This window comes from Botrytis deweyae (assembly GCF_014898535.1).
Source record: "Botrytis deweyae strain B1 chromosome Unknown BDEW_063, whole genome shotgun sequence".
NCBI classification, from domain to species: domain Eukaryota; kingdom Fungi; phylum Ascomycota; class Leotiomycetes; order Helotiales; family Sclerotiniaceae; genus Botrytis; species Botrytis deweyae.
This window is the reverse complement of record NW_024066270.1, coordinates 42,001-168,986: the sequence shown is the minus strand read 5'-3', so window position 1 is coordinate 168,986 and position 126,986 is coordinate 42,001. Positions and strand designations below refer to the sequence as shown.

General features: G+C 41.2%; 30 protein-coding genes across 30 annotated transcripts; 13 read left to right on the top strand and 17 right to left on the bottom strand.

Annotated features, from left to right (window-relative positions):
• Positions 1-1,106: 1,106 nt before the first annotated feature.
• EAE98_012332 (uncharacterized protein) lies at positions 1,107-2,013 on the bottom strand (the record flags this gene model as incomplete). The annotated part of the gene is made up of 4 exons (XM_038959957.1): positions 1,107-1,192; positions 1,253-1,354; positions 1,413-1,574; positions 2,001-2,013. The coding sequence occupies 4 exons, from the start codon at positions 2,011-2,013 to the stop codon at positions 1,107-1,109; spliced, it is 363 nt and encodes a 120-aa protein (XP_038803714.1).
• A 3,366-nt stretch (positions 2,014-5,379) lies between these two features.
• Positions 5,380-6,958, bottom strand: EAE98_012331 (uncharacterized protein; the record flags this gene model as incomplete). The annotated part of the gene is made up of 3 exons (XM_038959956.1): positions 5,380-5,841; positions 5,888-6,239; positions 6,291-6,958. 3 exons carry the CDS (start codon positions 6,956-6,958, stop codon positions 5,380-5,382), a joined length of 1,482 nt encoding a protein of 493 aa, XP_038803713.1.
• Positions 6,959-7,086: 128 nt separating this feature from the next.
• Positions 7,087-10,327, top strand: EAE98_012330 (uncharacterized protein). The gene is made up of 4 exons (XM_038959955.1): positions 7,087-7,400; positions 7,457-7,501; positions 7,566-9,651; positions 9,704-10,327. The coding sequence occupies exons 1-4, from the start codon at positions 7,373-7,375 to the stop codon at positions 10,008-10,010; spliced, it is 2,466 nt and encodes an 821-aa protein (XP_038803712.1). The 5' UTR covers positions 7,087-7,372; the 3' UTR covers positions 10,011-10,327.
• Positions 10,328-11,199: 872 nt separating this feature from the next.
• On the top strand, positions 11,200-13,307 carry EAE98_012329 (uncharacterized protein; the record flags this gene model as incomplete). The annotated part of the gene is made up of 7 exons (XM_038959954.1): positions 11,200-11,281; positions 11,581-11,643; positions 11,881-12,150; positions 12,355-12,422; positions 12,598-12,690; positions 12,782-12,955; positions 13,215-13,307. 7 exons carry the CDS (start codon positions 11,200-11,202, stop codon positions 13,305-13,307), a joined length of 843 nt encoding a protein of 280 aa, XP_038803711.1.
• Positions 13,308-14,043: 736 nt separating this feature from the next.
• EAE98_012328 (uncharacterized protein) lies at positions 14,044-14,250 on the bottom strand (the record flags this gene model as incomplete). The annotated part of the gene is made up of 1 exon (XM_038959953.1): positions 14,044-14,250. The coding sequence occupies one exon, from the start codon at positions 14,248-14,250 to the stop codon at positions 14,044-14,046; it is 207 nt and encodes a 68-aa protein (XP_038803710.1).
• Positions 14,251-18,376: 4,126 nt separating this feature from the next.
• On the top strand, positions 18,377-23,615 carry EAE98_012327 (uncharacterized protein; the record flags this gene model as incomplete). The annotated part of the gene is made up of 4 exons (XM_038959952.1): positions 18,377-19,312; positions 19,366-20,085; positions 20,168-20,923; positions 21,168-23,615. The coding sequence occupies 4 exons, from the start codon at positions 18,377-18,379 to the stop codon at positions 23,613-23,615; spliced, it is 4,860 nt and encodes a 1,619-aa protein (XP_038803709.1).
• A 1,196-nt stretch (positions 23,616-24,811) lies between these two features.
• On the bottom strand, positions 24,812-27,736 carry EAE98_012326 (uncharacterized protein). The gene is made up of 2 exons (XM_038959951.1): positions 25,363-27,736; positions 24,812-25,274 (listed from the first exon to the last, which is right to left on the bottom strand). The coding sequence occupies exons 1-2, from the start codon at positions 27,380-27,382 to the stop codon at positions 25,087-25,089; spliced, it is 2,208 nt and encodes a 735-aa protein (XP_038803708.1). The 5' UTR covers positions 27,383-27,736; the 3' UTR covers positions 24,812-25,086.
• A 580-nt stretch (positions 27,737-28,316) lies between these two features.
• Positions 28,317-30,018, bottom strand: EAE98_012325 (uncharacterized protein; the record flags this gene model as incomplete). Its single annotated transcript, XM_038959950.1, has 2 exons — positions 28,317-29,314; positions 29,367-30,018. The coding sequence occupies 2 exons, from the start codon at positions 30,016-30,018 to the stop codon at positions 28,317-28,319; spliced, it is 1,650 nt and encodes a 549-aa protein (XP_038803707.1).
• Positions 30,019-30,704: 686 nt separating this feature from the next.
• EAE98_012324 (uncharacterized protein) lies at positions 30,705-32,013 on the top strand (the record flags this gene model as incomplete). Its single annotated transcript, XM_038959949.1, has 4 exons — positions 30,705-30,809; positions 30,874-30,931; positions 30,995-31,476; positions 31,525-32,013. 4 exons carry the CDS (start codon positions 30,705-30,707, stop codon positions 32,011-32,013), a joined length of 1,134 nt encoding a protein of 377 aa, XP_038803706.1.
• A 590-nt stretch (positions 32,014-32,603) lies between these two features.
• On the top strand, positions 32,604-34,416 carry EAE98_012323 (uncharacterized protein; the record flags this gene model as incomplete). Its single annotated transcript, XM_038959948.1, has 4 exons — positions 32,604-32,682; positions 32,888-33,153; positions 33,203-33,838; positions 33,889-34,416. 4 exons carry the CDS (start codon positions 32,604-32,606, stop codon positions 34,414-34,416), a joined length of 1,509 nt encoding a protein of 502 aa, XP_038803705.1.
• Positions 34,417-35,575: 1,159 nt separating this feature from the next.
• On the top strand, positions 35,576-36,613 carry EAE98_012322 (uncharacterized protein; the record flags this gene model as incomplete). Its single annotated transcript, XM_038959947.1, has 2 exons — positions 35,576-35,840; positions 35,982-36,613. 2 exons carry the CDS (start codon positions 35,576-35,578, stop codon positions 36,611-36,613), a joined length of 897 nt encoding a protein of 298 aa, XP_038803704.1.
• Positions 36,614-38,740: 2,127 nt separating this feature from the next.
• On the bottom strand, positions 38,741-41,604 carry EAE98_012321 (uncharacterized protein; the record flags this gene model as incomplete). The annotated part of the gene is made up of 3 exons (XM_038959946.1): positions 38,741-39,112; positions 39,161-40,338; positions 40,449-41,604. 3 exons carry the CDS (start codon positions 41,602-41,604, stop codon positions 38,741-38,743), a joined length of 2,706 nt encoding a protein of 901 aa, XP_038803703.1.
• A 2,570-nt stretch (positions 41,605-44,174) lies between these two features.
• Positions 44,175-46,576, top strand: EAE98_012320 (uncharacterized protein; the record flags this gene model as incomplete). The annotated part of the gene is made up of 4 exons (XM_038959945.1): positions 44,175-44,850; positions 44,965-45,092; positions 45,176-45,904; positions 45,959-46,576. 4 exons carry the CDS (start codon positions 44,175-44,177, stop codon positions 46,574-46,576), a joined length of 2,151 nt encoding a protein of 716 aa, XP_038803702.1.
• A 1,215-nt stretch (positions 46,577-47,791) lies between these two features.
• On the top strand, positions 47,792-51,448 carry EAE98_012319 (uncharacterized protein; the record flags this gene model as incomplete). The annotated part of the gene is made up of 1 exon (XM_038959944.1): positions 47,792-51,448. One exon carries the CDS (start codon positions 47,792-47,794, stop codon positions 51,446-51,448), a length of 3,657 nt encoding a protein of 1,218 aa, XP_038803701.1.
• Positions 51,449-54,649: 3,201 nt separating this feature from the next.
• EAE98_012318 (uncharacterized protein) lies at positions 54,650-55,135 on the bottom strand (the record flags this gene model as incomplete). Its single annotated transcript, XM_038959943.1, has 1 exon — positions 54,650-55,135. The coding sequence occupies one exon, from the start codon at positions 55,133-55,135 to the stop codon at positions 54,650-54,652; it is 486 nt and encodes a 161-aa protein (XP_038803700.1).
• A 1,108-nt stretch (positions 55,136-56,243) lies between these two features.
• On the bottom strand, positions 56,244-57,104 carry EAE98_012317 (uncharacterized protein; the record flags this gene model as incomplete). The annotated part of the gene is made up of 1 exon (XM_038959942.1): positions 56,244-57,104. One exon carries the CDS (start codon positions 57,102-57,104, stop codon positions 56,244-56,246), a length of 861 nt encoding a protein of 286 aa, XP_038803699.1.
• A 785-nt stretch (positions 57,105-57,889) lies between these two features.
• On the bottom strand, positions 57,890-58,564 carry EAE98_012316 (uncharacterized protein; the record flags this gene model as incomplete). Its single annotated transcript, XM_038959941.1, has 2 exons — positions 57,890-58,247; positions 58,296-58,564. The coding sequence occupies 2 exons, from the start codon at positions 58,562-58,564 to the stop codon at positions 57,890-57,892; spliced, it is 627 nt and encodes a 208-aa protein (XP_038803698.1).
• A 1,293-nt stretch (positions 58,565-59,857) lies between these two features.
• Positions 59,858-64,086, bottom strand: EAE98_012315 (uncharacterized protein; the record flags this gene model as incomplete). The annotated part of the gene is made up of 6 exons (XM_038959940.1): positions 59,858-60,337; positions 60,395-60,645; positions 60,695-60,941; positions 60,991-63,696; positions 63,753-63,941; positions 64,006-64,086. The coding sequence occupies 6 exons, from the start codon at positions 64,084-64,086 to the stop codon at positions 59,858-59,860; spliced, it is 3,954 nt and encodes a 1,317-aa protein (XP_038803697.1).
• Positions 64,087-65,328: 1,242 nt separating this feature from the next.
• EAE98_012314 (uncharacterized protein) lies at positions 65,329-69,385 on the bottom strand (the record flags this gene model as incomplete). The annotated part of the gene is made up of 2 exons (XM_038959939.1): positions 65,329-69,239; positions 69,295-69,385. 2 exons carry the CDS (start codon positions 69,383-69,385, stop codon positions 65,329-65,331), a joined length of 4,002 nt encoding a protein of 1,333 aa, XP_038803696.1.
• Positions 69,386-70,351: 966 nt separating this feature from the next.
• EAE98_012313 (uncharacterized protein) lies at positions 70,352-71,061 on the top strand. The gene is made up of 3 exons (XM_038959938.1): positions 70,352-70,528; positions 70,820-70,915; positions 70,973-71,061. Exons 1-3 carry the CDS (start codon positions 70,457-70,459, stop codon positions 70,991-70,993), a joined length of 189 nt encoding a protein of 62 aa, XP_038803695.1. The 5' UTR covers positions 70,352-70,456; the 3' UTR covers positions 70,994-71,061.
• A 170-nt stretch (positions 71,062-71,231) lies between these two features.
• Positions 71,232-74,790, bottom strand: EAE98_012312 (uncharacterized protein; the record flags this gene model as incomplete). Its single annotated transcript, XM_038959937.1, has 4 exons — positions 71,232-72,500; positions 72,552-74,253; positions 74,302-74,650; positions 74,717-74,790. The coding sequence occupies 4 exons, from the start codon at positions 74,788-74,790 to the stop codon at positions 71,416-71,418; spliced, it is 3,210 nt and encodes a 1,069-aa protein (XP_038803694.1). The 3' UTR covers positions 71,232-71,415.
• Positions 74,791-75,519: 729 nt separating this feature from the next.
• On the top strand, positions 75,520-77,661 carry EAE98_012311 (uncharacterized protein; the record flags this gene model as incomplete). The annotated part of the gene is made up of 5 exons (XM_038959936.1): positions 75,520-75,614; positions 75,665-75,851; positions 75,905-76,644; positions 76,699-76,959; positions 77,103-77,661. 5 exons carry the CDS (start codon positions 75,520-75,522, stop codon positions 77,659-77,661), a joined length of 1,842 nt encoding a protein of 613 aa, XP_038803693.1.
• An 826-nt stretch (positions 77,662-78,487) lies between these two features.
• On the bottom strand, positions 78,488-87,069 carry EAE98_012310 (uncharacterized protein; the record flags this gene model as incomplete). Its single annotated transcript, XM_038959935.1, has 15 exons — positions 78,488-78,502; positions 78,559-78,811; positions 78,866-80,708; positions 80,758-81,434; positions 81,483-81,655; positions 81,707-81,793; positions 81,842-82,213; positions 82,261-82,548; positions 82,595-82,884; positions 82,937-83,096; positions 83,155-84,696; positions 84,818-84,938; positions 85,000-85,346; positions 85,395-86,942; positions 87,016-87,069. 15 exons carry the CDS (start codon positions 87,067-87,069, stop codon positions 78,488-78,490), a joined length of 7,770 nt encoding a protein of 2,589 aa, XP_038803692.1.
• Positions 87,070-88,009: 940 nt separating this feature from the next.
• EAE98_012309 (uncharacterized protein) lies at positions 88,010-91,793 on the bottom strand. The gene is made up of 4 exons (XM_038959934.1): positions 91,507-91,793; positions 91,287-91,443; positions 88,967-91,208; positions 88,010-88,917 (listed from the first exon to the last, which is right to left on the bottom strand). Exons 1-4 carry the CDS (start codon positions 91,534-91,536, stop codon positions 88,446-88,448), a joined length of 2,901 nt encoding a protein of 966 aa, XP_038803691.1. The 5' UTR covers positions 91,537-91,793; the 3' UTR covers positions 88,010-88,445.
• A 413-nt stretch (positions 91,794-92,206) lies between these two features.
• On the top strand, positions 92,207-95,683 carry EAE98_012308 (uncharacterized protein; the record flags this gene model as incomplete). Its single annotated transcript, XM_038959933.1, has 5 exons — positions 92,207-92,233; positions 92,351-93,277; positions 93,330-94,570; positions 94,619-94,958; positions 95,009-95,683. The coding sequence occupies 5 exons, from the start codon at positions 92,207-92,209 to the stop codon at positions 95,681-95,683; spliced, it is 3,210 nt and encodes a 1,069-aa protein (XP_038803690.1).
• A 972-nt stretch (positions 95,684-96,655) lies between these two features.
• Positions 96,656-98,448, top strand: EAE98_012307 (uncharacterized protein; the record flags this gene model as incomplete). The annotated part of the gene is made up of 3 exons (XM_038959932.1): positions 96,656-96,839; positions 96,890-97,842; positions 97,891-98,448. 3 exons carry the CDS (start codon positions 96,656-96,658, stop codon positions 98,446-98,448), a joined length of 1,695 nt encoding a protein of 564 aa, XP_038803689.1.
• A 308-nt stretch (positions 98,449-98,756) lies between these two features.
• EAE98_012306 (uncharacterized protein) lies at positions 98,757-99,498 on the bottom strand (the record flags this gene model as incomplete). Its single annotated transcript, XM_038959931.1, has 2 exons — positions 98,757-99,334; positions 99,411-99,498. The coding sequence occupies 2 exons, from the start codon at positions 99,496-99,498 to the stop codon at positions 98,757-98,759; spliced, it is 666 nt and encodes a 221-aa protein (XP_038803688.1).
• Positions 99,499-105,272: 5,774 nt separating this feature from the next.
• On the top strand, positions 105,273-107,507 carry EAE98_012305 (uncharacterized protein; the record flags this gene model as incomplete). The annotated part of the gene is made up of 1 exon (XM_038959930.1): positions 105,273-107,507. The coding sequence occupies one exon, from the start codon at positions 105,273-105,275 to the stop codon at positions 107,505-107,507; it is 2,235 nt and encodes a 744-aa protein (XP_038803687.1).
• A 2,979-nt stretch (positions 107,508-110,486) lies between these two features.
• EAE98_012304 (uncharacterized protein) lies at positions 110,487-115,298 on the bottom strand (the record flags this gene model as incomplete). The annotated part of the gene is made up of 2 exons (XM_038959929.1): positions 110,487-110,561; positions 110,643-115,298. The coding sequence occupies 2 exons, from the start codon at positions 115,296-115,298 to the stop codon at positions 110,487-110,489; spliced, it is 4,731 nt and encodes a 1,576-aa protein (XP_038803686.1).
• Positions 115,299-117,193: 1,895 nt separating this feature from the next.
• On the bottom strand, positions 117,194-119,816 carry EAE98_012303 (uncharacterized protein; the record flags this gene model as incomplete). The annotated part of the gene is made up of 2 exons (XM_038959928.1): positions 117,194-119,633; positions 119,689-119,816. The coding sequence occupies 2 exons, from the start codon at positions 119,814-119,816 to the stop codon at positions 117,194-117,196; spliced, it is 2,568 nt and encodes an 855-aa protein (XP_038803685.1).
• Positions 119,817-126,986: the final 7,170 nt, after the last annotated feature.

Here is a 126,986-nt window from a genome sequence, read left to right as displayed (position 1 = left end):
CTAACACTTACAGCTCCCCCTCCAAAACTCAAATACTAAGAAGATAGATACATACATAGCTCTTCTCTCTCCTCTCCTCTCCTCTCCTCTCCTCTCCTCTCCTCTCCTCTCCTCTCCTCAATAATCAATCCAAATGCCATCTCACTTGCATTACCTACCCTATCTCCAGATCCTTTCATCTCAGCCTCTCCAACTTCATTCTTATCTCTCCCTCAAAAACTTCACTCACATTCAACAACCCACTCCTCGTATTCAAACCAACTTCCATAAATTACTTACTCACCATACCCATCAATTACAAAACTCTTAAACCTCCCCAAACCAGCTTCACATATAGCCAACACACTCGATCAATCACTCACCACTCACTTATTTCACTTCACACAAACAAAAAACATTCTTCATTTCAAGATCAAGATTCTTATAAACTCATTCCTATAAACAAACCACATCTCTCTCTCCTCTCCACAACGAGAACTAGGTACCTAGGGTATCAGGGGGTATATGACCATTCGTTCCGCTTACGCACCCGTCCATGTACAATTAGATACTATAATTCAATAAAACAAAGTAAAAAAGAAATCGAAAAATCCACATCTAATCCATTCCTCATTCTCCTTAATCAATCTTGTATGAATCAAGTCGATGTATATCTGCTTTTCGTTGATAAAAACATCTCATCAATTTCAACTCAATCAACTTTGAAAAACTAAAAAGACCATCGAGGAAAACCTTGAATAGACATAAAAGAGTAAAGAAAACACAAAGGAAACATGATAACACATTATTATCCTGTTCTGACGACTTCTGTTTCGGAAATTCAACCACGCTTTGATAGACATGGTGAAGAGGTGTCTGTATTATCCATCACCTCAAGCTTCACCATCAGTCGTATCTCCTGCCATTACAACATGGATCTTTACACCATCTTCACCATGGTATCAAAGAGATTGTATTTGGGTATCTCCCATATCCGTATCGAGTTCGAAATCAAATGTACGTGTAATTCAAAGGTAAAGGTAGGCAAATGCGTTTCATCTTGCGTGCATGATATATTCATATATATATAATGCTGGCGCATCGATAATATCGAAAGATGATATCATTTAAAGTTGAGGAGCTGTAGCAGCGACGATTGGTGCGCTAGGCTCAGGCTTAAGGGGTTCTTCGACCTTGGGAGCTTCGGGTGCTGCTATTGAAGTATCAGTACTATGAGCTTTCACCAAGGTTCCGATTATATATGGAGGCTCACCAGTTTCGGTCGTCTTGGCTGGTTCGGCTACAACTGGAGCTGCTTCTGCGGTAGTTGGGGCTGAAGTTTCAGCAGTTGCTGGTTCCGTCGCCTTTACTTCTGCTGAAAGGGATACGTTAGTATATGTGAGAAGGGATGAGACTAAGAGTTGACAACATACGTGCAGTTCCCTCAGCAGCTGGGTCAGTAACGGCGGTTTCGGTAGCTGGAGCTGCATCGGTCTTTTTTGCATCGGCAGTTGGTTCAGCTTCAGCCTTCTTGGATTTCTTTCCTTTGAGGAGAGCCTTGAACTTGGCCTTGATGGTCTCGAATGCTTTTGGTGCTATGGTAGGAAGGATGGTTAGTTATGATATGGAGATGGTAAGAGTACAGAAACAAATAGATCGATAGATATGTAGGAAACAAGAGATATGGTGACAAGTGTAAAAAGTAAATACCCATTTTGAAAGATGTGGTTGATTAAGGTGGTAGATAGAATTAAAGTAATAGGGCAAATAGAAATAAATCAAACGACGATAATACAATACAACGGGTGATGAAAGAATGTGATGAAAAGATAGAAAAACGAGAGTGATGGAATCAATGAAGCAAATTCAAGAAAACAATAAAGTCGTCTTAATAGAAGGAGAGAGAGAGAGAGGGAGAGAGGAAGAATGAATGAATGAATGAATGAATGAGAGAATGGATGAATGAAATGGAAGAAGAAACGATCGAAGCAGAAGATGGAAATGGAAATGATTTTACTTACGAACGCCGGGCATTTTGATAGATTTTCTTTTCGAGTGGATTAAAGCCCCTGGTATGGATGGAGTGATTTTAAATTATTTTGGTCTTTCGATGAGGTTGTCGGAAAGAAGAATGAGACCTTTTGCGAAGATCAAATTTTAAAGATTTATGAAGAGATTTGATAACTTGGGTGGATGTGTGTTCTGGAACTTTTTGATGGGAATGGGGAGTTGATTGATTTTGAATGATTTTGAATGATTTATTAATTTTGGAGAGATGAAATTATTACTCTCGTAACAACTCCTGAAGAAAAGGAAAGGGAAGTGAAGTCAAGAAAGGTAAAGTCAAGTCAAAGTCAAGTCAAGTGAAGTCAAGTAAAATGTGTGTTTGGAGTGATGATCAAAAGATTATGTATGGAAAAAGGGAGAGAAGAATGAAAATGAATCAAAATTGATAATGGGAAAGGAGGCTTGACGGTTTTTGTTGTTGAGAGAGATACACTACCTACCACACTACCAGTCTACCACACTTTCCTACCTACCCAGTCTCTTCTCTACAATAGGAAGGAAAGCGTGGAGGTCATTTGAAGGTCATTTGCAGGTCATTTGGAGATTCATTTGAAGATAAGATCAGACCAAGAATTCCAAACCTTATCTATCCCTCATTTGGGTATAACTCGAATAAATGACACATGTACTACCGATACATACAAACACATACAGACACATACAGACACATACAAAGTACACATGCACATGCACATGCCACATTCATTCAGTCATTTGTGTATTCTTTCATCCATTCAACGATGGTGGATGCATCTAGCGTAGGTGGAGAGGGAGAAAGAAAAGAAAGAAGAAAGAAGAGAGAAGAAAGAAAGAAAGAAAGAAAGAAAGAAAGAAAGAAAGAAAGAAAGAAAGAAAGAAAGAAAGAAAGAAAGAAAGAAAGAAAGACATGGGCATTACCTCCTAGGTAGATAGTATTCTTCGTATCACGTTTATTCTATTCGTTCGAATCATATATGTGATTCCATATCTGGTATTTCTATTGGATTATATCCAAATATATCTATCTATCTATTATACCTACTAATCTAATATATATATACAACGTATTATATATAACTTATATTTTGACAATAAACTTCCTAGGTATATTATTCAAGGTTAAGACCAATCTAGAATCTATGACCTTGACTTGGAATACCTCGAATACCTTGAATACCTACCTTGAACAATCCTAAAAATATCCTATGCAGTCCCTAGATAGTCCTCAATGTCATTTACACCCATCCATCATCCATCTCAAACCGTTACTCCGTACATTCAACCAATAATCACACCACCGCCATCAAATCATTCAACCGACTTATGAAACATAACTCACCCAAATTCAAGGGTTACCGGTACTACATAATACCTACCTAGTACCTCCTAATCTCTCCCAAGTCCCCATCTCCAATCTTTAATCTCCAATCCTCCCAAGATCAATCATCACTCATCCATCACTCGCCAACATTAAGATGAAGAACCCGAAGAACCACGCTGATGTAAAATAATCAATGTTTCATACCCACCGAGCCACCCACCTAATACCCTCCCTACCTTACCTACCAAGCTACTAATATCTACCCACCACTCCCCAATCCACAACAAATCCGAACCCTGGGTGGGTATCAGGTTTGGTCTGAACTTGCTATTGGAATTGGAATTGGAATTGGAATTGAGATATTCTAAATTTCAAAAAGGGGATGGGGATGGGAAAAGGGTGACAAGGGATGGATTTGAAGGTTTGGGGATTTGGAGGTTAGGGTTAGGATATAGTATATTAATTTACTATCGATTGGGGGTTGGATGGTGGTTATTGAATGAAGAATTAACTGAAGTCGTGATGTTTATGTGCTATAGAGTTTATATAGGTAGTCTATCTCCGTACTAGATAGATAGAGAGATATAGGGTAGATATAAATATAAATATAAATTGCCTTATACTATCTCCACGAGTATATCTATAGTGATTTCTCGTGTTGAGCTGAACAACTACAGATACTCTGTAGCTACCAGGTAATTTATATCGATTTCTTTCGCATGCACATACACACGTAATAATCTTTCCTTCTTTCTTTCTTTCTTTCCTTCTTTCCTTCCTTTTTTCTTTCGTCGAGTCAGTAAATATCGCATGCTGTTAATATATAACAGAATTCTCAAGTCTATCTATCTATCTATCTATCTATCTATCTATCCATCTATATCTATACAAGTATAAATCCTCGCCTTCAAAATGTGACAAAAGTGGACAATACACAAAATTACGGAGTACAAAGTTGAAAGTAAGATACCGATACATCTGATGATAAGAACGACCATCACATACATCCACATACCAGTATTCATATCCTTGCTTTCGAATTTTCCCATTTTCGTATTTTCGATACGCGCGCCTGGATACCGATACCGATATCGAGATTGATATTGAGATTGAGATTGAGATTGATATCGTGCTCGAGATTGGGATGTGCGTATGTATGGATATATATATATATATATAATCTGCGCATCTCCAATATGAATCACTCTTGGAAGACGGGGTTGGGTATGAGGGATGGATGGATGGATGGATGGATGCAATCTTTTATATGGAAGGGATGGGATGGGAGGGAGGATCCTTTGGGAGATTTGCTGGGAAATTGGGAGGGGAGGATATACGATTTGGAGATATTATATGCTGAGAATCCTGAGATTGGGGGTTTGGGTCGTGGGAATTTGGGATGGGTGGATGGATGGATGGTATGGGGGTTCATCCAATAAACCCAACACCCAATACCTAACACCCAACACCCAACCTAACTTCATACTTCATACTTCATTCATACAGTACTTCATATACTAATTATACACTACACTACTCGTACATAAACATAACACACCAAATAAGCTGCCGAGACTATCTGTTCTGTCACACTAACCACGGGATGAAGCGCACACAAAAGTGCCCCCATTTAAACATCTAAATACCCCCATTTAAACATCTCAATACCTACCCTACCTCCCTACATGCCCGAGCCTACTAGGTAGTTTGACATATCCCCACATGCATCCATGAAAAATGGATGAATAATACGGTATATACTGTAGGTACGAGTGTGTAAATGAGTGATTGAATCATGCAGATGCGAATCGTTCATAAATAAACAACTCTTGATTAATAACACTGCATAAAATTCTATGGATAGCTAGGTACGAGTAGCTAGCTACGGTCTACCTAATACCTAATGGAAACTCTCCGAAAGGGTTTGGTGCGAGGTATCTATTTGTATGTGTACTTGTACTTATTGAACTTATTGTACCCCCTTTTCTTCTTTGCATCGGATCAGCAAGCAAGCAAAAACGTCTTCTCCTTATTTATTTAGCCCATGGTGCACGTGTTGGTCTATTATCTAGATGTGGTACGTTTGAAGATGTGGATGCATCATTATTTGGAACAGATGGATTTGTCGTTGGAGGGAGTGATCCCGAGGGAGGTGTTGATCTTGTGAGAGGCGTTGTAGATGTAGAAGGTATTATTCGTCTTGTTGAAGGCATACCGGTCGCGGCTCCTGGATTTGTCCATGGCGCAACTGTGGGTGGTATGCCTTGAGATGGTGAAGGGGTAGCCCATGGTGCTCTTGTACCTTCTTGTGCTGATGGTCGGGTGGCTGGTGTTCCGCCCGAACCTGTTGGTTGAGGTTGATTTGCTGTGTGGACGGTTTGAGGCGCGGATACAGCATGAGGGTCTTGATCCCAACTAAATAATGATCCGAATGGGAAATGTTGTACCACTGGAAATTTAGATAGTACTTCTGCATTATACATTTTGATCATTCCCTAAAACACGTTAGAATGGTTGGAGGTATCAAGAATGAATACTGACTTTGTTTATCTTTCCCCATCCTGATCGTACTCCGGATATATCAAAAAGTATTGGACTATGTTCCCAAAATGCGCCAGTTTTGACATCATTGATGAAACCAATTGCAGAGAAGTACATATTGTTCTTCCTTTCTCGATCAACAGTCATCTTCCTAGCTACGTCTCCTGGATTTGGAGATTCTGGTAAAGATCCTTCAACTGGCATAGCTTCATCATTGGTAATAGCTGGGCAATATTGAGAAGATCCAAAAATGTATGGCAAAAATGAATGATCATCTAGTCCCCAGACACCATGAGATCCAGCTGGCTCTAGAGTATATGTGAGAATAAGACGTCGGACTACACGTAAGTAACTAATAGTCACATTAGCACATTTCCTTGATATGAAAGAAGATAAACCATACGGCTCTATAATACCCATCACAATACTTCTCTCTAACTCGCCCCCATTTGAAGGTGTTTTTGTGAACCCGCCCAACTTCCAGATACATCCCAAGAAAGCTAAAAAGCTAAGTTCATGACCCGTTCCATAATCCAGTCTCTGCGCACTTCCAAATCCACCCAGCAGATAAGAAGTAAGTTCATCCAAAGCCGATACCTCATCCTGTGGAGAACTACCTCCAAAATGGAGGACCTCAGCCGGTAAATACTGCTTCAGTAAGTCCTTCACTCTCGTCTCCAGTAAATCGTACCATTTTCGAAAGCTAACGTTTCCAAATCTTCTTGGTCCTGTGTCAGGTGGTGCTTCATCAATGATAGCATCAATATTTTGCAGTAAGTCTTGTAATTTCTTCACGGGTTCTGATAACTCCAAGGGAGAATCGAGTGTCCACGTCTGAGGATTTCCACCGATTTCAGATGGTTTCCTAGGACACATAGCAATATTGAGTTGCATGATAAACACACCAATATCCGTATAGGCCTTTGATGTGAGGAAGTGGGGCACATCGTGACCTTCATGAATTTTCTTTACAGGCTTTATGAAAGTATGTGGTTGTGATGAATCTAGAATCGGTAAGCTTCGAGATAAGGAAGTCTCTGAAGTTGGGTTTGATATTTGCTGTGAAGCCATCTTCAATTTTGCTCCGTGGCAAGAGTCAACGTGTTGAAGATATAAATTCGAGGCGATTCTGTTTGATATCTCCTTTCATGGGGTAAGCATTATGATATCAATCAGAGAGCTATATCCCTGTTTGTCCCGAGCTCTTTGATTGGTTTAGATTGCAGGCATTATTTATTGTTGCCCTGTGGTTGCTTATCAGATTTTCCATATCTTTTGTTCGTGTTCAATACTTCATTATGAATGCGCCGCGACAAGTTTCGATTGGTACATCTACTTGAATGAATTTTTTACAATAATTTCAAATACAGCTCCTTGAGAGCAAGTCTCTCGACTCGTACTACAAGACTCTCAAGATCTCCACTACAAATATTCGCGCAAGCTGTCAAGGTCAACCCATTTCTTTCTCAAGGGAGCTTCGGAACCATGCCAAAAACCAGACGTCAAGAAGCTGGTAAGTGCATTTGATAATAAATACGCGACTATGTATGTCTGATGGCCTGATATTAGCAGAAGCGAAGAGTGGGGTTTCAAAGTCGACGCGATCGGGATCTGGTAAGTGCATTCATCATTATTCACACATTTGTACTTATTTCTAACCTTGTATTATCAATGGCAGCACTAGCAGATGATGCCTCATCGGCAGACTTTCTTAATAAAATACATCGACCGCCGCCAAAAGTAGATATGAAAGTCGCAAGAAAACATGCTCCATCCGCTAGGCAGGCTCGACAACCTGTACAGGTAGCACCGGAATCGGACGAGGATATTGAAGATGCACTGAACAAGCAATTAAATGAGAATAATGAGGATCCATCCGGGCTGGAGCCGGAAGATATGACAAAAGAACTTGAAAATGCTCAGCCAGCATCACCAGCTGAGAAAAAAAAGAGGGGCCGTCCCAGGAAAGAACAAATAACAAAGGAAAAAGAAAAGGGAGACGCGCAAGACGTATCACAACTTCAAAGTGCTTCTCCCCAAAAGCGCAAACGAGATGATCCAAGCATCTATGACTTCGTTGCCGAGGAAGATAATCAAGATGTTCGACCCGCGCCTTCCAAGCGAGCAAGTAAAAGTTTATCGGTGAAGGGTACCCCGAAAACCAAGCAGTATAGTGTGAAGCCCAAAAAAGTTCGGAATCAGCCTGACACGAGCGTTGTTGACGAGTCTGGAGATTTTGATGAAGACTTGCCTGACGTGGCAGATATTGGAAATGGTAACTCAACAGTTGACCAAGAACCTGGACAACCTGACGTAGGTGCCCCCTCCAACGGCAGACGTGCAAGCGTTCGGAAAACGAGAGGCGACGGAGAGCATGTAGAGGATGGAGAAGATGAAGGCGACGAAGACGATGGAGGCGATGGAATAACAGAAATAGCTATGCCTCTAACCCCGGCAAAACCGCAAGGTCAAATTTCGCGAGAACAGCATAAACAAAGCGCAAATGTTGCGAGGACAATCAGCAGCAACCATGCAAATGGTTTTCATAACAAGAAGATTCAGTCTTCGCGCAAAGTGGGAGTCAGAGAAGGGCAACCGGGAGAAGTCGCCGATAATGTTGGACAAAAACCTAATGTAGCAACCGCCGCCAATATTCCAGAACAACGTGTAGCGGCTGGAGAAGAACTTGATGACGAATCTGATGATGAGGAAGAAAATTATCAAGAAATTTCCCAACAACTTGTCGCCTGGACTGGAATCGTCACCCGTACTTTTTTTCCGGATATTGAAAAAATTTCAAAACGGTTCGGTTGTAGAGAAACTAGGGGTACATGGATACCAGTAGTTCTAGAGAAGCGTGGCCTTGTAACAATATCGGGAAAGAATACGGACCGGTATTTGAAAATGCTCCAACAACTTTATCAAACCCTTAAACTAGCAATAAATGAGGAGAACGATGCCAAGCAGATCGAAGTCAATTCGCATATCGAGCAAACGATTGATCGTTTGAATAACAGGGTAGATGATAAGCTACAGCCCTTGGCGGAAGATGCTCCCGAACCTGTTAGAAGGAAGAGACGTAGATATTTGGAGGACATATACATTGTTCTTATTCGAGAACTCTTGAAAGTCTTGAGAACCGCAATGCTTACATATGGAAACCTTCAGGTGTTGTCAATCGAGGCTTTATTAACTGTGAATCGGATCACCAGTTTAATCCTCAATCTTTTCTCTTATCTCGAAAACCAGGAGAAGGATTTACAGCCTACGAACTGCGGCCAGACGAGGCAACCATTGAAGGAACTTCGCACTCATTTGCGAGATGTGTTGCAGCGAAGATGTCAAATGAAGATTGCTGAGCTCCGTAGAGAGGAGGAAATTGAGAAACATCTTGCATTGACCCAGGAAATTAGACGTGCACGGGAAGAGGAAGAGGCCAGGTTGGAAACTGAGAGACTGGAGCAAGAGCGAAAGATAAGAGAATTCAACTCATCCCAACAGAAAACCATAATGGCCAGCCCAAAGAAAGCTAGTCTGATCGAACTTGAAATGGAGAAAATTGCGTACCGAAAACTCCCACAAGCTGAAAGAATCAGACTAGAGCTGGAAGCAGAAAATAAGAAGAGATCGAGAAGGCCGGTGCAACAAATACCACAAGTAGAACGAGAACGTTCCGCTGCGTCGTCACATAGAAGTCAAAGCAATAACGATGACCGGAATGATCCATTCTCGGACAACTACGATACTCCCCGAGGTGCCAACAGGTAATTTAAGATTCCTTCGTACTCCATTCTACTGTTCTAAATATTTTTATAGAAATCCCGTCTCTGCTCAATCTCGAAGAGAAGCCAAATTTGGCGATATTCCCGATGATGAAAAACAGAGATTTTATGATCATTTCAAAGAGAAGTATAGATACGAGGAAGAGCAAGGCTTAAAAGATGAAGAATTTTGGGGTCGTCTACAGAAAGATTTACATGGTGGTAGGTATACTCTAGATGAAATCTGGGGCTTTGCAAGGGAATTGCAGGCAAGTCTAGATTCTGCGCATGATGAAGGGGAGTTTGATGGGGAGGAACATTTCTGGACATTTTATGTTTGGGATTGGGACATGGAATCGTAGAGGAAAGTTTGGGGGTAAGGGAAAAATGGAAAGGAAGCTAATGACGGTGTAATGTAAAACGATTCTTTGAATTCGTTTGTGTGGGATTTGATTCGTTATTATATGAAATGATATGGGTGGATGGGTTGGGATAGAATGGAATGGGGTTGTCGGGAGTCTGGATCTCATATGGTTTGATACCCAATATTACACTTTTTTCCCCGTGCTGATACCTAAGTATGTATGTTATGATACTATGAGAATCTCGAGTTTGCTTGGCTTGGCTTTGCTTCGATACAATCTCGTATGCAATTGATATTGTAAGGCTCAACTTAGATTCGCAGAGCCGAGCTAGCTAGCTAGACACGAGATCTTTCTGCTACCTATAACAAAATATCACATTTAAATTCGCGTACGCATGCATAGACTATGTATCTACATATACACATAACAAAGGAAATACCTTGCGATCAATAAACTCACGACCGCATTGCCTCTATATTTAAGATCACCATATCGGTATCGCCGTACGTATCGTCTTACTGCATAATTGATGTCCTTATACGTAAAGATACGGACCTTACCTAGGTACCTAGGTAGCGAGTGACATACATCTGTAATCAGGAGCATCTTATTGGAAATTTGGAAATTCAGTATCGCGTGAGTAATCGCAAACTCTTGCCGCGTCTCGCGTGGACTTGCTGGATGGGGTAATTAGCTCCCCGCACACGTGATTTGTGCTTATGTGTTTGTGGATGGGGATGGGATGGGATGGGATGGGGATGGGGAGGGGGAGGGGGTTGAGTCAGAGGATTGGGTGGATTGGGTGGATTGGGAAAGGGATTGGATTGGAGGAGAAGGGGAGATGGGGGGAGAGAAGGGAAGGGAAGGGGTATATAGAGATATGATTTTGGAATTGGAATTGGAATTGAGATTTGAGATTTGAGATTTGAGTGATCTGTAGGATTTGGGAGAAGTTGATTGTTCCTTTTACTTTTAACATCTACTTTCAACATTTATATTTACATTTCCCTTCACACACAATTCGAAAGAAGAGAAAATCGATAATATCTACAAAATCGAGATCTGAAACTCTAAAATCCCGAAGACGAACAAACAAACATCAAGAAATCCAAATCCGTATTCTCATTTAAATTTACTTTCATCTCCAGATTTCAAAAATCTCATATCAACCGCAGACGAAGAAGATATGGCAAATGCAGAAGCAGAAGGAGAAATAACCATGTATCCAAAGACGCCGAGGAATACGGTGCAGAGATATAGACCGCGGGGTATATTATTTCTCGTTATTTTTCATTTTTTCCTTTTTCCTTTTTGCTAGTGTCTTGAATTTTGGGGTTTGCGTCGTTGAGATTTCTGGGTTGTTGATTTGGGATATGGCTTGGGATCGTTGGGGGGTTAATGTTCCCTCTTCGATTCTTTGTTTCCTAGCGAATCGAGGATTTTGAATTTGTTTGCTTGTTTTTCATTCATTCATTCATACTCCCTATTTCGTTATCTTATGTCGCCATATCATGCGTATTTACTAGGGATGTGTGTACTAGGGATCTCGCTAATGTGCTCGCAATAGCAAAATATGATCATCGTACTATTCATACTATTATTAATAGTTCGCCGATTTTACATGTTTCTTGTGAGTTTGAGTTTGGGTTGGAATGTGTTTTCTTTTTGATTGGGATTGCTGATGCGATTTCTGTTTTTGGGGGTTATTCTTGTGTCTTGACTTTTTGTTGGTTCTGATTTTGAGGGGAGGATACTCGTATTTTCCTTCTATTTTCCTGCTATTTTCCTCCTTTCTCCATCCTATCAAATCCATACACTCTCCAAACCCCCTATTACTCCACGCCTCACTAACCACTCCTTCACAAAGTCCACACCCCCTCCCCTGAAGATCCCTTCCCCGCCATTCTCCCTATGTTAGGATTCATGGGGCTCTACGATCCGCAAAATCCCACGGAGGAAAATATTAACGAAGGTGCGAATTTGTATTTGCATGGTTATGTGAGTAGTCGGTTGATGAGGATGGGGAAGAAGGCTTCGGAGGAAGGAGAGGGAAGCGAGGGGGAAGAAGGATTGCCGATGACGGTTGCGGCGAGTTGTTTGGATGGGTTGGTTTTGGCGCTTACGCCGAATAATCATAGTGAGTTTTGTATTTCTTTGGGGTAGATGAGAGGAAGTTGTGATTGTCTGGGAGAAGATGATGAAGAGGGCTTGTGGAGATGTGTAGGGGATGGGGAATATGTTTTTTAGAGGAAGAAGTGAAGAGAGAGAAATAGAACGGGGAGAGAACGAGAAAAGGAAGTTGAAAAGAGGTTAAAAGAAAAAAAGACTAATAAACCCGCAGGTTACAATTACCGCAGTGCAATCCTACAAGGATATGGTCAAGTTGTCGAAGACGTCGATGAGAAATTGGTATGGCCTTCCCCTTTCCTTCACATCTCTTATTCCCTCGTTTATTCATATGTCTTTTCATCCACCCATCGCATCACCCCACAGATCTCGCTAAACTCTCCCTCTCCTCCTAATCAATCTAACTCTCTACTCTCCCATTCTCATCCACAACTCTAACACATCTCCAATTATCTAGTGGGCAATGGAAAAAATAACCAACACCGTTCTCACCGATCGATGGGAAAACACTCGTGTTCCTCCTACGAAAACAGAAATGACTACGACCCAAGTTCGTTTACTTCTCTTCCTTTCCCTTCCCTTGCTCCTCCCTCTCTTTCCCCTCTACTCCCCAAAAAAACTCCTAACAACCCAACCCCCAGATCCTCCGCATAACCCCCCACACCGCCTCCGCCAAAATCCGTCGCGGTCCACCCCATGACGACCGCCACGATCTCAAAGATGCAGAATTGAAAAATCGAGTGTGGACCGGTGTGGTACCTGTGCACACTGTGTATGGGACACCGATTCGGGGTGAGGATTGTGAGATTCGTGAGGTAGGAGATGTCATTTTCTATGTTGTTTTTTTGTCACACTTTTATAAGGTTTCTTATTGGAAGGGGCAAAGGGACAAGAAAGGGGGAGATGGTAAGAAAAGACAGAGAATTAGTCAATAAAACATTAGACGGATAATACGGACGAGAGATAGAGAAGCGAAAAATCGAAGTCACAGAGGGAAAGGAGTCGAGGAACAAATAAACAAACAAACAAACGAGAAGAAGGAGAACATAAAGCTAACAAGCCCTCTCAAATCAGGTCCCACAACACATCACCACCTTCATCGATGCGAAAAATGAAGAAAACAAGAAATTTGCTATTGATCGCGCGGGAGATGAGGATGAGTCTTAGTCAAGTTCGAATCCGAATTCGGCTTCGCAAGTATGGATTAATACGTGGTGGTGAGGGTGGAATCGACATTGGGATGAGATTGATAATGAATTAGCTGTGAGACACATCTGAATATGCGGTTAGAGGGAAGAGCAAAGAGAGAGGGAGGCTGAGTGATATTTATAGGTTCCTTATCTTATTGATTTCTTGATTGAGATTCGGTTTGCGTGATGATCTGGGATATTGCTGATATATGAACTAGGTATGTACTATGTGATGTGATGTGATGTGTACATAATATTGTGTTTGGTATTGAGATCACGATATATCTTACAAAAATGAAAATAAAAGAAATTCCATACAAGACTTCACTCCACGCACGTATGAAAATTCCAGAAAGAACATTTGACATTCCAGTTTCTGCACAAAGGTTTTATTCTCCATCTCCTCCGTTCTGCAATTTTGATTTTGAATAAGAATTCATATCTAAATCCTATTCAGAATTCGTTTGAGATTTTAGAAATGATGTTGTATTTCCCATTCCATTCCATTCCGTCCCTTCTCTTTTCCTCTTTTTTTCTCCCTTTTCTTCCTATCTGTGGATATCGATACTAATACCTCTAATCAACGAATCGAAAAATAGACGAGATTAGAAGGTAGAGTATACCAATACCCGTGATGGAGTTTTATGACAGCGCAATCGAGGATATCGCATCGTGTCCATTTAGTAAGAAAACTCAGTCGAGGCGAGGTATCTCTAAGATTCTTGAGCAACCGATTTTTCTTTCTGTACTGAAGGAGTAAAGCTTGATTTTCGTTCGGGGAGTAATGAGGTTTGAAGTTTAGAAAGAGCAAGAGGATACTGGGGATTATTTGTTTTGGTCCCAATTTGGCGGAAGAGGGAGAGGGGAGGATCACTCAAGTGACTTGTTTGCTTGGGAGTTCGGTTAGTCCACTTGTTCATTTTTGATAGAAAGAAAAGATAGGATTGAGACCGCTTGTGTGAAATATATGTTGGATTGTTGGTCAATATGATGTATGTGTTTTGATACAAGAGGTACAGGCGAAGATGCAAGTAGAAACAATGTTTCCGCTGAATAGCCATGAACCGTGTCAAATGAGGATATAAGATGACCATCGCGTCAAGAGTTTGATGAAAGAAAGACATGTAAAATTAGCCTACTTGAGATAGACAACTTTGCACGCGTGGAGATCTTAAATGTGAAGTCCATATTGGATGACTGAATATGCGCAGTGGCAATAATGTTTTTTACATCCTTTCGCATTGCGAAGACGACTAGATAGAAATACACAGCACGAAATACTGAAGCATAGCGATGAAAGTTTGAAGAATTAGAAGTGTTGGCTGATATCTGTGAATCACTATATAAAGTAGTGAATGAGTCTCTGAGGTAGACGATAAATTGCTACGCTGAACTCTAGACTGGAGTTCAAAGTGTATGAAAAATTTCCATATGATATCGTTAAGGCATGGATTTTAAAGAAATGGACCGGTTCTAGACCTGAGAGATTACGATGAGTCGGCCAAAACGGACAACATGTGTCCGCTCCAATTTCGAAGACTTCTGAGAAGATGATGAAGGGGTCATAGCATATATATAGTGTAGAGTGGAAGGGAAAAAAGACGAGAACGAGAACGAGAATAAGAAATGCTAGTAAGCAGTGACAAAAACTATTTTGTTAGCTATATAAATATAAATATTCTAGTAGTTACCTGAGTAATCATGTTATAGTTCGAAATAACCAAAATTTCGTTTTCGTATCCACTTCTAAATAACCTACAAGTGAGCCTTGTCAAAATCACGGCAATATCTTCCGCATAGAAATTATTACTCATGTGCACTTACTAGATATACTAGTTCAGTGAGGCTTGCATGTGCAATGGTGTACTTGGCCTTTGCGGGAATGGTAGATGGATACTCAATGCTCATGCCTCTCTGCATCAGATTGCTTGCATATTGTCTTGAGCGTGTTTGCGATGATGCTGCAAAACTCTGATTCTGGTGGCGAAAGCCCTAAGTGAGAATATGAGATGTAGAAGAGAATATATGATCGTCATCGAAACCTTTGGGTAGAAAGGTAACGAATTGGTTAGATAATTGTGTATGGAGACGTAGATAAAACTCTTGGTATCATAATTGTCGTCTTTTCGCTATCGAATGGGGGGATGAAGGGGTGCTTTGAACAGCACGGTGTTAGAGATGACTCAGAAGCGATAATCAAAGTTTTTTCTCTCACAATTGTACGGAGGTAATGTTCCTGAAGTATGTAGTTTGATGAAGATATATACATATTGATCCTCGAGGTCCTCGAAGGCGAGTCATGTTTGAGGTCTGTTACAGTGTGAATATCCGTATGGAAAGGGAAAATGGTTTCTGTTGAAGAGAATGGAATATTCATACTACCCACAGCACACTATGATAAGCGGAAAGAATCTAAGCGTGCCGAACACACCAACTATTCCGCACAATGTCTACCTAGTAGGGAGTCGTCTCAATTAAGATGGATGCTTTGATTATAAGCAAAGTTGATGGATTAGTGATCGAAGGATACCTAGGTATAGCATTGTTTAGTGCCTTGGAGTGAACGTAGTGTGTGGTAGCGTAGCGGAGTAATCCAGAAAGTGGTGATTTATACCCTTAAAAGTCAATCAAAGCCAAAGGCGAGTAAAGAACAGACGAGTAGATGTACCGCAACGGTATGAACCAGAATGTATTTTCCTAGAGGGCTCTTGATGGAAATAGCAATATTTTAATTGAGAAAGAGATAACAACACATACCTAGGTACGAGTACTGCTCGATCATCAAATATGAAGGGGGTAAGCGAAGTGGACGCCTCCATACCTATGGGGACTTGGTTATATGCTTTTTTGCCCCGGAAAACTTAAATATAGCGACGGTATTTTGCTTTTTTTGGGGTCTCCTGAACCTATCCCTCGGTATCTCAAGAAGACCCTGAAAACTTCTCGTGGTTGTGATACGCAAACTGTAAGAAATAAATGAATCTACTCATCACGACTTATGCATGACCCTTCGTACATCATTGAGACGGTATGTGATATCATCACGGCTCGTCGATAGAGGTTATACCGGTAGAAGATTCGATGAAACTTGATAGAGTGGCTTGAGGTAGGATGAGTAAGTGGCTGATGAGTAGCCCAGTGTTTGTTTCACTTGAGCTTACGATATATAAAACACTTTTCTACGATTGCTTTTTTTTGATCGACAGAAGGGCTTCTGTACGGAGTAGGCTGCAGAAAAGCAAACAATGTAGAAGCGGGGTGGTCATAGGATCTTCAAAACAGATTTATTTATATTCCCATCTTAGGTACCCATCACATCTGCAGATTTGAGTAATGATTTACTCGAAAGATATCTATCTCCGATACGAGAATCTGATAGTTGATCAGATTTCAAATATCGAAAAGTATAATAGAATTCAAGAGCCCCTATACGAAATCGTAGGACCACAACTTTGCTCTGACTGGTTTTTTCCTCTTGTTCTTCTTTTCTTTCAGACACGGGAATGAAGAATTGCATCAGCTAACGGAAACTACTCCTAGTTTCTATAAATCGTCCTGTCTATGGAGCACGGAGGGTAGGGGGATTGCTAATCTTTGTAGATCGTACATAGTATTGGGAATGCATTAAGAGTTTTTGACTACGATGATCCCCTCATCGACATCTATGATTCTAGCCACTTGAAACCTGGGATCCGGAAGGGTTGGGCCATACTCCACAATAATTTCTTCTGTGGCTTCTCTCGTGGTGAGTAATAACATGTGAGAGGTGTTTTGTTTCTCCGTCTATGACAATACCACTACTGACTACGAAGTAATAAGGAGGTAAGTTATGGAGTTCTGAGTCTTTCTTTTTGGATGAGTAGCTGTAGATGGATAGATTTCCGATGGCAGCCGAGTAGACGAATGCATAATATCCAGGTACCTCATACATGCAACTAACAACACATAGTACACTCGGTATACGATGTGCATTATTACCTGCTCCTGTACAAAAGTGGGCTGTATATCTCCATTAGAGTCCCATCAACCCAGATGGTCTCGATGGTGCACTGGTGTCAATACCTATGGAGTACGTACCTAGGTCGATGCTAGGTCGGTAGCACGTACCAAAGTCCCTCCCTCATTGGAGAACTTGGGGGAAGGAACTTTTGAGATTTTATGGTGGAGATTAGAGTTTATCATATTATATAAGTCATACCAATCTCGACCAATCAACATGCCCCGTTTTTGTTGTTTTGTTTTAGTCCGTCTCAAAATCCCATAAAAAAATTAAGTAAATGCGATCTTATCTAATATCCCAAAATCTCCAAAAAACCCACATACATCCATTCAATCATGGATACCTACCTCGTTGATCCCATTCCATTCGCCACTTCCGGTCTCGCCAACCACACTCAATCCATCAACTGAACCACTCTCGAGCCACTCGAGCCACTGACCTCTGTATTGCAGATCAGTTCCTACGCGAATATTCGAATATTCCGAACCTTCACAACTTCTACAATTCGACCCCATCACAGACCTTTGGACCTTGACATGCGGAAAGAGTGACAACTGTACCCATACACACCCAGCGAAACAAATCAACTTCAGGATACCCTCTTCCTTTCCCGAGCGTATCAAATTATCAGTGCAAACCCCTCGATCTTTCTTCCCGTCACTCTCTATCGCTACCAAGATCATTGCTTTATCGAACACAAAAATACATGCATGATCGTTTGATTGTTTAACTTCGACAAGGCCATTTCATTTCACTACTCTCATTCACTGCGCCTGGAAATTTTACTTAGGGCTATTGGAACGGGAAAGGATTCGACAGCAACCATTCCTTATGGTTTAGGAAAAGTCTACCTTACGAACGATTGTGCGAACATATTTCGATGCATTTACGAACTGAAGGGAGATAAATACATGAAGGTGTAACAGGCTGGCTACGAACAAACACTTTCTTTTAATACAATCAACAGAATTAGATCACACGGGGATTGCAGATACGAATTGGTCACCCCAACAGGCGGACCTATAAAGGTCAACGAGCCCCTTGCAATGCTGCCGGATCCTGAAGAAATTGCCCAATTACCAAAGGATAACGAAGTCAAATCAATGGAAGTGGCTTCTCGGTCTTCATCTCGGACGCGAACTTCAACAGGTGGCTCTACACCTGTTCCTGCTTCTCCAACCACAAAACCACGATTATGGCCAACTGATATCCCCAAGGGCTATACTGCTTCATCTGCCCAAGCAACATCTTCTTGGAGCGCCAGTTCGGACAAGCAGCTTGGTAGCCCATCATCTACTACCATCGATCGGGTCTTTCCAATTAGAAGTGTCGTCAGTGTCGATCCCACCCAGACCCCATCCTCATTTTCAGCTAGGAATTCGGCCTCGGGTGAAATGAATGACTATTTCCCACGCCCCCCAAGTGTAGCAAGCAAAGACGGAGGTGGGAGGGGTTCGAAATATTCAGATGGAAAGATAACTCCTCGCCCAAGAGGCCAGACGGAGTCGAATGCTGACCCCAGGAGAGCAGATCGCAAGTCGTCTACCTCTACAACTCGTAGTGAGTTCCGAGGCAGTCGCTTGCAACAGTTCCTCGACAATACATCTGATAGATCTGTTGACACGCGCGATTCCAGCGCAAAACAATCATCGGTTGGAAATATATCTGGGAATATGTCTGTATCCGATGACGGTGGACTTGGAGGGTTAGTAACGGCCAGATTTAAGCACATCGTGACTGCAGAAGGACATGCCATTATTACCGGTCGTGATGGAGAGGTTCTGCAGAAATGCGAGGATGAACCCATTCACATTCCTGGAGCCATACAAGGCTTTGGCTTACTGATTGCGTTATCAGAGCATGAGGATAATCAACTTTTGGTTCGTCTTGTTAGTGAAAACTCCCAACGCATGATTGGATATACGCCTCAGGAGCTTTTTCGACTGGATAGCTTTCTAGATATCTTGGGCGAGGACCAACAGGTGAGTAATTGTGAGAATCCCAATTTTCGAGTCCAGCTTGTTGACCGTACCAGGAAAATCTACTTGATCATATTGATTTTATTCGCGATGAAGAGGCGGATCCTGCTTCAAATGGCCCAGAAGTTTTTACAATCTCGATTCGCCACCCAAGAACTCGTAGATCTAAAAAGCTTTGGGTAGCTATGCACATAAACCCTGACAACCCAGAAATGATCATTTGCGAGTTTGAACTCGATGATGACCAAGTTTACCCTCTCGTTCCAGAACAGGAAAGAACACCCGAGCCTCCCGAGGATACACTCAACAGCAATCCAACAAAGGAGGAATTCGATGAGAGTACGGTCAATACAAGCAAACCCCTTCGAGTCTTGAGAAACGCGCGAAAGCGCAAAGGCGAAGCCGCTGCTATGGAGGTCTTTAATATCATGTCCCAGGTGCAAGAGCAACTTGCCACTGCGCCGAACTTGGAACTTTTCCTGAAGACTCTTGTAGGTGTGGTCAAAGAGTTGACAGGTTTCCATCGTGTCATGATATACCAGTTCGATGCTTCATATAATGGTCGAGTAGTTACTGAGCTTGTTGACCCTCGAGCAACTAAAGATCTCTACAAAGGACTGAATTTTCCGGCATCCGACATTCCTAAGCAAGCTCGAGAATTATATAAAATCAACAAAGTTCGCCTTCTTTATGATAGGGATTTAGAAACTGCACGACTTGTCTGCCGCGGTGTCGAGGAGCTTGAAAACCCTCTTGATTTATCATATGCTTATCTTGTGAGTCCTTATACCATCAGCCTTTGAAGTTACACATGGTCGTAGCACTATCCTTGGTTGAATATTCACTAACATCCGGTAGCGAGCCATGTCACCTATACACATTAAATACCTGACGAACATGGCAGTTCGATCATCAATGTCTATTTCGATCAATGCGTTTGGCGAGTTATGGGGCTTGATTGCTTGTCATACTTATGGTCCGAAAGGAATGCGAGTCTCCTTTCCTATTCGAAAGATGTGCCGACTGGTAGGTGATACTGCGTCAAGGAATATTGAAAGATTGTCATATGCTTCACGACTTCAAGCTCGCAAGCTCATCAATACAGTTCCAACACAAGCCAACCCTTCTGGTTACATAATAGCATCCTCTGACGACCTGCTGAAGTTATTCGATGCTGATTTTGGCCTCCTTTCAATCAAAGGAGAGACTAAGATATTGGGCAAGATTAACCAATCTCACGAGGCACTTGCTATGCTGGAATATATGCGAATGCGTAAGATAAAATCCGTTGTTACCTCTCAGGATATCAAACAAGACTTTCCGGATCTTCGATACCCCCCAGGATTCAACGTCATTGCGGGCTTACTTTTGGTACCATTAAACTCGGAGGGCGAAGACTTCATTGTATTTTTCCGCGCTGGACAAATCAGGAGTGTCAAATGGGCAGGCAACCCGTACGAAAAATTTATCAAAGAAGGCACTGAGGGCTATCTGGAGCCGAGAAAAAGTTTCAAGACGTGGAATGAGACTGTGGTTGGAAAATGCCGTGAATGGACAGAGGAACAAGTGGAAACTGCTGCTGTGCTCTGTCTAGTTTATGGAAAGTTCATCGAGGTAAGTTTTTATCATGTGCACAGTATACCCAACGTTCCAGACTGTAGTTCGGTTGAATATTTCGAATTTCGAAAAGATTTAAACAATTCCGACGAATTTCAATGGTTCAGCCCTTTTCAATGTTTAAGGCTCTTTTCATGCTTAAAATGATTTTAACATCGAGAATCACTTATTCCAAAATTACAAATCGAATTATTGGACAGACGTAATGATAAAGTGGTTAATTCTCACTGACACATATTAGGTTTGGCGTCAAAAAGAAGCTGCATTACAAAGCAGTCAGCTTACGCGACTGTTGCTGGCCAATTCGGCTCATGAAGTCAGAACTCCTTTGAACGCAATCATTAACTACCTGGAGATTGCGCTCGAGGGCGCATTAGACCAAGAAACAAGAGAGAACCTGGCCAAATCACACTCTGCCTCCAAGTCACTAATTTATGTCATCAACGACTTACTAGACTTGACGAAAACTGAAGAAGGCATGGATCTGGTCAAGGATGAGATTTTTGACCTCCCGGCTGCTATAAGAGAGGCAACCGACTTGTTCAAGGGCGATGTGAAGCGAAAGGGCATTGAATATACCGTGGTCGAGCATCCTGGTGTTCCACAATTTGTGCATGGAGATCAAAGGCGTGTTAGGCAAGCAGTTGCTAATATTACGGCAAACGCTGTGCAACACACGTCGAGTGGTTTTGTTCGTGTTGAAATCTGGTTGCAAGAAATCATTGATAATAGAGTCAATATCGAAATCATTGTTGAAGACAGTGGCGCCGGTATGTCGAATCAAAAACTTGATACGATTTTTCGAGATCTCGAACAAGTTGATGGCGATCCTTCGTTTGAAGATGAAGGCAATGAGAAAGCTCTCATTGATGGTAATCGCACTATAGGTCTTGGCCTGGCAATGGTAGCTAGAATTGTCAGGAATATGGACGGCCAGCTACGTTTGAAGTCAGAAGTTGGAAAGGGTTCACGATTTGTCATCCAGCTACCCTTCTTCCTTCCTGACGATGATTCACAAAATTCCGGGAATCAAGAGAAGGCTGCTTTCTTAAGTTCATCATCTGTATCACCACCGCTCGCGACGCCACCTCCTGCAGGTACCCCTGGCGAGGTCACCCTTGTCAAGTCATCAGGACATCTCAAACAATCAACTCCCGATCCTTCTTCGCTTGCTCGTAAGCACAGTATAGAAGAGATTGCAAGTTTGCACAGCTACAAAAGTAATAACAGTAGTAAAGCTAGCGGAAGGAGTGATGTGGATCGATTCATTGATGCTATCTCTGGCCCGGTTGGTAATACACAGGGAGAACCTTTGCAGCGTGTTAATAGCAGAGACCGACACAAAGTAAATAGTATGCATGAAACTACACTTACTTCGAGATCAGGTCAATCCCCAAAGTTGAAACGTTCGGCCTCGTACACCACGCATGAATGTCTCAAATTGGAAGAGTCAAGAAGTATGGGGAGCGGAACTGTTGCTGGCAGCAAAACACCAGTGAGAGCCGTCAGGATGCCAGACGAATTTGCGGAAAGCGCGAACGACACAAATACTCCTCCAGTTGCCGCGAAGGTGCAATTCAATCTTCACATCCCATCAACATCTTCACAAGGGGGATCACACGAAGACGCACCGCATGAAGTATCACCCAAAACAGAGTCAAAACCTTTAAATACAGAGAATTTGAAGGTTTTGGTCGCCGAGGATGATCCCGTTAATAGTCGTATAATCAATAAGAGACTGGACAAAAGTGGCCATGAGGTTTACCACACCATAAATGGGGAAGAGTGCGCAAGTGCCTACGGAGACAATGTCAAGAAATCCGCTGCAGCGACTTCATCGGCAGATAAACGTTTTGACGTAGTACTTATGGATATGCAAATGCCGATAGTCGATGGACTTACTTCAACAAAGATGATCAGATCATTCGAAAAAACTAATCTCGATCTGTCGCCTCGAGCCAAGCTCAATGGAAGAGTACCTATTTTTGCCGTATCAGCTTCTCTTGTTGAGCGTGAACGGCAAACATATATCGATGCTGGCTTTGACGGCTGGGTATTGAAGCCCATCGACTTCAAACGGCTGAACGTTTTACTCAAAGGCATTGTTGATAGTAAAGTTCGAGATTCGTGCTTGTACCAACCAGGAAAATGGGAGCGCGGAGGTTGGTTTCATAAAATGCAACCGTCAGCATTGCAATCCTCAACATCACCCTCCAACGAATCGCCAGTACAGAACCCCCCTCAGAAAGGACCAGAACCTCTTCAACCTGATAAGGATTCACTTGGCAGTGACACTGGCTCTACAACTCCGAGGGGAGACACAAAGCGGCCATTGATATACGATGAAAGGCTGGATGCTACTAACGAGGCTCTCAATGCTACGGTCGATATTGATGTGGGACCTCAATACAATCTTTCGACTGCTGATGAAAGACCTGTGACGGATGTTAGTACCGAAGGTGACACACCAGCCGTCGATAACTCTCCTGGAGAGAATACTGGAGAGACTACTAAGCCTGAAACTGCCAATGATGCATCAGCTGGTGTTGATTCTGAACCCACTACCGAAAGCAATCTTGAAAAGGTTGATATCTCAGGTACTGCGGAACCATCGCCTGATCCCACAAAGCTTGAAGAATCAACCACAGAAACCACGAATAATTCTGAAGTGCCCGAGTCAACAGAATGATCGGATCGGTAAGGTGGACCTGCATCATCTTAATCCAAATAATAATTTTCTACTATATTTTCTTTCCAGTTTTTCTTACAAAAATTCCTTCTTTCACGTCATGACTGGAACATGAGATTTTGGCGATTAGAGGTTTTACGCACATATACAGGGTGGCGCATAGCATACCCTTTGATTTCATAAATGGGAGCGGGAGTTTTGTTTTGGAGTAATACCGTACTATGTACGAGTTTTTTTTTTTGTCATTTTTGAGGAAAAGAGAGCAGGAGGGGGTGGACGATAAACTTCTGTTTATTTTATTATGTGGACATGCCGAAACGGACGGATGCATGTGGAATGTAAGCTTTGGGACTTCATAGATGAGGGACTGATGGGAATGGTTCTCTAGAAGGGGAGCATTCGACACTCTTTTCTCATCTGATGGAAGACCGTGATTTTTGAAGATGAGCGCGGACTTTTAAGGCGGTTGGATGGTCCACGTTTGATTAATGTGCATCTGAAATTGCAGCTGCGGGTTGGGTGATTGCAAAGAAGGAAAGAAATGCGATGTATGAGTGATTGAGTTGTGTATATTAGGTTTGGCTTCTTGAGTAAGAAGCCAGACAATGATGGGAAGGGATGTGTTGATTAGGAAGGATAAGATGAGCTGGTGGCTGAGATACGTGATGTGAGAGCGAGCATGCGTAAGGATACAGCATAGCGTTGGGGCGGGATGAAAATAAATGACGTGTACATTTTTCAGGAGGGGGAAAAGAAGAGAGAGGGGAGGAGGATGTATAATTCGTATTTGACATGATATGTATTTATGATTGATGCTGGTCAATGAGAGGATGGGAGAGTACAGAAGTAGAGATGGGAAGGGCCGAACGTGGAGGAGTGGGAAGAGAGTGCTAAAAGAGGTTGCGCGCAAGCAAGGACTTAGATGAAATGATTGAATGGGAAATGCACATCCGACAACAATATGAAATGAAATGAAATATGCAAAATGAAACTACTTGTACGTTTTTTGATGCAGACAAATTGTGAAGTGGAGTGGAGTGTAGTAACATGTGTGAACATTCTGAATGATGTAATGAGTGTGGTATATAGCATAATATAAATATAGTCTTACAAGTAGTTACTTAGTGACATAAAAAGTTAGTTGTTTATTATTTCAAATGATCAACTAAGCTAATAACTTGTGGGCAGATCTTGTTCTGTTTCTGTGTTTTCCTATTCTTCTAGATTGTGAGATTGTGAAATATTATCCATTTCAAGTAAATACTATAATAAGCCTGTGTATATATATACCTATTCCCTTACCACCTATCTATCTATCTATCTATCCCCATCCCCATCCCCAAATAATCAAATTCAAATTCAGATTTACATCAAAGTCCAACGAACCCAGCCTAAAAAAAGCCAACCAAAAGAATTCAAACCAAATGAAACCTATACACCACTCTCCTCCTTGCTCTCCGTTCTCGCCTCCTCACAAGTGCGGCACCCCCGCGCTCGCCAACCCCAAGTTAACGATACTGACCACGCCCTCTCCGAGAATCAATCCGCTTGCCAAGACGACGATGGGGGTTTCTTCTCGTTTGCGATAGGAGCGCCAGTAGAGATTGATAAAGCCGCCTATTGCGCGGGCGAGCGTGAAGGCGGGGGTGTTGTACATGCCTTTTTGTGGTGGTTAGTTTATTAATTGGTTGGGGGAGAGAGGAAAAGAAAAGAGGGGAAGCAAAAGAAATAGGTAAGGTAAACATACCAACAGCCACCGCGATCCCCCCAGGAACATAATCATACCACCAAACCCTCTTCCCCTTGCCCCATATCCTTAAAAGCGTCGTTCCTGTAAAAATAACTGCTGCCCCCATCGCCCACTGCGCAGCCATATCCGGCAATCCTTTTCCCGTGACCAATCTCGCCGTGAAAATCCACACATACCCCGTTGGAACCTGGAATAGATCCCCCGGAACCTGATATACGTTTGTATAAAGCTTATAGATGAGCGCACTAACCACTGCACCGACTGCACTCCCAATGATTTGACCCCAAAATTGTGCATTTGGAGCTGCGCCCAACAAATGACCAGTTTTGAGATCTTGCATTAGATCGCCTGCTTGAAGAGCGCCTGCTTCGGAGACGGCGCCGGCGACGAGATTTATGAGGATGGAGTTCTTATTGCTTTGGGGAATTATGAGAGCGAAAAATAATTGGGCTAATTTTGAGATTCCAGAGACGGGGTTGAGATCTGTTTCTCCGAGTGCGCGGACACCCATGATAGAGAGAATAAGGGCTACTGGGACGGAGAGGATGGTTGCGTAGAGGGGGATTAATCCTTCGAATACAATGCGGATGCTAAATATGCAGAAGACAATGGAGAGGATGAGGCCTATCCAGACAGTGCGGGTATTGACGAGATGCTCTAAAGGGGCGTCGGGTTCTGGTAGATCTTTCAATTCTGGCTGAAGATTGTTGCTGGAAAATGATGATCCGTTACTAGTAGTTGATACGTTTTGCTCTCTACGACCAGAAGATTCTTCTCTGTTTATAGGCGCATATCCCGTGTTCGATTGTGGTGCTCCAAATGAAAGAAGACCCAACCAATCCCGTCTCTTGATCTTTTGTTGAGCCTCACTAACATAATCTCTGCTATTATTGATCAAAGGGCTTAGAGCAATGTATCCAAGACTGATTACAGAGTCCGCTAACATTATAGCTAACGAAATCCAAACAATCCAGCCTTTGCTTCCTGTTTCCCAATCACTGACTGGCCCAGGAGCCCAACCCCTGTTTTTCGCGAGAGGAGAAAGTATTCCCCAGCCAACGATAGCTCCAAGAAGCATATGTGTGGTTGTCGCTGGACCCATAATGATTCCCTGTCCGACGTATGCAAGAGAAGGATTTAAAGTCCATAACCAATTTTGCGCGATTGCTGTTCCGAAAATTGGTAATTTCCGCAATATGGGAAAGAAATAAGTTCCAAGTGTATAGAATCCTGATATTCCAAATGAAATCACTAACAACTTAACCTTTGATTTCCAGCTGCTACCTTCAGCTTTGCTCACCTCCTCGACATCCGCCACACTCTCATCTGTATAATTTCTAGACTCTCTTTCGTTTATACCATCTGTCCCATCTAGGTCTTCGGAAGTCGAGATGGGCGGTCCACCTGTAGTAGTCTCTTTCTCATGTAAAACGCCAATCATCAACGCAGTCGCTGTACCGGATGGAAATTTCAATTTCTCTTTAATAATAACTTGTCGTCTCAACGGAACCGCAAACACCACCCCGAAAAAGCACAATCCCAACGACCAGAGAATAAGTTTCCAAGTACTTAAGAAAATTGGCCCTTGTTCTTCCTTCTTCAACATATAATTCAATGCCGGCATAACCCCCACGAACCCACAACCCAATGGCATTGTCCCCATTGATCCAGCGACCGTTTGTACCAATACATTTTCCACCGGCGTAAATGGTAGATCAAGATGTTTCGACAGAGTCTTGAAGAACGCGAATCCGATCAGGGAAGCCGGCATGGCCATAGAAGAAACCCAACCGGTCTGCAGACCAAAATACATATTGGAGAAACATATTATCAATCCGACGCCCAGTCCAACGAGTATACCTCGTACTGTGAAATTCTGTCCTTCTTCCGCATGTGCAGCTATGAATCTTCGTTGTTCGCTTCGTCTACGACGGAGTGCATTGTCATTGTCTTCAGATGTGCGAGTGGAGATTGATTGGTAGTCCGGAGACTGTGTTGTGCCTCTATCGGGCGCCATTGCTGTTGTGGGGTCGGTCGAGAACCTTGAGGAATTGAATCAGTCAATAAAGATATATATATGTACATGGAAGCGATATAGCTGCCGTCTGAATATCACACTAGCCGGAAATGAATGATATAGCCATCATCGGTCGGTTGGTAGTGAGTGCAAACAATTAGTAGAAAAGGTTATGGTCGATGCCTATCGCTGACCAATGTCGGGATTCGCGATTACAACAAGGTAGGGATCATATTTCGTCATGCAGACTCTACGTAAGCGAAAAAACAGGCGGAAATTGAGTACTCTTTCAAAAGTCTTTTTAATAGATTATAAATTCATTTCAAACTAAATATTGAAATTTGAAAAAAGAAAACGAAAATTTGAGTCTTCTTTGTATTGAGATCAAGTGTTGTTATTATTTAATATTATATCGAAAAGAGATCCTAGTTGTTGAAGGTCTTTCGAATGGTGGTCAATTCCCGCCTGTTTTTTTGCTTACGTAGAGGCAGATTATCTCCCGAGCTTATCTCCAAGATATCTCCGAAAGAGAGTGAAGGATTGATGATTATAAAAATCTCCAATCCGGATAGATAATGGACAATGGAAATAATGATTTATCAATATAAATACACCAAGAAATTTCAAGTGAAGGTTCTTGAAAAGAAGAACTTGCAAGTATTAGCTAGAATTCATTCATATTCGGGGTATCGAAATCTCTAGGTCACACAAATAGCATATAATATGGGAAATGGTTGTGGAGATCTACTTTATTTGAACTACGAGCATACTCAATACTTCCCAAAAGTATGGACTTGCTACTCCAGCGAGAGCTATTCTTGCAAGGCCAACCTCAGCGGAACTGACAATCTTTATCCTACTGCCAAGGGTTTCATGGTACTCTTAAGTTCAGCAAATCATCCCATTTTACCATTTCATCTACCAACCAGGCAGTTTATCTCATCTTCCATGTTTGAGATTTGGCAGCCTCCTCACCATCGAACTTCCAGTCCATGCCAATAGTTAGAGCTCTTGAATAATCGTCGGCAACTAGATACTCTAACTCTCCACTGATCTGCTCACCTGCCTTATGTTCCTTTGGTTGATATTTGGCAGTATCGATGAGCAACACACCTTGTTTCCAATGTGTTACCTTAGCTTTTGGACCTGTTGTAAATGCAATTCCTTTTTTCTCCTGCTTGGCCCATTCCTCAGCCTTCGCATTCTCAGGAACCTCGTCTTTTCGTGAGGGCATGAAGAAGCTGTCAAACCAAATCATGAAGCCATCCAATGTGTCGACATCCTGAGTGAGCTTCGACTCCCATTTTCTCTTGAAAGTAAGATCTTTGACCGTGGTTGTGTGCAGACTTAATTGCAAGAATGGGAAGGGTTCGCCACAGATGGTACTAGCTGGCATATCGAGGACTTGCGTATCGTCGTGAATTCCAGCTTGCATTGCTTTCATATCGAATCCATAAACATCTCTCCAGAAATCTATGTGATCGGCGACGTAATCTGGATCCGCAACGGGAGCAACCCACATGTTCATGTGACTTGGAACCATTAATCCATCAGGCTTCAAGTACTTGTCTCGAGCCCAAATGACACTGTCGAGCATAGCTTCATATAGCAAGCAATAACCCATCCATTCACTAACGATAATGTCGACGTGTTCAACAGGGAGATTGACTTCCTCAACTTTACCCTTGAGTAAAGTAATTTTATCTGCGAAGCCGTTGTTGAAAATGTTCTCGCGGGCTTTCTCAATGATGTCCGAATTATCGACACCAATCACTTGAGCTGCACCAGCTTTGGCACAGAACATACTAAGAATACCTGTGCCACAACCTACATCCAAAACAGTCTTTCCGGCAAAAAGAGACTTGTTGTTGTAGATGAAGTCACGATAGGCATCGGTACGAACAGTATCTTTCAACATGGTCTCATGGATATCTGTAAGACGTTAGTTAGGCAGTATGGAATGAAAGGTGGGCAGATATCTGACCATTGTATGAATAAGAAGTAAAATATTGGCTATCATCATCTCGCTTCTCCTCCTTTTTGGCTTCAGAAGGTCCCGCGGACTTGTTCCAACGTTCATCCAGAGTTTCATTGACAGTGTTTCTGTAATTTTCAAATTGAGATTGAATTCTTCTGAGCTCCTCTTCTAACTCAGATACACGAGTGACGAGGGGTCCGGATTCGACTTCCTTGCCATTTCCTGCGCCTTCATTTTGTTCGATGATATCAGGAAGATCATCAAGGCAAAAAAGAAAAGCATCGTCCTCCAAAACTGGCTTGAGGTATTTCTCATCTTCCAAGTCGGCCTGGGAAATATTTTGAGAAGGCTTCTCACCACTTTGAGTCTTAGATCTTAGGTAATTGGTAAGTTTGATACTGCCATAGAAGTCTAGGCCCAACTTTTGTCTGACTTCTAAGAAATCAAAGCCATATTTCTCCTTGCAATGTTCAATCATAGCAATCATATCGGAGAAAACTTCATCATCTAACAATGATACAAATTGGTTTTGTTCTTCTTCTTCTGGCTCAGCATCTTCCCATCCCTCATCATCTTTCAAATCAAGGATATCAGATGCCTCAGAACTACCAGAATCTGATGGTGCATACTTCTCGATGTCTGGAACCTGGGCAGACATTTTATAAGATTTTATGATGTATTCTCACTTTTTTGTCAGAGAACAATAGCAACGGAGATTCTGGTAAAGAGATTAAGGATTTTTTTTCTTCAATTCACTATCAGCACGTGTTTTTTCATGATAAGAGTCGAGGATAGGAAACTACTCGGGAATGCATCAGATATCGTAGAGTGAAGAAGATGGACAGGTATCAAATTAAGAACTGTTGTATATGCACCCATAACAGCATAATATGAATGTACCATCGTTGATCTCCATAGCAGATTGATGATTGAAAGAAAACTATGCAATATAAACTTCATCTATCAAAAACCAAAGACTTCCACAATGAACATCCATCCCATCGTCAACGTTGCTGGGGAAATAAACCAGGATGGTTCGCTTAAACTTCGGGCAAACTCCTAAATATCAATAGATACTGGTAAGGTCAAGGTTCGATGGAAAGTGGAAGGAAGGTCCTAGGATGAAATCATATTATGATTGCATACATCTTTCAAAAACGGTTCAACTACATATTAAAAATGTCACGATATTGACAGATGATCTCATACATGTTCATGCCAATTTCACAAGTTATTCGGAAAATCCTTGTTGAATGCCAACACATCGGATTTTGATCGAGCCACCGTAAACACAAGAAGAGAAGCTCAAGATAATCGCAAACAATTTGACCTCAAGTACAAAACATGTCCTTTCTATTCGGGCGAAAGCCGCGTCCCAATACGGTGGATCTATCGAAGCAGGCCAGGGACTTGATATTGAAGCTCGATGGCCCTGGAGGTGCTGTGAAGGTATATATATTTTTTGGCGCATTGCAGTCAGCAGTGAATTATGGATGAACTGACTATTCGACAGGCCGAAGAGCTGGCAAAAGCTCTATCTCAAATGAAATTCATTCTACAAGGAACACAAGGTTGGTTGATTTGTTCATTTATGACTTGACTTGCCTTGCTGCAAATTACTGATCACCTCTCAGAAATAGAAAGCACCCCCGAGCAAGTACATCAGCTGGTAACCGGAATGATCCAGGAAGATCTACTTTACCTCCTCGCCGTTAATTTGTATCGTCTTCCCTTCGAATCGAGAAAAGATGCCCAGGTTATATTCTCTTATGTCCTACGGTTCCGACCCGCAACAGCGTCACCGAAGAGTGAACCTATGGCGCTTAGTTATGTTATAAATAATAGACCGGAAGTACTGGTTGAACTATGCAATGGTTACGAACATAAAGAAAGTGCTACACCTGCTGGTACAGTTCTACGAGAGGTTCTAAAGAGTGATGCTGCAGCGGCAATCATTTTGTACAACGATATCAAGGAGGGAGATGCTAGCACCAAAGGCTTGACTGCTATACAACCCGAAATCAAACAGACTGGAGAGGGAGTCTTCTGGAAATTCTTCAATTGGATTGACCAAGGATCATTCGAGGTTGGAGCAGATGCTTTCACAACTTTTAGGGTAGGCAATGCATTCATTTTGGAAAGAATAAAGCTAATGCAGGTACAGGAACTGTTGACCAAGCACAAACAAATTGTAGCACAATATTTGGCAACCAATTTCGATATGTTTTTTGACAAGTACAACAATATTCTAGTCCAATCAGCAAGTTATGTTACCAAAAGGCAGTCCATAAAACTTCTCGGTGAGATTCTTCTGGATCGAGCCAATTATGCTGTCATGACCGCATATGTTGACCGAGGAGAACATTTAAAGATATGCATGAATCTTCTTCGGGATGAGAGGAAGATGGTACAATATGAAGGATTCCATGTCTTCAAAGTCTTTGTGGCAAACCCACATAAATCCATGGCTGTACAGAGGATACTGCTCAACAACCGGGAAAGGTTATTGAATTTCTTAAAACATTTCTTAGAAGATCGTACAGATGATGAGCAATTCATTGATGAGAGAGAGTTCTTGATCAAGCAGATAGAGAGAATGCCACCACAACCTGTTGAGCCGGCTCAAAAGCCTGCACTTTTAATGGGTCGTTAAATGGAGGAGATGATGGAAGAAGCTAGAGAGGAGTCGATAGACATTGATGAAACGAGACATATGGGTGGGCATTGATTGCTGGATACGACATGAGCATAATCGGAGTTGGGAGCATTAGGTTTTGAATGAATGAATGAATGAATGGATTGGCGGCAATCATTGTACACAGCACAGGCGTTTTTACAATTGTGGTGCTATTAATTTCAAAGATAGATCATGAAGTCTCAAATAAGAAAAGAAATCAGATACAATCAATATTCAAATCAATTGTCTAGTGATACGATAGTTGAATTCTGTCATGGAGAAAGAAAAGGCTGATAGATGCATGTACTTGAGGTGAATTGACATCGCTTACCTAAGCCAAATCCAGACTAGTGGCCGTCGCGTTTGAACGCGAAAGGCTGAGAAGTAATTGTAACTATTAATCAAAGTTGACTTCCGTGAGTGTCCAACGAAACAAATCACAATTTCTGCATCAACAGTTTCACCGGGAAAGAACCTGAAAGGTCGCAAATTCCAAATTTAGATTATTATCTGGCCCCAATCATTGAACTTTCCCCAAGCGCCAATTCGCATCTGTAGTCTTCAAGATGCAGGCGCAATACCGTTCCTATCAACAAGGGACACCTTCACGGGCGTCTCACGGTGGTGGTAATAGAAGAGGTATAGGTATGTACATGCTCAAAATAAATATTGCGCTCAGTTATCTCATATTAAACGTTGATTTTCCCTATTAACGATTCCTCTTTTTCAAACAATATATCTTTCTTCTCAGCCTGCTATCCATCGAGTCAAACTTTGCCCTGCGTTGTTGAAAACATATCCTCTTGTTTATAAATTTATTATCTTGAACTGAGCTAATGCGCAATTGTAGCACCTGCGGCCGCGGCACAAACTAGAGAACAAATGTCGGCCCAACAATATCAACAGCAGCAGCAGCTTATCCTCAAACAAAAGGAAGCGGCGAAAAAGAGAGCAAGCGAACCAACGGATAAAAACATTCCAGATGGAGTAGAGGATGTGATTATTGGGGATGGCGTGCAGAGATACAGAGAGTTGAGAGACATTGAAAGAAGATTGGATGCGACAATGACTAGGAAGAGACTGGACATCCGAGAAAGTGTGGATAGGAATGTTAAGGTTTGTTATCAAGAGTATGGGCAGTCTGGGCAGGGCTGATTATTTACAGAGACATCGAACGTTAAGACTTTGGATCAGTAATACTGTGGAAGATCAACCTTGGCAATCGGATAATACACTGGATGTCGATGCTTTTGATTTTAGCACCAATATGGACTCTTCATTTCGGGTTAAGATTGAGGGAAGATTATTGGATGATGATGAGGAGGAAAGTGATGATAGCGACGACGAGGATGAGGAAGCGGAAGCGGGAGCCGATTCCATGGATGTGGACAAGAAGAAGAAGACGAGACCTCCGGGACGACTTTATAAATTTTCACATTTCTTTAAATCTATGACAGTCGACTTTGATCGAAATCAACGAACCAAAGACGGAGCAGATCAGAGTGTGGAGTGGAAGAAACCTAGTGTTGCGCCAAATGCCAATGGTCTTCCAGCAGCTGCAGACTTTGACCAATTAGAATTCAAGAGGTCAGGCGACGAAAATTGCAATATTGTCATCAACCTGGTCCGCGATGAAACACCCGAAAGATTTCAATTAAGTCCAGTTCTCGCAGCTATCTTAGATACTAATGTTGGTACTCGTGAAGAAGTCACAATGGGTATTTGGAGTTATATCAAAGCCATGGGACTTGCGGACGATGATGAAAAGAGAACCTTTGAGCTTGACGAGAGACTCAGACCAGTATGTTGCTTACTAGACTTTTTCCGATCATCCACACTAACACTATACAGCTTTTCCCAGGTCGAGAAAAAGGATATTGGCCCCAGCTTGGTGATGCCATTATATCACATACTACAATTCTCCAGCCAGTTCGTCTCCATTACACTATCCGTGTAGACAAAGAGTTCCACGAAAACCCTCAACCAACGATCTATGACGTGCAAGTAACAGTTGAAGATCCTTTGAAAGCTGCTCTCGAAGCTGCCACCAGAAACCCCGCTTATGCTGCCAATCTTCTTGAGCTCGCAACATTAGACAAACAACTAGCGGTTATGGTCCAAGCCATTGCTAATTCCAAATCAAAACACTCATTCTTTGATGCACTTTCGAAAAATCCTACAGAATTTATTAGAAAATGGATCAGTTCGCAAAAGAGAGATTTGGAAATCATTGCTGGTGATGGAATGAGAGGCGGTGGAGAGGATGCTACAAGCGATGAATGGAGAAAGGGGGGTGCAGATGGTGTTTGGGGAAGTACCAATGTAAAGGAACTTGCCTCTTTGATGATTAGTACTGGAAAAGTCAGGACTACGGGTTAGAATCTTGAAGCAGGTTTTCTGGAGGTAGATAGACTAGTAAGGTATGGGATTAAGATTGAAGATCGGTTTTCATTCATGATATCAAGATAATTTGGAGGGAGTTAGGAATTGATTCGGTGGAATGGATGGAATGATCTTCTGTTTGTGTGTAATAATTATTGTATGGATAAATAGGGGATTCCTAGAAATAGGCGATGAGACGCGAGATGAGATCAAAACGAAGAACGAGTATTAGCATGAATGACACTTTCAAGGCAATGACTTATTAGCACCTGATACTGACACCTTGGTGCTTGAAGGAGATACGGAGCTGTTCGGCGATAAGATAACACTGGGTTAATTGAATTGATATTTGCTCGCTCAAATTTGGTGTTGGTACAGTACGATTGAATACCAGTCAAAATAAACGATCCTACCTATGTAGCTAGGCAGATCTGACGAGGGCGTTTGGTTTGTCTATTGTAGTCTCTATTTACTAATTGCTTCTTTCTGTACATAGCTTAGCTCCCATCCAGAAGACAACATTGAGGATTAGGACTTATGTAGTGGAAGCAAACTCACTAAATTTCAGTCTCTCTCGAGTCTGTTGTCCATTCACACCGAGTATACATCAAGCCTTTCTGAATTTAAGGTTATCTCCTATATCCTATTTCCAGATGCAAAGAATCTGCACACTTGACAGTATTCATCTAATCATCTCGTACATCTAAAGCTTATTCCATAATAGGAAAGATGTGTTTTGCTTTCGTTCGAATTTATAAGGTGATACGTCACGATGCAGACGAGCTGAGCTCCATTAACCCCTCATTCCTCGAAGCGCTTTAGAAAGTAACAACAAATCCTTCCCCTCCTTCCTCTGTTTCTTCTATAAAGCTTGTCAATCATACAAATGAAGAGTTCATTCCCTCTCCAAACTATACTCCAAACCTCAAGATCAAGATTCTATTCCTCACAAACCCATCGTTCAATATCTCTTCTGCAAGTAAAGCTTCACAGTTCTCCTTCGTCTTGTATCTCGAACTCGGGTCTTTTACCACACCAACAGCGTATCACGGGATCCAACAACTTTTCTCATTTTTCTCATACCCATTCCCGATTTACGAAATCGTTCCATACAAAACCATCACGTTCGAACAAAAATACAAAAACATCCGCAAAAATGTCACCCGTCCATTCCTTGAACCCAGGCAGTACAGCTTTGATCACGGGCGGCGCCTCAGGAATCGGATTTAGTTTTGCGGAAAAATGTGTAAAGGCGGGATTGAATGTTATTTTGGTTGATAATAATGGAGATAATTTGGGGGCTGCGCAGACGTATTTGAGTCAGTTGAATGGAGAGGGACAGGTGGTAGGGTTGAATATTGATGTTGGAGTTGAGGAGGAGTGGGAAAGTGTTAAGGATGTTGTGGAGGGGGATTTTGATGGTATGTTTCTAACTTTTCTTGGTGGGGGGGGTTGTTTTTGATTCTGGATAATGGATACATGAGTTTCTACCTATTCATTGAATCGAAGAATAGAACGGGGAAACAGAAAAATAATTAAGCAAATGAACTAACCGCTCCCAGGAACCCTCCACATCCTCTTCCTCAACGCAGGCTTTTCCACCCGCGGCTCCTTCGCCACCCCCTCTTCCACCTCATACTTCAGTAAAATCCTCTCCGTAAACCTCTTCGGTGTCATAAACGGCATCAATACCCTCCTCCCCTCCATAACATCCCACACCAACCCCTCCTCTATCATCATCACCGGTTCCAAACAAGGAATTACCAACCCCCCTGGAAACCCCGCTTACAACGCCTCGAAAGCCGCTGTCAAAACGCTTGCCGAACATCTATCCTACGATTTGCGCGAGAAGAAGAATGTAGGTGTTCATCTCCTCGTGCCAGGGTGGACTTACACCGGCCTGACAGGGAGCGGCTCGCCTTTTATCGTGAATGCAGACAAGGTAGAGAAAGCGGGATTGGAGAAGAAACCCAAGGGAGCATGGTCCGCGGATCAGGTGACGGAGTATTTGCAGGAGAAGATGGGAGAAGGGAAGTTCTATATTGTTTGTCCGGATGGGGATGTGAGTGAGGAGATGGATCGCAAGAGGATGGCGTGGGGAGCGGGGGATGTGGTAAATGGGAGATTGCCGTTGAGTAGGTGGAGGGAGGAGTACAAGTCGGAGTTTGAGGAATTTGTAAAGAAGGATTTGTGAGGGGTGTGGTTGGGGGTTACTGTGAATGAGAAGGATGAGGATGAGGGGTTTAGATGGGATGAAAATTGAATGATTAGCTATTGCTATTGCTATTACTATTGCTATTGCTAATATCATTGATATAAAGTAATATAAAGTGATGAGATGCTATCCCTGAAAAAAAGCATGGTGTCGACAAGACGAGATAATGTTAAACCTCACATCCCAAAGAAACCCCCATCCCTACCCAACATTCCTAACCTATTAGAGGGCAAATCAAATTGATGTAAATCGAAGAATATCAAATGAGTATGTATCTATCATCTATATATAACTAATTATGAAAAATTTATATTCTAATTAGATATTCCAACTATATACATAGTATAAAGTAAGATTATATAGCATGTAAGACTTATTAGGACATATAGATCTAATATATCTAATGAATATATTTATTTATCTATTTATCTATTTATCTATCTATTTATTTATTTATTTATTTATTTATTTATTTATTTATTTATTTATTTATTTATTTATTTATTTATTTATTTATTTATTTATTTATTTATTTATTTATTTATTTATTTATTTAAATATCTATCTACCTATCTACTTACCTACCTACCTATTCCTCGCGCCCCTCACTCCCTCTACTCCCCTCCAGTCCCCTCCCCAGTCCCCTCCCCCCTTCAAAAAGAGAAAATAAGAAATGAGAAATGAATTGAGAAATGAATTATTATATACACACACACATACACATACACATATACACATTTCAAAAAGAAAAAGAAAGATCATAGAAATCTCTAAATAATACACACATCAATTGATTGAATAATTTCTCATCTCATCTCATCTTCTCTCCTCTCTCCTTTTCTCTTCTCTATCCTTTTCTATTACATCACATTACAACTCTTCTCAATTCATCTCATCTCATCTCATCTCATCTACTCTGTCTACGCCACTCTTCTCAATTTATTTTTGTTCTTCTCAAAAGTCTTTCTTATATCTGTATTCGATTTACAGATGCATTTATATATGCATTTTGCATTTTGCATTTATCTTCTTTCTCCAAGATCTTACTCCGTACTAATAAACCACGCCATACTACTCCATCCATCCATTCTACCATCCCATCCCATCCTATCTTGGCTTTCCTCTTTCTTTTTCCTCTTCCCCTCTTCCAACCCCTCCATTCTCTTCTATCTTCCCCTTCCCCTTCCCCCTTTCACGCCTCTCTAAAACTCAATCAACACATCAATCAAACATCCTACCATCCCACCCCATCCCATCTCTCTACTAAATCCCAATATGAAAAAATTCCCTAAAACGCGATCGATTCCCAATCCCGCATTTCGAATTTTCAAATCCCAACAGATACCAAAAAAGAAAAAAGTACTGCCCATCTGTCCATATCCATTGTATTCCAGCAAGCTAATAAGTACCTAGTAGGTAGCGAATATAATTATTAAAAAAAAACCTCTCTCCGGTCCATCTTTCATGATTCTCAAACACGAGCTGCCACTTGTAACAAAAGAAAAGAAGTAGGATGGAATACGTCGAAATCAAAGATCCGCCGTGTACAAAAAAGCTGAGATGTGATAACGCTCAAAAAGGAAGAGAGAAAACTCTTCAAAATACCTAAGTCTTAATTACATTTGCTTCACAGATGCAAATATATAAAGACCATTGGGTTATTCTCCGTCTCGACAAATCGTGGCAAAGAAATGAGTGATGGATGCACGGCGAGTTTGAAGGCGAAAGTTGAGAGAGTAATGTAGCAGCTGAGAGTTATGGCTACGAAGAAAAGTAAAAGTAACAGAAATTCATGTCAAGTCGTGATAAATTGCTTCCAGCTCCATGAAACCGAGAAAGAAAGGGCTATCAAATGCTGCACTTTAGATGCACCAACCAAGTAAAAAATCCCGAGACCTTGCGCCACGCTAGCAAATGCCGATCGATAAATGGACAATGATTGGAAAATACATCATTTGATGTGTGACAAATGGGATAAATTTATGGACTCGTGTTTTTCTAGAATTGCCGTGTCGCGGAAGTCTCGGAACCTAGGTCCAAACGCTTTCCCACCCTAAATGACTCGAAAACTCGACGAATCTTATTCTTGAGCCCCACGGATAACCATTAGAAGGGTGTTGAAAGTCCGTTCTTAGATTGCCGTTTACTGAAACGATGTGACTTCTTTTTAGCGTCGCCTAAGGATTCTTCTCCTCCAAGGCTAGCTTGACTCTTGGTTAAATGATTTCGACCTGACCGATCACCAGGATCATAACTATTTTGATAGATGCTTGGTCCATGAAGGGTGCTAGTAGGACTCGTGGCGGCGGATGACATATCAAATCCAGTGTCACTGTTATAAGAGCCAACCATATTTTGTGATAAAGCCATATCTTTGGCTTTCTCAATGGCTTCAATCCATTCCTGTGCCGATGTTTTCGAAGGATCAATGGCGGTTGTTGAAGTCTTGGTATCTTCGAATGTATAATGTGTCCCGCGCTATTTATGATTAGTATTGGATAGATTATTGGGCTTGGAATAACTTACTGTGTCCACGCACCACACAGATTGACCTTTGGAATCAGATTGCACTCTCCATGAGCAATCGGAAGCTAGTAAGGAAATTTCTGTTTTAGTTTTCTTCTCGTCGCCTCCCGCAGCAGCAAGAATAATTCTCGCACTTGATGTCACCATCACAAGCCTTGCTCTTTTCTTGGTCGTTGAACCTCCAAAAAATCTAGCAAATCCGCCTTTCTTTTCGGGAACCTCTTCACCATTCCTTGAGTTGGGACTATGTGGTAACGGCGACGATAGAACCATTAAGTTTCCCAATTTCAAGATGCGTTCATTGTTCCGTGTCAATACGGGCGACCATTCAATATCCAGCTGACTTGGTGGAGGAAGTTCAGTGATTATCCTGGGTTGTGGCCTTGAGTTGCCGTTTGATGGAGTAGGTTGCGGTGGTACTCGTGATGCTGGCGGTGTGGTCGAAAATGTATTGTTGAGCATGATCAATTGAGGTTCTTGTGCCGGTGGAACATACGGCTTTAATCTGGGGGCTTTAACCTTCCACAGTTCGCGACTGAATCTAACTCCATCAAAAAATTCATGGTTTTTGATGTGCTCGATCGATAATCTTCTCTGTGGGTCAAGAATAAGGAGCCTTTCGACAAGATCTCTAGCAGCAGGGGGGAATCCTGGGGGAAACTCATACTCCAAACTGACAATCTTTTGAAAGGTTAAGTATTCATTCGCAGCTTTGAATGGAGGTCGTCCAGCCAAGAGCTGGTATATAATACACCCGTACGCCCATAAATCACTAGCTTTGCAAGCATTTTTATCCGTCAACAATTCAGGGCTGACGTACTCTGCTGTCCCAACAAAAGAACTTGCTCTTGTCGATTCATCTTCGCTGTTGCTAGTTATGTCATATGGCTTCGATAAGCCAGGAGCGGGGAGTAATTTAGCAGTTCCAAAGTCCGTGATCTTAATGTGCATTTTATCATCCAATAGAACGTTTTCTGGTTTCAGATCTCGGTGTATCACGCCCTTCTGGTGCATACAGTCTATTGCCTCAAGAAGTTGAGCGCCGTAGAATCTTGTACACTCCACATCAAATGATCCAATCTTTTTCAATACTCCCAACAATTCTCCGCCGCTAGCGTACTCGAGGACGTAGTATAAACATGCGCTATCTTGGAAGGTGAAGAATAATCGAATGATGCCTATGTGAAAATGTCAGAATAAAATGGCGCTGTGATGGGATCTGTGGATAACAAGAAAGAGATACCCGGATGGCACTCTTTTACAAGTCAGCCGGTGGCATCTTGCTTACCTGGGTGGTCTGATAACCGATTCAAAGTGTCTTTCTCTATATTCACATATTTGATCTTTTTCTCCTTAATTATATGCTTCTTATCCAAGATCTTCACGGCATGGTCTATTAGTGTCTGACGGTCGGTTGCGAATAACACAGTACTGTATGAGCCCTCTCCTAAAGTTCGCCCAAAGACAAAATCTTGCACTCCCTTCCTTACTTGCTTCAAGTGTACTTTTCCATCCGCATCAACCTCCTCACGAACACCGACTGCGGCACCTCTAACTTTCCACTCCTCAGCGGTGACCACGTTTCCTTCGGTGTCGTAATGTGTATTAGCAGCAGCCATGGAATGTGCCGGGTTATCGTAGCCTCCGCCCACTCCTCTCGAAGTTCGCCTTGGTGGCACAGGCCCGTTACCCGGTGGCATGTTAAGGCCGTTATTGTAAGATCGTTCCCTATGACTCGCTTCTCTCGAGGGCACTCCTGCCTGCATTGCTGTGGCTGCCGACCTCGAATCACTCCTCGACGGTATTCCCCCGTGTACTGAAGATTGCGAAGATTCGCTTCTTACTCTATATGATCCGTGATCTCTATTTGGAATTGCGTTTGGAGGAGGCTGCGCTGCGTAGACACCTGAGATTGGTCGAGTGGCTCCGGGAGGAGGATATGCTCGATTTCCGTTCTGCATTGGATGTGGTTGATATGGGGGAAATGCTTGTTGTTGTTGAGATTGATGATTCATGGGCATTGATTGTCGATAGGGCTTCGCTGCAACGGGTCTTGGCAGAGGCTCTTGTTGCGCCTGCACTTTTGTAGATTCACCACTACTCGATGCCGAGCGTGAACTCGGGCGTTTCGGATCTGAAGTTTGTGGAAATTCGGGGGTGGACGTCGAGTTCGAAGAAGGGTCGGTAGGTGAGCCACGTCGGAGGATATTAAAGATGGAATGTCGTTTTGATTGCGTTTGGGAATCTGGGGTTTTCCGCGCGTCCTTGGATTCCGAAGGGGTCGAATCCGCGGCTTGGTGTGGCATAAATGTAGAATCGTAATTGGTATGTTCGTGATTGCGATCATTTGAAGTTTCTAGAGTTGATGTACCAGACGATGCATCATCCGGATTAGCTATCCGCAAACCACCTAAGGATTGGGATAGGGATAAATCGTTCTCCATAATGGCCCTATTTCGTCGTTGTGAGGAGTTTACCAAACAGTAGCGTGGTAAAATGGCCGTCAAGCAGCGAAATTGATCCTAGACTATATCATCCCAATGCTAATCTTATCAAGGTCGGTCCTGGCTGTTCTAGCGGATGGTACGAGTAGGTCGAAATGGCAAATGGGAAATGGAAAATGGAAACTGGAAACTGGAAAGAGAGGCAGGATGTGAATTGAGCGAGCGAAATAAGAAATAGAAATGTAAAGGGTATAATTCAATTCCCCCCGCAGAAAAGAATAAGTAACGAATGAATCGAATATGAGTGCGTCTTGGTAGTCTTGATCTTTTTTTTTTTTTTTTTTTTTTTGGTTGGAATCTGGAATTGAATGGATATGTATCCGTACGACAGACAAGTCAAAATGCTGCTTGATCTGCGTACGCTATTGTGGCTTTGGTGTAGGTATGTATCGTGTCCGGGTATGTAGGTCTGATTTTAAGATTCTTGGTGTTTTATTTTACTGGGGTGATCCAAAGATAGTAATAATAACGGAGAAGGCCAGCTACGGAGGATTGATCATGAGGAAACAATCATAAGAATATTGTAGGCAAATAATAATAATAATAATACTAGGAGGAGTAATACAACATGATGTGATGTGATATACATGCGATATACATAGTATGCTGCTCTCGTTTTTCATTGAACTCACTCTTTTCGGACGGCTGAGATTCGGAAAATTAGAATGATTGAATGGTTATATTAAATCCAATCTTCATCCGGATTGGGACTTGAGAGTGAGTAGTGAAGACTAATATTTAATTACAAACGAAATGAAGAGCTCGAAAGATCTTCTGGTGTTCCATTGATTCCAAGATGACTACTGCTGCTGTCGAAGGTTCGGGTTCGAGGGAAAGAAGTTGACAGAGGAGAAAGGACTTTGTATGGACAATCGTATGGATATTCGTATAGATATTCGTGTGGACATATGGACATATGGATATGTGTGGATGGAGTGAGAGAGGCTGAGGGATGGATAATCATGAGGGAAAGGCTATATTTGGCTACTGTGTTCTCTCATACGATATACAATAATGCAGACAATAATAATACACGGAGACTTTAGGAGATGCCAGGTGGTAGTTGCATAGATTCAGTATATTTTATACGTATGGCTTATGAAGATACTAGGGAGGTAGGTAGGAGGCATGCATTGTGATTTGAACAGACGGGAGCATTCATCATTCAAATCAGAGACATCGTAGTCACTTCTTGGGAAGATGGGTATAAGTCTGTAGTAGTGGTTGAATGTGTTATGTAGATATATATGGGTGTATGTATAGATGTATAGATGTATAGATGTATATAGATGTATATAGATGTATATAGATGTATATAGATGTATATAGATGTATATAGATGTATATAGATGTATATAGATGTATATAGATGTATATAGATGTATATAGATGTATATAGATGTATATAGATGTATATAGATGTATATGTATCAGTGTATGTATACCTAGGTGTATGAACAGGTATGAATACATCATCTAGTTGATCACATATCAAGGAAATCTTGCCAGCACAATTCTCTTTCTGATTAGTCATTTGAGATGTTCTGGAGATGGTTGTGAGATGTCCTGATAACGATAATATCCAGTAGTCAGTCTACCACCGGTATCTCATATATAAAAATGACATTCATCCAAATCTACCTCTTCCTCGCATCAAAAGGACTGCTCCTTATTATGGTCCTGCAGTTCATATGCATTGCATGCCGCCTTAAGCCACCCGAGGTTAAATACTCAGGTAGTAATTATTCAGGTACCACTTCTTCCATCCATACCATTGATTACTATGAGCTAGCTACCTAGTACCTAATTACCTAGCAATGCACCACCACTGACATGCATTCAGATCGCCTTATTATTTGTCTTTGTGAAAAATCAACTACCACAAACTCGATCTCCCATACTATCTTTATCGTTCTTCCGTGCGATCATGATTTATTTCACTATATCTCTACCTCACTAACCAGTGCTTTATTCCTGATTTGACCAAGCCTGTTTGATATAAATTCGAAAACGTCGGTTGTTAATAAGCCTTCAAACCTCCGTTGACCGTTGATCTCCCGAGTTCTGATATCAAATAATCAGTAAATTATTTCATCTTGCCAGTTTAGGAAGGTATCTTTGGTCATGTAGAGATAATCTCCTTCACAGAAGTCTCTACACGGCTATGTCATGTTGCTAGGTATCTATACTCACTTGCAACTTGTACGCACGGCATTATTATCCCAAAATCCAAGTAGATCAGGGTACCAATGCAAATATGTTATTTCGCATAGCTTTATTTTGGTTTGTTCTTTCCTTCTCATCAATCGATGGTTCGGGAGATCCAAAGTCGATCCATCTTATCCTTCCTGTCACGATGAGTGTATTGTTCTTTCCTCTTCAGGTGGATCCCCTTCGAGTGGACCACCTTGACGAGCTCTCTCCGCAATGAACAAATGGCTTCTCGCAAGATTGCATAGCACATCAATCGTTTTCCCTTCTCAATCTCATATCCAACCAGCAAGATAGTTATGATCCGACTACCTCCATCCCTCATAACCATTGGCTTGGGTGATATCAAGGACTACGACAGACGCACAAAACGTCGGGCCAAGTTACTGCTAAATCCACAAGCCGCGCCTTTCAAACATCAGATTATTCTACCAATTAGATCCATCAGTCACAGAAGCAGAATCTATGGTCCATCTGCTGACACAATAGCAAGCACCGATGGAAGTCATCTTACAAATGAACCCAATCAAGGACCGGTTCAAAGTCGTAATATCCCAAGACTTGCATCCCCTCTTCCATTGGAATGTATTATACAAATGCCTGCTCATGCTCATACTCAGGATTCTGATATTTCGGAATGGGAAAACGCATCGCCCCGCTCTTCTGATGGTACAATCACAAACAACCAATTTGTAGATGGCTCCTCGTTGGAAGTAGAGCTTCCCGACATGCACAATGTCAGAAAGTCGGAAACATTCGAAGAGTGGCTAGATGCGAGGCGTGGAAAGATATTTGACGTGCCGGACACCCAAAGTAGCCAAGATTCGGTGGAGCTTGAAGCGGGCGATGAATCTTTCGAGAACACCGGTATTAGGCGGCTCTCTTCCCCTTCCAAAGACAACTTTGACTACGGCGGGTTCGTTGAAAGTCCCAGTCAGCAAGAAAGTGACCAGAGTCGAGGATCTTCACCTTTCGGTAAGATTGTACTCTACAGGACAGCCAGCATCATCACGCAAAAGCTTTGAATGTGGAACATTCTTTAAATCATAAATTTGATCAAAATATAGCAAACTCACTAATATCTATTAGAACCAGAGGACGCTTCGACAACCCCTCATATTCAAGCACCAGCATCACAGAGACTACCAGCTCGTACAAGATTACCGCGCTCACCTTTGTTCTTGGCACAAAATGCATCAAGCTCACCAGAGCGACATGTAAGTGTACCCTTCACCATCAGATCTATTTGATTGCTCCGCATGTCTTCCTGGGAGTAATTACTAATTCTCTAATATTGTAGACTACAGCTAGTTTGACACCTAGAGTCGTGTCTCGCATAGCTACCCACAATACTCCAGGGTTTCTGTTTGCGCAACCGGCTCGACGCCCTGGACCTAGCCCTCATATTCAATCTACACGTCAACCTCGCACATTGAGGCACCAAACGAATAGCTTTTCATTTGATGACTCGGAGAGATCTAGTGTCGCTTACGAACAAGAGAGGGCACTATCTTCATCTACAACCGATAGTCGACCACGACCATCGGAAAGCCTCAATCTTCGTCAAGAATTGCGTGGGAGCTCTTTACAGAGTTCTCGAATACCTTCGTTTGCAAGCTCCGTTCGCAGTCAAGAGCGTCCCCCGTCAGACCGAGCAGTATTAATAGAGTCACAAGAGATTGAAAGTGAGACAAATACTTATGAGCCCGTTATTAATGAAGAAATGGACCCCCACAGTCTTGTCTCAATTGCAGAGCAGTCAATAATATCAACAGCCATTTCCGTTCATCGCTCGAAACAATTAACTTTACCACCACCATTCTCAACCGTTTCCAGGTCGGCTTCAAGGGCAGGATCACTCCCAAGCTCCCCATCAGATGCATATCAAAGCAAAGCTTCACCCGCCAGCATCGTCAGAAGTTCTTCGAGTGGCCCTTCAGGAAGTCCTTCAAGGAATATCTCTGTCTCAAGCTCCGTTATTAGTCAACTGATCCGAGAGCATGATGAGAGGCAAGCATCGAGCCCACCTGTAAGTTTGCTTAAATTCATACTCTTACCTCTTCTAACCTTCCTCGCGCAATAGTCTGTTGGGCGTCGACGATTGAATCCTATTGTCAGAGCTGCTGCACGCTTGTTTTCGAGTCCCAATTCCCGCTCACCCCAACGCAATTCTCCTCCTCCTTCACCTTCTCCATCGCCACGTCGACGTCGCACGCGACCACAGCCAACTCCAAGAAGAGACAGTGATACAGGTCCCCAAACATATACTCCATCCAGGGGATACTCAGTGTACAACGATTCTCTTCCTGCAGCATCTCAACCTCAGACCCCAGCCCACTTACCCGAAGCTCGACATCAATCTCGTTATCATCCATCTTACACTGCACCCACAACTAGATCCATGGGTCGATTGAGAAACGTCCTTACCGAGCACGGTGCATCAACTCCAATTCGACCCAGCGACCCTTTCCATCAAGATTCTAGCCAAAGATGGATGATGTATGTGACTGATGCGAGAAGGGCGAGACAGAGGTCAGGTTCGCCAGCAGGAATGTCAGATGATGGTTTTCGAGGTCTTTATGGTGGGAGAGAAAATGGTGATGATGAACAAAGTTGGATTGATGGAGTTAGAGCTCGAAATGCTGAGATGAGGAATTGGCAGACTCGAAGCGATGAAGGAAGGCTGGAGGATGATGAATAAGATGGGGCTTATGGGATTCAAGGGAGCCCTGTTAGGGTTACATTGTTGTGGTATGTGTTTATTGCAAACAGTGTCGATATTGGGATTTGACGCCGGAGCATTTTGACACTATGGAGAAGTAAGATTATTACCCAACGGACAACATTATGAATGCGAGGGTGAGCATTGCCAGATGGTTATGGTTTATTGTAGGTGGGAAAGAGGTGCGTGTGTAGACATGTGCGCTTTGTTAGATAGGTATTAGTATGGCTAGCGAATAGAATGAAACTATATAGTCACGAATCGAGGGCATCTATTGAGGCTTTATTAGTAAAAGTGTTCGATGTATAGGTTACCTACAACGTAATATCATCTTTCTCTGCGTTGGAAAACTACCCACCTAGGTATCTGAGGATATAAAGGAACAAAATGAAAATGTTCCAAAGCGTTCTAGATTCGAATCCTTTATTGGATTGGATTCATTGCTGCAACCTTAAATACCGGTAGTTGAATCAATATGACGTTTCTTACGGACGAGAAAGTGTTTTCGTTCCAAATACCATACCATACCGGGACTTTTCCAGGGACAAGGGGTCAAATCAAGGTTGTGGCTGATTCCGAAAATGGCTTAGTGCAGATCTTATTTTGTAGGGAAATTATTACTATGACGATGACATCTTTTTCCATCTCTTTCTATGCTGAGGAACCCGAGGAACCTGACTCTTGAGGTCAACAGGCCACGCTACGGATCTTATTCTCCTGTCGTACGATACTACTTCTGGAATTTATGTGTTGAGATCTAACTTGTTTTGGATCCGGCATGGAGAATAAAGGTCAGTAGAGGTAAACCAAGGTGAGCCAAGGTAAACTCTATCAAGGAAGAGATTCAATTCAAAATCCAAGCGCGGACCATTTACTCCCAATTCTTCTTGAATATCAAGTAACTGGACTAAGGTCAACTGTCTCTACTGAAATTTTTGAGGTTGATATCGGAATAAAGAAGGTGTCTCACTTGCTCTTGATACACAATCGGGTACCACAGTTACACATTTCATATCCAGAGTCTCATCTCTTCGCTGCGCAGTCGTTCACTTCTTCCTTGAGACTACTTGACTTTGTTCTGCGCTATTGACAATTTGTGTTTGTCAATGGCAAATTGAATCTGGCGAAGAGTTTTTATTTCTTCCATCATCATCACCTATCCTTTTGTGTCTCTAATACTTAATACTTAATACAATGTCAGAAGCGTCGACAAAGATGGCTGCTAATTGTGGGCCGACAATGGCAGATGGACCTGCACAAATTCATTCGCAATCGAGGTCATTGTCCGCCACCGAAACAAATTTTCCTGCTGCGAATGTTGCACACAACGTCCAACAAGAAGAGGAAAAACGACCTAACCTTGCACCTGCGAAAGTATGGCAAACCGAAAGACCGCGAGCAACCACGAAATCATCTCTGCTGGCACCAGCTTACAAAAGAGGAGAAACAAATACGTCATTGTTGAATGAAGCAATTTGGAGTAGAGGTCACGATTACAAAGATGATGGATCTACAAGTAGTAGCAGTAGCAGTAGCAGTAGCAGTGAGGACGAGGAAGACACTCCAGCGGAGAAGAAGAAAAGGAACTACATGCCAGGAAAGAAAAATGCGGTCGATACGGGTGGGCGGAAACAATATAACAAATTCCGGGTTGGAAATGATGATTACAGTACTAGGGGAAAGGTATCGAAGAGAGATGGTCGATTAAACATCAGTGTCAATGAGACAAGCAATCGTGGATATCTCGCAAAGGCCTTGGGCGCCACTTTCTTCAATAAGGTAGGAAATGATGATATGACGGGCGAAACACCAGAAGCCAATCTTGCTCGACGTCAACGAGGAAAACTCACAAAGTCTTCAGCGGAAGAAATAGTCACTTCAAATATACCCAGACCGAGGTTGAATATTGTGGTGATGGTTATCGGTAGTCGTGGCGATATTCAACCATTTTTAAAGCTGGGGAAGAATCTGAAGGAGTATGGACACAGAGTACGAATAGCAACACATCCCGCCTTCAGAGATTTCGTTCAGAACGATTCTGGGCTGGAATTTTTCTCAGTTGGAGGAGACCCCGCAGAGCTTATGGCATTTATGGTCAAAAATCCAGGAATGATACCGACAATGGAGACTCTCAAGAAAGGAGAAGTTGGAAGACGAAGGGAGCAAATGGCTGAAATGTTTGAAGGTTTCTGGCGAGCTTGTATTAATGCAACAGACGAGGAAAAGGATGTTACAAATCTCAAAATGATGGGAAATAAGGCGCCATTCGTCGCAGATGCTATTATCGCAAACCCTCCATGTTTTGCACACATTCATTGCGCAGAACGTCTCGGCGTTCCTCTGCATCTCATGTTCACATTTCCATATACTCCAACGCAAGCATTTCCACATCCTTTGGCCAATATTAAGAAAACGAATGTCGATCCAGGTTATACGAATTTCATGTCCTATCCGTTGGTGGAAATGATGACCTGGCAAGGATTAGGTGATCTCGTCAACAATTTCAGAGTAAAGACTTTAGGTCTAGAACCGGTATCAACATTATGGGCTCCAGGTCAACTTTACCGTCTCAAAGTTCCATATACATACTTGTGGTCACCGGGACTCGTGCCCAAACCCAAAGATTGGGGACCAGAAATTGATATTGCTGGTTTCGTCTTCCTAGATCTAGCAGATACATTCACACCACCAGACGATCTTGTCAAATTTCTCGATGATGGAGAACCACCAATTTATATTGGGTTTGGTTCTATTGTTGTTGATGATCCTGACAGATTTACTGAGATGATCTTTGAAGCTGTGAAGAAAGCTGGAGTAAGAGCACTGGTTTCAAAAGGATGGGGTGGCCTTGGTGGTGAAAATACTCCAGAGAATGTGTTCATGCTCGAAAATACACCGCATGATTGGCTTTTCCCCAAAGTAAAGGCGGTAGTGCATCATGGCGGTGCTGGAACGACTGCAATAGGCCTTAAATGTGGAAAGCCGACTATGATTGTTCCATTCTTCGGAGATCAACAGTTCTGGGGGTCTATGATTGGTACTTCAGGGGCTGGAGCAGATCCTGTTCCCTACAAGGAATTGACAGCTGATAAATTAGCAGAAGGTATCAAGCAGTGTCTGACGGACGAAGCTAGAGAAGCAGTAGAGAAGATCGCGAAGGATATTGAAGCTGAAGGTGATGGTGCACAGAATGCAGTAAAGTCATTCCATCGAAGTCTTACGCTCCGAGGCGAACATTCTATGCGGTGTTCGATTCTGGAAGATCGAGTGGCGGTTTGGACCATGAAAGGGACGAATTTGCGATTGAGCGCATTGGCTGCTGAGTTGTTAGTGGAGAGGAAGAAAATCACCTGGAAACAGTTGAGACTCATTAGACATCATGAATGGAATGATTTCGAAGGACCAGGTGAACCTATTAGCGGTGTCACAACAGCTGTTACAGGTACTGTTACAGGCATTGCCGCTGGTGTAGGCAGTATACCTTTTAAGGTTAGGAAGACTATCAAGAGAAGAAGTATGCATGAAGATAGGAAGAAGAGAAAATCGGAAGATGCACGGAAAAGTGGAAGCGGAACCACTCTTGTTGAAAAGAAACCTGATTCTCAAGAGAACGTCGATACATCGAATAGTTCTACACTTAACAATCAAACGATACAAGAGGAGAGTCATCAAGATGAAAGTACTACTCCATCTAAAGAGACCGAAGATTTGAATTCAGCGACAGAAACACACGATACCAGCCCTGAGGCCGCCGTGAATTCTCCATGTGATGCTGGTATGGCAAATCATACTACAAGCGGTGAACCGACTCGCCAATACAGTCAAGCTAATCGAGAAGAACAACAACAAAATTCACAGCCCGAAAATAACATCGATAATCAATCCATGCTCTCCTCCGACTCCATACATAACGAAGCCGAAGCAGTAGCTAAAGATATCGGGCATGGCTTTGGTGAAACAGCGGAAGCAGTAGCTCGTGCGCCCATGGATTTAGCACTTGCTCTCGCTCAAGGTTTCCATAATGCTCCTCGTTTATATGGAGACACGACCGTAAGAAGACCAACAAGAATCACGGGTATGAAGAGTGGATTAAAGGCTGCCGGTGAAGAATTCATCTTTGGCATTTATGATGGAGTTACTGGATTAGTAGTACAGCCATACACCGGAGCTCGGGATCACGGCGCATTGGGTTTTGTAAAGGGTGTAGGAATGGGCCTAACGGGTTTCGTGTTGAAGGATATTAGTGCCATCGTTGGACCTTTTGGATACACATTAAAAGGTGTCCATAAAGAAATGGTAAAGAACAAACAACCTACTGCGTTTATCCGAAGAGCGAGAATTCTTCAGGGGCAGCGAGACATAAACGTACTCGATGGAAAGTCAAAAGAGAGAAAGGAGGTTGAAGAGAGAGTTACGCATGGATGGAATGTCATACAAGAAGTATGGAAATTGATGGATGAGAAAAAACGGGACGGGGGAATGGGATTGAAGGGGAAATTGAAGGTCATGCGAGAACGTAGGACGTGGCGTTCAAATGGAGCGTTTGAGGGGGTCGGAGCTGCGGAGAGAGCGGTACAGGCGAAGAAGAAAGGTGATAGAGGGGCTGTTAAGGCGGTGTTCAAAAGACAGAGGAAGGAATTGGAGAAAGCGGAAAGACCTAGGAAAGGAGTCGCGGCAGAATTGGAGGAAGATAAAATTAGGAGACAGCAGGGGATTGAGAGAGACAACGAGGGAGAGGGAGAGGGAGAGGGAGAGGTTCATCCGGAAACAGGACATGATGAAAGGCAGGTTGTGATTGAAGAGGGAAGTGCAAAGCCAGAGGGAAAAGATACGCCACAATTGATTGCTTGATTGTTGTTTATTGACTTGGCTTTTCTGATTTTTTTGTTATCTTCATTCACATTTTGGGGAATTCTACTGATGATGAAATACTTTTTCCTCATCATCTTTCTTTTCATTTTCATTTTTTTTTTTTCATATGCTGTGGCTCTATTTACGATTCTTTTCCTTTGTCTTGATACCTTGGGCGCGGAGTTTGATTGGCGAGATAATGCATTTGCATCAGGAGCGAGCATTGAGTGTCTCGAGTGTCTATCTGCATGATATTGCGCTGGTACACAGTCATATGAGGTACACAGTCATATGATACAATATATATCTGACTAGAGCATATATTGATGAACGGCTGAACGAAGGGACGGAGGGATTATTAAGGGGACAGATTAATATATATACGATGAAGATGAAGATGAAGATTAGTTCGGATCAAACAGCTTCTTAGATGGATAGTTTGATGGTTGATAGATGATAAATGATATATGAATACTTCACTCTATGATTTGTGATTTGTGGTTTGTGTTTTGTGTGGGAGGATTATTACTCTTTTGTAGATTGGGATTGGTGGTGTGATGTAATAGTTTGTGATTTTTGAGGGTGATGTTTAAGGGTGAATGGGAGGGTGAGGCTTAGTGTTTATCAAATTTATGTGTTTGAAAAAAGGAGAGAGAGAGAGACAGAGTATGAATAGTTTTTGCTATTACTATTTCTTTTATTATTACTATTACTTTTATTATTATTATCATTAATTATTTTATTTAAACAGGAGAAGAGGTTTATTTAAGATTATGTATAGTTTAGTGAATTAGTGTATAAGTGTATGAGTGTATGAATATATGAGTGTATTAATAGAGAATAAATGAATTGTTTAATTGATTGATTGATTAGTTGAGTATTAGGTAAGTCGGGTATCCCACTTTCGGGCCACTCCCTCTTTTGGGCTACTTTTTACACTAAAAATACACTAAAAAATGAATTTATAACTTTCTTATTTATGAATAGAATTTAATGAAATTTGTATATATATAATTTAGATCGATTTGAGTTTATTCTGAAATTTTTAGATTTTTAGGATTTTTTTGTATTGAGAGTTAGAGTTTCAAAATATCGATTTTTAAATTTGTATAGGAATTATATACAAATTTGTTTTTTTTATAAAATCTTTAATAACTTTTTAATAAAAATTGCTAAAAATAAATTATAAAATTTTATTATAAATTTATAATATATTTAATATAAAAGATTCAGAAAAAATAGAAAATTTTTTATGAATAAATATTTATAGGGGTACTTTCAAAATGATAGGGATTATTTATATTATTTTAAATTTATTATTGTTGGTTTGAGAGAGATACGGAAGACGTAGTTCCTACTATGAGTAGGCCCCTAAATGTCTATTTGTATTTAATCTAAGGAGCTAGCTAATGAGGGAAATAGTAGGCCTTATATAGGCACTACTGAAAGAGCTAGTCTCCTTCGCATTCGCCTAAATACCTTTGACACAGTTGCTATTGTATTGAAGTGAATCCTTTGAAGTGAATTCCCTTGTTTGCACAATTGTATATTGTATCTCTATATCTATTAATTTTTTTGAATTTTTTTTTGAATTTTTTTTTGAATTTTTATATGGATTCAAGCTTAAATATCTTAAAAATATATATAGTTTTCTTTTAATAATTATTATTAAAAAGTTATTAAAGATTTTATTAAAAAAAATTAAATTTATATATGATTTCTATATAAATTTGAAAATTAATATTTTGAAGTTTTAGTTTTTAATATAAAAAAATCCTAAAAATCTAAAAATTTCAGAATAAGCTTAAATCGATCTGAATTATATATATACAAATTTTCATTGTATTATATTAAATATTGATAGAGATATCTATAGGCCTAAAAAGTGATTTTTGGTATAAAAGGGTGGCCCAAAACCCTGTTGGCCCGAAAGTAGGGTACCCGACTTAATTATTTATCTATTTATCTATAGATATATAGATATAGAGTGGGAATATATTGTTCGGTTTTAGATTGGGTGGGTGGGTGATTAGGTAGGTGGGTAGATAGTATAGTGTTTTGTTTATAAGGTGGTGAGTGAAGTGAGTGAAGCGAGTTGTTAAGCGAGGGAGTGATGGGGGATGAGGATAGATATCATTGTGGGGATGGAGATGGGGATGATGTGAAACAAGCGATGAAGGGGATGGTGGAAGAATTGTTTGATTTGAGGGGAATTAATTTTATACTATTTAATTGTAGAGAGAGAGAAGGTGGGAGAGGGGAAGAGATTAATTCATTACTCAGGGATAGATGAGATGGGATGAGAGAACAGGAAGGGGGTAAGGTATACGGCGAGTGCGTATATATCATTTCATATAATCTTATATATTGTATTGTGTTTTGACATTGAGATTCTTCTTCTATCCTCTCATTTCTTAATTTTACTAATTAAAAGTACGGTCGATTACTCTCACGTCACTTGGACTGTATGATAGCTAGATTCTAGGCTCGGAAATATAGAACCTAGGTATGATAGAAGCTAGAATTCCGAGTTAGAAGCTAGAATCTAAGTGACATAAGAGTAAACAGATATCAATTTTCGCTGTATGAGAAGAAGATCTCATTATCTAACTTTAAACTCAATTTTTTAATTATTCCTCTTGTGCTCTCTCTCTTATCTTCTCAAATCCTTCGATCTACTTAATTGAGAGGAAAGCAATTTATTTCTCGCATCTTGTGGATTTGTTTAGGGTCGATTATTCTGAGGGTATTAAAAATAAAAGGAGTGATTTTTATATAACTTAAATTTTCTAATGGGGGGAATCTGTGATAGAATGAATGTATAGAATCTAAATATTACAGACTGGAATTCAAGTAGCGTGAGAACTTAAAAGTAGCAAGATTTCAGGTGTAGTGGTATGAGTATAATTCACCGTCGATGCAAATGATATTCACAGATGCTGGGAATGGTAAAGTAGGTGGGTAAAGTCAGACAGGTGTGTTATTATTATCTAGTCTGTTCTAATCTAATCTATTGAAGTGTTGAAGATTTGAGGATTTGAGATAAAGGAATTAAGTGAAATGTATTAAATGTAAGAGATGAAAAAATTTGGTAGATATAAAGAAAGCCCGAAGCGAAAAGATTGAAAGATGTTCCCTCTATCCTCTTCACCAACCACAATCCCTTCGCTTATCAATATCTCTGTCGCTACCACGATCCTTTTATCTGTGTCTCCTACCCGAACTGCGATGACCGCGACTTTCAGAACTAGGATAAGCTGATCGAGGGACAATGACTGATGGTTCGACTCGCCAGCCGGGGCCGGAAACTGTTTCATTCGCTGCTGCTGCACTATCTAATTGCTCGTTTTCGTACTCCTCATCGTAAATTTCGTATGATGACTGGTTGGGAACGGGTTGGATTGTGGGGGGTTGTTGGGTGTATTGTTGTTGTTGGGGCTGCTGAGGTTGTTGGGGTGGGTATGGAGAAACATATCGGCTTTGAGTATTCGCGTATATGTTTTGAGCTGCTGGCGGGGGCATCGATGAATAGGTGGGAATAGGCGCAGGAATTGGCGTTTGTCCATGGTTATTGCTGTCAGCGAAAGCCTGTCCGTGAAGATATTCTCCCTGTGCCTGGGTCATAACAGAGGCATTTCTAAGAAGGGCCCTTTCCATTCCCAACTGACAGTCAGGATTATCAACCATATGGCTATACTTCCACCAAGCAAGCTCTCCTGTGAAATCTGCATGCGGTATTTCCCCGCAAACTTCGCAGAAACTAGAGTTCGAGCTCGTTTGCGGAAATTGGCTGGCCTGTCTCTTGTGAGAACTGTTGCTGAGACGCTCCAACAGCGTGATGATGTGATGTCGAGGATGAAGAGGCTTGCTGATCGCTTTGTCGTCGTGGCTCTTGATCAGTTCTTCTACCACCACGGGTGTGTCTCGATTCTGACCGATGTGAGTCTCTTGTACCCCTTTCGTTACTCCTACTGCCTGACATATCTTTTTCCCCAAAGATTTAGAATAGCTTGACTCAATTTGAAACCGAAGGTTTGGATGTAAGTATCTGACTTTTGAAGGCTTGGAATGTACGTGAATATCAGGTTGTATAGATGTAGAGATGTAGAAGCAGATGTAAGTCTACAGAAAGCAGTTCCAATCGGGAAAACCCAGCGCTTATAAGCAAATTTGGGAGCTGGAAAGGTGTTGAAAATGTGCTTCGAAGATGATTCGAAAAGTGTGAAAAGTGTATATTCATATGCCAATATGACTCGAAAAGAGAAGAAAAAGACATATTCATAGACAAATGTCATAAATATACATTACTCATGGTTTTTCATACTTTATGACTCGATAGAGCTGCTCGGAGTGAAAATACAATGAGTATGATGTGATGACTATATATATCAAAAATGAGGTTAACATGAGTATCGTTCTCGGAATAGGATTATATGTGACTGTCAAATGAGCTCAAAAATACTACTCATTTTAATTTTACTAGTTCTTTCAGATAGCACAAAGACTCTCGTATATTGAGGTTAGATGATTCCTAATCCAAAATATGTTTTTCTTCACAAGTGATCACTAAATGATTTTGAATGACTTCACAAACATCACTCGACAAAAATATTTACAGTGCTAGAAATAATTGACACATAAATGATATTCATAGAATTTTTATAAAAAGTCATTATCATAGTATTATTACTATGATTGGAAAATCAGGCAAGCTTTTAACCTATCCCATCCATCCTCTATCCTAAACACAGTCCCTATTACATTTGTGAATGTCTCTTTCGCTGCCCTAAGTGTTTTAGCCCCTTCGGCTACTACCAGCACCGCGACGACGGTGGCAGCCGCTATCACTATTCCGAGTTGTAGTTGTATATTCCCGTCCTTGGGATGCGTCAAAATTTGCCGCGGGAGCACGTTGCGCTTCTGAATCGTAAGCGGGACTGGAGTTGTGAGATGCATCATCAGTGTAAGGATCGTCATGCACCTCGGTTGGATGCTGGGCATACCCCTGATCTGGTTGGCTAGGATGATTCGGTGAATTTAGCCATGTTGATGGGTAGTTGATTTGATAAGCGTTAGGGGAGAGGCGTTGATCTGAATGTAGCCACTCCGATGGATGAGTAGTTTGATAAGCGTTAGGGGAAAGTCCTTGATCCGAATGCTCCTCTTCCCGGGGGTTTTGAGGTGAGTTTGGAATAAAATAAGCTTGAGCTGATTGAGTTTCAGATTGAGTGACTGGATAGTTTGATGAATAAGCCCGAGTTTGTTGTATCTGAAGTTGAGGGTTTGAATATTGAAGTTGTGGGATTTGTGTGGGAGGTACATTTCCTTCAGGTCTATAAATAGGATCCGGCCGTGTTGCAAACGCGTCTCTCTCATATTCGCATGTTCCTTCAAAGTAGGCCCTTCTACGCTTGATATTGTCATGAATGTGCTCTTCTTTCCAATGTCTATCAGAGCGTTCCGTTGATTCATTACAAGCTCCACAGTGTATTTTATCATATAATGATCTTGGAACTTGCGGTACTGGCTCGTTTCCTGCTGTAATTCCGGACCTTAGCATTCCCATGCCTACGCCTGCGGATATAACAGTAGCACCGTAGGCCGGGTGATCGAAAGGATCACCTTCACTTCTGTAATGACTACTAGGGTCTGACATATATTTTGATTTCAGGATGCTAAGAATGCAGGAGTTTTTCGTATTGTGCCAGAAATCAAGAATGACTGCCAACGGTGTACTGAAATCGATATATGCGAATGGATATTCGTACAAGGTACTCGAAGTGCTATGCGTTGTATGATTTTTATGTTGGAATAGGTTGTTGACAATTTGATAAATGTCCTCTCAATTTAAGTGCACAGATATGTAATTGTTTAGGCGCATGGTTTAGATGTAAATGTAGAAGCAGATGTAAAAGTACAGAAATCGATTTCAGAAGGAGGATATGCAGTCCTTTTGTAAACATTTGAAAGACGGAAATGAGAATTTGGGGTGACTCGAATATGAAAAACAAGACATATTCATAAGTGAAAATGTTTAAAAATACATATTATTCACAAGTTTTTACTGTGTGACTAATGAAGAGATTCTCGAAGAGTTAAAATAGAATGAGTATGATGAAAATACAGTTTGAATGAGTATTTTCTGCGAGATCTGATTACAAATGTTTGTTAAATAACTCCAACGATATAATCAATCATTGCATACTTTTCGGGTTCATTCTAGAGTAACCCAAGAATAGAAACGAAATGACTATCAAATAATACATATCACTTGAAATCACATTTACCATTTTATTTAGAGACTTCATGCGAAAAATGATTATGATAGTTTATTCTTGCCATCATACTATTAAAAGAAATTCGGTGTCTTTCACTCTATCTTCTTCACCAACCACGAACCCCATCACGCTTGCTAATCCATCCTTCATTATCACGATCACTTCAATCTCTTCGGTTATTACCAGCGCCGCGATAACCACGACTACCACCGGTACCACCTCTATACTGGGAGGTAGTTGTATGACCCCGAACTTGAGATGCACTACTGCTTGCCGGATAGTATTGTTCATTTTGAGACGCACCACCAGTCGTCGAGGAGTACTGACCACCGTGAGCGGTACCAGTAGTCGTTTCTGGGTAGTAACTTTCAGCTTGAGGTGCGCTACTACTCGCTTGTGGGTATACGGACTGTTGCGTATCGTAGGATACAGCAGCAGAAGGGGCATTATCAGCATACGCATCATAATCGCCATAATCATCAAAGGCAATATTGTCGCCGTTTGGATCCGCTGCCGGAATTCTATTCTCATCAGCTACATAGACTTAATGTACCTCATTTGTAACATACTTTGTGAATTTACAAGTGTTGTCCTGGTAAGCCCGTTTACACTCATTATGAGAATGTAAATGCGTTTCCTTCCAACGTCGGGCTCCGCTGGTCGAGGCACCGCATCCTGCACAATGATCAGGATCGTCTGTTGCGTTTGGGGGTGGTGCTATTGGCTCGGTACCGGGCGCATAGCCGGATGTTAGCATATCCATACTCATTCTGGTGGATGTAACAGTGGTGTTGTAGTTTGGGTGATCTTGAGGACCACCGGCAAGGCGATGTTCCATGGTTTTGAATCTGGAGAATATATGGAGAGGAGAAGGGAGTTCCGAATAAGTTTAGGCAGAAATATATTGGCAGCAACGTCGCAAGGTTTGATGTGTGTGACGGAATGTATGCAAGATGCTCGGCTTGGAAAGTTTTCAACACTAGAATGATACGCTTGATGCTGTGTATCTTCGAGGTAGAAACGGACGGATACAACTAAACAGAACTCTTTTCCAAAAGAGACGAGCCCAGCGCTTTTATATCCATTTGGGAACTGTAAGCAGATACCATCAATGACTCGAAAATAAAATAAAAGGGCATACTCACATATACAATGAATTAAAAACACATTATTCATAAGTCTTGACTTCATATGACTGTAAGAATCACTCGAAAAGAAGAGGAAAAGAAACCTACAAGTCAGAATATACATACACATTACTCATTTATTCCACACTCATAAAACTCCCCAAAGACTTCAAAAAGGGTGAATATGCAATAATCATGGAGCGAAAGGGGAATCTATGACTCTCACACCTACAACCCTTTCTAATTCACCATACAGTGACTCCAAAAGATCAAAAACGTGGCGTGAAAATGACTTGCGAATGACTATAAATAGCATATATGTATCAAAACTCCTATATATATAAATATTATTTATAGACTCCACGAGGGAAGTGAGTGATAATGTATACTTGCAGTCATATAATCAGAAGAGTATGGGATCATGAATGTACACGCGACCTCGAGAATTATGAACAATATTTATGACTTAAGTAATGAGTATAGAGTATCGAGCATTATTGAAATTAATATTACGCCCGCCATAAGAAGATACAAATTCATCAATCAACTCCCCCGAACAACTCCGGAGAAAAAGTGGAGTGTACCCCGTAACTGAAAACTCTCAGGACATCTCAATACAAGTAAAGTACATTTCCCCATAACGAACTAGCAACTGAACCATGTTGAATAAAGGTTTCATATCCACTAGAATACACGAACAGCTAGCCTTCGCACCATTGAAAACTACACAATCAGCTCACGAAATCAACGATATTATATCCCTCAAATCCAGGTCCTGCATCAAATCACAGTATTGATCAACGCTGAAATATAGATGCTCAAATCATATTACCATATATTTCTCCCATACGCTATGCATGCGCGATGTACCTTGCGCTCCTAATTGTCCATCCAAACCCAAGAACTCGCCCATATGGTACGGGCATGTAATACATGGTAGAACTAAAAACAAAACGCCTTTCGCAAAATGCCCCCCTCAACCGTTGCCCCTGAATTTTCACCACCTAAAACCCAAAACTATCCAACAAACTGTTTGCCTCTGGTTCCTCAAAGACTGTTGGCGGCGGCTTATGGGTTTGTTGTCCTTTTGGCATGTCTTTCTCATCCCCAGCCGCAGAACCCATTCCAATTCCACTAGCCGGTAGATCTGCCACTACCAGGGAGCTTCTCCTCCTTAGCATCTTTCTTGGATTAATTTCACCATCAAAACTCTTGAAATCTGGTTTAGTTGGAAGAAGGAACTCCCAATTCCTAACCAAATCTAATGCTAACAAATCACAGCCCATCCGATCATACAACCTCGAATTATGTAATACGAAAGCCCATTCGACTTTTGGTGTTACTTTTGAGGCACCACGTAGGGTTTGTAGGGTTTTTTGTCGAAGCTGTGAGTACAGAACTACGAGGGCGGGGTCGTCAGTTAGGAAGAGTTTGGCATTCAGATCTGGTGATTGAGGGGTTTCAAGGAGTGTGTAGACCGGAGACTAGAAGAGTGGCATTAGTATTATAGGAAATCTTTGAGAAAGAAGAGAGATTCTCACAATTAAAGCGCGCACAGCCATATCACGACGATGTAACATCCAGAAAGCCCATGATGCAAGCCACCGGTTACCTTCTTGAGCAGCTAATGGTAGAACCTTTTCTTCGAGAAGTTCTTTGAGAACAGGCCCATGCTCTCCTTCGTACACACGAGTAACCGCTATGGCCAATTGAAGATCCTTGAGTTGGCTCAGAATAACGTTGACAGCATCTTTAAGGCAATCGGCCAACAAGAAGAAAGCCGCAGCATATTCTGGTTATGGTTAGAAATACTGAATAAGAACAATCAATGCATTACTTACCAAATCGACGCTTCCCAAGTAAAGCATATGCATTCTTCATTGCAGCAGTTCTCCACTTCTTTTCCGAGAAATTATTTGCTAAAAGTTTTGTGGTAGCACCTTGTTCACGATTCCACGCAGCCATACGCCACAGACCTTGTAGTACCGCCTTTTTCTTGAGAGCGAGATAGTACAAACTACAATCTATGGGATTTTTGAGATCATTCTTCGTATATTCATTCCGAGCGATGACTTCAAATTGAGCTTTCTGTTTTTTTGTTAGCTTCCTTGAGTTTGGAGATAGAATATTTACATACCAGAGCATTTGCATCCGTCATCCACATGAAGATACCACTCTCTCGTGCATGTTCCCAAAGCATTCTTCCATGGAATTGTCGCGATACCATATCGGCCAGAATATCCTGACTGTTACTATGATATGCCCAATTGATCTCCCTCCAAGAAAGACTAAGTTCGTTCGCACGGCCACGACGTAGAACATGTTGTCTGAAGAACAACATAAATCTTGCGGCATTATCATCCATCGATCTACGTTGACGCTCAACTATAGCTACGCATTCAACGATATCAGCCAGGTGAATTTGCTCCTGCCTCGAAAGTTGAGGTAGAGCAATCTGTGTCAATTTCTCGGTTATAGCAGCTGCAACGCTCTCTGTGACTGTTTCGACCTCATCGTCTTCGGAGAAGCCATCGAATGTAGACTTGATTCCTTTGCTAGCTGAAGGTGCATTTTCCGAGCTGATGTAGAAATCTTCTATGTTCATCCCCAGGTGGGAGTCGATTGGTTCACCCTCAATATAATATTTAAGAATCTTATATAGTGCCAATAGAATATGCTGAACTAATAAATTCTTTCCAGCAAGGATGTACTGGCTCAGGAATTGTGGATGATAAACCGGCAGTGGGCCGTTCAACCTTGAAACGATATCGAAGAGGTCCCAAGGAGTTTTACGAGGCGGTAGAAAAGTTGATGCTGACGAGTCAACCTCTTTATCATAAACAAATAACTGGTTACCAGCACCAACGATGAAGTTACCACCTCCTAACCAAGTTGAATCACCAATCGGATGGGGTGTCAAATCTCGGATATTGACTTCTCGGATTGCTGCCCACGCTGGCCCTTTATTCAGATAATCATATCGCATTTGAGCCAATAATATAACACGGTAACGGAAACCAACAGCCAGAATCGATTGATCGTCAGGCGTTGAAGTCCAGTCCAAATCTTGAATAGTATCCTGGGATTCGTAATCCTGAGAATACTCAAGTCGTGCACCTCTGACGTCCCAAATGGTCAATTCCGATCTACTTGAGTTCACAAGTGCAGCTTTCCTAATAGAGCTCCCACTAGCTAAAGCAGGTTCACTAATACCTGTATCTACTGAACAAGTCTGTAGCCAGTCAACCGTTTCTTTTTCAATATCAATCCGGGCGGTCCAAGATCTCAACAGTCCAGAATGCGTGTAGGAAATTGCAATATCTCTTGCAAAAGTATCTAAGAATCCCGAGATAACTGGAGGGGATCCGGCTGGATCCACTGGTAGAACATAGGCTAAATCGTCATCATTTCCAAGGTCAAATTGACAGAATTCGCGAATGGAAGCTTCTTGACGGCATCCATTGACCTGAGCACTTCCCCTTCTTTGGGGTAATCTGACCTCCCATACAATGCCCTTCATCTTGGAAGTAATTGTAGCGACATGAGCAACAGGACCCTCCTTATTAACCTCAGGTAGCATGAGAATACACAAAGGTTTCCCCGCAATCGAAAACTTACAATCTGCTAGTTTGACCGCCGCGGGATGCCTAGTATCCCATAAGGTAATGTGATCGTGGTGTAAATAGATCACGAAGTTTCCCTTTCTCATGACGCATATCCTATGGACGTGTTCAGATTGCGTGATAATACTTTGGCGGAATACTGAAGTTCCGCCTGCATGTTCCAGATGCTTCCAAACTATACTTTCGTTGCCATCTGTTCGCGAAACTACTGCTCGTCCACTGACATTACGCACAATCTTTTTGATTGCAGCTGAATGACCTGTCCATAGAGCTTTCGATTGAAATCTGTGTGACCTTGGTGAAGGATCAAATAAGTTGGCTACGTCGGCTTCGAAAAACTCAATTTTCCCATCAAAATGGTGAACTAGAACATTAAGGTTACCACCAGAATGGTTGCAGAAATTATAAAGCTGAATATAGCTTGCGTCATCGCCCAGATCCGCTGGCAAACTCAATTCCAGACCATCAACATGTGCAATGTTAAAAATGTTCGTCGGTTGTTTCGTTTTAGACCCAATATTCTCCAATCCCCATGCAGAAAGATGTCCATGTTCATCCAGTACAACGCAAATTTCCGGATTTCGATTTGCAACTTCGATCAAATGCGCCAGAGCGTGGTCATCCTTCGAGTCGCTCGCTGCTCTCTCTTGAACTGCATGTTCCGTGGCAACCGTAAAATCTCTCCCATCAATGATAAATGCGAATCGTAATTTCGACAACTTTTCGCCGTCCAATCCTCTCGGTTTAATAGATTCCTGTAAATCAATCTGACCCCAAAGTTGTAGACTCTGTAGTGAATGCACATCTGTAGGCGCCCAAATCCTTAGCAAATTGTCCGCGCACACTGTATATAGCACATTATCAATTGTTTGGTCGATATGGAACGGTCTTCTCCAGTGCATATTCGTGACTGTTCGCGGATGTGGTAGGTAGGTAAAATCAAATCTCGAGTCGTCGTTCCCAAATGATAATCTCCTCCATATCTTCACAAATCTGTCGTATTTTCCACTAGAAGCAATGAATGCCGAATCGTACGAGAAGTTTGCGAACTTTACCGGATTCGCAAGTTGTTGTTTCCAAACCACTACTGGCGCATCGATTGTTGAATACAAAGCAAGCCAGGAGCTCCCCACCAACAACTCTTCTGATACTCCCCATGATAATGTGCTTGCTGTGTCAAGCCCGCTTTCATCAATCGAAATGCTGTGTTGTAGAGACCACTAAATATATTTAGCGCCACATCTTAAGAGGCCAGTTATGGTTGTGTAATGGTCACCTTTAGTACCCCTTCATCCTGGCCATATGGTTTGTAAATCCGGACATTAGATCCCGCACACGTTGCTATCTTCCCACTACTTTCGTCCAGCGCAATAGCTTCGAGTTGAGTGTCATCGTCATCGTATATCGTTTGTAGGATCGCGTCTGCGCCGGTAAGTATGACAAACGCATTTCCCGTAATATAGGCCTGCGCATCATGTAAGCAAGAAATAAAACTATACAAGATGCCCGGAACATCATTGCAAACTCACTATTAGCCTCCTGTCGTTCCAATAACCAGTACAGACAGCTTGAAGCTTGGCCTGTGCCTTTCCAGGAAGCACTGCTCTCATACCTATTTATCAGAGCGCATTCCGGAGCATATTTCCAGTAAGTAACACAAATAAGTCTCTCAATATGAGTAATTATCAATGGGAAAGAGTAAAAGGAGTCGAAAAGCAATTAAGTTTGTTGGTGAAGAGGATTCCCAATTATTGTAGCTGGAATTGATGTGTCGGTCAATAGATAGTGCGGTTCCGTACAAGAAATCAGCAGGATGACGATGATCACCCTGGTTCTTACATACACTAACGTTACGCGACTGGGGAAAAAGGAGGTCGAACATCAACGGTAATACTCATCACCTCACAAAATCTAAGATTGTCTTATCATCGTATTCCTTCTAAATGGGGTTGAAATTCGACAGTATATAAATCGTAAAGCATAAGGCTGTAGATAACCAGCAAATAATTTGATTCATATTATCACTTAATAGTTAAGTAGAAATGTAAAAAGGTCCAACTGACAAAATCATGGACCCCTCGACCTTGAGATTGAATTCGAGTACCTAACGATTATCGTTAAACAATGCTGCTGGGCTCTGGATAGAGAGTATGGCTATATGCATACATAATCTAAGAACAGTAGCTTTGGGAACAAGAATTCCCTCTTCATACTTATAACAATGATCTTTTCGTGGCGATCAACGCATAGTATGAGTTCTGAGAAGGTTCCTCGCTTGAATATCATCCGATGAAGGGGCACATCTTAGAGTTCCGTTGAAAATCTAAAATTGATCTCTTTTGTGCCAGCTTATGTCTCGAACATTGGGATATACTGGCCTGATGTACCGGAATAGGTTCGTTGACTTTACCAAAATTCGAAAATTTACCGGAATGCGATCGCAAACGTAGTTCCAGAGCCCTGACTGGCGCCGTTTTAACAATATATCTTCAGATACTAGAGAGGATAGAATAACAATAGAATGAAATTATGCTTACATACTTATCGCATATAATAATCTCTAAAACTAGAAAGGGAGTTGGGTTTACATAACCACAACCATACGAACGTTTACACCATTACAAGCAGATCTATCCAAATTTGATGATTTGTGTAATCTTACTACATCGCGTCATAATTTTCACTATTTTCACTTTGGCATTGTGGAGAACGTTTTCTTTAATATTTTATTATTGATGTTTAATCTATTCCAATTGTCCCATTCCGTTCCAACCATTCATAAGGGGGTATCTATACTTCTTTAACCAAAAACGCCTTCTTAAAAAATTCCACCTTTTGTCATTCCAGCATAATCATTCCCTGATGCTCCTGAATTCGCCGAACCTACTCTTGATTGGAGCAGTTCTGGGGGTTTGCAATGTCCCTCTGGCACTTGTAGATTGATAACGTACAGATGCAGCAACTCTTCTTCGAGAGGGTGTAGCCATGTATCCAGGGGTTATTGGATTCAAGACAGCCGGTCTCCTCTCAATAGCCGGTCGCTTTTCGTAAAGTCTTCGTGAGATTTCATCCATCTCAACTTCATCTCCAAAATCCGACCAATTCTCTGCTGTCTCAGTTCCAGGAGGTGTGCCATCCTCCACGATTGGTCGCTGATTCGCAGTTCGCTTTTGCCAGTGATGAAGCATCTTTCTCTGACCCCTCCTTGTGCTCCTATCATGCACTTCCTTTGCAGTGTTCGCCCTAGCTTTTGCTTGGATCGCCTTCAATCTCCATTTTCGAAGCGCCTCGGATTGATTATGCTCCTGGTGGTCAAGTGTTGCCTCAATATTCAACACTTGTAATGACTCGGTGCGATTCTTCCATCTATTGAAGAATTTCCTCATGACCATCTCTTTCCAAAGGGGTTCATATTCGGCTACTTCATCCGTTCGAGCTCTCCATTGGTCAAACTTGTCCATACCTATGATGTATGTTTTACCTTGGGCGAACTGACCAGCCTGCTCATTCAATGCCATTTTCTCTTGTGCCTTGGCGCGCCAACAAGAAAACCATCTTCTTGCAATAGCGTATTTTCTGTTTCTTCGAACTTTGATATATGCTTGTTTACGCTTTTCTCGTTTCGCCTTAAATGTTGCGTCTCGCCACGCGTACAAAGCCGTCCTCATTAGGAAGAATTTTCTGCATCCACGAGCGGTCTTATTATTTATGGCGATTTTCTTCATCTTCTCGCGCATAGAATCGAAACATTCACCTAGAATTCGTGGAGCTTGAAGTTCCGTAGCTTGGGCTTCAAAATCGGCCTTTTCATCCATTCTTGCATACCAGCATTTGAGGACAGACGTTGCTAGGTTTGTGTTGTCGTATCGTCGAGCCGTCTCTTCGCGTTCCCAGCGTCTGCTTCGTGTATCTTGAGCCCTATCGAACCAGACTTCCAAGCATGCAAATTTTATATCTTCCTCCCTCTGTGCCTTGGCACCTTTTAACTTTGTCTGCAATTCCCAGATTTTGAAGGCTTTGGCTACAGCACGGCCTTCTGAAATGGCCTGTGATATCTTCGCCCTGGTCTGATGTCGCCATTTGGTAAATGCTTCACGGAGGATCTTGGCACGATCGATCTCTGTAGCTAGTCTCTCTTTCTCGGCACGTTTTTTCCAACTATGCAAAGTGCCTTTGAGTACGCCTGCATTGTGGCCACCCTGTACCCTTCTTCTAGCAGGGGCTGTCTGAGCTTCGCGGTGCCATTTCTGCATAGAATCGGCTTTTTTCTTCGTTTCGGCTATAATCTCGGCTTCCTGGTTGAGTGCAATTTGTTTTACCGTCTTTTGTTTCCAAGTTTTCATGGTTTTCTCGACCGCCTTCAGTAAATTCTCATCATCTGCTAGCTGGGTGGCTTCGGCTACAGCTTGTGCCTTTTCTACCCATGTCGACAAAGCCCGTTGCTTATTCCTTTGCTCGACTTCTTTCGAAAAATCTTTTACCTTTTTCTTCTCGGCCATCTTTGAAAAGACTCGCTCAAGCATGTTGCACTTGTCAACTTCAGCAGCTTCCAGTTCATCCACCTCGATTTTTTCCTTCTTTGCTTTCCATTTGCCGAGGAATTTTTTCAGTTGGACTTGTCGAGCTTTTTCCTCGCCCAGCTGGACTTTCTCCTCACTCTCCTTCGTGTGAGACTTCCAGGCCTTGAAAGTGCGCGACCTCATCAATTGTCTTTCTGCCGCTTTTGTGGCTTCAACTTTGTCTCGAGCTATCGCCAACCAATGGGTGAAAGCCTTCTCCTTGAGATGATCATTTCTGCACGACACGGCTCTCAATCCGATCCTTGCAAATCTCTTTCCCTTCGCCCGGAATTTCTGCTCAAATTCCAATTCAGCTCTCTCAGCTTCCAGTTCAGCAAGACGCGCTTTTTCGGCATCTTTCTGGGCCTTATAAAGCCTTGCTTGTTGAGCTTCATGTATTCTTTGTTCATGAAGTCTCTGGTCAGCCTCCAATTGAGCCTGATAAGCAGATTCCTGCCTCTCTTGTTCATCGAGGCGTTGCTGTTGCTGCGCCTGAGCTTCTAGAAGTAGCTTTTGTGCCTTTTTGGCCCGGATTTTTTCCAGCCAGCCAGACAGTGCTTGCTCCTTCAGAGCGTTGTTGTTGTTCTTCATTGCAACAGCTTTCGGTTCAGATTCTTCGGCTTCCAATTGAGCTTGATGGGCAAATTGTTGCTTGTTTTGTTCATCGAGGTCTTGTTGTTGCTGCGCCTGAGCTTCTAGAAGTAGCTTTTGTGCCTTTTTGGCCCGGATTTTTTCCAGCCAGCCAGACAGTGCTTGCTCCTTCAGAGCGTTGTTGTTCTTCATTGTAACAGCTTTCGGTTCAGATTCTTCGGCTTCCAATTGAGGTTGATAGGCAAATTGTTGCTTCTCTTGCTCTTCTTGAAGGCGTCGTTCTTCCCGAAGGCGTTGCTCTTGAAGTTGTTGCTCTTCCTGAAGACGTTGCTCTTCTTGACGACGACGTTGTTGTTGCGCCTGGGCTTCCAGCAGCAATCGTTGAATTTTTTTAGCCCGAGTTCTTTCGAGCCAGCCAGACAAGGCCTGTTCTTTCAAGGCGCCGGTATCGTGCTTCATAGCTACAGCATTCAGCTTGGCTTTTCGTTCTAGACGCTCTCTTGCTTGATCTCGCCATGAAAGTAGCTTTCTGATCATCAAATCATCAAGATAATGTTCCTTGATGATTTTCGCTTTTTTGTTTTGTTTGATTACGTGTCGAACCCATGGGTTATTCAAATCGAATACTTCGCTCGCATCATAGAATTCCTCGTCGTTCTCTTCCTCTTCTAACTCCTCAAATGAGTCATGAAATTGCTCTTCGCCGTCTTCGTCGTCGGATTCGAGCTCTTCAACCTTTTGCTCCTCTACTTCTTGTTCTTCGGCTTTTTGCGCTTCATCTTCTTCAGCTTCCGAAGGGGTGGTCAACTCGTCGCTGACGTCTTGATATTCGTATGTGGTGTTGCTTATGGGAATGCGACCGAGTGGACGGCCCCTCGGAGCACCTCTCTCTGGGCGTCGATTAATTGAGCGAATGCTGCCATGTGCAGAAATCGATCTGCTCTGACTGCGAGGCGACCCATTCTCACTGGCTTCAAGCCAATTTCTAACATTGTTTATTCCACGTTCTTCGCGCCCTTTTTGGGTGGTTCTAGGTGGTTGCGGTGTAGGTTCTGGGATAGGTTCCGGTGATGGTGCGCGAGTAGCTTCCGAAATGAAGCTTTTCAGTTCATTTAATTTTGCGGGTGTGGCAGGCCCGAGAGGTAGAGGAGAGACTGATTTATTCCTTTTATGTTTTGGCTCTTGTGGTGGAGCTTGTGCCTGAGCTGCAATCCCCAGATCCAAGACGCCTGTCTCTGAATTGCGTCGTGGTAATGGCGATTCATTCTCATCGTTGTAGAGAGTGTCGCTTTCCTTATTATCTGCGACAATTTGAGAAGTAGCTTTGTTACTTCGTAGATAGTCATGTGTATCGTAATCGAATTCGAGAGTAATGCCTCTCTTGGCCAAACATTCTTCGAATTTGTCGAAGAGTGTGCCGGTGGGTTCTCCAGTGACGCCGATTTTGAATATGAATCTGAAGTATCGACTGTCATGGTCGGGGTGAATTCCAAGGTCAGGTAGGAATTCGTAGTATGCTTTGGCGAGTGCTAATGTGGGGAGTCTATCCTTTGGAGGTAGAGTGGGTAAGAGATGTTGTGCGCGAACGACGATATCATGTAAAATAACCAAATCTATGAAACATGTTAGCATTAATCATTGCGCATGCTCAATTGAACTGAAACACACCCTCATCAGTATAATAAGGTTCATCAATGGTGGTTGTCCAACTGTATGATTGACCGCCGTCATAAAGGGACGGAAGTGACAAAGGAGACATGGGACCTTATCAAAAGGGCATATACGTGGGAAAGTAGGATTGTTATAATTTGTACATACAGTATCGCGTCTTGGCGATAAAACAGCAGTCAAAAGCGAAAAAAGGGAAAAGAAAGGTACAGCAGGGGTATACAGCAATTAAACTGGGAATGAGAATGAGAATTGGAATTGCAAAATTTCTTTGAAGCTTTTGATATCTGAATTTGTGAATGTACGACGCGGGCTGTAGAGAGGAACATGATTTCGCGACTTTGGGTGGATGGGAAGTATGAAATGGAATTGTCGGACGCGACGAGAATAAAGTTTACCGGTCGAATTTTGGTGCTGAAGCTTTCTGGCGCTAATCGAAGCTAAGTGACCCTGTATTTGAAGCTAAATCTAGCGAGCTTCGACTACCGTACTTTTGATTGGCTCGATAACATGTCTTATCGTGATGACTAATCATCGGATCTATCGAAATCGAAATCCGTTCTTTTTGACTTCTACTCGTAGCATCATGTACTAATGAATTGTCATACTAGACTAGGTAGGTAATATCTGAACTCTACGAATCAATACAGCTCATAATAATTCTTATACGAGGGCGTGTTTTTGATGAATGCCGGGTCCGTGCGCAGGGACATTTCCTCACCAAAATAAGCACAAACTCATCTATTTTAAAATTCAATAACAATTAAAATAAAAATAATATTTGAAAAATCTTTTCAAATTTAAATAATTTTTTATATCAAGATTTATATGTAAATTTGGTAAAGTAGAGTTATTAATATTTATAAAGTTATATTCATTATAAAAATCACATAGTAAATATTAGTGAGTTCGGTTATTTTGCCCGGCATTCATCAAAAACACGCCCTCGTAGTCTTCACTACAACATCACTCATAGCAAACACCAATTGAAATACCATCTCGAGCGTACCTTTCCCAAATGCCACCAAAAGTTCACGTGCTTATTATTGTTAGTCTTCACTAACGAGTACCTGGTGCCTCACTACTTTCTTGCCTCACTCACCAGCCACTCAACCACTATCACCGTCACCAAATACACAACAATTTTATATCCTCACAAACCATGCCTCCACGAACAACTCAAATAAGGCCAATTGAGAAGTTTGCACAAGCCGTTGCCAAATGCTCTACAGAGGTACGTTTTGATCTGGTTTTTTCTATCTACTTTGATCCCGCTTCATATGATTGGCCTTTCAACATCCATCCCGCTTCAAACCTTACCCCTCCATACAAACATACATTATTCGCCTCTACAACCTCCCCATTATTGGCCACAACCCATCCATCCATCATACATTGATCCCCTGCCTTTATCCTTCACGCTGTTAATCTCCTGAATACCTTGCACCTTTAAACTTTCGTCTCTACAACCCATTACTGTCCCTCTCATCACCGCCTCATCAAAAACTGACAACCCCAATCATAGGCCTCTCTATACGGCAAATGCATAGTAGCCGATTACAATTCTGTTCACAAAGACAAATGTCTTACTGAATTCATGAAATTGAAAGATTGTTATTTGGTACGTGTCTTCAATTCATATTTTCACCAGTACTGTTCATGACTTATAATTATTCAGATTGCCGCGAAGAAGAAGTAGAGAAGATTTGTTTATCTATATTTTTTAAAGAGGAAATTTCATTCATTCAAGAGCCGTATACTATCTGTCGTCTTGTTCAATTATAATGTGTACTTGTTTGCATCGCTGTATGTGAAGTTTTATGTCATAGTTTTGAACGTATTCAAAGCAAAGTTTGGTATATGCACAGCATATTGTCACGCCTGTTGCCACCTCTAGTGTCTGAAGCAACTGAGATTATTCCAAACGCATTCTTAAGTTCTCAGTGATTTTCACGTTTTCATGAACACATTCTTTCGCCTAATTTCGCGAATTTATATATGAAATGAACAGATCCTATGCAATGACTCTCGTGCTTTCATGAAAGGATGTATTTGTAAGCCAGAAAGATAGATATCTAGAATGTCTGTCTATACCCGAATCTTTTTCTACGAAACATCAAATCATAACTTCAACAATCTGAGCGAAAATGTAGCTTTTTGGATCTCCTGTTCCTCTTCCAGAATGACACTCTCTTCTGCTGCACTTCCTTCTGCTTCGTTCAAAGGTCTTCGCAATGCTTTCTCAATGGCCTGTGCTTGGCTAGCGAAAGCTTCACGTAGACCAATACTCGAAGGATCTTCTAAGACCTTGTACTCCATCTTGATATCATCTGTTGGTTGAAGACCAGCCTTCTTACGCAATCTTTGCACACGATTGATGATCTCGCGACCCAATGCCTCATCTGCAAGATCTGCATGGAGTTCAACATCTAAGATAGTAAGAACATCCTCGTCTGTATTGGTCTCGAGGTTCTTGGAAGATTCATCATCCTTAAGACCTCGCTTGACAACCAAATCACCCTCTTCGAGCTTGATACCATCGACAACAATTGATTTCTCTAACACGTAGTTGTGAACTTGCTCACTAGTCAATCCTGGCAAAGCCTTCTTGACTTTTTGAACTTCCTTCTTCAACTTCTTTCCAAGGACTGGCCAATCAGCATTGACACTGTATTGTACGTTGTACTTCGCTTCGTCCGAGGTGAGGATGAGTTCTCTGATATTGAGCTCCTCAGTAATGTAGCCTTCTAAAGAACGGACGTCTTCAAGATAAACTGGGTCGTGATGGATGACAATCAAAGTTTTCAGAGGGGTCTTGAGACCAATTGTGCGGCGTTCTCTGGAAACTCTGCCCAACTCAATAACACGTTGCATGCGACCTACACGGCGCTCAACCTCTACATCAAAGAGTTCCTCTCTCACATCTGGGAAAGCCAAGAAGTGAACACTCCGTGGATCCTCAGCTTGCAACTCCTTGGGAATATGAGGTAACAGACGTTGATAAATGTTGTCTGTGAGAAATGGTGTGAATGGAGCAAGTCCTCTTGTTAGGGTAAAGAGGACTTCAAAGAGGGTGTTAAGTGCGTGCTTAGTGTCGTTTAGACCAGATTCACCCTTTAGACGTCTACGATTGAAACGAATGTACCAATTTGTGGTATTATCAATGAGATCCAGTAATCTGGGAACGACAGTGTAGAGACGGTAACCTGAATTTATTAGTTATCACTCACAGAAGAAACTTTGAAGGATCGACTCACCTGCCATCTCCTGATTGACAAACTTCAGAAGACTCTGACAACTAGCAAGAATCCATCGATCCATGACGTTGGTGTTGGTAGCTTCGGCAGTAGGATCGAATACATAATCAACGTTCTCCATCTTCTTAAGCAATGCTACCTGTCCTTCGAAAAACTTGTAGCTGTTCCACAAAGGCAAAAGAACCTTGCTCACAACTTCCTTAACTCCAGCTTCCTTGAAACGCAATGGCTCAGCTCTTACGACTGGGGAATTGATGAGATACAAACGCAAAGCATCGGAACCATATTTGTCCATGACAATTCCAGGATCAGGATAATTCTTCAAGCGCTTTGACATCTTCTTGCCGTCTTCTGCAAGCACGATTCCGTTGACAACACAGTTCTTAAAAGGTGAAACGCCGAATAAATGTGTACCCAAGACAAGAAGGGTGTAAAACCATCCTCTAGTTTGATCAAGACCTTCCGCAATGAAATCACCAGGGAAAGATTGCTCAAATTTATCCTTGTTCTCGAATGGATAATGCTGACTGGCATATGGCATACTGCCAGACTCAAACCAACAATCAAAGACCTCCTCAATACGTTTGAGTTGGCCTTTACCCATCTTACTTGGGATGGTGATGTGATCAATCTTATCTCTGTGGAGGTCGGTAATTTCGCCTTCGTAACCACTGAGCTCCTTCAACTCGGCGATACTGCTGATGCATACCTTCTCTTCATAATCGTCACTGACCCAGATTGGGATTGGAGTTCCCCAATATCTATTTCTCGAAACATTCCAGTCACGGGCATTTTCAATCCAACTAGCGAAACGCTTTTCCTTGACAAAGGATGGAGTCCAGTGCGAACCTTCAATATTCTTCAACATATCAGGAACAATTTCGGGAATTCTGATGAACCAAGAAGGAACAACTCGGTAAATCAATGGTGTGTCTGATCGCGGACACATAGGATAACTATGCTTAATAGAGGATTCGACAACTAGACGCCCAGTTCCCTTCAGATATTTAATGATGGCTTTGTCGGCTGCTTTGACATGAAGGCCAGCAAAATCCCGAACTTGCTCGGTGAAGTGACCGGTCTCATTAATTGGACATGGAGCTGGTCGCTGCTCGTTGATGATGCCGGCTTCCATTGCGACATTGTAATCTTCCTCTCCGAAAGCTGGTGCTTGATGAACAATACCAACACCACTGTCGTCGGTGACGTATGCAGCGTTCAAGACCTTGAAACCATGCTCCTTGAATTCTTCATAGAAATAGTCAAAAAGCGGCTCGTATTGCCAACCAAGCATATCTTTACCCTTGATCTTTTCCACAATCTTGAACTTGGCTTTCTTAGGGTCCTTGTATAGTGTACCGAGCAATTTCTCCAACAAGATATAGTTCTTTCCCGAGAGTTCGTCGTGAATTTTGACGTACTCGAAATCTGGATGCGCGGCTAAACCAGTGTGCGATGGAAGGGTCCAAGGAGTGGTTGTCCATGCCAAAAGACATGTTGAGGGGTCCTTCAATAATGGGAAAGATACGACAACTGCAGGATCAGTGACATCTTGGTAGTTTTGATTTGCTTCAAAATTACTCAAAGCTGTGGTGAGAACTGTCGAGTATGGCATGACTCGGTAGCCTTGGTAGACAGATCCCTTCTTGAAGATTTCACTAAATACCCACCACTCTGATTCCATGAACTTGGGGTCCATTGTCTAAGATTGTCAGCTTGAAGATACCAATCCGCTTCTATAAAGACCTACCTTGTAGTCGTTATCAAAATCGATCCAACGGCCCAATCGGTCGATTGTCGTGCGCCATTCCGACGAGTATCGCATGACAATAGCTCTGCACTCCTCATTGTATTTTGCCAGCCCCATCTTCATGACAGCATCCTTTCCAGAAATACCGAACTTTTTGTCAATCTCGTGTTCAATCGGCAAGCCGTGTGTGTCCCATCCGAAACGTCTCTCGACATGGTAGCCCTTCATTGACCAATATCGAGGGATAATATCCTTGATGGTAGATGCGAGCAAGTGACCATAATGAGGTAAACCAGTCGCGAAAGGAGGTCCATCATAAAAGGTATATCGAGGCTTTCCCTCAGAAAGTCTACAATGAAAATAAACAATGTCAGGACATATTGATTTTGTTTACATTTGTGGCAGGTTGACTTACTCGAGTTGTCGCTCGAAAGCGTTGATCTCCTTCCACTTTCTGAGAACTTCTTCTTCCTCTTTTGGGAAATCCATATTTGCTTGTGTTTGAGTTATGGAAAGTCTCAAGAATGTTAGAAGGAGTTTCCTGTGGATATAAATTTGGCGGGGTCGAAACGAGGGGCGGGCACCGAATCTCGTATGAGTCAAAATTGATTATCACTTAGCCAATCAAACCTGGTGGCATCGAGGCTGTCAGTCAGCCTTGCGTAACATCAAGCGCTAAACCCTTTGATGGCCAAATGTTTCACCACCCAATTCATCGCCGTAACTATTGATTCTAACCATCCGGAAATGGACGGCAAAGTAATCACATCAGACGGCTCGGTTTATTGCATGATCTTCATCTTCATGTGTTCAACCAAGATCTGATCAATCATCATGTTAGTAATCATGATACATGGAGTCCGAATTCAGCCTGTGACAGTTCTCAGGTTACGAATCCAACCAGTACGACTGATTTGAAAAGCATAATATCCCGAGATAGTCTATCTAGGCGTTCCATTTTTCTGCCAAGGGTGTTTGGTTGGGTATCTTGTCTTGTTCTATCACGGATTGCCATACCCTTACTTCCGGATAGGTATTTTCTGATCATATTTCATTGTTCCAAGCTTCAGCTGCACATTAACATCATTTTGGTGATATTATTGATTACAAACCGTACTAAACAGCATGGTCTGAAATAGCGAGTATAAGTATGTATAGGTGTGCGAAAGCTCAGATATCTCAATGTGCTGAATTATTTTGAATATTCGTGTTGATGCAATGGCAGTTCTACAATTTTTGTTCAAGTTATTTTGCTTTCAGGCACTCCTCTCCACTACTGCCCCTTTCCAGACAGTTCAAAGTTATGATTACATGTGAGTTATTGGAGGTCTCCCATGTCGTCATGTAAATTGACCCCGTCTAGCATAATTGGTGGCGGCACAGCCGGCCTAACCATAGCGAGCCGTCTGAGTGAAGATCCCCAAACTTCTGTGCTTGTTCTAGAAGCTGGGGCGGATCACTCAAATGATATTAATGTACTTGCGCCTGGTCTATATACCGGCATGTATAGCAATCCTGAATATGACTGGAACTACAAAACTGTCCCTCAAGTAGGTTCGATATTATTTCCCTCACGAGGAGTAAACCTTGACAACTTCCAAAGATACACGCAAACAACCAAGTTATAGCCCACCCAAGAGGCAAACAACTTGGAGGTTCGAGTGCTATAAACTTCCTATATTGGACGCATGCCTCTCAACAAGACATCAATAGCTGGGGCGAGCTTGGAAACGCAAACTGGTCATGGGAAGCCTTAGATCCATTCTTCAAGCGCTCCGAGCGATTCGTTTCACCTTCAGGTGTTGTTGAGCAAGATTTGCAGACTGGAAATATCGTTACAACTTTACATGGTGACAATGGACCAATTCTTAACACATTTCCGGATATCTATGGCCCAATAGACGAAGCGTGGCCTAGAACTTTTCAAGCTCTTGGGTTAGAAGTGAAGAGTGATCCGAGAGATGGTTTAGCTTTAGGAGGATACACTAATCTCTTGAACTTGGACCAGGATGGTAGAAAGAGAAGTTATGCAGCAACTGCATACTATCTCCCTGCTTCAAAGCGACCGAACTTGAAAGTCATCACTGGAGCACTCGTGGAAAAGATAATCCTCGAAAAGTGTCACGATGTAGTTACAGCTAATGGAGTGCAATATTCAAATGGAACTATTGCTCACGCAAAGAAAGAAGTTATTTTGTCTGCGGGCTCAATCGGAAGTCCCCAAGTCCTTGAGCTATCAGGCATCGGAAATCCGAATACTCTCAAGAAGAAAGGGATCGAAGTTCTTGTGAACAACATAAATGTGGGCGAGAACTTACAAGATCATGTTTACGTCCCCATCGGGTAAGGCATCTGAATATGCCGCTTTTTAACACTATGTCTAACAAAGCCTCTCAGCTTCAAAGTCAATACTGGCATAATCACCTTGGATAATTTCACCGATCCTGCATTCTTCGATGCTGCATATGCACAATATGTTGCCAATGCTACTGGTCCACTTGCTACCACAGGAGCAAGTTCAGGACTTTTATCGTGTCCACAAATTGGCTGCGGCAACCTGAGACCACCTGCAAACTTTTCAAATGCCCTCACTCCTGGATTAAAGGAGCAGTATGAATTGCAGGCGAAATATTTTTCTAGTGAGGCGGTTACACAAGAGTGAGTGAGCTTTCAATAGGAACTGCTTTTTTCTTGTAACCAGCAGAGAATTATTGAGTTGTCCTACTGAAAACCCTGGGTATTCATACTGCACACATAGGACGCCGGGCCCCCTCAACCCTTTAACTAACGCTCTGTCATAGACTCACTGTAAGCGGTGGAATGTCCCCTCTCAAGTCCAACGACTCGTCCCAGCTTTTCCTTGCCTCTTCACCTGGCAACTTCCTCAGTCTGCTAGGCGTTCTCGAACACCCATTCTCCCGCGGCTCCACCCACATAGCCTCCTCTTCCCCGTCCGTTTACCCAATACTTGACCCCAATTACCTTTCTCATCCCTTTGATCTCACTTTACTCACCGCCATCGCGTATCACCTCCAATCCCTCGCCTCAGTCTCTCCACTCTCTACCTACCTTCAAGGAAACGGCACTATCTACCAGCCTGGTTGTTACCCTCTCAATGAAACCAACATTGGATCGTTCATCAAAGCAAACCTGCAGTCTGAATACCACCCCATTGGTACTTGTTCAATGCTCCCCTTGGATAAGGGCGGGGTAGTTGATGAGAGATTCAGAGTACATGGTGTCCAGGGACTAAGAGTGATTGATGCTAGTGTTTTTCCACTGTTGGTAAGAGGAAATCTACAGAGTTTAGTATATGCGGTTGCAGAGAGAGGAGCAGAGTTTATTACAGAGGGTTGTTGATGATCACGGTGATGTGATAATAGACAAGTAGCCAGGGCCAAAAATTATCATTGTTGGAACTTTACATGTAGATGATTCCAAGTAATAGCATTATATATCGAATCAGTACTTTCTCCAAAAAAAAATCTACATCAAGCTCCTATAAAGTCGTTACTATCACCATATATACAAGATACAAACTTTGAGATGCAATGAACCATAGCACCATTGAATACATCATCAAATGCCATTGCTTTGGGCTCATCATACTCTCATTACGCTTGTTAAATGACTCAAAATAGCTTTTCAGGCGATAAGTTCGGAACATCTGTTTTCTGCCATGTAAGCATTCCAGAACCAGCAACCATCATCCGTGGTCAACAGTCCCAGCATGGATGTAAAACTGCACTCTCGATCTCTTGCTCCGCTCAGACTTGATCTATACGTACAGTGCTACTTGCTTCTAAATTCAACCTCTTCTTGCATCAATGCATCTATCTCACTCCGACGAACTACCACAGACTTTAAAAAATCAAAAATTTTCGACTTCGTAACCACTTAACCACAAATTATCGTCATCAAAGTACACTGTACACCAAAAACACATAAGCCGCGCTTGCACCACTTCGCCATATCTTCATGCGGGATTGTAGCCTAAAGCATGTACTTGTATGAACAGGGTATCATTTATCCTAAAGCTAATGCTAAACAATTAAAGGAGCAGTTTTATCCTATCATAAATCATGGTTCATGCCTCGTTTCGCTTTCGTCATCAGCTACTAACTTGACTAATCACATACCCGCGCTCCGTCTCCTTAAACAGCTCTATTCCATCCATTCGTTCTATTTATGCTATGATAAGCTGCAATCTGAAGTTAGTCTCAACGTTCTAGCAAGAAAATAAAGAATGATGCATACCTCAATGAGCCTATCAGTCAGAGTAGTACATTCTCTGGCGACCTCATGGTGGCCCTGGTACGTCGAATTTTTCCACAGCCCTCCAAAACCTATACTTCCCAATACTCTGTCTAACACATCAGCGTCTCTCATCGCGGCCGAGAATTGAGGATTTGAGGTAATAGTGCGTAATAACTGATGTGCAGATTCGAGTGTTATCGAATTTTGACAAGACATAAGAACGTCGTCTAATATGTTTGTGATTGGACCAGCCCTTCTCATAATTAGTAATAGTCTTGATGTAACAGAGCATGGAGAAATGACTTACAGTCGTAACATAACGTTTGACGACGATATGGCAAGTTTATTGAGCCATTGAAATGCACTATTTTGTATGGTATCGTCTAAGTAGTGGAAGTCGACTAGTCCAATGGCGCAGGTAAGGAGCAACTCCTTCTCATTGAGACCGGCAATTTGCATAATACTTTCCATATCTGGCTCTGCATGTGGGGTACGATCTCCTTGGGTTGCAGTTGCTAGCCATAAGCTATGCCCTGCATCTTCTGGATTAAGAGCTCGACCAAGGAGAAGACCAAGATATGGCATGCAACTAACATCTTGAGGGAATGACATCCCTTCAGGTGCATTAGTGGTGGTCGTGTCGAGAAATGTTGAGATAACACGCATAGCAGTAGATCTTGTCAATGAATCCGTCATGCCTTTGACCATGCAAGCAGAAACTGCAAAGTGGAAGTTTTCTGCGGTGAAATGGATTCCATATATCTCATCTAGTTGTATTGCTGCTTCATCAAGAGGCGCTCGGCCTAGTAACAATGTTTGGATCATGCGGCCGTTACCGAGTTCACCAGATGCTCCAATGTTGAGTAAGACGGCATTTAGAAACATTGCCGCGCAGTTGAAAAGTCCAATTGGAACCAATCTTACAAGGGATAACGCAAGCCAGAATAGTTGGGTCCCATAACGTGATGCCGATGGTAATTTATCCATCATTTTGGTCAGAGCTGTGACTATAGCAACCATCATTTCGCTGTCACCGTCATCCATATATCGACCTATGCTACTTCTGAGTGCTACGAGCACTTGATAAAGAAGATCGTCATCAACGTCTTCCCGAGCCAAGCAGCCCATAACAGTAAATGCTCTGGGTTGAATGGCTGGATTGCTTTGGAAAGCAGTGCTTGCAACCAAACTCATCCATCTGGCACGCCATGCGTTTGACAGATCAACAGTCGGGGCTGCCACAATACTTATTTCGGAAAGTAGACTGGCAAGAGATTCTGTGGCTAATAATGCTGAAGGTCCCGAGTCTTGTGACGAAGGAAGTGATGCTCCGTCTCTTGATGCAATGTTGAATAAAGATTCTTGCCGTGGCTCCGATATTGAAGATAGCAAAATCTTCAATTTAGCAAGTTTGCTTTCCTCTAACACAAAGGTAGTACACATAGCATGTATAGTATTGACAAGCAAGCGATGGACGATTAATCTCAAATCGGACGAGCCTGTGTTAGCTAGCATAGTGACAAGATGGAAAACTTCTGGAAGATAAAGTTGGGACTGGACACCGCTGTCGAAAGAAACAGACAATGAAAGTCTTAACAGAACGCATATTTCGCCCCAAACAGTATTTTCGTGAAGATGCCTTGTCGGTCGGAGCGAAGTACGATTGAGAGCCTTGCGAAGCCTTGATATTAGTTTGCCCCGAATCGTAACTGTGCCAAGCGACGCAAGAATGGAACCAAGAATTTCAGTCCGCTCATCATCGATGCCGAAATTAAGAGCTGGCTTAAGAATTTCTTCCAAGAATATATCAATATAAACTTCATCCTTACAAATTATGGGCCAGATGCTTTGTTCTAGGGTAGTGCTAAGAACAACATCAGATATGGCGACTTCAATAAGCTTCCTGAAAATCACTGCGACTTTGTCTCTTCCTTTATCACTATCTGGTTCATTAGGTATGAGGTGAGTCCTTAGACTTGGTAGCCAGGGCGCCATATACGCCAAGCTCAAGGGCCTTTGCGAGTACGGAAAACTTTCCCATCCAACGAAAAATTCGTTGAGAAAGTCACCAGTAAGCTGAGGCTCGGAGCGTGCCAATTGTGCACTAATTTCAATGATAAATTGAGATGGGTTCAAAGGAACACATAATTCTGAGATTTATCAGCAAAGATCCAGATTTATGGAAGCAGTAACTCATACCTTTTGTGCTCATGAATTTGGAATCGGCTGCGAACTTAAAAGCTCGACAAAGAGCACACAATAAATTGTATGCTGCAAGACGTAGTACTGCGTCAGGACTCGCCATGTTAGTCAGAGCAATGTTAAGAAGTGTCCCTGGCACGTCTTGCGGTCTGACCAGTCTCTCAAACGATTTTAAGGTTCTTAGCTCTTTTCCATGTCTATTCTTAGCACTGCGAATTGATTGTAGAATATCGCTCTTTCTTGGACTGGTAAAATACATCACAATCTTGCCGTTGTCAGTCCTTAAACCGAATGCAGAATCATCTTCGGTCTGTATCGAAGTGGGTGCCTCGTCGACCTCTGATAAGCGGAAGATATCATTGACTGTAGCATGTAGTCTAAGTCCTGGTACAACTTCTTGCTTTTTCGTTGTTGTCACTTGGACAAATTGATTACCAATCTTGATTATCACCTCGACCTTACCTTTTGTTTTCGATAGTCTTATGATCGGTTGGAAGACGTATCTCGTGTCTGTGACAACGCTTATTGTCTCTTTTGGCAAGTGGAGCTGCGTGAGATGGAAGTGGGACTGCAAGTCTTGAAGACTACCAATTAAGTGGTAGTCAACATTCTTCGGATGGAACGCGCTATTCTCACTCTTTGCAGATAGTCGAAGGATGCGCCGGAAACATTTTCTACGCTTGTATTAGTACAACTCCTCTGAGGTCCTACTTGATACTTACCTGAATGCACTATTCATGTTGTAGACATATACTCTAGATAGCTGCTTCGAGAGCTCTGTCGGTGTAAGGAGATCAAGTCTTCGAAAGAGAGCATCTGCAGGCTCATTCTGACCGTTATAGCAAGTCGCATCAACCAAAATACCAAATGGCTTATGCCACATGCGACTTGCAATCTGCGATATTCAGCAAACAACGTCGTTCAGAATGTGCGGGGTTTTACAAACCTTCAAGTAGACATACAACAAAAGGTCATAGTCTGTTCCGTCTGTATCGATGTTGCGAAGTATAATACAAATCATCGATAATCCATCCTTTTCATGTTAGCGCATGGCGCATTCAACATGATAATGGTTGCCTACCTTGCTTTCGCCCCCATCATATACGGCTCTGTTTGATACTACAGCCTCCGAGCTTCGACCAGCGTTTCTAAGCATGAAATGTTGGAAGCGCGAATATGAAGGTGGTGTATTTTGCGAAATTGCTGGTCTATTCCAAGATACGTCCATTGGCGGTGGTCCGAGATTAGATATCAGTGTTCGGAGGGCATCCAAAACTGGAGTATGACTTTTATTTCCGTCAATTGGAGATCTAAGAGAGAGTTGCCGTTCCCGTAAAACAAGTTTTTGTCGAACGTGGTCCCAGTGATCATACAAAAATCTATGTAGGGCAACGCAGGAGCCGAAATCAAACGACTCAGACTCCGCAAGTGTCTCTCTGACATTGGGAGGCGCCTTTAGTTGTTAGCTTTTTGTTTTCTACATATCATAGAGGGACATACTGAGATCTCCCGTAAAAATGTCGTTACACGATATATATTTTGTGTCAAGAAGTCGTTTAGAGGGTACATGTATGGCTCTTTTGCCCCGAAAAGAACGTTGTTTGCTAAATTTTGAACTACTTTGGCAATGAGAAGAAGTCCTCGGCGCATTTCTTTCGATGGTGGGGATGCTATAAGTCCTTCTGCATCAGGAGCGACAATCGCTGGACAGAAAAATCGTAGGAATATAAAAGCACCAACAGCGGTGAATTTGGCATCGGGAAACCTTCTCATTACACAGGAAGATATCTAAACAAAATCAGTAGTGCAACAATAGCGGGTTCGGTTAGCTTACAATATTGCAGATCTTTCGAAAAGACACTGGAATGCGGGATGCAGAATTGCATATATCATCGATAAAGACTTTTGTTACTATACGAAGTTGAAGGGCATTTTTCTGCAACTCTTCAGTGGAAGTTGTTCTGGCAGGATCAAGTTCAAGATCCAAGTCTTTTGAAGTAAGAACAAGGCGCTCCAGGACTTTCTGCAGTGTTGCTTTTAGATACGCAGCTCCCTTCCATTTGGCATAGACAGACAGCAGCTTAGTAGCAACACAGTTTCTTCTGAGGAGTTCAGCCTCATTTTCTAGAGGAAATTAGCATGCAAGCAGATGTTTCATATGCAAAACAGAACTTGCCGGTCTCTTCAACTTCATGCTCAATGAGGGCCTCAAGCAAGGCAAAGCCCATACCCCGGGAGTCAAAGATATTAAGAAGTGAGATGGTCATCTCGTCGACTTCCGTACTTGGGCAGGCATCGCAAAGTGCAATTGTAAGAGTCATATCATTGACGAGTAACTGTTAATGGCTATCTTTAGTAACGGATCAATTGAACAGGATAAGTCTTAACACTAACCTCAAGTAGTTCATCGTACTTTTGATTCACCGCTGCATCGGACAAATTGTTAAATTCGGTACCCTGTATCAAAATATTGCAAAGAACTTTGACGAAAGCTGTTCTAACTTCAATATCTTCATGATAACCAATACCTAAGGAATGTTTGAGGCCAACATCAATATTCGCACTTAAAAGGTTGGAGAGCGCGGAAATCGCAAGCTCCGGGCTGCTCATAGAATCATCGCTCACAGTTGATGTAAGTCGTACCTCGTTCCTACCTATCTCAACTGTTTCGTAATTGAGAAGAGATAGGAACCTATTGAAATAAGTATGGAACATCTGTGATTTTAAATCGCTTGTATCTGCATCGGACTGGCCTTCCGCTGGTTGTAGAGGGAGACGATATGTCAATTCCGCTAATGCCTTCAACGAGGCTCGGTCAAGGTCCTTCTGCAGACGGAATAGTTCATCGAGGCGAGTGCCTACCAAATGAACACCAGTGTCGGCATTTGGAGTCCCTGGGCGCGCAATCCATCCAAAAATCACCTCTAAAAGCTGATTACGGATACGCACATCGTGTCTCAAATTCAAGAGCTCTTTCTTTTGCGTGAGAGTTTCACATAATTGACAAATCTTAATTTTAACCCTTAGCGCGCTTGCCCCATCTGCTGAACTGTTCAAGAATTTCGCAAAATTGAGTGCCAAAGCACCAATATCAACCGACATGCCTGTACCCAATTCAGCTGGGCTTCCGAGCTTCTCAACAATACTTTTGAGTAGTGCTGCTGCCTGTTCTGCGAAGATGATCCGAGAATCGACAGGAATCGCGTTGCTTCGTGGACTATCAAATAAAATATCAAGCTCTGTTTGAAGGGCTTCGAATAAAGGCATATGCAATGGTTTGGCAAGATCACTTGAGAGGGCATCTCTAGTGCCTTCTCGTATCCTAATATTGTTGCTAGCCAACAATTGGACACTCTGCCGCATATATTGACTGAGTAAAGTCTCGTCATCGTAGCTCTCGGCAGGAACCTTATCGATCCATCGCAAACTGGCAAGTACTTGATCGTCCGAGGTAGAGAGAAGAGATTGGCCCACGACGCAAATGCCACCAAGAGAGGCCAGAAATCCAGAACAATTGCGCCACTCGCCCAAAGACCTTTCATCAATAATTTCAGGCCGCGCAATAAGTTGCTTGGATAATCTAACCCATCGATCAAAGATAGTCTCCCATGCATTAATGATACCAGCTGTAGGGTATTGCATTCGACGTAAAAGACCCCTCGCTCGCTTCTGGAAAGCAACTATACCTGTAAATCGGAAGTCTTTCGAAGCAAGCTCTTGGTACACCTCCATGTTACGCGCGCTTGCTAGGGAATGCTTGGTGAAGTCTGGCGCGGATTCCACAAGACGAATCTCTTCTGCAAATAAACAGACACTTGACGCAACTAGCTGGCAGATTGCTATGTCGGGCGAGCACATCGTGACTAAGAAGGTTGTCTCCATCATAGAGTATGCTGCTAATCGCTCTGAAATATCTTCCTCTAACTCGGTTAAGTCCTATAACACGTGAGAAATTGCATTCGAAGATCGCCTGTCATTGCGCGACTGATCGCACAACCATCCGATGGGCTGACTGTTCGAGTGAGGAGCATTTGAGAACTATATGAATGTTACTTACTTTGATCTTTTTCAAGAGATCGAGTCTTGCTTGCAAGTAGCTATGTACAAAGCTAAGAGCGTTGTGTTCATCAACGGTCTGGTTTATAATTTTGCTTGATATTGAACTGAGTATAATAGAGCTTGATAACAATGCGTCAGCTGCTTGAGTAGTGGGTATTGTGGCCGGAGCTCAAAACTTACGTTAATTCCCAGAAGTCAAACTTTACGGTATTTGAGAATTTGTAGTCTTTTCTTCGCCATGCAGACATCGTTGCTTCAGTTAATGATAACCGACAAACTTCGCTAGTTAGGAGTCTAATTTTCTCGTCCTCGGAGGTCAAAAAGGCCATAAGAGCAGCGTATACGTCCTCGAAAGCAGCATCATTACTGTGTGAGGCTAGATCCATGCCGACGAACAAAGCCATTGGGTACACATCCAGGAATACTAGCATGCTGTACACCAACTCTCCCGACGATGAGAATTTCGTTTGTCTATTCATGGTCACATGTTCGATAGGATAAGAGTCTCTGAATCTCAACGTTGTCCCCTTCTTGAGAATTAGCAATACATCTTGAAAATTATGAAAACACCATACCTTCATGTAAGTGCGAATGAATTCAGACAGTTTAACATATAATGGGTGATAATCACTGGCATTAGACTGCTTGGCGAAATGCGTACATGCTCTTATTACAGCGAGTTTAAAATCTGGAGAAGTATTGGGGGCAAGACAGAAAGGCGCGAGGCTATCAACGCAAGTTCTAAAGTTTAGATGCGCCAAACTGACAAATGCTGCAGTCATCAAACCAGAGTCTATACTTGTATTTTCTGCACCCACGGTATATCTCCTGAACACTGCTTCACGCACTTCCTCCTGAACATCTAAGGCATAGCTCAGAAGTGCTGAATCACTATCGAGCGGAAAATGTCTTGCGACTCGCAAAACAGAGGTCAAACAATAAATAGCTGCTTCATTTCTGTTTCTCAAAGTCTTCCTCAGCATCTCCAAAAACGATACCTTCTTGGAGATACTGCTACTTTTAATATCTCTCATATTGGTAGCGACTTCAAAGACGTCTGGCAGAAGAAATAACAAAGACGTCTGAAATGGAAATAATAATGTTTTTCGTCTTCCCGCGTCTATCATTGTGTTTGTCATATCAAAGAGGGTTTCCGCCCCACCGTCGAGCCTTTTGTGCATTGTGTGTAGTTGGATGAACTCTTCGGGGTTTCGTTCCAGCCATCGGGTGATTAATTGAGGCACGACTATTGCCACGATAGTCTGAAAAACCTTGCGTAGGTGCAGGAAGCTGCTACACAATTCTTGTATGACAACCCCCAGTTTTCGACTATCAACCCAAAACGACGGAATTAAGCGTACAGTGACGAGCGCCTCGTCGTCGACTGTGGCACCACTCTGTGCTTGGTTTCCATTTGAAGATTGGGCCGCCAGCAGACCACGGAGAGAACCCCTCAAATATTCTAGAGTCCGGGGCCAATTCGAAAAGGAAACAAACTCCACAACTTTCCTTATGCATGCCTCTGTGGATTCCGAATGTTCCTGTATCAATATTGCAGCCTCCGTTGTATTCTGTTGACCATTTGTACCGTTCAGAAGATCCAAGCCCGGGGATTGAGCAGCAGGAGAGGTCCCAAGGACATCGTCTAGAATGTTGAATGCCGGAAGTACATAGCCGTCCGGTATAGGATTCGAGAATAACTTTATCACATCTATTATTCTTTTGGCCAAATCATCGTCCAAAGCCTCCGGAGGATTATCACGCGCCAAAAGTTTGTTCCTGGATGCCCTTCGACCTTCGGGTTTTATGCTATCGTTAGATCCGAAACCTTGAGAGGGCGCATTTTCTCGGTCGCTAGTGTTTTCTGAAGCATTGATGCTCTCCCAGTGCGTTGTGCAGCATTCCGCCAATAGCTCTAGTACGTAGAATTCTGAGTGTAAAACATGCACCGGATGCGCCGATATCGTCTTATACGGTCTCGCAAGATCTTCCAGCAGTTGCACAAGAGCTTCGGCGACAACGGCTATAGATGGTTTACTGATATCGACGAGGGTCGTGCGACTCAAAAGGGCAATCTCATCGCGATTGAGATGGTGTGCATCGGCGCCAGTTTTGTGTGGGAGCTGTATTTGAACAAGCAATTTGTTAGCTGATTTGCGACACGTAGAGGAATGCGACTCCCAGTTGGAATTATACTTTTGTAATCAGCCTCTCCACCAAAGTAATGACTAGACTTGAGTTATCACTCATGACTTTTTTCGCGGGCGGCGTTGGCAACTAGCCAGACTACTCAGTGATTGTCCGACATACGCTTGGAAGCATGTGCGTTCGTCGTTCTTCGTAGGGGCTTAGTGAAGCTGTGGGCTTTAGAATCTGTTTACTATCTTGTCTAGAACGGAGGAAGAGAAGCAATCTCGCAGCAATTAAATTGTAGCACCACGGGCATGACACTTATTAATGTGAGGATTTGAGAATCCAGAGGGTCGGAAAATATTAGGTGTACCTGAAGTAGCTTGAACTTTATTTAGTTGTAGTTTTTGGGGGTTGCTTGGGACTCGCACCTCACACACGTGTAGTCATGGATAAACAAGTTCGCTGTGGAGAAAGAAAGTATTGGGGGGATGGGACTTTTTTTTTCCGCTTTGGTCTCGGCAACTGAGGTTCGGCAACAAATACGTAGAGAGTGTGAGTGTATCTACTATCGGCGAATCTAGGTGATAGGTATGTGAAGGCTAAATCATGTTCATTCAATGCATTGTTGTTGTTTGATGTTTGATGTTTCGTGACTTTGTTATTGTTGTACTCTACGACTTGACAAGACAAGTGGACGCCTACCTAGGAAGGCCGAAAGCATAGGACCGGGAATTCTGTCTAATGGATACCTACGATACTATTAATACTATTGTCGTTCCATGCTTCCGCTATTTATCCTTCAAGAAATGACTTGCATACCCTCGTTTCATAATGTTTGTTACATTTACATGAGACAACGTTGAAATTGCAGGAACATGTCAAAATGTTATCAAGTCTTAGCTACTATGTACCTACTAGGTACATACCTATGTGACCATGAAAGTGCACCAAACGCGAATCCTACATTGCTTGGATTGATCTGATTTGTCCTTTGACCAAGTGTTGAATTTATTGATGCACACAAATCTAGATACACGGCACATTTTAGTCATCGTAACATTACTAATATTTGGTAACAGTGGCAGAGTCATGCCATTGGATCTTTAGTGATAAAATCTAGATATTTTCAAGGCACGACATTATCATTTTGATAGAGTTTTTGACTTGAGAACCAGAAACGCCCAAACATTTTTTAGGTAATGTCATGTCGTCCCAGTTCTTTGCGCCGTTTGGATGATACAAGCCTGTAATATTAGACATGCATGAGATCAGATCAATATATCTCTTTTGCTGTCTCAATTTTTGTCCTCTCGATTTCTTTCAATTTTTTAAATCTCTCCTCAATTACCTCCTTATTCCTGTTGGTCCTTTTGAGCTCTCTTGATTTCGATGTAGCAAGTTTGGCCTCTGGATCAATATCATCGTATTGTACATAAGAAAAAAAAAACCATCTTTCAATGGTAGATCAGCGGAAATTATTGAAGTAACCTAATTTAACGTCTTCCACCATAATTGTTGTAATTGTTATAACCTCCGTATCCGGGGGGAGGTGGTGGTGGTGGATAGGCACCATATGAACCCGGTGGTGGTGGTGGAGGTCCACGAGCAAACCCTCCAGCTCCGGGTGGAGGTGGCTGCCAACCTGGTGGAGGAGGCGGCTGACTGTAGTTATTATAATTGTTCTGAGAACCATAAGATTGGTTGTTATATCTAGGTGCTGTCGTTCCTGGACCATTGTAACGATTGCCATTGCCGCGATTGTTGTTACCAGAACCATAGTTGAATTGGTTGCGACCTCTTCCATCACCTTGTAACGGCACTCCACCGTAATTTCGACCTGATCTAGATGCCCTGCTTTTTGTCATTTCGATATCGCTCTGATTGAGTGCTGGTTTGCCGAAATCAACTCCAACTAATAACATAGACTTGTGAATATGGTTAGACTTGGGCATCTCATAATGTACACTAGATAGATTGTAAGCGAGATACTATTCAAGAGTTGAAGTATAATTACCGTATTGATCGATCTTCATCGAGGCTTGGCATTGCATCACTGTCCAGCGGAAACGCCAAAGAGCTGTATGGAAGGTAGTCCTCGTTCTTCTCGATCCGTCCTGTCAAACCTTCACTGACCTTGGGGTTCAGTTTCATATGAGGTGCATCCTGTTTCTTTGAGTAGAATTTGCTGGTGATTTCATCATAAAGATCATGATGAGCTTCTGAGACCAGGAGAACATCTTTTCCAAGGCCGTTACGAGCTGAAACGTCCGCAGGTAACGTGGGATACACCTTAGCCATTGCATCGAGCAATCGCTCCGAATCAATAAATGGTAATAGAGCAACGCCTTGCCAAGCGAATTTCTTACCGTTCAAATCAACTACAAAATCCTCGGGATAGAAATCGATGATCTCACTATCTTCATTGGTCATTAGATGATGAAATTGCTCCGGAATAGCTTGTCTTGAAGCTGCTGGAAGGACTCCCATAAGTTGTTCAAACGGTCTGAAAATTCTTCCTTTCTGGAAATCGATTTTCATATCCTTAAGATTGGCAAAATCTGCGGCAAAAGGAGCATAATGGTAAGGGTAATACCAATCCCAAGATGGACATCCTTGGAAGTAGTATAGCAAAACCCAGGCCAGTCCTTCCACATAGGCTCTGCCAACCTCATGACGAAACTCGATATCCTTAGGATCTCTGTTGAACTTCTGCTCATAGTACCTATCAGCGTATCCATCTTCCCATAGCCTGACGGTGTCAGGGGGAAGGTCGTCTCCAGGTGTTGTTGGGGTTCCTGGTGTCCCGGGAGTAGGTGTGTTGCGTCCTGGCGTGCTACTGTCATCATCCTCAATGAGCTCTGCTTTGCGTTTTCCCAGTGCAGTCGCTGGTGATTCCGACGACGGATCATCGGCTTTAGGCTCACCGTTATCATCAGCTGGCTTGCCATTCATCATCTCCTTCAGGGCTGCAGCCGCACTTTTGTTAGCGATACTAGCCTTGTAAGCTGCACCTCGGTTCATCACCATATCATGGGTCATAGCCTTGGCTTCCTTGTTGGCCGTGCCTGGAGTGAACAGTGGTAAGCCAGTCGGAGCAGCTCCACCAGGAGGCTGTCTACCGTTAGACGGCGAATCATGTGGGCCACCGTTATTTCCACGACCACGAGCGTTTCGCTCGTTGTTGAGCTTGCGCTTCTTCTGGAAATTCTCTTCATTCCTTCTTCTTTTTCTGAAGATGGCATCCTCTTGCTTGGCCAATCCATCGAGGATGAATTGAGCCCTTTCGAGGTCTACGTGACCATCTTTAGTCAGATAACCACCCATATACGGAATGTTATCACGCCAGATGGCAATCAAAGTGTTGATACCGTCCTCTCGAATTTCGAGACTGGGAAGATGAGGTAAGAAATCATTGCCGACAAAGAAACACATAAAAACCCAGTCGTCTAAAGCTCTTTCAAGATCGAATCTGAAAGGTTGGCTAGGAACATACATCTCTGCAGCTAGATATTCTCGAAGAACTGAGACGTGGAGCCAAATAAATGGTTTGAGAGTAGGGGCGCTAGCCTTTTCATCAAACTCACCATCCTTTATTTTGTACATGCCTTTGCACTCTCGGGCTTCATGCCCATGTTGGCCGCATAATTTACAGGTCCTTGGTTTTCCATCATTGAAGAAAACATCTTCTCTCAATATACGAAAATGAGGTTCATGCGTTGCAAGACCCAACATGATCAAGTCGGCATCTAATCCATACATGACATGACGGGTATTAGGATCATGATCAGGAGAAGATCTTTGGGATCGAACAAATTCCATGATTTTGTGTTCACCCTCTCCTGGGACGGTAGAATCTGAGATGATGACTTTCATCTTTGCCCAAGCGGGGTCAGTGTTGAGTTTGTATGCAATCCAATATCTGAGACTAAGGGCCAAAATGTCCATGAATGGAGTTCCTGGTGTAATTTCGTTGGAATCCCAAGCCTTCTTGATTTCCGTCTCTTCGATATGGCTACCTTGTGATTTTAACATCTTGAGCAACTCTGCCTTATCTTCCGCCTTCTCTTTTGCCTCTTGCGCGGAACGAAATCGGCGAGAGCGTTGTTGATTCATCTTGGCACGTGGCGCTACTCCGTCAATAGCAATCATCAAGAGTTTCCTGGGTCGCACCATGTTAACTACTCGATCCGTGTACTTGAAAATTTCCAACATCATTTCCTCCTCATCTTTGGGTGGCGGGCGATCCTCCGGATGACCTGAAGATTAAGTATTAGCATAAGTTAAGAATGGCAAATTGGTCTTCTCGACAATCAGGTGTATTGAGATGAACATACTACAAGGGTGAACGATTCCGTTCATGTCCAAATAAAGGTTGTCGCATTCCTCCCCATTAGGATTTGGTCCCCTGATATCAACAGGAATGATTTGCCCATCAATTTCGCGTGGTTGCTCTTCAATGACAGGCGATACAATCTTGGGATATTGCTTGGTCTGGAAGTCAAACAATATTATTAGCAAATCAAGAAACGATGAAGTTTGAGAATCAAAACTTACCAGCCATCTAAACAGTGCTGGAACACCCATTGCGAAAGGATGATCTACGGTTTATTTTAAGGTGATAGGTGATAAAATGAGAGAAAAGTCTTCAAAGCAAATACAGAGCTGGTATAAGTTCGAGATTGCCTTGCGCTAGTCCAATCTACTTATCAGATTATCGAAATGTCGCAAAGAATAAATCGCGAGACTTTTCTTAGGCGTATGCGCCTTTAAAAGTATGAAAATTTCGAATATCACGGCGATGCGCAAAATGATGTGTTCAGAGAAGCGTGGAACAATTGTATATGTAAAGTTGAAAGAAATAGAAATAAAACATTGAAAAGATGCTGCAGCTGCAATTCATTGTATGTTAGCTTCGGACTTCGGTTCAGACCACCAGTAGACAGGCTCCAGGCAAACTAGGGACGGAATGTTTTTCGGTTTACCGACGCTAGAGGCTCAATTGCGCTAGTCTCCATTTGCATGTATGTCTGGAGAAGCTCCCAAATGAGATTTGATCCAGCAAACTCCAAATCTCGAACACACATATTCCTTGTGGTGGATTCAATATGCAAAAAAGGTGACATTATGCCACTGTCTCTCAAACTTGCAAACCATTCATCCATATTCAATGTACAAATAGAAGTCAGAAAATCATAACGAAGAAGGGGGGAACTTGGGTACGACCAAGAACACCTTTCATATCCTATTTTGGGAAATGTCGAAAGTTGGGGAGACCATTTCCGTAAGTATAGTCACATTTCCATTTGCATTTCCGTTTCCATTTCCACTATCTGCTTCAGAGCCCCCTAGTGTTTTGCTCCCGTATTGCACTACCGAAAACTAATACAATATTGACTAGGTCTACGCTTCTCGACTGACTTCCTCTACCCTTCTAGAAGATCGACGAGCAGCATGTTTAGGCCTTCGCAGTTTTGCAAAAGATTATCCTGCTTCTGTGGCCTCTGAGGCCCTACGAGGACTAATTGCAAGTTTGCGCAAAGATGGGGAGGATGTCGATTCCATCAAAGTGGTCCTTGAGACTCTTCTATTCCTCTTCAACCCGAACCAAAACAGCGCTGAAGCATCGGAGGAGCTTGCATATTTCATAGCTGATGAATTTACCACACGGCAAGATAATATAACATTACTATTGGATTTTCTGGATACCAATGATTTCTATTCCCGTCTATATTCATTACAACTCCTGTCGTTAATTTTATCATCCCGGGCCGAGAGAACTGAAGAATGTATATTTACGGCTCCTTTGGGTATATCAAGATTAGTGGCGGTATTAGATGATCGGAGGGAGGCAATAAGAAATGAAGGACTCTCCTTGTTGACCTATTTGACGCCAAGTTCCTCGGAATTGCAAAAATTGGTCGCTTTTGAAAATGCTTTCGATCGCATATTCAACATAATAAAGCTCGAGGGCTCCCTTCAGGATGGTGATAGAATAGTAGAAGACTGCCTGATCCTTCTCGCAAATCTTTTAAGGCTTAACGTTTCTAATCAGTCTTTCTTCCGAGAGACAGGTTGCGTTACTAAATTATCAAAATTATTGAACGATGCATTGGGTGCCGAAAATGAAGCTGGGGAGGTGGCTGATTGGGCTAAAGTTCAACGGAATAGAAACATATATGCTCTACTTGCGGTTTTACGATTGTTTCTAATTACTGGAGGGGTGGGAACTCAAGCAAATCAGGTGTCTTTTGCGCAGCACGGTATTCTCAATCAAGTATTGCAGTTAGCATTCAGTCGATCCACAGAAGTCCAAATCAAAGCTGAGGTATGCAATCCTTGTCCACACAAAACTGCTTGTATATTGATTGAAGGTATAGGCTCTCTCAACCTGTGCGGATATGATTCGAGGCAACGCAGCTCTTCAAGAGAACTTCGCTCAACAACAAGTCACCTCGGTGCTTGATGAGCCCCTAGCTGATGGCAATGGTCAAACACAACACAACGCCATTCCAAAGGTTTACGTCATTGACGGCTTGCTTGATTTGACATTGAGCGTACCTACGTTATCAGCTTTTGATTCGCGTGCTGCTGCCTGTGAATGTATCAAAGCTTATTTTTACAATCACCCAGCCATCCGCAAACATTTCCTCCGCCGAGCAATAGATGGTCATGTTTCTGGAGCCGACGAGACAGCAAATGTATTGACGACACTTCTTCAACCTCTAGACAGTCATATATCGAGTGATCCATACCGTTACTGGTTTGCATCGGTTCTTCTGTTCCACTTGATATTCGAAGACGCTGAGGCGAAGAGTATGGCCATGGGCGTTGCTGAGGGCGATGCTGAAAATGGAGAGGAAGTAATAACTTGTATTCAATCTATCACTGCCAATCTAATTCTTGGCGTTCATAAAGCTGTGGATGAGCGCGTCCTGGTTGCGTATCTCATGCTTCTTTGTGGGTGGCTTTTCGAAGATCCAGATGCTGTGAATGACTTCCTGGGCGAAGGTAGCAACATTCAAAGTCTGATTCAAGCTGCTCTACATACAGGCGGCGATGGCGTGATGGTTCAAGGACTTTGTGCTGTTCTGCTTGGAATTGTCTATGAGTTCTCGACCAAAGATTCCCCAGTACCCCGGGCGACCATCCATCCGATTCTCGGCTCAAAATTAGGAAGAGAACAATACACAGATCGACTTACAAAACTCAGAGCTCACCCATTACTGCGAGACTTTGAAGTTCTTCCCCAAAAGCTCAGCTCTGCAGCGCCTGGAAGCTTACCTGATGTATTTTTTGACAAATCATTCGTGGATTTCATGAAAGACAATTTCAGTCGTTTACTACGTGCAATCGACCGGGATCCTGGGTTTGAAATCGCAGTCATCGCGAATGGTGTTCAAAAGGGAATTTCTCGAGAAATGGTAGACAATTTGAGGTCTGAGCTAGACGAGAAGTCCAAGGCTTTGTTAGAGGCGGAAGAAGAGTTGGTGGTTCTGGGAGGACAATTAGGGCAGGAGCAAGCCGATCATCGAAGGACCAAGGAGACCGCATTAGTGGAACATTCGAGAATTAAAAATGTCAACGAGGCTCTCCAGCGACACCATGAAGAAGATTTGAGGTATGTATAATTCGGGTCAGGTAAACTTCAAGGGCTAACGAGCAGAAGGAAATTGCGTGTAGAGCATGACCGAACGAATCAAGATCATCAACGACAGTTAAACGAGGTCAAAAAGACAGCGGAAGCTGACATTGCCCGTATTCGAGCAGAAAGCGATCGGATAAAACAAGATCATCAGAAGCAACTAGAACAAGCTCAAAAGAGTGCGGAAGCTAACGCTGAGAGTGTACGGGCTGAGCATGAGCGGGTAGTCCAAGATTATCAGAGACAGCTGGAACATGTACAAAAGACAGCTGAGGCTAACTCTGAACGTGTGCGGCGACGGGCAGATGCGGAAAAAGCTGATCTTCAGAGTAAGATTGAAAGATTAGAATCTGATCTTGCAAAGGTATGCTTTTCGTCTATCCCAATGGTCAATGGTTCACTAATATGGTACAGGCAAACAATGACCACGTTCAAGATCTGCAAATTGCGCATGATGAATACGCTGCAAACAAGGCCGAACAAGATGCACGCTTGCAGCGTGCAGAAGAGAAAATTAAGGAAATGGAGGAGCAAGTCAGCACCTCTCAAGACAAGGTTGCCAAAGCGGAGGAGAAAGTCAAGGAAATGGAGGAGCAGGCCAGCACCGCTCAAAACAAGGTTGCCAAAGCGGAGGACAAAGTCAAGGAAATGGAGGAGCAGGCCAGCGCCGCTCTGAACAAGGCTGCTAAAGCGGGGGAGAAAGTCAAGGAAATGGAGGAGCAGGCCAGCACCGCTCAAAACAAGGTTGCCAAAGCGGAGGAAAAAGTCAAGGAAATGGAGGAGCAGGCCAGCGCCGCTCTGAACAAGGCTGCTAAAGCGGGGGAGAAAGTCAAGGAAATGGAGGAGCAGGCCAGCACTGCTCGAGATAAGGTTGCCAAAGTGGAAGCGGATCTGCAGGACAAAGAGACCGCGAGACAGGCCGCTCAAAGCGAACTTGATGATCTGCTGATGGTTTTCGGTGACATGGAGGAGAAGGTGACAAAGTATAAGGAACGTTTAAAGGCGCTTGGTGAGAACGTCTCCGACGATGAGGACGATGACGATGACGATGATGATGATGAAGGCGAAGAAGAGTCCGGTGTGGATTAAACCAAAATCTTATTTGTCTCACATTTGAGAGGCATCGAGGATTTCAATGGCGCGCATATATATCAAATTGCCTTCAAATAAGACAGACCATTTGACATTGAGAGGTTTGCAAACCTGAAGATTATTGGAGGTACCGTAGGATAGGAGAAACAACCGCGAACTTCGGTTATCCATTGAACCCATTTCACTAACAATCTTTGTGTCTCACTGCTAGAACTAAAGTTTGAAAACAAATGATCAACACCAAGTACCCATTGTATGCAGGCTATGCTCCAGTGCAAGAAACTTTGCACCTTGTTGTTCTGAACGTGAAGATTGAGGTTAATCGAATTTTCGTAGGCAAAGTTCATGCATTCGCTTCACCGTGTAGTCTTCTCTCGATTTATTGATATCTCTGCGGTCAAGAACTAGGATTTGAATACTCTTGAACGGAGATCTTGTCTTCAAAACACGTTGCGCGGGATGCTAGTATTGACAATATAAAGTTCTCGTGTCCAAATTTAGAAAAATCTTACCATCCAACTTCATCATAACCATATAATGGAACTGGTACCAGGTGACATTGTCCACTCAAAACATGTACACTTCTTTTGAACTTGGGAAATCTGTAACTTTGCAAACATTCACAAATAACACCACCACACCCAACGTAGATCCTTCCAAAATATTCCACTTGAAACGATGGAAAGCATTCTGGCCTACTTTGTTATTGATTCCTTCCTCAAACTTCAGAGGTTTCAAAATCAACATCATAATAGATAGATAAACCCTTTTTGTGAAAGAATAACGTGTAACATCTGGATTCATTCAATATATTGATGTTTTAGATTGTCAGTCTTCAGTTAATGTAGGGAGCAAACCCGCCAAAAATCGGTAAAAATCACTCAAGACGCGGGGTTGTACAGGCCACAAACGCGAAATCCGCGTCGAAATTATAGCACCGCGACACCCCCACCCACCCACAACGCCAGGATGTTGAGCTCCCCATCCTCATTTCACACGGCTTTGGAGTCCCCATCGTCGCCGGCTCCATCCTCTATGGCAGATAGCACAGATGAACGTGGGAATTCTTTAGAGAATCCACAATATTGTCAAGCAAACAGAGTCTCTAGAGAAATTGAGGACCATGTCAAAATATACTTTGATGAGCGGATGTGTAGGGATTGACTACATTGGTTGTTGAGCGACTACTTACATTTTAAATAGATAACCACGCCCTCATCTTACTTTCCGATGTCCTTACCTCTGGCATTTCACATTCAACTACAACCTCGAAAGCTGCCTGTATACCGAACCCCAAGTTTCTACAAATAGCCAGCACATTGCTAGTCCATCCCATCACTACAACTCGAGCCCAGCATGATCATGTTGAAGTAGCCTCCAGATCCATTACTCTTCTACGAAATACCCTTACTGAAATTGGTCCTAAGAGCGCCAATCTCCAAAAAGCATTTTCCTTTGAATCTGGCAGACATGCCCGTCGAGTCTATGGCGATGGAGAGAGTGATTCTAACAGTGATGACGACGATGATATAAAAGGGATCATATCTCAAAATGGACTGTGGAGATGCGCCAAGGACTTTTGGCAGATAGTGGGCTGGTCATTTAACTGCAGTGTTAGGTATCCCAAGAGGTGGAGGTATTGGAAGGTTCTTTTGGAGTATCTATTAGATGTGCTGGATGCGGACTGGCACGAGCGAGAGACCATGGATGAAGCAGCATTCAGCGCTCAAGTCAATCAGAACCAAGAGAACGAGGAGGTTTCTCCCAGTCATGAGATGCTTCAAGATTCGTTACTGGTACAATACCTAGGAGTCTCTAGTCAGAACCGTAATGGAACCGCTGTTAGGCGGGTTGTAAAGGCGGTCTTTGCGGACGGATCCGCGCAATCCATGAAAGCATATCCAGAAATTTTTGAGAACGAAACCAAAGACATCAAGAAAGATGAATCACAAAAACGAAAATGGGAGGACAGCAAAGATATTAAGGAAATGGGCTTTGGTGATTTCGATGAAGAGGAAGAGGGAGATCTAGCATCAGATACATCAGAGGGTCAAGAGGAAGTAGCCTCAAAGCAGAGCAAGAAAGGCGGTCCAACATATTCTTCTAATATTGGAGACCCGGACTCTATTCGCTTGCGTCAACGAATCATAACTCTGGTAAGAAATTTCCTCCTGTCTTTCAAAATCCCATACTGAACTTCGCAGCTATCACGCGCTTCCGCGACCATCCCGCAAAAATTCATGCCTCTACGCGATGTTTACGATCTCCTCGCAGAGTTCACCGTAGCACTTCCTATCGCATCGTTTTCACTTCTCCTCAATATCTCGCATACATCACCTTTCCCTTCGGTGGTGCTTGTCTCGCTTATACAACTATTATGCTCGCGATATCTTCCAAAATCTGCAGTTCGTCCTCAAGATGTTGAGGATTTCAAGAACGACACACTCACGCAACGAATCCTCGAGATCTGTTATCTTCCGCATTGTCCTATGACTTCATCCATAGAGGACAATGCCAAATATTCAATCTTGGTGGAAAATCTATTCCGCCTATTCTTGACGGATTGTGAAGGTCTTCATACACCTGATTTAGATGACGCGATTGAAAGGGGAATCAGCGCAAGAGAGAAGAAGTGCAAGACGGATGGTAGACGGAAAGCAGATGCAATGAAGAAGGAGGAGGAAATTGCAAAGTTCTTTCTAGATGCAAGCTCAAGAAGACTAAGAAGTTTAGTGGATTGGGTAGAAGAGTCTAGTGCTTAGTTGGATTATTAACATCACGTTGGAGTTAATCACGTTTGGACCGAATAGGTTCACGTCAGCAAGGAGTTTACTGGTGATTGGAGTTTTCAACGATACCATTTGCTATCAGGTTCCGGAGGAAAAGGGTTCGTCAATTTTACGGTTTACTTAGATACAGTGGCTCGTGGAAATCATGGCAAGAATATGGCACTTCGAGCAACATTGTGTCTGAAGAGATGCTCGTAAAGTAATAGGAAGATACAGGGTGGGCAAAATTGCCTTCTACTCCGTGCATTTGGAATCGTAATTACTATAATAATATTAATACATTATCTTCGAGCTGCTGGCATATCATTCGGATCCCAGGCCTGGGGTTGCCACTCTTCACTTGGTCCTCCTCTTGCCTTCTTCCATGGATCATCCTTATATTTCTTCTCCTCTCTCGGTTGTGTCGTCGCATTATACGGTATTTCACCACTCGCCGGCTTTTCCGTAGTGACCACTTTCTCCTTCTCCGCCTCCCCAGCCTCACTCGCAACAGCATTCGCCACACCCTTCCCATCTCCCCTCGGATCCGTCCCCGTGTACGCCCCTCCATCTCTGACTTGCGTGGCCGGCAACGCCTGCTGCCTCGACGCTGGCTGATCCAGAAAACTCGCTTTCGCATTCCATCTCTCATCAGCCTGTCTAGCTAGTACCTTTAATCTTTCCTGTCTCGCTATGTCACCCATCAATTCTTCTATACTAGGTGCATCTTCGCGTGTATGCCGTAGCCACTGATGCCACTGAGGACTTATTTTCACGTCTGAGTATTGAATCGAGGATGGTGTTTGGACTATTCTGCGCATGCGACCTGCGGTTATAGCGTCGCGGAATTCCCAGAAGGAGTTATTTTGGAGATCGAGACCTGGAGTGCGTTGGTTAGCTTCATGAAGGGAGGGAGAGGAGTGGCGAGTTGAGAGGGGAGAGGGAAGTGTACGAACCGACGAAGAAACGTTTGCGCCAGGGAAGACGCAGGGCTTTCCATTGGTACCAGGCTTTGCGAATTGGTGATAGCGGTTTTGTAGACATTTTTATTGTGGTATTCTTTTTTTTTTTTGGAAGTTGTAATAAAATGTATACTGAACTTTCTTGGGTATCTAGGATTCCAGGTACATTGAACTTCTTCAGCCTTATGAGAAATAGAGATCCGAAGTTTAACCACTACCAATCAACAGTCACCCAAATCAAATATTGCATGGAGCTCTTGCATATTGATACAGCTACAGATTGGATCAGTTTTACTTGTAGAGATGTGAAGTTCAAGGTCCAATGAATATCTATCTCTTCCTCTATCAGCCTAGGTATACATCTGAGTCAAATAACCTTCCCACTGGGTACTGACATATCGTAGATGCTGTCAAAATTGATGGAACGTGAGAGAGTGGCTCGGGCGGGATGGATTAATAGCGGCGGCAGTTAAATTTATCTTATCAGGGCACCACCCATTTTATGGTTCTAGACTTATTATTAACTTTCTATCCTCTTTAACTTCCTATCCTCTTCACAACATGTCTATCCGCCACTCCACATATACATTTCATTTTCGTATATTTTGATACAAGATGACGAAGCTTCCGGTCTGTTATGCTAGATGACATTTACATTTTTACTCATTTTCAACACAATTGATAGGTAGCTTACGCAACGAGAGTTGCACCCTAAAAGGCTTCGCTCTCGCAATTCGTTATCATCTCAACACCTCGAGCGTAAGATTCTTCTGCTAATACATCTCAAAACAGATGAAGACGACAGCGAAATCGGAGCTCATGTCGTTTTATTTTCAGGTTGCCAAATTTTCGTATTGGATTATTAAGATGCGATGCATGCCGCATCTCAACATTTAGCCCAAGATACGATGTCTGTGTCGTCGACCCTGCATTGGGGATTTTGTGTCTCGTACCTGCAACTCCCTATCCACTCTGGTGATTAACGGAGAACATATCCAAACAAACCCCAATGCGTGGACATCGAATGCCGGAAATACTCAGATGTTTTAAACTCTTCGGAGGAAATGTTCCAACTTTCATGGCTGAGAACTCTTTCATGAACTGATAAATCTGACTCCGCTTCAGTGGAGTTACACCTGCATGTCGAAATGTACGATCAACACCAATGTTTGTGAATTGGGATTATCAATCCAACCTCCGACAATACCGTGATACCCGATTCTTCTATCAATAGAACGGAGATAATTCTGATATCTTGGTCGGAAGAATTCTGTTATTGTAGCTCAATGGAAGATTTCGGAAGAAACTATGTCGTTGAGATGCTGTCAGAAATGGGGGGTCCAGACTCAAAGAAGAGAATTTATGTGGAAACGCCGCGGAATTTATGTCGCAGGAAGTAGCGAAGGAAGAATCCAGAACATTACTGTATCAATATTTGGAACCGACAAAGGATCTCTATTTGGAAATTAAATCCGAATCCTTCGCGTAAGAATGTCCTTTCGATGTGGCTTGCTCAAGCCTCACAGCCATGGCTGGCATCATGCATGCCTACCATGCGATGAGGAAAACGATCTCACTGTGTACACTGTCTCTGCATACCCGCATGGAGAAGTAATCCGGTAATCTCCTCGTCGGTTCCGCGTTTAGGTGCCGTAAGACTCTTCCGGATGCTTGGGAATTGACCTTTGGGCAAGATGTACAGAATAGGGAAATGGAGGAGTGGTTTCTTGAAAAAGGGAATACAGGGGTGCGAATTGAAATGAGTACGCGACTGGCTGAGCTTGATATTCATTCCAGTTCAGGACAATGAGGGTTGCAAACTCCCAATGGACATATTCCAGATGTAATCGTAAGGAGATAAGTGTTGTTTGAGGTCATCCCATAGTATGGAATCACTCATATTTGGAATCTTCGCCCTGCAAACCGGCGGCGTGGTACATATGTACCAGTGTTACATTATGCACTGCGTGTGCTTTCGAAGATTCTTTTCGTGCAAGAGAATGATTTTCTTCATGCTGTGTAGCCAGAGCCAGCCCATTTTCACGGCGATCCCGGCCAGATCCAAAAATGGAAATAATCACGTTACCTCCGCGTAGGAAACCTTGGAACTCTTTGCATTTTCACAATGTTGTGCTGAGCCGTAATTATGCGTCACCACTGCCTAAGACAGATCGGGGCATAATCGTTCGAACGTGAACATAATATAATGTTTCTGGACCCTGCAGACGGAAGTTTTTCGCTCACCCCGAAGATCAAGGGTTCTTCAAGGCTTAGTGGACAACAAACACAGTGGCTGTGCAACGTGCATTGAACCTCCCCCACACAAAAAAGTCGCTCGAAAGCTAGACCAGCATTGATCTTTTCTAAATTGAATTGATTAATGATCTCCAACACGCGAGTGAGAGACTGGCATTGTTGCGGGGGAAAGTGAAGCTGTCATTCTCTAATTTGTCCATTTGCTATCCCTCGCTATCTCCTGCCAGTGAATTTTTCTCGGGTCAGCTTTTCATGGATGTTGTGTTGGATGCCCACGTTGTTTTTTCAATTTGCACGAGGTGCCTGCAGTAGTATGAAAGAGTCCCTACTTGTAAAAATTTGCTTATGAAGTAGAATGTCTCGTGTCAAGGTTTGCTGAGCCGCATTCAACGACAGATAACAGCGAATGAGGAGTCACTCATTTTCTCTTCTGCCTCGTAATGATATTGGGTTACGAACCGTAGCTTGGCACAATAAACCATCACCGGTAGGCCTCTTGCTCCGGCTTAGCAATCCCCCAATGTCTCTTCCCCGAGGATTTGCGGACTTAAGCCGACGACATGTCACATATCCCGTGTGGATTTTCGAAGCAACCCAGCCAACTCGACTCGGTTATCGTGAGTGAGTGCCGTACCACATCTTGATCGGGCGTTTCCCGATATGGCATCATGAAAAGATTAGCTTCAAGGCCATATGAGTCAGCTAGGTTGAGCAAAGCTGACGTGGTGCATGACTCCTTGGTGAGGGTCGGGTTACTCAAGATGAGTCCTATTTTGACTAGCATTGAGTCAAGGTACTAGGATCGCGTTGACATATTAAAGAATTGTGACAGATGTACTCTACGAGTATGTGCGGGGAAATTTGGAGTGACAAGTTGCATTCTTTGGTAGTCGGAGTTGCGGCGGGAAGGAGTCACAAGATGAGCCTCTTGAATGAGATGAACAAATGTATTGTGACTGGTTTGGAAGATTGTTTATTGCGAGCCATTACATGGGCCTAGTTTTGGTCGGTGGATAGATAACTTTTCACGTGGGTCATAATCAAATGACCAGTTTATGGGTACCTAGGAGCTATCAAGGAAGGACAGATTGTGAAAGCTTTTATCAATAGAATCAAAAAGAGAAAAATAGGTCTTCTGTAGGCCCCTCAGCCACTATTTTCATTGGCAAGTGCTTTAGAAAGAGACTCCTGTACAGTTAGGCAGCGGCTTCTTCGTTGAGAGCGTTTGTCTATCGTATTCTTTGACACGCGGATGATAGGATATTGGCAATGGTATCAAAAATGGATAAGCTGTCATTCATCGAAATTTGCATGAGATTGTATCGAGAATCGCAAAAGGCCATTCCGCATAGCAAGGGAAACCAAACAAGGGTAAACATGTCGTGGTCATGGAAGAGGTGATCCCAAAGGAGTAGCGGGATCCCCACTTAGAAAATGTAACGTTGAAATTTACAAGGTAAACCCGAGGAGATGGGAGTGCCGGTATGACTAGTGTCATCAATGGGTACCGACCTTTCTGGGGGTTACATCTCTTCGTGTCACATCAGTACGAGTACGGATCTCGTACCACTCACTGGTCGGGACTCTCCTAGAATCAAGAATGGAGGGAAAGAGGGGTGTAAATGTAAATGTGGCTGAACAAGTGGGCCTTCGTTTATCTGTCTTGAAGCATCAAAAATGGAACAAGAGGATCTGGACAGGAATAACGAACGGTATTCCCGACGAAGATTGGCACACGTTTTGCAAATCTCGATAGTCAGCACCTTATTTGACGAATGGGATCTTGAGCCCCATGAGTGAGTTGACGCTTACCAGGAATGGGCTCGTAAATGCGAAGGAATAATTCCAAAGATTGTCAAATCTAGATCTACAGAGTAATGATACACTCCTCCTGTGGCTGTGTCCTGGAGAAATGGAAGATCCGAGAACGGCGTAGGCAATTCCTTTGTTGTAAGTGGTTCTTTGTGTTTTGGAATATTATGCATTTGTAACCCTATGGGATGCTTGGTGAGATTTGAACACGCTTACAAATCCATTTTTGAGTTATACAAGTTTCCCATCACACAAAGGTCGCAATGGCTGTGACCAAACATTCCGTCGCTTCTCCGGGTTTCTCTCGTTCTCGCAAGGAACCTTGGAAACCTTGGAATGAATGCATTAGGTATGGAGAAAATTCAAGTGGGCAGTGTGGCTCGTACAATCTTCTGTGGCTTGTTACGAAGCATTACTAGCTGGAGGTATTATGAGAAGCCTTCTTCCGTTGAAAGCCGAGCTAACGATGATGCGCTAGGACTATCCCGCTGGAAATCTAAGGGTCTTTTTAGTGTGTGTTGTTAATTACTCATCTGGGTATTAAATTGTACAGCGATGTAATAAATAAATTACATCTACCACAAAGCTCGTAAATACCTAGTAGCTATTATATGATAATTCCCTTCAAATGTCGAAAAATCAATACCCAAGTAGGCATGTATATTATATCTAGATATTAGTTGCACATGATCATTTTCTCTTTTGGCCGTGAAGTCAAGACTTTGGAATGAAGATTATTGGTTTTTATTATTTTGTCTGCATCGTCAAGATGTGAACTTTCCTGCTACTGATCCTTGCTCATTGTGCGTCATTATGGCTGCATGGACCCTTACATGTCGAGTGGGAAAAGGAAAAAAAAGAGGAAAAAGCCATCTTCCCTTCCACATCTTTTTGCCAAACCCTTGGTCGGTCGCGGTTGTAACCCTACTTACCCAGTCTCGAGCCAGGACCCTAATTCCCAAAAAAATGTTTTGACTGTGCATGGTGTGCTGATGCTTAATTTGTAAATCCTTGCGTAAGGGTCAGGAAGGGGACCGATGGAAATCGTCACTCCATACATGAAATTTCAAATGTTTGGCCGGAAAGATATCCTTCGATCCTACCTACGCATATATATCTATCCCCTTTAACCGATATCCATATTATATTATACATACTCGTACATATATCATACATATCATACATATCATACCTACACACTCTCTGACTATCATCAACTTGTAGATCTTCCCTTTTTCTTGATCTTGGTTACTTTTTAGTCTCTCGATAGAATTCAATCATCATATCAGTCATCCATCTCCAGTAATACTTTTATCTATAAGTCTGGTGTCTGGTCTCACTAGTGTCATCCACCACCTTTTTTCCATTCCATCTCCAAAACACACCACTATACAAAAACCAGACCACTTCCCTCCTCCGAGAGAATAAATATCAAATACCTGCCTGTCCTCAGTCCTGTCAACCAGAGAAAAAAGAGAAAAAGAAAGAAGAACTGAGAATCACAATTTGATCTGCTGACCAGATGATTTGATTATACATCAATTAAAATCCGATTATTCTACCTCATTCCAAAAGATACTACTACCAACCTAGTACCCAACCATCGAGGGACAGAAAAAAGGTACCTCCTCCTTCTTCCCTTTCTCCATATTGATTAATGCTGCTTTCCCGAGTACGAGTCACAGCAGACCGAGGTCGAAATGTTTTCCATATATAAACATTCGCCACCGTAATAAAGTCTAAACTTCTTACTAAAACCCTTTCACAGATCCTCAAAGCTATATCACTATGTTAGCTCATAACTCAGCATCGAGACGTCAGTTACCACATCATCCACAACAACCTTCTTATACTCAGCACGGTTCCATATTTAATCCTTCTCTACCACACCAACTACCTCAACTACCTCAACAACCTCACACTCCACTACTACCACAACCACAATCACAATCACAATCACAATCACAATCTTTAACTGCTCCAACACTCACACCACACTTAGCTTTTACCACAAATAATCTTTCAAATAACAATACCTTTGATTTTGAAGGCGATCAAATTATATTCGATATCCAACAACCATTGTCATTTACCTCGAATCGATTCCAACAGCAAACTCCACTACGAACTGCCGAATATTCCTCGGATAGAATCTTTCAATTACCATCTCACATGCAACAACCTCTGCAATCGAATACTTTGATGTCGAACGGTCAATTGACTCCTACTTCAACTTCCAGACAAAATCACCATCGAGAGTCTTCGCTGTCGTCATTTGGATCTCCAGCCGCTCCAGCTTCACCTTACGCACCATCCACTTTGAATCCTCAAGTAGCTGGCGAATCATATCATGATTTCCAGGACTTCCATCCAACAGCATCGAAAACCTTGACACCAGCACACACACCATTACAAGAGAACTTCTTCTCATCTCAATACACACATCCAAGCCAATACCAAAATCAGAACAACCTTCCCTTCGCAATGCTTAACGACGGCTTACCAAGATTGACGGGCAACGAGCTGATGTCGGCACCAGAGATTTATCACAGTCAAGGGTCGAGTAGGCCATCGCTAACTACAGTGGCGAGTAATGACTCACCCTCGACGCCACCGGCCTGTGAGGATGAAAGACAACAGTTCGGTATGACTTCTAGTGTGGATTCCTGGTTGAACGAATACTTACTTTCATCCGATTTCAAAGCTTCTCACAGAACTTCTCCGCATCAAATGCCAAAACTCGATCGCACGATGACGGATGCTTATAATGATGAGCTATTCAACCCCAACATATCCATGATTTCCGCTCCTTCCACAACTCCTGCTTCGACTCAAACAACCTCGAATCTAAGTAATGACATATTTACGCAAAGGCTACAAGCAGCAAATAATGGACATCTGAGTACTCAACGAGAAGCCTCAGTCTTGTCTCCTCGCCAACGCTCGCCTTTTCAAGCAGGCTCACCACTAGCTCCTACTCCGGGGTACAACGCCCACAATATGGGATTTGGAACTGCAAAGCACATGCGAGAACAACAAAAGGCCGAGGACGACGCGTTAGCTATGCAAGTCCAATACGAGAGGAGTAATCCAGGACAAGTTACACCAAAAACGATTTCGCCAAAGGATGTCAATTTGGTGTACAACGAAACCGAGGAGGATGCAAACAACCCATTGTTTCCACCACCACGACCTGTACAATCAAAAGCGGGTTATCGTCAGCAGTCATCGATTGATCCAGAGCCATCCGAGTCGGAAGATCTGTCATTATCACAACAAAGCTACGCTAGTATGGCTACAACTCGACGAGAAAGCTCATCGGCAATTTCTACAACCTCGCAAAACACCCCAACGCAGTCTCAGTTCAAATCTACAAGTCCTATAATCACACGAGACAATCTTCGACAAATACCACAACATTATCCATTCGTCCCATCCACTCGAAGACAAGCAAGTAACATTTCAAACATGTCGAATTTATCGAACATTTCCAATGACTTCACACCAACCTTAGGGTCAATGGAGTCTAGCAGCAGTGATTATTCACCCGATCAAGAAATTCAGAGACCATGCGATACATCAGCAGGTAGTGGAACATATACATGCACATATCATGGATGTACATTAAGGTTCGAGACACCTCCCCAACTTCAAAAACACAAGAGGGATAAGCATCGGAACTCGACATCCTTGATCAACAATATAGGTGGGGAAAGTCGGGGTGCAATGACATCAATGGCGCAAAAGTTAAACAGTCAAAGTGGGCCTCACAAATGCGAACGGATCAACCCATCAACAAATAAACCCTGCAACACCATCTTCTCTCGTCCGTATGATCTTACACGACATGAAGATACAATTCATAATGCAGGAAAGCAAAAGCTGCGATGCAAATATTGTACCGAGGAGAAGACATTTAGTCGAAACGATGCTCTTACCCGACATTTAAGAGTTGTACATCCCGAGATTCCGGCGACTATTACGAAAGGAAAAAGAAGAGGATTGGGACTTCATTCAGACTAAGAGTGTTTCTACTTGAAGATGCTCTCCTCCTCCTTCCCGTTTGGGAATTTGATAACCATCAGCAACCAAATTCCATGGTAAATGGGATGTGGTGGAATGAAACGAAATGAGATAACTGGAGTCAATTAATCAGCATTTTATTATCGATTACGAATAATGAAATGATTGGTCGTTTCCGACTCGAGATGATTCATTCTAAGGAAGTTTGTGTGAAGGAAGATAATATTCGATCGCACCACCTCAGCCACATCCACCTCCATCACTCCACTTTATTGGCTTTTATGCTCACCCCAACTCCACTCCACTTTTAATAGTCGGCTGTTGACTTCTCCTTCCACCGACCATCCATCATAGCTACCTATTACCTAGTACCCTAGTACATTACCAATATCATCATCATCATTATTATCATCATGATCTACATGACTGGATTGGATTGATTGGATGCTTTGGATTTGGGTTGGACTCGACGGATTGGATTGATTGGAAATGGAAATGATAATGGAAATTGAATTTTCTGGAGCGTTTGTGATTGGTTGATGAGATGATTGAAATATTATCTTCTCTTCTCCAAACTCAAACTCCTCGACTCCATTTGCTCCAAGAGTCCAAGACTCCAAGTCTCTATCTTATCGGCCTTAACCGCGTTCCTTTTGGGCATCTAGATTCCAAGCCCCTTGTTTTTCTTGACTTCGGAATTCAAGGGAACTTGGCCCGAATTGATCCATGGGGGGGGGTTTTTTTTTTTCAAGAAATCCATGATTTCATGATTCATGGATATCTTGACGGGATTCAAAATAGACATTTGATGACGAAATCATTTATGCACGGTTTGATGCACGAAGGGTCTTTTTTTCTTCTTTTTTGTCTCCGCATATTTGTGGATACCAGATACCAGATACCAACCACAGGTAATCTGGTTTATTTATTTATTTCAAATGGTTCGATTTCGGAAGCTCGGACTTCCATCGACAAGCAAACTCGGCAGACTAGAACAGTCCGTCAACTCAATTGAGCAATGGGGGGGGATTCGTGGTGGTACACTTTCGGTTCTATGACATCATCATTGATCCCCACGAAACACTCATGACGCTTTACACTTTGACACGTTCATACCTTCACACCCTCGATTTTTCACACATTTACAAGCAGAAGATTGTTTGTAAGTGGTCATGTGATCCACACAAACACAATGTATTATGCCCTTATGATTTTCAAAAAAAAATGTTATGAGTGGTCAGGATCTGGTTACCGGTTTATTTTTTTGGTTTACTGTTTTGATTGTTGGGAAATTTTCATCTCAAAGCGCATTGCGAAAAGGTATGGAATGGGATGGAATAAATTATACTTGATTGACTTTTAGCGGGAATTGGGCTCAAGGGACATTGGGCATAGCATTTTGGGATACAATAGTCAATTGGACTAAATTTATTTTACTTTGTCAATACTCTAGCAGTCAAAATATTTCATGTTTTTTTTATTTTTTCGTCTCCTTTCCTTTTCTCTCCTTTGGGCTAAAAGGCCTAGATGGAATTTGTACATTATCATCATCACTGCACCCATTGTATAATATTCTATTGTCTTGTCACTTTCTCATCTCATTCTTTTTTTTTTCCTTTTCCAAAAGACTGTATAATGAGCTCGATGGATATCCAAGAAGAGAAGAGAGGGAATGTATTACGAAAGAGTATAATCTCATTCTCATGTTAGGATATAGGAAGAGATAGGAAGATATATTAAAAATATTTAGAATTTAGATGCGTATTATACTATGATAGTAAATCAATTTTGTATCATCATTTATCTATTGATTAGTCTGAGATGTGAACTGTTTGTAACTTTTGGCATTAATTAAATGTAAGGGTATCTTTTATCTAACTCGTTCGAATAGGTTTACTTGTTTTTGATTTCGAAGTATTGTAATGAATGAATATAGATGAATGTAGATAACTCGATCGATATCATTTGATAAAGTGAGATGAAATGATTAAGATCTTTAAGGCTGGATAAGATTTCTACTATTGTTATTCAACACCAAGACGATAATAGATAAATAACATGACTATTATAGATCTCGAAATGAGATTTTGAGATCAATTGGAAGTTAGTGATGAGGGTGATGAGAGTAATAAGAATGATGAGGGTGATGAGGGTGATGAAAATAATAAGAGTGATAAAGGTGGTGAGGGCGATGAAAATAATAAGAGTGATAAAGGTGGTGAGGGTGATGAGGGTGATGAGGGTGACGAGATATAGATATGAAGACCAAATTGACATTAAATAACCGATAAAACGATATCAGGAGATCAGGAGATCTAAAGGGAGTGAGTAATGAGAGACGAGATGAGCACAGAATGATTGATTGATTAATATCAATCTGAATAACACCTCCTCTACTCTAACACCCTATTTTCTATCTTCTATCATCTCACTATCACCATCAATATCTCTCTTTCGAATCCAAATACAAATAAATCTAGAATACTAATATATAGGTACCTATTGCATTACATTCCGAATTTATGAGATGAGTAGGAAATCAATCATTCGAATTGAGAAAATCAAAGGGGGGACTGTATCATTTGACTACAAATGTATACACCCAAGTAGAAAACATAAAAAATGCATTGAAAAGAAATCGATTTTGTGGCAAGTTCATTGCATTTAATAATGACCCTTTACCAGCTACCAAGATAGGACTCGTAATCATTCAATCTCCTTGAGAAAGAATAGTCAACCTCTCTCGACACTGACCATATACCATGCAAGCCCAGACCGAACCACCCAATAATAATCACTGTGTATGAAGTGTCACACTCAGACAAATATAACATGTAAAAGAAGAACAACTTTTCATTTCACATCAAATCAATAGCTAGGTACTTCATTTTACCTTCCCATAAACCATATAGATCATACCATGCATTTATCTCTCATCTAATCATCGATACCTAGACATGAATTAAATTCATCCCTAATCTAAGCAATACTGTCATCCATAACTGCTGCCCGAGCATCGGCATACAAAGGTCTAATTCCCGTCCATTTTTGGAACTACACAGTGAGTATTAGTAAGATCATTCAAGTTCACCCCTAACAAGCCAGGGAAAACGGGAATCATCAAGATAGACTAACCTGAAACCACCCCTGTGCGCTCAAAACCTCCAACCCAGGAATCGCAACCCAACCAGCATCTTCTGCCATTCTCATAAGAGGAGTTTGAGAAGGCTTATAAGCCATCTCCAACAGTGTCCTCTGCTTTCCCTCGTCCCTCTTCTCATGTCTCAACAAAATGGCAAGAATTTCCCGCATGTTGCTTTCAATCGGGCGATCAGCAGGTATGGTACTGATAGCAACCGAAGGAGGAATGGCGAGTTCAGTCGCCGAAGTAGTGCTTGGAAGCGGGATTACGTTGAAAGATGTAGGGAAAGAAGAGATCAAAACTTCGAGTTTGGAAGGGGTGCGCGCGACCATGTAGATAGGAGAGTGACCGAGAGAGTGTAGGGCGTAAATAGCAGCGCGAGCAGTACCTCCAGCACCGATGACGAGGGCGGGAGAAGGTGAGTCAACGGGTGATGGAGTATAAGAGGCGGATATGAGTGAGTGAGTCATTCCGAGATAATCAGTGTTTTCACCAATGAGACGGGGTGGATTATCTGCACTAGGAATGATGGTATTGACTGCACCGATGACCTTCACTGCATCAGTGACCGAGTCGAGAAGAGGTATGATGTCGAGTTTCAATGGAATTGTGACAGATGCACCACCGAAATTTGGAGCACGAATGACATCTTGTACATCAGATGCTACATCAGTTTCCAGTCTAGAGTATTGATGGGGCAATCCTGTCTGCTTGAAAAGAGTGTTGTGTAGCGCAGGTGATCGTGATTGGGAGATAGGGGTACCAAAAAGATAGAATGATTTTGGCTCTATCTCTCCAAGAGTCGACAAAGTGGATCTGATCTCAGCAGCGGAGAGTTGACCAGGAGCTGCTTTGAAAGGCAATGCTGGATGCGAAACCGGTGTCATGAACCCATTTAAAACACGACTGAGTTTTCCAGCCACACCCATGTTGATGGCAATCAAAGGTGTATCGTGAGCAACCGCCATCGTCTTCTTGAATTTAGCAAGAGCAAAGTTATCCTCGATACTCTTAGCAGATCCGACAAGCTTGATAATATCTCCACATTGAAGAGCTCTATTGTAATGCTGGAACCATCCACCATTTTTCCACGACAAAGTTCCCTCAGGGTCATGGTGTGAAGCTATAATTCTAGAGAATCCTTTAGCTTCAGTAACTTCCTGTAGAATCTCATCAGGGAAAGCAATCTCCAAGTCGATATATTCGATACCCATCTTCACGGCCAGCTTATAGAGTTTTAGTGCCTCTTCATGTGCAGCGTCCGGGAAGCGACCTCCCTGACTAACTGTCCGCACGGTAAAAATCACAGGTAAATGAACCATTGATCTCAGATGTGCAATCTGAACACTTAGGAAATCAACACCCGGAATTCCATTCGTGGAAGATGGATCCTCCAATAAATCAACACGCACTTCTACAGCATCGCAGCCCACCGCAATGCCGGGCAATATATCTGCTGCTGATGATATATCAGGCATTGTGAGGGAAACGAAGAATGAGTGTGTTTTATTTCGCATCTCATCAAAGTGTAAGCTCTTTCCTGAAATGTGATGTAAGAACCTAGAGAAGTCCTGTTCCGCAACGGACAGAGCACCAGTCCCGCTGCCCTTACTATGGTATTGGAAATTACTGCATTCATTGAACCAGGGCTTGCGACGAATGTAGACTCCCATCATATCCTCAACATATGCAGGTCGAGTTTTGTCTATGCGAAGATAATCCATGACCTGCTCTGTGTCTCTGTGAACCAAAAGGACAATTCCACCAGACTTATGGAAATTGATCAAGAGCTCACGTGCCTCAGGCATCTCGACGACTCCACCACCACAAGCAAACACATGCTTCTCTGACTGGTCTTTCAGGCAATGCTTCAGAAGGTCTAGTTCAGCAGCTCTGAAGAAATCCCAACCCTTCGATCTGACCATGTCAGGTATTGGCATTCCCGAGACGCGTTCCAATTCTACATCAAGATCCTTGTAAGGTCGTCCGAGAATCTTTGCAGCCCAGGCACCAGCGGTGGTTTTTCCAGCTCCACGCATGCCAATAATGAAGATAGACTTGTCTGGAAGGGCAGGAATTCCACTCTTTTTGCTATGCGTAGCTTTAACTTCCTTACCAGCAAGTCCTACTTGGAATGACTGCGAAAGGATATCCCACCATCCTGGCCATGTCTTGCCGACACATTCACGCTCTTCAATGAGAACAGGTTGGGTTGCAGCGACGGACAACACACTGAAACTCATTGCAACACGGTGATCGTCATAAGAGTGAATGCCTTGAGCTGGGTGCTCCAACTCATTTATAGGTAGACCATCGACCTCAATTCCATCTTCGAGCTCACGACATGTAACGCCGAACTTTGCAAGTTCATCTTTCATGGCTTTGATTCGATTGCATTCTTTGACGCGCTGGTTGGCGATCCCCCTTATTCTAGTTGTACCCTTTGCCACTGCGCCTAGTACTGAAGCGGTCAAGAAAGCGTCTGTCATTGGCTCCATGTCAACCTCCTCAATAGCTTGAAGTGAACCGATGGGAGGACCAGTCACGGTGGTAGAATAATCAGTCTGTACTACAATACACCCCATTGGTTTCAAAACATCAATAGCAAATCGAGCATCGCCTTGAATCGATTTGGATCCAATATTTGGGATCGTGCAAGTAGTTCCAGAGATAGCAGCTACAGCAAGTGGGTAAGTTGCCGAGCTAGCATCACTCTCAACCACATACTCTTCTGGATTTTTGTAGACTCCTTGCGGAATATGATATGTGTGTTCTTCCGTCTGTGATCGGACGACGTGGATACCGAAAGCTGCCATCATCGCCGTTGTCATATCAATATAGAGTTGGGAAATTGGCTTCCCACCAACAAGGCGTAAAGTCACCGGATTCTTGGCGTATGGAGCACACATAAGAAGAGAGGAGACATATTGAGACGACACAGTGGCGGCTAGATTGATGTCTCCTCCGGCAAACCCACCGGAAGCAGCAACATTGACCGGAAGACTGTGTTCATTCTCAAGGTATTCGATATCAACACCGTTGGTACGTAACGAGTCAACCAATGGGCCAATAGGTCTGACCTTCATACGTGCATTTCCTGTAAGAACGGTAGACTTTGTTGTGGCTGAAGGCTTGCACAGCGAGAGGACGGTTGTGAGGAAACGAGATGCAGTGCCTGCATTTCCAATGTAGAGTTCTGTAGGACTGGCATGCAAATCACCACCTTTACCTTGCACACAAAGAATCTCGCCTGCGTCTTCCCATGCATATGTAGCACCACCAAGTTTACCGATTGATGTAAGCATGAATTCTACGTCATCCGAATGCAGGAGATTCTTGATGCGACAAGAACCTGTGCCAAGAGCCGCAAGTACAAGTGCTCTGTTAGAAACACTCTTTGAGCCTGGTGGTGTCACCTCCACCTTCAAAGTCTCGGGCAAGCCTGGGGTAACTTCTATCGAGTCAGATAAGACGACTCGGATTGCTCGGTCCTCCACGACGCTGGCCTTAGGTTCATGTGTTTTACCAATGGCGGAAAGCAAAACAATCTTCTTCTTCTTTCCATCATTTTTCTTGTCAACACCCATTTTCTCTAATAAAACATCGACGGGGCATGGCTTGCCTGCCGTGAGCTTTTGGATGCGCTTGTCTGCAAGGGAAGTGGGGAGGCCATAACTTGCTATGCATTTGACAAGACGAGCAACTGCTCCTGGTTTCAAAACACCCAGATGTCGGGCCAATTCCGCTTCCTTTACCATTCCAATAGCTACAGCTTCTCCGTGAAGAACCTGCGGTGTCAAGATTGCTTCAAATGCGTGTCCAATTGAATGGCCAAAATTTAAAATATTTCGTAGTCCACCTTCTCTCTCATCTGCTGATACGACATCTGCCTTGGTCTTCGCTGAGCCTAGCACTATTCTCTTCAATATGTCCTGGATAGGAGCTAATCTTGTAGAACGTTCGGTATTCTTGGCTCGAATTGTAGTCATAATAAGATTTGCATTATCCTCAAGGGCAGAGAATTCAGTTTCGTCCCAGATTGCGGCAGTTTTGACCACTTCTGCCATGCCATTGATAAATTCGCGAACCGGCAGGGTTTCTAAGAATCGCAAATCTATGTAGATTCTCTTTGGTTGCCAAAAGGCGCCAACCAGATTCTTTCCCAAAGGCGTGTCGATTGCGGTCTTTCCACCAATTGAGGAGTCAACCATGGCTAGCAATGTTGTTGGTACTTGTACGAATCGTACACCGCGCATGAAAGTTGCTGCAACATAACCAATCATATCACCAATGACTCCTCCCCCCAAAGCAATTATAACTGTGTCCCTTGTACATTGATGCGACAACATCCAATCCTCGATCTCGGCCTTTGTTTCTCTGCTCTTAGAATTCTCTCCTGGGGGAATTTCGTAGGTAAGAAGTCGAGGTGTTGAGCTCGATTTGGCAGCAAGTGCCTCGAAGGATTGCTGGAAAGCGGGGACATAGAGGGGTGAGAGATTGGTATCTGTGATGAGAACATAGGTAGATGAGGGGAGGTCTGAGAGCAAGTCTTCTGCAACGAAATTGCGCCAGATATCGAAATCAACAATGATGTCTTCGTTTCCTAGAATGGCAATCCGCGTGGGATTTTGAGGAGTTGAAGATCCCATCTTGAGTTGACCTGACCCGACTTCAGACCTCGAAATGTTGTAATAAAGGGTCGTCTTCTCTGTCTGTTTCTCAATGACAGATGCGTGGGTTTATTGACGGGAGAACTTATATTTGCCAATTGCCCATAAAGTCAGCAAGGAAAAGTTACATCCACTTATGATTACTTGGTACTTGAAGTAAGAGGGGGAGTATTAAAAAATGAGGGACTCACAATCACAGTGACTCAATGGTTGACTCAATGGTTGACCCGGATCCGAAACTTTTTTTGGCAGGGATTTCAAATAAAGAGCCGAGATCGCGCTCGATGCAGGTCCCGAGTGTGAATGGGTTGAATGGGGTTATTTGTGAAGATAAAATACGACGTCGATAGAAAGACCTTGTGTATTTTTGTCTTTTCTAACTGCTCACTATAAACACCTCGATGAATGAATTTCAAACAAAGACATTATAATCTATTTAACCTGGTACCCTCTTTTTTTTCAGTTGTTGTCAATTCTGCTCTGTGCGTCCTTCTGCATCTTCACAATAAATCATTACTAAGCACACAATCAGCAAGTGAAATGATTTATTGGGTGCTGTGGTAGTATACTCCCGTCAGCAGCATATCTCCAGACCACAACTCCGTAACTTAACCTTTACCTGACATCTGTCTTACTTTTTGACATCTCCGAGGAAAACATCTTTTGAATCCTTCGCTATGTAGAAATCGTTTGGAGATGAACTAATTGATCTTCTCCGGCTCATCAACTTTCTCCGGTTCATAGAAACTCCTAGTTTATCTTGGCTGTCGTCGATCCCAGACATGCCGGTGAGCTCAATTGTCAGACTTCCACTAGATATCGAAAAATAGGAAAGCTGGGTTCACTGGACATTCTCAAGTGAGAAGAAGTACCAAAATGTCAGCAAGGAATCACCCAAGATCCAATTGTCTTATAGTTTTATCATCTCCCCTTCTTAATCTTGGTACCTTTCAACTTCATGACAAGATGTATCACATCAAAACTCCTTCAATCTTTGTATCTTAGGCTCGTTCAATACATCAGATTCTTGTCATAGTTGCTAATGGGATTTAAAGCAATTTTAGGCCTAGCTTCCACTCTAGGACTTGTGAGATGGTGAACATTATTATTTACATCCAACGGGTGAGTGACCTATGTCTCGGTCCCTTTTCACTCCTGTTGTATGACAGCAAAATACTCTCCTGTTGCGTGCGCCTTCCGGGGTTCCTGAAGCGCTCTTGTGACGAGAGAAGCTCTATACATTCTCACTCTAGCTGTTAGATACGCTTCACAAGTTCTCTATATTCTATCCACGAGATTCAAAATGGCTGGAGTCTTATGAGTATCAATACTTTCACCTTGAGATGTCTAAATACTTATCCCGCCCTGAAAGCGATCTCTCGACAAAGATCATGGCTGCCGAGGCTACCTACAGGCTTCAACGCCATGACAATACTTTCCATTTAATCTATACACCACAATCGTTTCTCAAGATGAGCAATAAAATAAGCATCGAGTTCTGTCAACTAGGCGCTAAGTTTTATGCTTGATTGCAAGTTGCAGCATTCACTTGGCATTGCAATTGAGCAGAGTCGGTATTGCCATGAAACAGGAGTGTATTTTGCAAGCAGACTGCAATTAAGTAATTGAATGAGAACCCTTACATTCCCGTGCCACTGCCTATACGTTCTTTCATTTCTTTAGTAATAGCCTCTTATCCTTACATGTTTACTGATCGAGCGGGGTCTATGAAGCCATCAAGAGGGACTTACTCTGTATAGGGGGAGTTGTCATCTCTGGCAGTGACAAGTCGGAAGCGGCACTTCGATGGAGAAAAAAATGTATATATTGATATATCAAACAGCATGGTACTCAGAAGCAACTCAATCATAGATTCATATGTTTACATTGAACCTGTATGAATTTCCACCGACGAGCACTTTCCTCGTTCCAGCCATCTCAAATACACCACTTGTGTTATTCGGTGCATTTATAATGACGTCCACAACTCCTTCATTCAATGTCCACTTCGCGCTCAAGCTTCCATTGAAAGCAGTCACCACCCTGGCCCTGGCAGTCTTGAGCCCCATCGCCAAACCAACATCCGGATTGATAATCCAATTTCTATAGCCATACCCAGATGGGCCATTAGCACGTCTCAATCCAGCAGCCCATTCGGTAAGTAAATATGTAGGTGCTCCACCCCATGGATGTGCAAGACTTGTATACAAACCAAGTCCCGGGTTACCTTCAAGATTTACGTACTCCCAGCTTGCACCTGTGGATGATTTAGGGTTTGACAACATTGGGGACCAGAGGCTTTCGAGTAAGCTCAGAGCTCTGCTACTTTCATTATGTGATATAATCGCTGCAAGCAAGAATCCATTTATATTAGGCGAAATATTTGTGCTGAGATCCGAACTATTGACTTGTGTCGAATCTTTATATCCCGGCCCAAGCTTCAGGGCGTCGAGAGCTTGTAAGGATTGAAGTGCTTGGGTCGTGTTTGCTGTGCCTGATGTGATACAGAATCCAATTGCCGCAATAGAATAATCGCCAGGCGAAGCGGCAGAAAGGGAATAAACACCGGCGGTTGGATTCCACAACTGCTTGTTGACCGCAGTGGATATTTTCGTTGCCGCGGTTTGATACTTGGTAGCCGACGCCAAATCATTTAAAGCCATAGCCACTTCCGCGAGCTGACTCAAAGCTTGCACGAGGGCACAGGAGACAGCAGAGCCTTGGCTCGGACCAATGAACGAAGTGAGAAAGACAGGTAGACCAGTGTCAGGACTGAGTTGTGCAATCAACCAATCTGCCAGAAGTTGCCAGTTTGACCATGTTTTATGTGCAAACTCAAGATCATTGCTTGACGAAACATAATTCGAGTAGGATATCAATCCAAGAATTTGGTAATCAGCTAGAACAACACCATAAGTTTCAAGACCAGCGGATGAACCACTACCAAAGGCAAATGTCTGCTTCGCGCCAGATGCATTGTAACCAATCGGTGGAGCAAATGGTAAAAGTCCATCTTCTATTTGCCAGCTTAGAAAGGTATTCAAAGTACCCTTCAAATGGTCATTTCGAGAAGTAGTGACCGGGATTATACGGCCTGTGTGATAAAAATCGCCTAGCCATACTAGGCGATCTCGTTTCGCACCATCTAGACACGTTGTTTGGAGATTAGAGTGAACGCCGTACTCAGTCAGGACCAAATCTGTATCAGTCATCATTGTGTTATTATACAAAAGCGAGTGATTGAATGTGTCCCGAACGATCACATTTTTGATGTAGCCAGCCTGATCTTGCCAGCCACCAAATCCAAAAGTGCCAGCCGTCTGTATTGGTGTTTCACCAACATAGTAAGATGACAAAGAAGTATTGAAAATTTCTGCGTCATCTATATATACCGCAAGGTTGTCTGCGGTATCAAGGATTGTCCGCACCGTATACCAGGTGTTCTCTTTTATGGGAGGTGTATTGAATACATCTAGGCGATAAGAAGGAAGTGTCGTGACATTGACTAAAGAATAACCATAGGAGAGAATCAAGGAATTTGGTGGAGTAAGTGTAGTGTTCGTATTGACAAAAGTTGTATTTTTAGGTAGCTCCCCAATCAGATTTAATTGGAGGCCTAAGGGTTGGGCAATTGGGACGCCAATTGCCCAGCCTATGCCGCCTCTTTTGATCATAGTGTTGAACTCCAACGTGTAATTCTGAAATGATGAGCCTTTAATTGTAAGTCCTGGTTTCATACCTCTTACAAGAGCACCATTCACATCAAACTCCCACATGGAACGCTGGGTTCCACGATCGATGCAGGCCAATGATGATGCCCTAGCTCCAAGGGCCCAAATATCGTTAAGCATGACATTGTCGGACTCAAACCCACCGGGCAGTGTAGTGACATCAATATCCGATACTGACGCAGTAAATCCAATAGTTGAAAACGTTACACTTCCCGATGTCAAGAGGCGGATTGATTGCCATCTTTGTCCTCCTTGAAGTAGAAATGCTTGGAAAGGTCCAGTCTCGGTGAGTTCAAAGGTTTCAACACGATACGTATTTGAGAGACCAGTTGCAAAGGGGAAAGGTCCGTCAGAGAAGTTGGCATTGAGGCCATTGAATTCTTCCGAGTATTTGACCTCAATTTGCACAGTCCCACTGATGAATTCTACATCATAGTATGGATAACCTGCGACTTCATGGCCATAATCTAGCGTGGCCACTGGTGTCGATGGAGTAAGCTCAAATTTGGCCCCACTCGATAGGGGTAAAGTTGGTTCGGTCGCCAGCCCTATTCTAAGTGGTTTAGTCACAGAAGTAGACGAGCTGTTCGTGTGTAGGGTTAGCATTTTTTTCACATTTATTTCGATTGTTAACATACCTGTGAAGATCTCGGAAATGGGAGGAAAGTGTTGATCCTGTCGCAAGTGCAGCAATCTGAGATGTCATCAACAAACATGTTGTAAAGTAATGAGCGATACTCAGATTCATGATGACAATATCAACCATAGAATCTGCAAGTCAGAATAACTCAATCTCCTGCTCCAACACGGAATGAGTGTGGTCACGTGCTTCCCGAGGAGACGAAGATGATATGCTTGAGCTTGAAATTATCCTGATCTAGGAGACATTCAAGAAAGTTCTTATACTGATACGAAAACATGTCTGTGAAGAAATGGGTGGTTGGGGTTTCTTCTCTGTCGATTATGTGATGTAGCTAAGTGAAATCTAACCATCGTCGGGTCGGTATGGGGATCCGATACGTGAAAGTGGGTGTGGATGACTAGCAATCACAGAAGGTTTTTTTCGGCCTCGGATGAATGTATCGCGAGTCTATTTGTTCCCTGGGAACGGCATTCGAGAGAAGATGCGGAGAATTGTGGGGTATTCATACGCGTCTCGTGCATATCTGGTGATCGTACGTACTCCTAGTAAATTATACAAAGTCTCACGGCCGACAGCCAAAGCCGAATACCAACAACCTACACCTCGATCGAAATTTGATACCAAATTAATATTAATAAATCGAAATCACTTTTTAAAACTCTCAGTAATGGTTTTCCATCGAATATTGATTTTCTATGTATAATTTGAAAGGATTCAAGATACAAAACCATATTAAAAGGCGATTTCGAAAAAGTCTTGGCTGTACTCCACCCGTCCACTACTCAAGTACAAGATCTATGCAATTGTTTGCCGTTCCAGCTTCCGAACTTCTATCTTCAACGTAATGCCCTGTCCAGACCAAGTTAAATGGCGAAACAATAAAGTTCCTCGCGCTTTCAGAGGGGGGATGAATGTCTTTATAGAGACATGTCTACTTTCTCCTCCCTGCTCGGTATAGCCATGTATATTTGCCGAGCGTGGTTGTTAGTTAGAAGTCAAAAGCCAATTCTTGATACTCGAAAACGTTGCCTATCTTTTCGTCGATAGGTATAATAACAGGGAGGTCTTTGGCTGGGGCTGGAGAGTACAATGCCTATCTGACAGTGACATCAAATTCTTTTGAAAGATGTTCATACTTACAGAAGAGTTTCCAATAGTCCGAACCACAGTCTGGCAAACAGGGCTTTCAATCTCTAGATCTAATTAAACATCCAACAAGTATAGGATAATTGGGATTGGATGTTTTTCGGATGTTATACTTTTGTCAAATTGTGAAAATTGAGTTTTGGTTTGTTAATCCAGACTACCGCACTGCCCGTTCGACCTCGCCTATTATTATAATGATTACAGATAAACTTGGTTATATCGAACTGAGATTTTAGATCAATCAAATTTGATATAAAAAGGATTCCGATATAAAAATAATAAAGCAATAAAATATTAATATTTTGCAGTTTAAAATCATGAACTTCATTTTATATTAAAATAATCTAATTTAATTTCCTATACTCTCTCTTAATTAGATTTAAGTTTTATTTTATACTTTTTTTATATAGACTTTTAATTCAACTTATATTAAAAACATTTTACTACTTTTGATATTTAATTAAAAATCTGAATAGTTTTAAGAATTTGAAAACAATTAATAGAAAGCCTTACTTTCTTCTCTCTTTTTTTATTCTTTTTATTTATTTTAATTTTTTTTTAACTTCAATAATATTATTAATTAGAATATCAAGATGGTTATTATTTTAAATAAAAAGAAATATATTTTTATAGATTATTTAATATATTAATTATAATACTTTAGTACTTTAAATATGTCAAAGTGAGGTATAAAGATTTTAAAGCTTTTTTAGAATCTTATTATATTATATTACGGAATTCACCGTATAGTGTAACTTCACAAGCACTAATCCTAGTACTCCTTCGGAGTACTTATTCTCATGATTACTAATATTATTTCATTTATTTTATTTGTATACTCTATATATCTAATTAGATAAATACTTTATTCAATTAGAGTATATAAAGCAAATATAATTATTAGAATTATATTTTAAGTCAATTTAGTTTATTATTATTCTATATATTTATTCCTAGATCAAAATAACTATTAGATATAGCTATTATTTTTATAATAGTTATAAATCTGATTAATATTTATACTATACCTTTATTATATATATATCTTTTAATTACTTTGATTTATATGTATTCTTCTTTATTCTATTTATAATCTTATTATATCAAAATCTAATTTCTTAAAAATTATTTAATTTGTTATTTATAAATATTAATTAAAATGGTTTTTAAATCTATAATATTTCTATATATTAAAAGATATCTGGAAGGATATTAAACTATTTGATTTCAAATCTATTTTGATTACTTTAATTAATTTTAAAGGATTCTTGAAAAATGAAAAAATTCTTTATTAATTGATTTTTATTTATAATAAAAACTAATTTATTAAAAACCTATTTAAACTTATTATAATCATTAATCTTATAAGAAAATATAATTTAAATAATTAAATAAAATATTTTTCTAATTTTAATATTTATAAATAATTTTAATAGAAGAATTCAGAAAAAGATATTAAAATAATTCTATTATTATTCTCTAAAAAGCTAATATTTAAGTTTATAAAGTCTAAAATAATTATTTTTTAAAATATCTTAATTAAGTATTTTATATTTTAAGAAAAATATTAATATTAAAGAAATAAATATAATATTATATATAAATTATATTAAGATATCTATAAATAGATTATGGAAATAATAAATATATTTTATTTTATAGAATTTATTCTTGAAATAATAATACTAAAATCTTATTATTTAAAATAATTATTTAAAAGTTATAGAATAAACTCATATTTATTACAATAATTATAAAATCTATTATTACTCAAGAATATTAAAATATTTTTTAGCAAGTAATTATAGATTAAATTAATTTAATTAAATAATATAATAAATAAATTAGAGTTTATATAATTATAAAGTTATATTATATCAAAATGAAAAATAACTTAGTAATTATCAATTTTCTATAAACTATAGAAATATATATATTTTTTATTTAAATAAATATTATATTTATTTAGATTAAGATTAATAATTAATTCAAAATTCTTAATTACTTTTTAAAGTAATTTGGGAATATTTTTAATAATTTAATTTATTAGAATTCTTTAATTTCTAAAAATAAGGATATTTTCTTAACTATTAATTCTAAATCCAAACAAAATTCTAGTAATCTATAAGGAAAGTAAAGTAATATTCAGAAAAGAGGTTTTAAAAGAATAAGTGATTAATATAAATATTTTTATAGATTAGAATCTAATTAAAAAATAAAAAAGCAGATAGAAATCATTATTTTAAAATATACTAATTAATAGAGTTTATATTCATTAGAAAATATAATTTCTAAAATTCGATTTTATTAATAAAAAAGGAATATAATAATATATAAAAAAGGATTAAGAATAATTAATAATTGAATATATATAAAGTCTAAGAATAAAAAGAATAGATTAACTCAAAAAGGGGTAATTCTCAATTCTATAATTTATAAAATCTTAGATTAAAAACAATTATTTATTTTATTCAAGGTTCTATAAACTATAGGATTTATATTATTATTTCTAATCCATTTTATTAACTTTTTAATAGTATTATATTTGATAATGGTAGTATAATACATTTTATTAATAATATTAATTTTCTTAATAAATATAAATATATATTTTTATTAACATTAAATTATATTAAAGTAAAAATATCAAAAATACAGATTATTAAATAAGGCATTTATATAATTAAGAATATTCTTTAAAAACCTTAAGGTTCAAAAAATGATTTGGTTTTTTTAATATTATATATATTTCTAGATTTTGTATCAATATTATTTCGAAAATAAAACTTTTAAATATTAAAATATAATTTTTAGAAATAAATTTTATATTACAAAAAAGTAATCTTGAGAATAATTATATTATTGCTTATTGTATTTATAAAGATAACCTTTTATTTCTAGAATACAAATTATTTTTTTTTTATTTAATTAACCTAAACATAATATCTATAAATTCAAATTTTTTTATATATCCTATACTCAATTTTAATATCAAAAGACCATTTTATTGATTAAAAAATCTATTTAAATTTTAAAAAGATTCTATAAAACTTTAATATAAATAATTAAAATATTTAAATAAAAAAGCTTTTGAATATTTTATTTTTTCAATAAAGAATATAAAGATTAAAGGATTTTTTAAAATTGAATATATTGATTATTCATATATATATATAAAATAAATAATATTACAAGCTTCTAGTAAATCCCAATTATTACATTCCTTCTACAAAATATAATAAAATTTATTCAACTTCCTATATATATATACAAAAGTATTCTAATTCCTAATTATTAAAAATATATTTAATAAAAAGATCTTTAACTTTCTATTATACCAAAAAACTCATTTTGAAATATTCAATATAATTTAGAATTTTTTTGTTTAAATACTTAGAAAATACAATCTTTTAATAATCTATATTAAATAGAATAACAATACTTCAATTATTAATATTATAAAAAATATTATATTCGAAAATTGGATTAAAATTGAAAATATAGAATTTAAATTATTCTTATCAAATATATATAAATCAAATAATAAATTAAAATAAATAAAACAAAAAATAATTATTAAACAAATTAAAATATAAATCTCTATAAATATATCTAATCTTTTATAAATTGAAATAATATAAATTATTATCTATTTATATAATATTAATCCTCTTAAAACTTAATTCTTTAAATCTTTAAATAAAATACTGAATACTTGATTCTATAAATACCTATAATCATTTACTCTAATAGTTATAGATTACTTAACTATTAACCTTTATTTAAATTAGAATAGAATATATCAATATAAATATAGAATATATTCTCTGAATAAAAAAAGAGAATTAAATATAAATAAAAGAATTTATAAAATTAATTTTAAAATAAATATTAGATATCTTATTGGATATATACTAGGTTTTTTAATTTATTATATCTAAATACCCAAATTCAAACAAATTATTATTATTCAAAACATTATTTTTTTTAAGGAAAGAATATATAAAATAAATCAATTAAATAAAACTATTAATATATATATAGATAAAGAACTATAGCAATTTATATTAACTCTCAATATTCAATAAATAATTAATATTAATAATATAATTATTAATCAAAAGAATAATATAATAATTTTTTTATATACTATTACTAATTCTATTAATACTACTATATATATTTTAGATATATCTTAATACGAGTAGAATTTGGGGGTGTTTTTAGAGAATGAAAGCTTATACAGAAATATTAAGAGTAGTAGTATGTATAAAGTTCTATACTTTGAAGAGATTTTAGATATAAAAGATTTAATTTAAAAATAAATAATTATTATTAATCAATTATAGAAATCTATAAATTCTGTTTTAATATCGAGTAATCATAGTAATCAACCTGAAAGTATAGAATATGAGTATACTAGTAGTACTACTCAAATTATATGCGGGGAATATTAAAATGATTTAAATATTCATTCTATTAATACTATAAATGCCTATATTGTAAAGAAAATAATATTATTAGAAAGATTATCTCCTCTAATATATACAAATAATTAATTTAAGGAAAATAAAATTCTACTTTTTTCTAATTAAAAATTTAAAAAATAAAGAATTATAAGGATTAAAATTCCTTACTTAATTCTTAATCTATTTAAATATTAATCCTTTAATTTTGATAATGTAATTTCTAATATTAATATATTTACAAATTATTATCATCAAATTCAACAATAAAAGAGATTATAAAACAATTCGTTTACAAATGATCATATACTTATAAGTATTTTTATTACAAACTTATTATTAAAAGGTGATTTTTATATCAATAATTTCTATTTAATATTTTAATCTAACTATTTAAATATGGATATATAGAGAAATATTTATTTATTTATTATTATATATAATATAATTGCTTTTATTATATAAATAAAATCAAGCTCTTTTAATATATTTAAGAAAGAAGCTTTAAAAAAGCTATCTAATCTGTATTTATTAGAATTACTCAAACTATTTTAATATTATTATTAATTCAAAGATTATTTCTTAAAAAAATAATTTAAATATAAATATAAGATTGAAATTAATAATCTAAAAGATTATAAAATATAATATGAAATTAATATATAAGATATATTAATTGTTTTTATATTATTATAATAAGTATTTATATATAAATATAATAAACAGAAATTCTTAATATAATATTAAGCTAAATTAATTATTTATAATAATTTTCAAGTAAAGAATACAATCAAATCAATTTATATTATAATACTTATCAAAAGATTATTTAGAATTATAATAATATTAATAATAAAATATAATTTGAAAATAAAGTAATTTAATATTATTAATATGTTTATTAATATTTATAAGAATTTATTAAATATACCTATAATTTATTACTTATTAAATAAATTTAAGAAATTAAATAAATATATAATTCTTAATTATATATTATATAATTTCTAAAAAAATTTTAATATTATAGTTTAAAAACTTTAATAAGATATTTAAGAATTTAAATTTAAATTAATATAAAAAGAAATTTTGTTTTTTTATAAATCTAAATTAGATTGTTTTAGTATTATTTTTTATAAATAATATATAGATTATATATTATTATAAGAATATATTAATAATTAATAATATTATTTTTAATATCAAAACTATTTATAAACTGAAAAATTTAGATAATATAAAATGGTTTTTGGGTATTTGAATTATTTGTAATTAGAAAATAGAAAATCTTTAATTAATATATAATATCTATATTAAAAAGATTATAAAAAAGTTTAATTTTAATAATAATAATATATATATATTTTTATTAATAATAGAATTTATAAAATATAATAAAATTATAATTATTATATTTATATAAATCTATTAAAAGAAGATAGAATTAATACTATATATTATAATTATAGTTAGAATAAACATTATATTTACAATTTCATAACTTAATTATTTTTTAATTAATTTATTTCTGAATTATATAAAAATAATTAATTATTATATATAATATCTTTAAAATATAAGATATTACTTAATTGAATATAATTGAAAGCAAATTTTATAATTTTTGTTTTTCTCAAATATTTCATTTATTAATAATAAAAAATTATAAAGATTATCTTAA

Excerpts from the sequence above, each read along its gene's own strand:
- EAE98_012330 (XM_038959955.1), top strand. The coding sequence starts at position 7,373 with ATGCCAAAAACCAGACGTCAAGAAGCTG. Across the intron at positions 7,401-7,456 it reads AACCAGACGTCAAGAAGCTG|CAGAAGCGAAGAGTGGGGTT; the intron begins GTAAGTGCATTT and ends GCCTGATATTAG. Across the intron at positions 9,652-9,703 it reads ACTCCCCGAGGTGCCAACAG|AAATCCCGTCTCTGCTCAAT; the intron begins GTAATTTAAGAT and ends ATATTTTTATAG.
- EAE98_012326 (XM_038959951.1), bottom strand. The coding sequence starts at position 27,382 with ATGGCGCCCGATAGAGGCACAACACAGTCTCCGGACTACCAATCAATC. Across the intron at positions 25,275-25,362 it reads GGGGATCGCGGTGGCTGTTG|GCATGTACAACACCCCCGCC; the intron begins GTATGTTTACCT and ends CACCACAAAAAG.
- EAE98_012313 (XM_038959938.1), top strand. The coding sequence starts at position 70,457 with ATGCCTCCACGAACAACTCAAATAAGGCCAATTGAGAAGTTTGCACAA. Across the intron at positions 70,529-70,819 it reads TTGCCAAATGCTCTACAGAG|GCCTCTCTATACGGCAAATG; the intron begins GTACGTTTTGAT and ends CCCCAATCATAG. Across the intron at positions 70,916-70,972 it reads AATTGAAAGATTGTTATTTG|ATTGCCGCGAAGAAGAAGTA; the intron begins GTACGTGTCTTC and ends ATAATTATTCAG.
- EAE98_012309 (XM_038959934.1), bottom strand. The coding sequence starts at position 91,536 with ATGGGTGTTCCAGCACTGTTTAGATGGCTG. Across the intron at positions 91,444-91,506 it reads CAGCACTGTTTAGATGGCTG|ACCAAGCAATATCCCAAGAT; the intron begins GTAAGTTTTGAT and ends TTTGACTTCCAG. Across the intron at positions 88,918-88,966 it reads GATGAAGATCGATCAATACG|TGTACATTATGAGATGCCCA; the intron begins GTAATTATACTT and ends CAATCTATCTAG.